Below are 144,179 nucleotides of genomic sequence, written 5' to 3'. Positions count from 1 at the left end.
ATATCTGCTTCGTCTGGGTGTCAGGGTTATGCTCATGTAAAATGAATATTGGAGTTTCCCACCCTTTTCTGTATTCTGGACTACCTTGAGTACCATTGATGTCAGCTCTTCTCTGACTGTTCAATAGAATTCACGAGTTAAGCCATCTGGGCTCAGAATTTTTTTGTTTGATGAGAGTTTTAAAGGATCTCATCAATTTCTTCTTTTACTGTAGGTCTGTTTAGATTTTCTATGTCAGTCTATGGTAGTTTGGGTAGGTAGTATGTTCCTAGAACCTTGTCCATTTGTTCCTAGGTTTTCAGATTTGCCGGAGTAAGTTCTTCAGGATTTTCTATTTTCAGTCTTTCAATTTTAATAGGTTCTGTTGGGGCATTGCCCATTTCATTTCTTATTCATGTTTGAATAGATTTTCTCTCAAAATTTATTAAGTGAATTTAATTAGGCATAGCATCATTCTTAATAATTCTAAAAGAGTTATTTGATTTAACTAGATGCTGTCTGAAGACTGATTAATTGCTTTTAGAGGTTCCACATTATCCTAGACACTGCGCCTGTGTTCCAGAAATCACCACAAATAAGACCACGGGGAGGATTTCTTCTTTTCTGTCGTTGCTGTGCTTTTTCCCTCCCCCAAGGTTTTACAATGGTGAATCGGGTGAGATGTCAGATCATCACTTTTTCATTCAACAAGTAAAATAACATGTCAAACCTGTGGCGTGCCCTGTTATCTCTGCTCACATTTCCCCCATCTCCTTCCCTGCACCCAAGTTACTGCCTGTCTATCATCTAGCCTATTGCTTCCCGTTTCCTCCCTTAACCCCAACTCCTGATAATCATAAAAATCTGTTTCTCTTAGTATGAAATGTTCTTCTTGATTTTTAAAAATTACAGTAGTGTTGTTATGGTTAAGGATTAGACCCTCCTGGGTAAGGATAGGGGAGGAGCCCAACCTATCAATTAGGGTGCAGTACCTCCTTGGTGTCATAAGCCTTTCTTTATGAGAGAGAGACAGAGAGAGAGAAAGCCTGAGCCAAGTCAAACCCACTTTGGCCCTTCACCTTCTGCTGGAGCTGGATCTTACATGTGGATCCTTCATCTCCTATCACAATGCCTGCCAATCCTAGGAGCTGTCAGCAGACTACCAACAGGGGATTCATTTGGCTGGCTCTGGACTCCTGTATCCACCAGCCTGGGCCACCAGTGTCTCTGCTTTGTCATTCTCCTTCCTGTTCATCAGCCTCCACAAGTCCACCTGACTGGACTGGACTTACTTGTTTCGATAACTGTGTAAGCCATTATGTGATATAAATCCATTTCTATGTACAAGAAGGGATTTATATCACTGGGTTTGTTTCTCTCGACAACCCAGCCTAACTAACAAAGTCTCCTACAATATTTTCTCTTTTGTGGTTAACAAGCTTTCCTCAGCAAAATGCCTTCCAAAGCCATCTATGCCATGAGGTGTTTCACGGTTTTGGTTTACAGTGTTTCACATCATTATTCTTTAATGATAAGTCATATTCCATTGTGGATATGGATTTCCACTGTGATAGTTAACTTTTATGTTATCTTGGGTGGGCCAGAATTATCCCAGGATACAATATAGCATCGCGTGATCAACTCATGATGGGAAGCATTCAAATAGTTGTGGAGAGAAGAGACCTCCTTAGTCTGGTTCCTGCATTGATACAATTGAGGGAGATTTCATTCAGAATATGGCCTATTCTTAGTCTACACAGCGAGTATGTGGAAGCTAGCTCACTTTTACTACGAGATTTTGATTCTGGATCTGGTTCCTTGACTTACGATCCAAGGAGCCATCATCAGACTGCTGACTTTGGATTTATTTGGTCCATCTCAAATTCATTCACTTTGGTATCCATGAGCCTGCGGTCTTCCTGCTTCATCTTCCTGCTCCCTGTTCACCAGCCCCTGAAGCTACATGAGTCAAGAGAAGCCTCCCACTTATGTCGGACCCACGGACCGGTACCAGACTGAACCTATCCACTGCTACACTCGTGGGGGACTTTACTTGATAAAAATCTCTTCCACCATACCCAGAGAACCCAGGCTTGCACAGTCTCCAGTGAGCATTTAGGTTATTTCCATCTTCTTGCTATTGGGAAGAGTGCTACAATGAGCAGGAGCGTGAACGTATCTGTTCACACTTTGTTCTTGATTTGTGTAAGGAATATACCAGGTTACACTGTGAGGCAGATTTGGCAACGGAAAGAAAGAAGGCAAAGGTAGAAAGCAGTTTCAAAGTTTATTTCGGAGCTCCTGGGGAAGGTTCATGGGTCCCTAATTGGGGCCAGAGAATTCACACCACCCGGGAGGGAGGGGAGTACAGAGAAAGGGATGGGAGCATCCTGAGCTCCAGGCGAGGTTCATGGTTCCCAGCTGGGGGGCCTGCCAAGTCTTGCTGTCTGGGAGGGAGTGAGGAGTTTTACAGCCCTGGTCTAGGGGCAGGAGTCATGGGGGAATTTTCCACTGCAACTTTGTTGTTTGCAGATCGGGGCAAAGCAACAACATTCAAAGTTATCTGTAATGGTCAGCCTTCTGCACAGGGGCTGGAAGGCCACTGAAGGGGAAGGGGAGGTCCGGCCTCTCGCAGGGTCCTTGAAGTGTTTTCACCCGCCCCAGGTACCTTTCCACTCGCCTGCCCTGCCAACTCCCACTCGGACCTGACAAACACTATCACTGGCTCACAGGGATTCCTGTTCCCAAGTGCTCGAGGAAGCACTAGACCACTTTCCACCATGGTTGTATTGGTTTACACCTCCCTCCGGCAGCGGTACAGCTTTGCACAGTGTTTGTCCGGTGTTACCGATGCACCAGCAGATTCCAATGTCGCCACACCCCCTCCAGCATTCGTTATTTTCTGATTTTTTGAATTTTGCTATTAATTTTGGGATGAGGTAGTATATCACAGATATTTTGATTTGCATCTCTCAGATGGTTATAGCTCATGCCCATTTCTTCATGCTTGTTGGCTGCCTAGATGTCTTCTTTGGTAAACTGTTTGTCCATGTCTTCTGCCCATCTTGTAATTGGGTAATCTATTTGTTCTTGAGGAGGGATTGAAGTTGCCTCTAGATTTTAGAGATTAGTCCCTTGTCCGATATATTAGTGCCAAAATTTCCCTCTCTTCTTCATTCTGCTATTGAATCAATCTAATGAATTTTATATTGAAGAAATTCTAGAGTTCATTTGAGGCTTTACGGTTGTTTCTTTTTTTATATTTTCTATTCTTGATTAATATCTTCTGTTCTCTCAAACATTGAGTATATTTTCCTTTACTTCCTACAAAGAGGCTTTAAAAAGTTTATAGAAAAATTCCATTGTCTGTTAATCCCATTGTTCCACCGACTTCTTGAAAACCTCTGGAATTGTAGTGGCATAATGATTATGTGTTGAGCTTCTAACCACAAGGTCAGTAGTTCAAAACGACCAGCTGCTTCCAAAGAGAAAGATGGGCTTTCTACTCCCTTAAATTAGTTACAGTCTCTGAAACACAGGGGCAATTCTACACTGTTCCATAGGGTTGTTATTAGTCAGACATAACTTGATGGCAATTTGTTTTTGTAATATATAATAATATCATAATTACACTAGCTACTTTTCAAACCTTTATTTAGTAATTCTAACAGCTAAGTCATCTTGAAACCTATCTTGGTAAATTGCTTCTTCCATGAAAGTAGATCATATTTTCCGCGTGTGTGTGTTTGTCAAATGATTTTTTACTTCTACCTGTATATTGTAGACATGACATGGAGATTGTGGCTTCTATTATTTTCCTCCAGCAAAGTTGATTTCTTTTAAAATTGGAATTACTTTGGTGGGTCTCAGACTAATCTTGGATAATCAAATTTGATTTTGCCTGCAATGAGTAGCAGCTCCAGTCTCAGTTTAATTCCTTCAGCCTTGGATGACTGCTTTGAGTTTCCTTCACACGTGTGTTTTCAGGGATTAGCCAGAGATTTCAGTAGAATGTAAGAGGCTGCTTCTCTTGCTCTTTCCTTTGTGTTACTTCCATTCTCATTCTTCACAGTCACAGTTGACTTGAACTTGACTTTTAGTTGTACATGCCAGAAACATGATGCCATTTACAGCAAACTTGCAATTATCCACGCTGCACAGATTTGGACCATGTATTAGTCTAAGAGCCATCCAAAGGGGGAAAACTTATACCATGTGCTCACTCCTCTCTGCCACCCAACCCCTGAATCTGCCTGATTTTGGTCCCTATCCAATGCCTTTAGTTGTTCGAAAATTATGTTTCCAGTATTTTACAATTGTTGCATGCAGGAGAGCTGGTTTAATTAGAAGTGCTCAGTTGTTACTGGAAGTGGCACTCTTAAAAGTTTAAGTACTAAATGTTTTTAAACCATTAACTGCCAAATGACATGGTTAGCCAACCTTTGAAGTGTTAATTACAAGGTAAGTGTTTCAAACGCACTGAGTCTTCCAAACGTGCTCTGCAGAAGAAAGATTAGCCGATCTGCTCTGCATGGATAGAGACCGGCAGCCGAGGAAATCCTATATTAGGGGATCCACAGGAGTCGCAGTTGACTAAAAGGCAGCAGGTAGTTAAGCAATTGGTAAAAATAGTTTGAATTTTTTTTGACCTTTTAAAAATCAATCCAGTTTTTCAAAAATTGGAAATATTTACTACCATACTTGTCAATCTTTAAAATCTAAAATCATGTAAGATTCTTCGATTGAAACTAAATATTACATTGGAATGAAAAATTATAAATATTGATGATGTAATATACAAAATAAAACGTTTTCAGTGAAAAAGCATTGTCAAACTTTCAAAAAATCCATTTTGAACTTTGTTCAAATGCTAAAAGCAAATTTTATGGGGGAGAATTATACTAAGGTCTGATCTTAGTTTTGTGATTTCACTTGTACTTGAATTAATTTCATCTAGATTGAAATGAAAACTTCCTAAAAGCACTCAACTTTATATTAAAGCTTATCAGCTTCTTAGATGTAGCCTGATAGCCAATCTTAATCCAACAGCAATTATTTTGTCCATTATCAAATGTAATTCTGAGTCACTTTGTAACAATGTACAGGCAATTGCCATACTCCCAAAGTACTTTGTAGAGGATAATGCCAGGAAGAAATTCTTGTTCAAACTTAATACAAAACAACAAAGCTAAAAAGTAATAAGACAGAGCACCAGAGAAGCAGAAAAAATGTGTTTAATCAGGTTGATTAGCTATTGCAGCAAAAATATTGATAGGAACAATTTTCCTAAAAACTGCTGAAAATACTTTTAAAGATGATCGTGAAAATGTTTTGGAAAAGCAAGTTGGGTTAAGCCGTGTGCTCTAAAGAAGCAAAACCAATGATGCTTATATATGTATGTGTATATATATAAAATTCTGTATCATGAAATGGCTCACACAGGGAGTATCAAAGAAGATGGCTAGAAAACACAGAATCGCTGTTCAAAACAGAAAGAAAAAAACAAACAAACCCCAAACTAGTTGGCATTCAGCCACTTCCAGGGAGACACAATAAGAGCAAGAACAAACAGTACTAAAGGAAGACATTGAATCTGCACGGAACGCATGAGTCAAAACCAGGGCTCTAGGCATGGATGAACTGCCGACTGAAATGTCTCAACAAGCTGATGAAGCACTGGAAGCGCTTCCTCATCCATGAGGAAACTTTGAAGACAGCTGCTTGACCAGCCGGAAGAGATCCATATTTGTGCCCATTGACTGGAAGAGATCCATATTTGTGCCCATTCCAAAGAAAGGTGACGCAGCAGATAGGTAACATCGTGATAAATGGAGAAAAGATTGAATTGTCAAGGATTGCATCTTGCTTGGGTCCACAACCAATGCTCATGGAAGGAGCGGTTAAAGGATCAATACAAGACTGGAAAAACTATTCATGAGTTATCCTTAAAAAAAAAAAAAGGGAAAGGGGAGGGAGGGGGAAAAAAAGAGGACCTGATGCAAGGGGCTTAAGTGGAGAGCAAATGCTTTGAGAATGATTGGGGCAGGGAATGTATGGATGTGCTTTATACAATTGATGTATATATATGTATGGATTTGTGATAAGAGTTGTATGAGTCCCTAATAAAATGTAAAAAAAAGAAAGACAAAAAGAGAAAGAATCAGGGAAAAAAATAAAGTAGAAAAAAAAGATTATATGGATGTGTTGCTATGGAAATTCATCTAAGATTTAGAATATAGTTAAAAGTCTTAGAAGTGAGCATAAAGCATGCCCCCCTTCCATTGATGTTCATGTTTACAGGTATATTTATAAGACTAATTACAAAAATTAGTAAGTGAGTTATTCTTGGGGACAGGATCTAGGAAAGAGTGGTAAAGGGTGAGAGAGACTTGCACTTGTCTGTGCAGATTGACCTTGAATCATAAGTATTACTATTATTTTTTCAAAAATAATAATATTAGAAATCAAAGAATCCCTTGCTAGATCAGGAACTCAATTAGTAATTTATGTTCAACATATGCTTCATTTATAATCCATAAAAGATTTGAAATGCACTTATATATTAGGCACTTATATATTAAGTGTTAGTTTCTCTAGGTTAATCAAGCAAGATGTCTTCCAGGGACTGGCTTCTTCTGATAAAATTTGAGACCAAGTCTGGTCATTTTTGCTTCGAAGGCGCAAAGAAAGCCTTTGTCATTGCCCTGAGTCTGCATGCATTTGAGGCTATTGGAAAGATCGTGGTTTGGATCATGTGCACTGCTTTCATCTAAGTGACAATTTTGCAGTACCGCTTTAAAGAGATCTTTGGCATCAGGTTTGCTCACTCCGATGTCTGCTTCCATGGGCATGAGCCCTCTATTGGCAACCTTTTGGAGAACAGACCGCTTCAGGAACACGCTTCAATCTCGTTCCACAATGGTGCTGAAAGCCAAGCCTAATGTCACATGCTTCGCCGCCCCGCCCTTTACCCCTTCTGATTCCCCAAACTTCTGAGTCTGGCAAGGAACAGCCCTCTGGCTGGACAACCGCCAAGTAGGGAAAACCAACCTCCCTTCCAGCCAGCACCCCAACACAGATATTAAAGGAGCCTGGCAAAATCCTCAAAGATGTCTTCTGAAGACCCCCAGAAAGCACAGGACACATTGGCAAAACAATTGCCTAGAGCGACTCTAAAGTTCCAGTAGCTTCCTGGAGAGAATGCAAATTAAGTGTGTAACCCACCTTGAATTTTACAAGCTTGAGCAAGTTGGGAAAATGTTACACAGGTAGGAAAGAATGAAGCACCCATGAGAGGAAACTTGATGTTTGTAAAGTGCCTATTGTTTGCTCTCCTGGGCTGGTATAGTATGTCTGGCCACACCTCCAACTCTAAGGCCCCACTGGAGACATTAGCAAAACCTGAGTGCAGGTCTTGGCAGCCAGACAGAGCTTTTGTGTGTGTATAGATGGGCTTGGGTGTGTACAGCTGTGTGCTGAGATACACCCGTGACAAGAGGAAGGGGCTGGAGTTTAGTTTCCATTCACCCTCGCTCTGTTGGCAGGGCTCTTTGGGAGCACAGCAGGCGGCACAGATGTGTCACAAGTCCGGAGATGTGGAGATGCCAAAGGCACTGCACTGGGCTAATGCAAAGCATCAGGGCTGAAAATTAGCCTTTCTTTCACTCACCGAGCCCTGTGCAGTCTGCAGAAGACTGTGTGTTAAACACAAATGGACTCTCACGCTCTTGGCTCGCAGTGTGGTGTAGTTTTCTCCAGTGATCCCGGAAACGAGGCAGAGGTACTTTACTGTGAAGCTAATGCCCCCGCCATTTCCATGAAGTGGGGAGCAGTCCAGGCACTGACTTCTGTTGTCATATGTTGTCCCTAAGCTGTAGCTATTTAAGGATATTGCCACAGTCATTTTTCGAACCATGAATAAAATTATTTAATAAACAAATGCAAATAACAGTGGCTGTCAAGTCTCTCCCGATTCCCGGTGCTAGTTCATGTCTCTATGTCATAGTAGAGAATACTAATAATATTTAAAGCCTTTTCATAATGCTGTTGCATAGGTAACAAGCCACAGTATAATGTAAGCATAGCTGGGAAGTAAACACACAAAGACAATCATTCAACTTGCTCTCTTGTGATACCCACGTTGTGGTGCGGTCTGAATCTAACTCATGGTGTCTCCAAGGTAAGGCTGCATGCCTTTTCCAAGAGGACAAACCTTCCACGACCATCCTACCAGCTACTCGTCACTCGTGTGCCTGTATATCCCACTGCCATACGATACGAGCAAAGAAGCACTTTCAGATCAAGGCTGAGAACAGATTGTGGCGGTCCCTGCAGGAAAATGCAATGGTAAGTGTGAAACCAGTTATTATGTCATGGCTGGACCGCCAGCCGTTGGAACCAAGGAAAGTGATATGTCTTGCAATCATTGCGTTGACAAAATTAACCCTGTGGTTTATATCAAACACATCCATTTTAATCCATTGAAAGGGATGTTTCCTGGGAAGTGTGACCTGGAACCCGGATATAAATGGGTGTTCTGGCAAATCTTGGTCTCTCGACTTGAATGCTTCTCATTGATGACCACCGATCCCTGGGACCTACGCTTGCAGACGTCTCCAATCTGCCCCTGATCTATGGATTTGGGATCGCAGGTTCCACGACTGCATGGACCATTTTCTCGAGGTAAATTTCTCTCTCCATGTATTCACGTTAAAGATCTATCTATCTATCCATCCATCCCACCATCCATCCTTCCGTCCTGTGAAACCCGAGAGGAAGGCACCTTGGCTTAGGGAATGATGTAAGAGACCCTGAAGAAGAATGAAACATGTTTTCGTATGTGGTTTTGTCTCGAGAACAGGGACTGAGACAGAGGAGATGTGGGATGGAGGCAGTGGTTCCTGGATGGTGCAGCCTAAATGTTGCCAGTTTGCACCCATGCCCACTCTCCACCCCTTTGCAACACCATGAAAGATGTGCTGTGGGAAAGATTACAGTCCAGGAAACCCTGTGGAACACTTCAACTCTGTGGCACATGGGTTTGCCAAGAGCTCAAATCTACTTAACCACAACAGGTTTCTGGTTTTGGTGATTAAGGCACCTATCAGCTTCTCAAGGAAGTCCACGCCTTTAAAAAGGGTGAAGAACTGCTGTTTTACCCAGTCTTCCTGGGAAATGGTCATCCTTGAGTATGCACATGAGTTCAATCTTCGTCAGATATTGCTGCAATAATGCTGTGTAACAAGCAACCCCCCCCCAACTCCAGTGGCTTGCCCTCGGGGTTTTATATTTTTGGTTTGCAGCTCTGTGGGTCATTTGGGACTGTTCTGCTTCGGGCTGCATGCCACTTGGACTTGGCTTTAGACGTTGGGCTGGGTTCAGATCTGTTCTAGGTGTCTTGCATTGTCCTTGACCAGCAAGTCCCCAGAGCATGTTCTCCCCTGCAGATCAAGAAACCTAAGAGAAAAGCCAAATTATGCATGCACAATGAATGTATCTGCTATCTCTCTCTCTACTCACATTCTGCTATGCAGATTTAAACACTCACCAAAGCCCAAGTCAATGTGGTAGGGATGTTTACTCTTCCAGAGGGGAGATGGAGGGCAATTAGCATTCTCTAAAATATTAATTAAATCTGTTAGAACGTTCAACATAAGCCTCAAACATGAAAAAGATCCTGTGTGTTTCAAAACCGCCTGGAAACCTAGATGTCTGCAAACTCAAAAACCAAATGCACCGCCCTCTAGTGGATGCCTACCCATAGTGACCCATGGCACAGAGAAGAACTGTCCCTTTAAGTTTCCAAGACTGTAACTGTTTACAGGAGCAGAAAGCCCATCTTTCTCCCATGGAGTGGCTGGTGGGTCTGAACGGCTGACCTTGCAGATCACAGCTCAATGCGTTAGGGATATATCGCTGTTTAGCTTCTGAAAGAAGAAGACCCTTAATGAGATGGATTGATACCGTGGCTGCAGCCATGGGCGTAAACATAACAGCAATTGTAAGGATGGCACAGAGCCACAGAATTTGGCAGTATTTCCTCCTATTGTACACGGGGTCACTAAGAGTTGGAACTGACTTGAGGGCACCTAACAACAACAACAACGACCGCCTGTGGACACTCCAAAGAGGCTGCCTTGAGGCTCGGTGAGCGTGCCTACTGCCTTGATAAGTCAGTGCTTAAGCAGAAGAGAAGCAGTTTAAGAAGGAGAATGCAAACGTGAAGACAGAATTAACAGCAAATGATGTCTTTCGATTTTATGACAAAAAGGGCATGTTATGTAGAAGCAAATGGTTAACCATTAAGTTCAATGATGTGGGGATAGAGGATGCTGTCTAAGAATGTGAAACATCTGTTCTTTGGCGCCGTAGAGATACCCCTGGAGACAGACTGGGGAGACCAGCTACACGGACTTAACTGACACCTTGCACAACATTAGAGGCAATTATGTAATTTGTTTTAGGCTGGGTTCTGTAGAGAACCAAAACTGGTGATGTTTATACATTTACATAAAGAAAGATTTAAAAAATAGTTGTATTGGCATTAAATTCATGTATTATTTAATTCAATGGTTTAAATATATTTAAAGGAGTGCACAATCACCACCACAGTCAATTTTAGAAAATGTCCTCATGTTTGTACCAACCATTATTAGTTACCCATTCCCCTCCAACTTCCTCTGCCATAATTTTAAGAAACTATTAATCTAATTACTTTTTAAGGATTATGTATTATGGATTTCATATAAAGAAAATCATACAAAAAGAAATCTAACAATGATAACAAACTACAGGAAAACCTCGACACAAAAGAAATCAGAAGATAATAGAGATGAGAACAACTTAAAAATGGCTCTAACACCCTCCTGACATGATCGCTGAAAACAAAGCGGGTACACAAGTAAATGTGGTGAAGAAAGCTGATGGTGCCCAGCTATCAAAAGATATAGCATCTTGGGTCTTAAAGACTTGAAGATAAACAAGCGGCCATCTAGCTCAGAAGCAACAAAGCCCATATGGAAGGAGCACACCAGCCTGTGTGATCATGAGGTGTCCATGGGATCAGGTATCAGGCATCAAAGACCCAGAGCGAAAAATCATACTGTGAACAAGGTGGGGAATGTGGAGTGGAGGCCCAAAGCCAAACTGTAAGCTATTGTACATCCCCTTACAGAAAGGCTGTGGGGAGAAGATGGGCCAGTCAAGGTGCAAGGGCTCATGAGTGAGGGGGAAGCAGGGAGGGAGGGAAAAAAATGAGGACCTGTTGCCAAGGGCTTGGGTGGAGAGCAAATGTTTTGAGAATGATGAGGGCAATGAATATACAGATGTGCTTTACACAATTGATGTATGTATGAATTGTGATAAGAGTTGTATGAGCCCCAAATAAAATGATATAAAAAAAGATGGACAACAGACAAGGAGGTAAAGGGAGACATTGGATGGTGCAAGACATGAAAAATAATAATAATTCATAAATTATCAAGGGTCATGAGGGAGGAAAGGAAGGGGAGGGAGGGGGAAAATCAGCTGCTGATACCAAGGGTTCAAGTAAAATGAAAATTCTTTGAGAATGATGATGGCTACATTTGTACAAATATGCTTGAGACAATGGATGCATGTAAGGATTGTGATCAGAGTTCTATGAGCCCCAATAACATGATTTTTTCAAAAATGACTCTAAAAGGAAAACAAATGGTAATATGTTAAAATTTAACCTAACTATATTTTTAGTAGTCCATTTTCCAATGTTCTCTGTCTGAGGGTAACATTATTCACATCTCTAGCCTGTGGTCTGAGGGGGTCAGTGGAGGCTTCATCTCCAGGGGGACTCTGCAAATGGAGTTTGGCCTTTCATTGTCATTCAAAGCCTTCTGGAAGCCAGGTGCTCAGTGCAGTAACCTTGCTTAACATAAGGAACTCCATTTTGTTCCAAACTGCCTTTGACCCCTGCTATCAGCCACCACTTCTCCTCTTCCCTCTTATGCCTCTCCAAACAAGACCTTGCCTCTTCTGAGACCTCTCCAAATTCTGCCTGCCCATTATCAGGAAATGTTTACTATCATGCAAGACCTTTAATTTGTACCGGAAACTGCTATTCCCCAACCCCATTACCCTGCCAACCTGACAAGAATGTAACTCCTAGAATAGCCCTCCCCTTGACCTAGCCCACTACTCTGAACCATAAAAATCATGGAATTTCTTTGTTCTGAATTGAGAAGTTTCCAAGTGCTAACCTACTCTTGGTCCAGCTGTTTAATAAAGGCTTTAATTATTAATATACTGGTGTGGTTCATCTCACCCATTTACAACACTCAGAATTTAAGCTTTAATATGGTTCCCTCATCTGATATTGAATATTATTATTTACAGTCCTTGGATTACATGGGCTGGTGTGCGTCTTCTGTGTAGGTTTAGCTGACACCTTGCTTAGATGGCTGCTTGTTTTAAGACAAGCCTTTAAGACCCCAGACACCTTTTTTTTCTTTTTCCTGATAGCTGACACCATTTGATTTAAAGAAAGAATTTATATCAAGAAAGTGGTTCACACAATTGTAGAAGCTGCTAAATTCAGTCTGGTTCAAGTCTGTGGGTCAGATGTTAAGTGACTGTGGCTGAAGAACCAGGAAGCAGGAAGACTACAGGCTGGTGGAGGCAGAGGTGGATGGATGACTCCAAGGCTAACCAGGCAGGAATGAATATAAGGTTGGCAGGTAATGTGGAGGAGAGCTGGTAATTCCCAAGGTCAGCAAGCAATATGGCAAGCCATTGGCTCAAATCCTAAAAACCAGAGGTTGTGGTGACAAACACGGGATCTACACCAGCAAAAAGAGGGCAGGCCTTCCCACAGAGACTATTTGAGTAGGCCAACCTAAGAAGAACATTCCCTTTCAATTTCAACAGAGCGGTGACCTGGAAAAGGAGACTGCACTTCTCTCTAATTCCCTTACAAATGGCTTTGCTGCTCATTCCAGATAACATCATGGAGTTGTTACGTCATATTAGATCACATCATGGGGGAGGCCTCAACTAGCAAACTGCTGAACTTAGCCAAGTTGATACAAGAGCTATGTCATCGCAAAGTTATGTCTCATCACAGAGACACTGAATTTTTCCTGTTTTGATGCTGCCATCCAGACTGCTGCAAAGTTGTTTTTAATAACTTCCAATCAGCAAAGTACAAAAGGTTAAAAAATATACTGCACTGTCATCTATAGAATAAGGACATCCTAGAGAGAATCTGAGCATCTAGGTGTGCGGATGGTGACATGATTCCTTTAATTATGAAATGGAAAATTCACACTTAAAGCCATCAATGATCTAGCCTCTAATTTCTGTTTTCTCTCTCACCTCTCTCTTCGGGTGCAGTTCCCACACTGTGTCTCCGGTGACTCACCTCTCTCTTGAGCCTTCTAGTCTATGCAAACTACAAGCCCTTTAGAAAAAGAAAATAGAAATCTTGTTACAATATTGACATATTCCACCATCACTTTTGCCATTTAAAAAGGTATAAGACAAGCCTTTTAGACCCCAGACGGGATTTTATCTCATAGCCAGGCACCATCTACTTTCTTCACTCATTTTGCTACAGCATCCATATCTTCTGAGTTCCTTTCCTGAGGATCAGTAGTGAGCAGGGCCATGATGTAAGAACTAATTGTTCTTAAGTTGGAGCTAAGATTTCATGTAAGCGCCCAAAATCCATTCCTGGATCTATGTTGTTGTTGTTGCTTTGTTATTGCCCTTTGGCTCCCTTTCAATACCTCCTTGCTAATTTATGGTAGAGAGTCTTAGCGATCATCCCTCTGGGCATAATTATATTCCATGAATATTGTCTTTGATTAGTTCCTGGTACTAATTTTTTACATCCCTGTTGAGAGAGGGATATTTGGGCAATGTAGGCTAATGTCATATCACAGTACCTAGATTATTTACTTGTGCAGAATCAATCCCTTCATGGCTAGATGCTAGTTACACAAACAATAGGGGCTAGTTATCAGGAAGATTTACAATAATAATCACCGAGAATGTCAGTCACAGGTTTGCTGTAATAATAGGGCATTGGTGTAGCAAGACCATGTTTGTCTGACTACCAACACGTCAACAATCTTGGTACAACTTTCTTCCACTCCTGAAGATACCATGTATTTTCCGACTTAAGTCCTCAGGTTACAGTGTGTCTGAGGTAGAGCCCACTCCACCTTGTGGAGTTCCTGCATCAGATCTCACTGATGCAGCCTCTGGAGCAAGCTGTATGCCTTGAAGATTCAGATCAGTGTCCCAGCATTCTACAGCACCTGGCCTGGCCCCTCAAGATGCACCCAGAGGCCCCGCTCAATGTGGCTCTTACCAGACATTCCCCACCACGGCCCCCCAAAGCATTTTCAGTTATCCTTGCCCCAAACTGAATATCGGTCCTCACTCTTTTCCTACCAGCAGACATACATTTGTGTTCCCCCAAACATGTTTGCAGAACCGGGTTAATCTACTATAAAAGAAAACCTCTCTAAAGCAAACATATGACTATGAATATTAAAGATCTGCCACGGAGACCCAATAAGTCAGATTAGACCCAATAGCAGTGAACTGTTGTTTTAAATCACTAATGACTTTATGCTTTTTAAATATGCTTATTGGGTATTTGTATGTCTTTTTTAGGTGAAGTGTCTATTCAAGTTCTTTGCCCATTTTTTAAAATTGGATTTTTAGCCTTTTTATTGTTGACTTGTAGCAATTCTTTATAATTTTGATATATGAAACCTTATCAGATATCTGGTTCCTAGATCTTTTCTCTCATCTGTGTATATCTCTTGTTATAAAAATTTCTTGGTTAGATAGGCATTTTTTGTTTTTATTTTGATGAGGTCCACACATCTGATTTTGAGCATTAAAAAGCAAAAAAAGAGGAAGTTCAGAAATTCCCACCAACCTTCAACCAAATCTTTTGCTAAAGTAGAAAATGTCTTCAAATAGCACGTTAAACTTTGGGAATAGGCTTGCTTTCTTCTGAAGAAAAATCCGTTTTAAAAACCAAGTGGATTCTTTCTTACTTATTTGATTTCACCAAAGTTGTTTTGACATATAATCTCTTGAGCTCAGTCAGGAAAGGAATGTTTCAGAGGTGAGAGTAGTCTGTCCCTCAGAAACTTCAGACTGCCGGAAGGGTTCACACACCAGCACCCACCGTGTAAAGGCACCGTGTAAAGGCACGCGAGTTGAAAACATTTTCTTAAAGGCATTGAAGGCACTACCTGCCAAGAGGGTATATATTCTTTTGAAACTCTGACCATGAAAACCACAATCTCTCCTACCATGAACACCCCAGGGATGGAAGCCTTTATTATGTGGTTGGTAATATACACATAACATAAAATCTGGCAGTTTTACTATTTCTAATTGTAAAACTCAGCGGCATTAATTATATTCACAATGCTGTGCAACGTCGCCACCACTGGCTTCCAAAATGCTTTCATCATGCAAACATAAACGCTGCCCGCACTTCACATGAACTCTCAGGGGTCGAATTTTATTTTCAAACAGCTTTTGATCCTGAAACATCCCAAACATTTACATAACTAAAGAAAAGTCGCATAAGGAATCCCACGTAGTCCTTACCCAGCTTCGACCAATGATCCACTTGTTGCCAATCTTCTTGTTGATAATTAGCTTTTACAACAAATCCCTAGGTCTGTCCACTTGCCATCGGTCCCCTGTTGATTTAGAAGCAAACTGGAGACCCCTTGTCATGCCACTAGTAAATATTTCAGTGTGCCTTTCTAAAAGATAAAATCAAAACCGAACTCACTGCCATAGAGTCGATTCTGACTCAAACGGACCCTATAGGGCTGGCTAGAGCTGCCCCTGTGGGTTTCTGAGATGGAATTCGTCATGGGAGAAGAAAGTCCCATCATCTTTCTTCTGCTCTCAAATATAAGGATTCCGTCCAAACAAATCCAGCATGGTTATTGGGGTCAGTGTAAGTATATATATACACTAGATTAGCTTAATGTATGAAATGCTATTTAAGAGCTCCTGGAATTTCTTGGTGCGATTCCGTTTCCAACCCATTTCCAATAACCCTGACAAATCAGCTTCTATGGGAATCAGAATGTCTAACCACAGAGGCAATAACCTGCAGAACTTGGCACCGAACACACCACTTCAGCTGCCCGCTTTAACCAGAACCGTTTCCTTCTGTTTATTTAAAAAACTCAACACACGTGGTTTCCTAATTGTGCTCAGCTGCCAGTTTTTAAATTCTCCCTGTTACGGTTCTCGGCGAACTTGCCAGGCATGGTCTATCTTCACATTTTGAACATTCTGATGCTTTCGAACTTCCACATCCCCTTCAAACAAACCTTCTTTTCACTTCAATATTAAAATCCACATCTGCACTGGTTTCATAATGCTTTACCATTATTGCTTTAGCACATATCAAATGCTTACATTCCAAGATATTTCGTAATGTCATCAATATTTCTCATGTGGCTTAATAAAAATTGATTGTGCATGTGTGTGTGTGTGTGTCTATACAGCAATGATAAATAAGAACTTTCATTTTAGCCCTACGTATTGAAGGCTCTTGCCTATTGGTTTGCAAAATCAAAATCATTATTAAAATTTCTATTGCCACATGATGGTTATTTTATATATACATCATTTTATTGGGAGCTCTTATAACAATCCATACTTCAATTGTATCAAGCACATTTGTACATATGTTGCCATCAAAATTTTCAAAACATTTCCTTCTATTGACCTCTTGGTAACAACTCCTCTTTTTCCCTCCCTCCCCCACATTCTCACCCTCATGACCCCTTGATAAATTATAAATTACCATTATTTTCATATCTTACACCATCTGCTCTCTCCTTTCATCCATGTTTCTATTGTTCATCCCCCTCAGATTGGGGGATGTTATATGCTGATCATTGCATTCAGTTCTGTTTCGTCACCTTCTCCCCTCACCTTCCCCCCTACCCTCATGATATCGCTACCCCCATTATTGTTCCTGAGGGGGTTATCTGTCCTGGATTCCATGTGTCCTGAGCTCTTATCTGTACCAGTGGACATGTTCTGGTCTAGCCAGAGATGTAAAGTAGAACAGAAGTCGTGATAGTGGGGGGGGGGGCATTAAGGAACTAGAGGAAAGTTGTGGGTTTCGTTGGTCCTATACTGCAACCTGGCTGGCTCATCCCTTCATTGTGACCTTTTTGTGAAGGATGTCCAGTTGTCTTCAAATGGGCTTTGCGTCTCCACTCAACCCCCCTTGTTCGCATTGATATGGTTGTTTATTTTCAGTCCTCTGATACCTGATCCTGTCGACACCTCGGGAGTTGGTTTAGGCTGCACTAGTTCTCAGCAATCATGAAGTTGAACGTTCTCATTACATAGACATGATTGTATCCTCCTAGGGCTGCACTGTTCTTCTTCTCCTGCCTGGCCTGGCCATTCTAACACCGCACATATTCTACCATCACACTGCTCTAATTCCCTTACCTCCAAGTCCTGCAAGTGGGTTTCCCCAAACCGAAGTGTAGTCCTTGATGAGCCAGTGTGCTATGGGGCTAGTAGGGGTGCTATTCGCTCCATATGTTGCCTATCTTGGAGATAGATCACTTCACCCCAAGTTGGGCTTTCCAAAAAATAGACTCCCAAGCACACAATGTTCTGATGCAAAACACAGAGGCTTTAATGTTCAGAAGGCCATATTAATATCCTCTAGAACTCAAACCAAACCAAACTCACTGCCATTGAGTCAATTCCCACTCATGGAACGCCCGTAGAAGAGTAAAACACCCCACCCCGTGTGCGTTTCTGAGGCTGCAACTCTCCCCAGGAGTAGAAAGTCTCTTCGTTCTCTCAGAGAGCGACTGGAGGTTTGCAATTTGTAACCCCACAGCAGGGATCCTCTGGACCAGGGAAGGGAAACTGAATTACCACCATTTCCAGGGTGCAGAGGGAGTTGGTGAGTACTGGCGAGGCCGTGAGGTTTCCATGCAGTCCTGCAGCTTGCCTTAGAGTAAACCAGTCTTTCCCAAAGTGGGTGATGCGGCGCGCTGGCGGTGCTGAATGACGCAAGGCCCTACAAAGTGGAGACATGACTTTATCCTGGATTGTGGCGCCAGTGCATGCATTTGTAATTGCTGAGTCATTTTAAATGTTTTCTGGAAAGGGGGCACTAGGAAAAGAGGTTTGGGACCTGTGGTTTAAACCTTCCAATCTGGCTTGTTCATTTTCTTTGCTCAGTGAAATACATTCTGTACTATTCATTAAGTTCCTGAGAAGAGATATTTCGGACTTGGCGTCTGTTTCTCAAGGAATAAATTGAATACACAATCTTGCTATTGTTAATGTACAAAACAGTGGATGTAGCTAATACTTATGAGCAAATATTTATGCTATGAGGAAAAATGCCATTTGAAAACCAGTGAATTATTTAATGTGTCTCTTCTTGCCATAACCCCTATTATTAACACCAAACAACTTTCGTTTATCTGATGGGTCTGGGTAAGAAGTGGGCAGGGGTGGAGGAAGTGTCAGTGGCAGGTAAGATAGACGGGCTGGGGTGGATGTTACAGCTCTGAGTGCTTGTTGATGAGCCAGTGCACGAGAGGACCAATGGAGCCAGCTAGAGCAGAGACGGAGGGAGAGCAGTGTCCTTGAATAACTGAGCAAGGCTAAAGCTCAGAAGAAGCTCCTAAGAGCCAGCCCTTCTCTCTCACTCTCTCTCTCTCTTTATTAAAAGATCATTTTATTGGGGCTCTTACAACTCTTATAATGATCCATACATCAATTATATCAAACATATTTGCACATATGTTGTCATCATTCTTTTCTAGATATTTACTTTCATTTTTTTTTTTTTAGTGAGTGAGTGTGAGAGTTAGACTGAGTGAATGTGAGAGAGAGAGTGAGACAGTAAGTGAGAGAGAGAGAGAGTGAGTGAGTGTGAGAGTTAGACTGAGTGAATGTGAGAGAGAGTGAGACAGTGAGTAAGTGAGAGAGAGAGTGAGTGAGTGTGAGAGTTAGACTGAGTGAATGTGAGAGAGAGTGAGACAGTGAGTAAGTGAGAGAGAGAGTGAGTGTGAGAGTTAGACTGAGTGAATGTGAGAGAGAGAGTGAGACAGTGAGTAAGTGAGAGAGAGAGTGAGTGAGTGTGAGAGTTAGACTGAGTGAATGTGAGAGAGAGTGAGACAGTGAGTAAGTGAGAGAGAGAGTGAGTGTGAGAGAGTAAGTGAGTGAGAAAGTGAATGAGTGAGTGAGAGAGAGACTGAGAGAGTGAGTGGGTGAGTGAGTTCGACATTTACTTTCTATTGAGCCCTTGGTATCAGTAGAAAGTAAGCTTTTGAGCCCTTGGTATCAATAGAAAAAAAAGTGAGCCCTTTTCCCCCCTCTCAACCCTCACTCCACCTTCATGACCCCCTTGATAAATTATAAATTATTATTATTTTCATATCTTACACTGACCGCTGTCTTCCTTCCCCCATGGTTTCTGTTGTTCAGTTCCTTGGAAGGATGTGTGTGTGTGGTTATGTGTCGATCATTGTGTTCTGTTCCCCCTTCCTCTTCCCCTCTCCCCTCCCTGGTTTTGCTATTCCCATTCCTATTCCTGGATTCCATGTGTTGTTAGCTCTTATCTCTTATCTGTACATATGCACATGCTCCAGACTAATTTGAAGTGAAAGGCCGGACTGAGTCATGATAGTGGGGAGCGGGGGGGGGGGGGGGGAGGGCGGGGTGGTGAGGAAGTCTCAAGGAACCAGAGGAAGATTATGTGTTTCATCAGTGCTTTGCTATGCTCTGGTTGACTCATCCCTTCTCTGTGACCCCTCTGTGAGAGGATGTCCTATTGTCTACCAATGGGCTTTGAGTCTCTGCTCTGACCTACCTCGTTCTCAACAATATGGATTTATAGAGTGCCTTGGGTAAGATTGACATTTTTACTATATTGAGTCTTCCAATCCATAAGCATGGGATATTCTTCCATTTGTTGAGGTCGCTTTTGGATTCCTGTAGCAGGGTTCTGTTGTTTTCCTTGTATAACTCTTTTTGGTTGTTGTTAGATATATCTCTAGATATTTCCATTTGTTCTTGGCTATTGTGAAGGGTTCTGCCTTCTTAATCTCCTTTTCCATGGTCTTGTCCGATATATATAGCAAACCAATAGACTTCTGTTTGTTAATTTTGTATCCTGTTAGTACTCCTGTTGTTGAGCTTTTGAATTTGCAATGTGTAGAATCATATCATCTGCAAACAGTGTAGTTTCACATCCTCTACTTCCTGTTGGATTCCTTTAAGGTCCTTCCACTATCATATGTTGGTAGCTAGGACCTCCAGTAAGATGTTGAACAGAAGTGGGGCAAGGGGAATCCTGGTCTGGTCCCGTTTCCAGTGGGATTGTTTTCATCTTTCCTCCATTGACTATGATGTTGGCTGTTGGCTATTCATAAATAGCGTATATTAACTTGAGGAATTTTCCTTCCATTCCTATCTTCTTGAGTGTCTTAATTAGGAATGGGTGTTGCATGTTTTGATATGCTTTTTCCTGCATCTATAGATATGTGATTCCTAGACATTTTATTATCAATGTATAATATTGATGGATTTTTGGATGTTAAACCATCCCTGCACCCCTGGGATGAATTCCACTTGATCATGGTGGATGATATGTTTTATATACTTTTGTTTTCTGTTGGCCTATATTTCGTTAAGGATTTTTGCATCTATGTTCATTAGATATATCAGGCTGAAGTTCTCTGTTCCTGTGGGATCCTTTCCCTGTTTGGGGTATCAAAGGATTTTTGCATCTATGTTCATATAGAAATATCAGTCTGAAGTTCTCTTTTCCTGTGGGATCCTTGCCCTGTTTGGGGTATCAAAGTTATACTGCCTTCGTAGAATGAGTTTGGGAGTTTGCCATCCTTTCTACGCTCTGGAATAATTTGTGGAGCATTGGTGTCAGCTCTTCCTTGAATGCTTGGTAGAATTCTCCTGTGAAGTCATCTGGTCCAGAAGCTTTATTTTTTGTTGTTGGTAATTTCTTGATAGCCATCTCTATTTCTTCCTTTGATATGGTTTTATTGAGGTTCTTGACCTCTACCTGGGATAAGTTATGGAGGGATTGTTTTTCCAAGTAGATGTCCATGTCTTCCATGTTGATGAATTCATTAGAATACAGAATTTTTCTTTTTACTAAATCATTTTATTGGAGGCTCTAACAGCTCATATCATAACACACACATCCATTGTGTCAAGCACATTTGTACATTTGTTGCCATCATCATTTTCAAAACATTTTCTTTCTACTTGAGCCCTTGGTATCAGCTCCTCATTTTTCTCCTTCCCTCTCTCACCCTCCTTCCCTTATGAACCCTTGAAATTTTATAATTTTTTTTCATGTCTCATACCGACCACTATTTCCCTTCACCCACTTTTCAGTGTCCATCCCCCTGGGAGGGAGTTATATGTTGATCATTGTGATCAGTTCCCTTTTTCTCACCCCACTTTTTGCTTCCCCTCCCGGTATTTCTACTCTCATTATTGGTCTGGGGTTTTTTATCTATCCTGGATTCCCTGTGTTGCAAGCTCTTATCTGTATCTGTACATGCTCTGATCTAGCCAGATATGTATGGTAGAATTGGGGTCATGATAGTGGGGCATAAGAAAGCATTAAAGAACTAGAGGAAAGTTGTATGTTTCATCCATGCTATACTGCACCTTGACTGGCTCATCTCCTCCTTGTGACCCTTCTGTAAGGGGATGTCCAATTGTCTACAGATGGGCTTTGGGTCACTACTCTGCCCCCCCCCCATTCACATTGATATGATTTTTTGTTTTGGGTCTTTGGTGCTTGATACCTGATTCCATCGACACCTTGTGATCACACAGGCTGGTGTGCTTCCTTCATGTGAGCTTTGTTGCTTCTCAGCTAGATGGCCACTTGTTCATTGTTAGGCCCGTGAGACCCCAGATGCTATACCTTTTGATAGCTGGGCATCATCAGCTTTCATCACCATATTTTCTATGAATCCATCCACTCTCTTTACCACATTTGCTTATTTTGTCTTTGGTTATTGTGTCAGGGAAGGTAAGCATCACGGAATGCTGGGTTATTAGAAACAGTGTTCTTGTATCAAGGGGGTACTTGAGTATACTCCCAATGTCCATCTGCTGCTTTAATCGTTAACAAATAAATATATGAACATAGATCTATGTCCCTATCATTATATATCAATATCTTTACATATGTAAATGCCTGTATTTAGACCTCTATAAATATCCTTTGCCTCCTAATTCTTTCCTCTATTTCCTTTTACTTTCTTCTTGTCCCACTATCATGTTTAGCCTTCATTTGGGTTTTGGTAATTCCTCTCGGCTATATTGCCCTCGATCAAGCCCCACCAGGCATCCTACACCGTCCTCACCATTGCTTTTAGATTACTTGCTGTTCCCTCATCCCTGGGCTTGTTGATACTTCCTTTCCTTTCCCCCACCTTCCCACCCCCTGTGTCCCCCCAGAAATGTTGGTTCTGTTGTTTTCTCCCCCAGATTGTTTATCTATCTTATCTAGATAGACATGCAGAGACAATAATAAGCACAAAAGCAAGACAAAGCAAACCAAAACAACTAGACAAAAGGAAAAAACAAAACAACACCAACAACAAAAGCCAACAAAAGAAAAGCCTATAAACAGTTCCAGGTCTGTTTGTTGACCTTAATGAGGGTTATCCAGTCTAGTTTGATGGTGTGCTATGCCCTTGTCCCAAAGCCTATTTTTGGTATTCCTCGGGGACTTCATCGCTTTGCTCCCCTTGCTGCTCTGTTGCACACCTTTACTGTTTCACCCTAGTGTGGTGGGGTCAGATCGGGTACAATTCCCGCACTGTTTCTCCAGGGTCAGTGAAGGACATCATGTTTCATGGTGGGGCTGGCCCTATGGTCCTCCCTGTGCATTGGCTGCTCTGAGCAAGAATATCATCTTTGGGGCTTGGTGGACCAGGAGGCATTCCACTTTCTCTCCTTCCCCCTTCATCTGCTCCTGTGTGCTCTGATCAGAAGCGTTCCTCGCCCTGAGCTGTAGCTTCAGTGCTGTCCTCTGAAGAACATAGAATGCAGACTTTCATAGTACTTTGTGATGATCTTCTTGGGGTCCATTGTGATTTCCCCGGTTTCATCCCTCATCCTGCCTATTGATGTTTGCTACTTCCTTTTCTTGGTTCGGCTTGCCAGCAATCTATCAATTCTGTTGATCCTTTCAAAGAACCAACTTTTTGCTGTATACATTTCTGAATTGCTTTCTTGTCCTCCCACTAGTTTAACTCTGCCCTGAGTTTTTTTTCCCCCTTTGTTATTGGAGGGGTTGTTCTGTTGACTGTGTTCTAGTTGCTGGAGGTTTTGTGATAGTGTATTAGCCATAAGATTCTCTTCCTTATTTATGTATGCATCTATTGCTATCAAGCTACCCTTGCTAACTGCTTTTGCAGTATCCCATAGGTTTTGATACATTGTGTTCTCATTCTTAGTTTCCAGAAACTTCCTAAATTCTCTAATCTGGGCCAGTATCCATTCATGTCATAGAAGATCATTATTCATCCTCCAGTTGTTTTCCCTTGTTTTTCTGGTTGTCCTTTTATTGATCTCCACCTTTATGGAGTGGTGATCTGAGAAAGATGTGTGAGTAATCCCTTAGGGTTTGAATTTACTCAGGTTCAATTTTGTCGCAGCATGTGGTCTGTTTTTGAAAATGAGCCATGGGCACTTGAAAAGAATGTAATTTTTTTGCATTTGAGTGGAAAGCTCTATAATTATTTATCAGGTCCAGTTGCCTAATTGTAATGTTAGCTCTGTAGCATCCTTATTGAGCTTCTTTCCTAGTGATCTATATCAGTGTATTAATATCACTTACAATGGTTGTTGAATCTGTGATGTATTTTTTCATCTTTTGAATGGTTTGACGAATTCCACGGGTTTCTTGTTAGGCACATATAAATTTATTATGGTCTCTGGTTTCTGGCCTACTGATACTTTGAACATTATATAACGCCTCTCCATGTCTCTTGTTATAGTTTGCACCTTGAGGTCAATTTTGTCAGAGGTTAGGATTGTTGAACCTGCTTTATTTAAGTTGCCATTTGCCTGGTATATTTTCCGCTAGCCTTTTATTCTTAGTCTGCTTTTGTGTGTGAACTCAAGATGTGTGTCCTGCAGGCAGCAGATTAATGGATTATGTTTTCTGAGCCAGTCTGTTAGTCTTTGCCTTTTAATGGATGAATTGAGGTAATTGATTTTCAGAGTTATTACCACCATCTGTAGATTTATTGCTGTCATCTTGTACCTTTTGTGTTGGGTGCTTTCCCATCTCCCTTCATATCAGCATGCTGTGTTTGTGTGTGGGGGTGTGTGTGTGGCTTCCTTCTTGCCTTCCTTTCCCTCTGAGGGCATGTCGTCTTGGTAATTGCTATAGGCCCATTGGCTTCTGGGTGGAGTTGGGCTACATGGTGGTCTCCTGCATGTGCTTAGTGGATGTTTGTTTACTGACCATAATGAGGTGGCAAGGATTTTCCACAGGGTTGGATGTATTCTTTGAGTTTTTCCTTGTCCTGGAAGACTTTTACCTCGCTGTCTATCTTAACAGATCGTTTGACAGGGTAGAGGATTTCCAGGCAGGTGCTTTTTTCCCTTCAGCTTTCTGAAGATGTTACTCCACTCTCTCCTCTTTTTCGTGGTATCTGCTTATAGGTCTGAGAATATTCTTACCTGAGCATCGTTGTATATGACTGCCTTTTTTTTTTCTCTTGCTGCTCTTAAAATTTTCTCTTTTCCCTCAAAGTCGGATAATTTAACTATTATATGCCTTGGTGAGTTCTAATTGGTGTCTAGTCTAATTAGTGTCTTCTCTGCTTCCTGTATGAGTGCCTGATTCTCATTCATTAACGTGGGGAAGTTTGCTTCCAGAAATTCCCTCACTAATTTAGCTGTTGAATTCTTCATGTGTCTTGTTCTGGTAGACTAATTAAATTATTCAAATATTGTCCTCTACATATCATCTGTCACTGACCTCAGGTTATCTTGTTTGACTGTCTTTCCCATTTGTTGAAATCTGCCTGATTGTCCTCAAGATCACTGGTCCAATTCTCTGCCTTTTCTAGACTGTTCGTGAGATCTGTGATCTTGTGTTTTGCTTCTGTTACCTCATTCATTAGCTCTTATGTTTCCCCCTTTTTTTGCATGGATTTCATCTCTTATATGGTGCGATTCATCCCCTCTATCATTGCGTCCTTATTCTGCATCGCTTCCCTTATCTCCTGTATTACTCCAACAAGCCTTCTAAATATTTCTTTTTGTGGCAGATCCATGTCTGATTCTTCTATGAGCATGGTTAGCTCTGCTGTTGTGTTTTGTCTTTCTTGTTTTCTTGTTGAGGATGTTGTGTTATTCTGCTGTTTGCATGTCGTTTTGGAAGAACTAGGTGCCATGTTTCTGAAAAACCAAGGGGCCCTGAGCTTTTTCCTCTGTATGTCTGGTAAGAGTGTTTTAGAGGGCTGCCTGTGGCCTACTGTGGTGGTGGATTAGACTGCTATGTAGGCTGGGTGAGACTCAGTTGCCAATGCTTGTCAGGGGCCTCAGAGAGTGGGATGAGGCTGGTGATTGTAGGTATGCCCCTGGGCCAAGTTGGTGTAGGTCTACAGCTTGGCTGCAGGTCTGGTCTGGGCTCTCAGGCCATGAGTTCAGCCTTTCAAAGAGTGGTAGGCTTGCCGGCCTTTCCCATTTTATTATGTTAAAAACCCTAGGCTGTGCTCTGGAGTTTAGCTCTGGCTACCTTGTTATGTTAATCGAAGCTAACTCTGGCTACAGAGTTTTGCAGCCTTACATTCAGAGTTACATAAAGGACCACAGCCTGGAATTGAAATCATTTTTACTAAGAAAAAAAATTTTCCCCCTTTTTATAATAGGCTTGTGGGGTGCCCTGGTATTGGAGCTATGCTGCGCTGTCCCCCAAGGGAAGGGGAGCCAGCTTAGCAGCGAGGGTTTGGGGCTGACTGGATCTGAATTTTCCCCTGACTGCCTTCCTGTGTCTCTCCCAGCTCTATCCAGTTGTGCTGCATGGAACTGTTCTCTGTCACAGGTAAATATCCCAGTGGCTCTTCAATTGCTGCAAATTATTGTCTAATTATCTATTGTTACCCATGCTGCAGACGTAGTGCTGGGGAAAGGCGGGAAGGGGATGACTGTTACAGTCACTCTCTTCCTTGCTGGGGAGGGGACTTGCAAAGCCCTAGACTGCAGGTGCAGGGTGGCTAGAAGTGCAGGGGACTCTGGGGTGAGGTCTTGTGGCTAGCTCTAGGAGGCTCTCTGTGAGTTTGGGATTATGACCACTTTTACAAAGGAGTCTTGGGAAATTAATGCTCACTGCCGGACTAGGACACCAGAAGGGGTGGCAGATGCTGTCCTTCTGGACCTGGTGAGAGGTTAGCAGAACCTGCAGGCAGACACAGTGAAAGTAGAGCATTTTAGTGCATTCTTGAATCACTTTATGGGTGAGAATCAATGGGGGAGGTCTGAACCAGACACTTGTCTACTTTTAGCACCCAGCCTCCCAGTATTGGCCTCCTTACTTCTTAATTTTCTGTTCTGGCCACAGGAGCACTGGGCAGATGACTCTGCCTGGACGCCATCTTGACTCTGCCCAGCCCTTTTCTCTTTATGGAAAATTTAAACTGTGTTTTACAGATATTGCCCCAGAGACTGAGAATCAATATCATCTTGTTCACTCTTGAGACTGCATTCCCCCAAATTTCTTGTACCTTCAAGCCCTCCAGGAACCCTTGAAGTCCCGCTTTGCACATGTGCTTTATCAGATAGCTCACCTCACTGCCTTTCAGGTGATGGCCTCACTCACTTAGGAGCATCTCATAAAAGTTTTCAGTGCTGCCTCTCTCTGTGACTAGAGCAATTCTTTCTTGTGCTAAAGATGAGAACTGAAGAACTTTATTCCTGTAAGAGGTTCATTGTAATGGCCATCCTGAGGCAGGTAGGGGGCATCTCACTACCAGAGATGAAGAGAGAAGAGCCATTAGAAAACACCTTATCTGGACACTGAAACTCATGTGCATTGGACCTTCTTGATCCAGCAGTCACCTTTGACACCCGAGGTGTGGTGGAGGAGCAGCGATAGCAGAAGCAGCGGCTAGAGCATGAGACAGAGTAGTGGACTCTCCAGCCCACAGAACAAGTAAAGTAGAGTGCTTTGGGGCAGGGGGCTGTCTCGTGAAGTGGAGTGTCTCTGGGCACTTAATTGGGGGAGCTGGGTATACTGACTCATGGAACTGGATCTGAGTGTCTTTGAATTGAGGCTTACAGTGGAATGGCATCTCTTTGGGCACTTACTGACAATCTGAAAAGAACTTTATAACAGGGCCAGAACAAGGCAAAGATCAGGCCAGAGAGACTAAGGGCCAGAGAGAGGCCCGCCTGTGGGTGCAGCAGGGAAGAAACTGACTCGACTAAAGAACTGTATTGTGAGCATTTCTCACTGGAGGAGGTCAGATGTGACCCTCATACGATTTTACTCACATACATACAAGAGGGCTCAAAGAGTTTTTGGAAAAATTGAATTAAAAAGTAATGGAATTTCTCCATGAATGTTTGAAGTCCACTCAAAAATCAACAAGCTCTGGAAATGTGTTGTGTACTATAAACAATAGAGTTTTCCAAGATCAGTCGTGCTGTGGCCCTAATTTTCCCCAAACCTATGTTCTATTATATCTAATATTTAAGTGGTGAGAAAAACTTAAATGCTTTATCTTTGTCCTGAGTGATAATATCTGAGAATTAACTAATCACATATATAATATAACTAATAAATTAATAATAAATAACTAATAAATAAATGATTAATAAATTGATAATAACAAATAACCAAATGACAGATAAATACAAAAATAATGATTAATAATAAATATTTAAAAATAAAAATAACTAAATAACTATACACTATGTGTATACATAGGTGCCCTGGTTTTAAAGTTGGTTATGCTTTGGACTACTAACCCCAAGGTAAACAGTTCGAACCCACCATCCACTCTAAGGGAGAAAAATGAGGCTTTATACTCTTGTAAAGAATTATAGTCTAGAATCCACAGGGGAAATTTTACACTGTAGGATTACTATGAGTTGGAATCAACTTGATAGCAGTGAGGTTTTAGAGTTTACTTTAATACACATTAACATAAATGCATTATTATTAAAACAAAAAAAACTATTCATTTGTTCTGTCTCTTGAACAGTTAAATCCAGGTCATAGATAAGTCAGAATTAGAGAAGCAACCATGGTTGGGTTGGCACTGAAAGGAGAACTCACGGTTCAGAGTAGGGTATCAGCGTCCTAGCAGGATGAAGAAGGTGTGTATGTATGGGGATGCTGTAGAAAGGTAGATCCAGGGGTGAGGGTAGGATACACACCGAGGGCTGTCTGACTGGCGGTATGTGAGCATGAGCAGGATGCAGCAGTGTTCTTACTAAGGGTTGGCTGGCATGGAGAGTTGGCATCATTGGAGAATGAGTCGGAAGTTGTGCTAAAGTGTTGACTTATGTGGAGAGACAAAATCTAATCTGGATGAAGGCACTGCCCTTGTGGGAAGGGGACTTTTGCCTGGTCAGCATGCCCAGTAAAGAAGCGATTTAATACCAAGTGAAGAAGGCATTCCCATGCTGTGGGGAAAATGCAGAGGGAAACAATAAGGATATCAGGGTCTGAGCAGGGCTTACTTAAATACCATTTTCCATTAAATCAAACCGGGACTCTTTGAAGAAATTACTAATTCCACGTCAATGCAAGGAAAGCCTGAGACATCTTGTACCAGAAAGTTCGGAAGTACTTAAGAATAATATAGACAAAAGGAAATAGAGAAAAGAATGAGGAGGCAAAAGGCAGTTATAGAGGTATAAATACAGGCATGTACATATGTAAAGGTATTTATATATAATGATAGGAAAATAGATCTATGTACATTTATTTACATTTTAAGTATCAAGGCATCAGACACTGGGCCTCTACTCAAGTATTTCCTCAACTCAAGAATACTTTGTTATAATAACCTGGCATTCCATGATGCTCACCTTCCCAACACAATCGCTGAAGACAAAATGGGTACATAGAAAATGTGGTGACGAAAGTTGATGGTGCCCGGCTATAAAAAGATATAGCACATGGGGTCTTAAAGGCTTAAAGGTAAACAAGTGGCCATCTAGCTGAGAAGCAACAAAGGCCACATGGAAGAAGCAAGGCAGCCTGTGATCATGAGGTGTCGACAGGATCAGGTATCAGGCATCAAAGACCCAGAACAAAAAATCATATCAATGTGAATGAGGGGAAGTGCAGAGTAGAGACTCAAAACCCATCTGTAGACAATTGGAGATCTCCTTACAGAAGGGTCACAAGGAAGAGATGAGCCAGTCAGGGTGCAATATAGCACTGATGAAGCATACAACTTTCTTCTATTTCCTTAATGCTTTCCCTCCTCCCCACTATCATTATCTTGATTCTACTTTACAAAGCTGACTAGACCAGAACATGTACACAGCTACAGATAAGAGCCCATAACACAGGGAATCCAGGACAGATAAACCCCTCAGGACCAATAAGCTCTTTAGCCAAAGTCTCTACCTCCCACTAAATGACCTCCCCCGCCTTCATGAGTCTGGTAAGAAGGTTGGGAAGGTGATGATAGGATTCACCAGTGAGTAATTTTGAACAGGATTCCCAGGACTGCCATCCTACTGTGTATAGAATGAGCCCTCTGAGAAGTTCCTTTGGGCTGCCTTTGGGCACTTAACTCGGGGAGCTGGGTGCAGAGAGCTTGAGCCTAATGCCTTTGGGTTGAGTTTTCCAGTGGAGTGGCATTCCCTTTGGGCATTTATTTCACTGCCATGGAATCAGTGTTGACTCATAGTGATCCCATAGGGCAGGGTAGAACTGCCCCTGAGCTTCTGAGACTGCACCTCTTGAGGGGAGTAGACCAAGTATTCAGACTATTATTCAAATGTACACACCAACCACGATGCCAAAGATGAAGGAATTGAAGACGTTGATCAAATATGCAATCAAGATGCACTGATAAGTACTCATGATTCTTGAGGGGAGTAGAAAGCCCCATTTTTTCCCCAAGGAAACCGGGTGGTTAGCAGCCCAAGGAGCAACCACTCTGCCACCAGGGCATTTATTAGCAACCTGAAATAGGCCCTGCTAAACACTACCCTGAGCATTTTTCACTGGCATGACAACTTTTAATTTCCTTAACAAACCCTTTAATCATGAATTTCGTGAGCTTCTATATCGATGTTGCAATGGGTACTAGAATGCACTTGAGGTAAAAATAGAGAACACTAATTAAGATCTTATACAACTCTTTTTCTTAGTGGTACTGGTAGTGCTGTCAGGTAAATATTGGATTGCTAACCACAAGGTTGGAAGTTCAAACACACCAGGCACTCTATGGGAGAAAGAGGAGGCTGTGTACTCCCGTAAATTTGTAATGTTTCACAAAGTCTAGGAAACCCTATATAGCGTTGCTATGAGTCAAAATCAACTCCATGGGAGTAGGTTTGTGTTTGATCCTTTTTCTCTGTTTCTCACGTTTTCATTCCAATTATGAGTAATTATCAGTGCATCTTGATTGCATATTTGATCAATGTCTTCAATTCCTTCATCTTTGGCAGGCATGGTTGGTGCGTAAATTTGAATAATAGTCCGATTACTTGGTCTTTCGTGTAAGCAAATGGATATTATCATCTCAAGCATTATACCTCAGGATTGATCTTGAAATGTTCTTTTTAACAATCTTCCTTGATGAGAGGGAAGAGGACCTGAATTTTTACTGATGAAGATCAAAGCCAACAGCCGACATATGGGTCACACCTCAGTAAAGGAAGTAAAAATACCCTCAACTTCAAAATGGAACCACAACTGTATTTGTCACCTGTATGCTTTCATTCCATGGCTATCCTACATGGAATATGCCCGCCCACAAGAAGCCCACCCCTGGATAAAGCCCTGTCTCTGAACCCCACAAAAATGATCCGCATGATGTACATATGTAAATATATTTACATATGAGGATGGGGAAATAGATCTATGTGCATATATTTATAGATTTAGTATTAAGGTAGCAGGTGGACATCGGGCTTCCACTCAATTACTCCCTCAATGCAAGAATACTTTATTCTATTAAACTGGCATTCCATGGTGCTCACCTTCCCGACACAATCTCTGAAGACAAGTGGATGCATAAGCAAATGTGGTGAAGAAAGCTGATGGTGCCCGGATATCAAAAGAGATAGCATCAGGGGTCTTAAAGGCTTGAAGGTAAACAAGTAGCCATCTAGCTCAGAAGCAACAAAACCCACATGGAAGAAGAACACCAGCCTGTGTGATCACAAGATATCGAAGGGATCAGGTATCAGAACAAAAAATCATATCATTATGAATGAGGGGGAATGCAGATTGGAGACCCAAGACCCATCTGTAGGCAACTGGACATCCCCTTACAGAAGGGTCAAGGGGAGGAGATGAGCCAGTCAGGTGCAGTGTAGCAATGATGAAACATACAACTTTCCTCTAGTTCCTAAGTGTTTCCTTCTCCCCACCACTATCATGATCCCAATTCTACCTTACAAATCTGGCTAGACCAGAGGATGTACACTGGTGGCAATACCGGGAGCATGGAAGGAGCATGGGGTGGAAAGGGGGAACCGATGATAAGGATCTATATATAACCTCCTCTCTGGGGGATGGACAACAGAAAAGTGGGTGAAGGGAGATGTCAAACAATGTAAGATATGACAAAATAATAATAATTTATAAATTGTCAGGGGTTCATGAGGGAGGGGGTAGCAGGGAGGGAGAGGAAAAAATGAGGAGCTGATATCAAGGGCTCAAGCAGAAAGCAAATGTTTTGAGAATGATGATGGCAGCAAATGTACAAGTATGCTTGACACAATGGATGGATGTACGGATTGTGATAAGAGTTGTACAAGCCCTCACTAAAATGATTTTTTTTAAAAAAGGTCCACATGTTCTTGCATCTGGTTTGGGGTTGGGGGATTGGATTTATTGAATCCAGTGTCATCCAGATTGCTTTGTCCCCGGAGCCATCTTCAAGTCACATGGTAAGAGCCTAAGGAATGTACTGTGATAAGCTTAATCAATTGTGGTTGATTTCCCTATAAATCTAACTCCAAGTCATGGCATTTTCCTGAGGAGGAAAATGACTCACCAGGAACGGAGTGGGACAAAAACCATGTCTGGCTATGCAGCTCTGGCAGAACACTATATACACGTGTAAACAAACAAACAAGCTCTACTTCAGCTCGAACGAGGGGAAGGGGAGTGGGTGAGAGTGTCGGAAGGATGGGGGTAGGGGGATGCTTTGAGTGAGTGTGGATATCAAGAACTAAATCAGAACACTGTTGTGAGCATCAGAATCCACTGACAAACCGTTTTGCTTGCTTTTAAATAAAAAGGCTGAGTTTTGGGGGAAAATCTAGAAGCCTCAGAAGTATAGACGGAGGAGACTGTGGATCATGAAAGAACAGAGGGGGTGGTTTTTGGGAGAGGCCAGAAGCCAGTCTGGGCTTCAGGTGGGCTAGAGCACATGGCTTCAATCCAAATGGATTCCACGTGGAGCAGCCAAATAACGTGCGCCCGATGATTGCCAGTTTAAATAGGAGACAGGGATGGCAGTGATTATCAATCAAGAGCCTATCATTCTCAGTGTATCTGTTTTCTCCCTGTGCCTGATATGTTTGCTGGGTTGTCTTCACATTGTAACTGTCTGACCCAGACATTGGTAGCCTACTGCAGATTGGGAGGTAACCAAGCAAGAGAGAGATGGTGATCTTCTGAATTTAAGGGGAGCCTGGAGAAAGAACACTATGCACACGTCTACCCCCTTGGAAGTGAACACGAAGGGCCTTGAGATTCTGCAAACTCTGGGGAATTTTATCACAAAGAAAGACATATAGTTCACTTCATGAGGAAGGCTCCAGGGACTGATGATGACCAATTCCGCTTCTGCAGGTCTGAGGATCCTATGGAAATCGCCTCTACATGCACTAAACATTTTCCCCTTCTCAAAAGGTATGCATTTGATTTTTTTTTTCATATTAATGAGTTACCCAATCCGAACCCATGGTCCTCGAGACAGTGCGTACTCACAGAAGCCCTGGGTGGGGTTGCTGAGACTGGGACTCTTGAGCAGAGTAGGCAACCTCTCTCTCACCTGTGGCGCGGCTGGTGGGTTTGAACCACAGACTTTGGTGTTAGCAGCCCAGCATTTGTGCCAAGAGTCCTTAGTGAGGTGTAGAAGAACATTCAAACACTAGGTATGTTTCGGGTTCAAATAAATGACCGCCACTATAATGTCTTGAAAATTTAGAAGGGTTTATTACAGCTGGGCTGCGAGGAAGCCAAAAGCCCTTCCCTAGGCTGCAGCCCCGAGTGCAATTATCAGTGAGTTTATAAAGAAAAAAAAACCACAAAATAATCTGGCTCATTCTTCAGGGCCTTTTCTAGGAAGCATGAGGGGGTGACAGAAGCAAAAACAGCCAAATTGATGTCAACATTCTTTAGATCAAAGCAGGGCACATCAGTTGCTAAAACCATAAGAGCGGGATTGATTATAACATCCTGGTTACAACATCAAAAAGGAACAATATTAAAGAATAACAGGATTAATGACAATGTTCTTATTCCAGGTACACGAGTACATCCTGAAATCAATCAATCTGTCTAGTGGGGTTTTCCGAGATGGGAGGGAGAAGGAGGCAGGTCATTCAGCAGTCAACACAGGGTGGTCCGGTGGCTCGTCTGCCTCATGTACAGGGTTCCAAGAGCAAGTATCACTCCTCAAAAAGAAAACCCCAATTCTCACAACTGGCCTGGTAGACACCATCATGATACATTGGGAAAAGATTGGTGTCATCAATTACCTTTTTCTTGGATCCTCAATCAATGCCCATGGAAGCAACAGTGAAGACAGGAAGTGACAGTTTGCATGGGGCAAATCCGCTGCACAAGACCTCTTTATGGGGTAAAGCACCAGGCTGCCACTTTGAGGACTGGGGATTGCTGGATCTAAGCCAGGGATGTGAAAGCTGGAAATGATGGCTGTGGGTGTGGATAGCGCGCCCAAGACAAGCATACGCATAAGATAACTTGTCTGCAGCCAGGAATTGATCCCAGACATGTTGGAGCATGTTTTGCTGGGAATAAATATAAGCATGCATGAACTAGAATACTAGCAGCAGTCCTTGTTGACTTAGCCACAAGTTCCACGCGAGCACAATAAGGGCACTAGAATGCCCATTCTTCACAGTGTTACCCACAATTCCTGTTCTGATCCACAGAGCTGAATGCCTTTGCATAGTCAAGAAAACACAGGAAAGCCTCCTTCTGGTATACTCTCTGCTTCCAGCTGAGGTCCATCTGCCATCAGCCAGGATCGTCCTCGCTCCCTGTCTTTTTCTGAGTTCAACTTGAGTTTCTGGTAACTCCCTGTCACTGTCCTGCTGCAACCATTTCCCTCAGCGGCATTTTACTCCCGAGTGAGATTAGTGACAGTGCTTGATCATTTCTTCATTCTGTTGGCTCTCCTTTCTTTAGCATGGACAGAAATATGGATCTCTTCCTATTTTTTGCCATAGATAAGTGAATGCTTTCAGGGTTACATCTGTTTGTTCACACATTGCTATCGGTAGTCTCAAAGTTCCTTGAACCTTGTTTTTTGCCAGTGCAGCTTGGCATTCCTCCTTTCAATACCACTGGCTTTTGATTATACCTATGATACCTGAAGTGGTTGAACACCGATTCTTTATAGATGCAGTAGCTGTGCAATCATTCCATCTTCTTTCGATGCTCTCTGTGCTGTTTAATATCTTGCCCATAGAATCTGTCAGTATTACAACTTGATTTTTTCCTCCAGTTCTTTCAGCTTGCAAAATGCTGAGCATGCTCTTCATGTTTGGCTGTCTAGCTTTAGAATTCTGTATATGTCATCATCATATTTCTTTGGTCTTTTTTGTTCCACCCTTTGAAATTGTGGTGGTTACCTAATCTGTTGCCAACTTGAGACTATTAAGAGTGGAATGGTGGAGGTTAGCCTGTCGATCAGGGTGCAGCTTGATGACCTCATTTGAAGGTGCTGAGGAGATAAAATAGCTCGCTGGAGGCAGGACAGACAGACACTCCCTGAGTGAGACATTCCTGCTTATAAGACACATGGAGCTACATAAGAGCCTTGGAGCTGGAGGAGCTACGTGGAGCCCCCTGACAGTGCTGAGATGCTTCCACTGCCACTGGATCCACAAGACGTCCCACCCACAGGCCTGTGATCTTCCTGCATTCAGCATCATTGCATGTACTGTGTGAGTCTCAAGAGGAATTCATGGGTGAATATCGGATTTACAGGCTAATATTGAACTCATGGACTTGATCTGGACTGGGCTGAGATGTTTTATTGATACATAATTGCTTCTTGATATACATCTGTTTCTTATCCACATATGAGTATCTCTGGATTTGTTTCTCTAGTCTACCCAGACTAACATAGAAATCTTCGGTTTACCTCTTCTGCTTCACCATTTCATTTGCTTTGGCTACTCTTATGTTTGTGAGCAAGTTTCAGAGTCTCTTCTGGTAGCCATTTTGGACTTTTCTTTCTTTCATGTTTTTCTCAGGACCTTTTTCATCCTTCCTGCCTGGTGTCTTTGATGTCATCCCACAACTCTCCTGGTCATTGGTCCCATCAGTGTCCAAGGCATGAACTATTCTCTTGAGCTGGTTCCTAAATCCAGGGGGATGTACTCAAGGTTACTCTCTGGCTGTGGGTCTTGTTCAAATTTTCTTCAGCTTCAGCTTCAATTTCCAGATGAGCAACATAGTCTTTTTCTCCACAGATGTAATCAGCTTGATTCCTGTGTGTTCTGCCCGATGAGTTCCAAGTGTTTAGTTGCCTTTTACATTGTTTATTTTTCCTCGTTTGTGTTATTAAAAATAGATATTTGCTAAGACTGAGTTTTGGTTTTGCAAAATCATATGATGCAATCTCCAGTTTCATTTAGCATCAAGACCAAGTTTTCCAGCAACGCAGCCGTCTCTGATTTTAACGATATCGCAATAAGTAGTAATCCTCAACACATCTTGATGGCATGTTTGCCGCCTACTAGATGGCAGAAGTTGGTAAAAATATGTCAATTTCTTCAACTTTGGTATTGGTGCTTGGTGCATACAGTTGAATCATAAGAACTGATTTTTCGATCATTCTATCACTGACAGCATTGTGCTTCGTGGTAGATCTTGAGATGCCCTCTTTGACAATAAATGAAATTCCTCCTCTGTTTGCTATTTTTTTGTCTCTGTAAAGCTGCAGTTTGTCTAATTCAAAATGGGCAAAACGTCCATTTCATCTCGCTATAGCCTAAGATACTGATCTTTATGCTTTCCATTTCACTTTGTCTCTTTCTACATTTTCCGAATTTCATGCTTTCACATTCCACATTCTGATGATTCATGGATGTTTGCAGCTGTTTCTTTTCATGTTAAGAAGAGCCATTAGGTACATCTCTCATTAAACACGAATAAATGTGTTTCTCGAGATTAAGAGAAAAATTCATATAAATCTAATTTCCCAGAAATGTGAGTGAGATGGAAATCCCCTGGTCTAGTTCTGGACAAAAAAAAAAAAGAGAGAGAGAGAGAGAAAGAGAGAAAGAAAACCCAAACAAACCCAAAGCCAAACACCTCCTGCTCTAAATTTCCTAATTACCAAGTGGTGCTGGTAGGTGGCGCTGCAGGCTAATACCTGGTTTTCTTAAACGAGTACCTGGTTTCTTTGGAGGCTAGAAATGAACAGAGAAATGAATCTTTCCACGTCCATTGGCTTCTTCAAGACAGTTAACACAGCCGTTTGATGGACAGACGAGGGGAGACCCACTCTCCAAGTTTCTAGGCTCTGTTAATTTAAGAGCTGTTTTATTTTGTCCACTTTGTTGATTGGTCACCAGCAATGAAGGGTGGTAGGTAGTTCTTGTTGGCCATGGGCCCGTTGCTCTTGAGGGAATTTCTGGAGCATTTTAATCGGAAGTGCCGTGTTTCTCCTTGTCCAAGGCTCCTCGGTGGTGTTTAAGGACATGGGGAGGAAGGCCCAAGTGCATCGTAACGGGCACAAGAGGAGTGGAAACTCAGGGAGGGGCATTTACTCCCTCCGACTTCAGAGGACAGGGATACCCGATGCCCACCCCGCACTGTGCCGGCTTGCAAGAGTAACCAGAGGTGTGTTCAAAAACCAGCAGGCAGGAGGTGGGGTGCTCCAAGGGTCTGGGGGAGGGTAAGTGGCATAGTCAGAGGAACTCTGGGTGCAGGACACCGAGGCAACCACTAATTGGTAAAACAAACCAAAAAACCCTTTTCTTCCACTCCACTGAAGGCCTGAGCACCCAAGTTACTGACACCATTACTTTAAGGCATGAGTGAGCCCTTCCCTTCAAAATACAAATTTGATGTGTGTGTGTATGTTGGGGGGGGGGGTTTACAGTAAGCAATCTCTACACAAGTAGTTCACTGACATCAGTCACATTCTCTACAAGCCATCAACAGTCTCCTATCCATTTTGGTTGTCCTGCTTCCATTAATCTAGTTTCCCTCACATTCCCATCTTTGCTTTGAGCTATTTGTTGACAACCTGCTTTTGTACAGGTAGTTGGTTTTTGTTTGTTTGTTTGTTTTTAAGGAGCACAATCATTACAAGGATATTCATTAGTTTTTGAGCCAAATTTTAATTTATTCACAAGGTGATTTCAAGAGTGAGCTTTAGTTCAAAAATGGAAGACGTTATCAAGGGCACAGTCTCAAGAGATCCTGCCATCTCAACCAGGCTAGTAGTTTTGCATGTGCGCGTGCGTTTATACATGTGTATGATTTGAAGTTCTGGCACACATTTTCTCTCTCGTGCTATCCAAGCTCCAAACTCACTTCCATCGGGTCAATTCCAACTCACAGCGATCCTATAGGACAGAGTAGAACTGCCCCCAGGCATTTCTGAGATTGAATCCCTTCACAAGAGTGGGAAGCCTCCTCTTTGGCTGTATTCTATCAGTGCCCTTTTACTGTGCCCTGATTCGGACGCTTGGTGATGAGAGCCAGGCACCATCTAGTTCTTCTGGTCTTAGGAGAGCTAGACAAGGCCATGGTTCAAGTAGCAGCTTGTCCTGTGGACTCGTTTCTTCTTCCCTCATTTCTCTTTTGTTCTGGATGAGTGGAGACCAAGAGTTGTATCTTAGATGCCCGCCCGCAAGCTTTTAAGCATCTAAACACTACACTCTGGACGAGAATTTAGAGTACAACTCCACGATCTGTATCATGCCAATTAACCGGGTGTTTCCCATGATGGAAAAGCATGAATAGGAGACAGAGGGAGAAGTCAGAGCAAAATGGCACGGCCACAGGGAATGCCAGGGGGAGTGGCTCTCATGGACAGGGGTGCGGTGGGTGAGCTGCAGGGGAGAAGCTTCGTGGCGTCTTTGCTTTCTTTCCAAATGCAGCAGTGGAACCTGGGAAGTAGAGGTGTCCTAAGACTTCTTGGAAAATCCGGTGTCCAAACACTCCCTCAGTCACTCCCTGCATATGCATATCAGCCTCATCCTGTACCTGAATTTGATTCCCATACAGCCCTCCCCACGCGGGCGGCTGTTGGGTGGAGTCGAGCTGGCTCTGACTCATGGCAACCTTAGGGGTAACAGAACATCCTGCACCGCTTTGTGAGCATGCCCTAGCCATGTTGTTGTTGGGGGCTACTAAGTTCATTCTGACTCACGATGACCCCGTGTGACTGAGTCAAACTGCCCCACAGGATTTCCGAGACTGGACTCTTTATAGGAGCAGGGAGCAGGCCTTTCTCCTGAGGAGCCACTGGTGGGTGGGTTAGCATCACCAGCCTTTCCGTTGGCAGCCGTGTGTTTAACATTGCACTACCAGGAGTCCACTCAGATGCCTTTAAAATCGGATTTACATCTAAGGGAAGCCTGCAGTGGCCATGAATCCTTGTTAGGGATGCAAGACTGAGCTGTCAGGTGAAAGGTCACTCACCTATGTCCCATAAAGAAAGCCTCAAAAGTGTGCAAATTTTCACCAATATATGAGATATGAATTTAACTGCCTCTAACACTGGCAGTCAAGAAATATATTTTAGAAAAAGATGTAGGTGAGAAAAGTATTGTACAATAAAAAACAAAATAAGAAGGAAAATAACTTTGGAAATACACTTGTAAAAAAACAGATCACACACAAATCTTAAGAAATTAAGGAAAACACACATAAATTATGTTAGAGGGAGGAAGAAGAAGCTGGGAGTGATAGTTTACATCTGTGGGTTTTTGTAGATGGTGTTGTTAGGTACAGTTTCTCTTCCTTGTTCCTTGTCCAGCTTTCCCCGCCATAGGTTAAGACTGTGGAAATACCATGGCTCGGATCAGTGCATCTCAGACCTCAAGGTGATGTCTTGTTTTGTTTTTCTGAACACTGTGGCAAGACCTTTTGAAGCAGATTTGTTCAGTGCAGCACATAGTTTGATTTCTTCATGGGCAGTGATTATGGGTGCAAGTAAAACAAGAACCTTGACAACCTCAGTATTTCCTCCACTGATCACGATGTTGCTTATTGGCCGAGTCGTAATCCATACCGAAGTCTGTAGTCCTTGATCTTCATCAGCAAGAGCTTTTTTTGGTCTTCGAGTCCTCTTTTCTTTTAGCAAAGGTGTGCTATTTACGTACTGTAGGTTGTTGATGAGTCTTTCTCCAATCCCGACTTAATGTTCTTCTTCATATACTGAATAACTTGTGGGTTATTTGCTCACAATACAGATTGAATAAGTAGGGCGAGGGGATCCAACCTTGACGTACCTTTTTCCTGATTTGGGGCCACCCAGTATCCTTCTACTCTTGTTGACATCATGAATAGGATGAAGTGTTCTGGGTGCCCCATTCTTTGCAATGTTATCCACCATCAGCTGTGGCCCACACAGTTGAAAAGCTTTATATCATCACTAAAAAACAGGTAAATCTCTCTCTCCCTCTCTCTCTCTCTCTTTCTCATCTTCTCTGCTTTCAGTCAAGATCCACTTTATATCGAGCAATGACATGCTTCACACTTCACAGTCTTTTCTGAGTCTGGCTTGGATTTCTGGCAGTTTTAGGTTGATATACGACTGTAGCCATTTGTGGGTTATCGTCAGCAAAATTGTACTTGCGTGTGATCGATACCAATAATATTATTGGTAATTTCTGCATTCTCTTGGATCACCTTTCTTTGCAATGGGCACAAGTATGACTCCCTTCCAGTCAGTGAGTCAGGTAATGCTCTCCCGAATCTCAGACCCTGATGAGTGAGTGCTTCCAGGGGACCAGCCTTGTGTGGAAAGATCTTCATTGGTATTCATTCAATTTCTGGAAACTTGCTTCTTGCCAATTTTTATTTTACTTCTAGATAATTGGTTCTTGATCATATGCTACCTCCTGAAATGGTTTAAGACTTATTTTTAGATAAGTTTTGTTTGTTTAAGACTTATTTTTGGATACAGTGAATATGTGTTTCTATAATATCTCCTCCCCCTTCTTTTGATGCCTTTTGGCGTCTTCCTCTGCTGCCCATGGGATCTTTCCATATCACAACTCAAGGCTGGCGTGTGAGTAGCAGACCTGCTGAGCTTGTTCTCCCCCACTCGGTTGGCTCGCTCCAGTGTCCACCTGGTGTCTTATCACATTGCCCTTCTCCTCTATAATTGTTTCAACGTTACTGCATCATTGCTTTCGTTGGCTTTAGTGAGTGTGCACTCAAGAGCAGGTTTCAGAGCCCCTTTCGATACCCATTTAGTACCTTTCCCTTCCTTCTTGTCTTTAGAATGACCTCTTGCTTTCTTCAGGTCTGATGTTCCAGGTGTCCTGCACTGCACAGCTTGGCTGGGCTTTGGGCGTCAAGTGCTACAATGTGTCCAATCGATTCCTTCGATGGTCTCTAAACCCAGGTGAGGTATAATATCCAAATCCAGGTATAACATCTAAACCCAGGTGAGGTATAATATCCAAATCCAGTTATAACATCTAAACCCAGGTGAGGTATAATATCCAAGGTTCTACTTTGACTGTTGTGGACTTTGTTGGATTTTCTTCAACCTCAAACTCAACTTGCCATGTTTCACAGGCAGCCCTGACGCATAGTGGCTCTGTCCATGGAACGAAATGCTGCCCAAATCCTGAGCCATCCTTACGATGCTTGCTGAGGGTTCCCCATTGCTGCAGCCACGACATCAGTCCCTCTCCCTGAGGGTCTTCCCCTGGTTCTCTGGCCCTCTCCTCTACCAAGCATGATGTTCTCTCCCATGCATGCTTCCCTCCTGATACTATGTCCGCAGTCAGTGGGGGGTCTCAGCATCCTCACTTGTGAGGAGCGATCTGGCAGATGGATTTCTACCTTCTTTTGGCAGTCCGTAATATTTTTGACAATATATTTTCCCCCAACATTGAAGTTCATAGGCATCCAAGTTCTTCTTCAGTCTTCCTTATTCATTGCCTCATTTTCACAGGCATAAAAGGCTATTGAAAATACATGGTGCGTCCACTTGCTCCGAAACTGCCAAAACCATGTTGACACCAGCCATTTCTAAGACCCTCGTCAACGCTCATGACAGCTCGATCCTTTTGTCTATTTCAACCCTGAGGGATCTGACAGGTCTCTCCGACTTTTATCTGTCTCAAAAATGATGCTTCTTTGGGCAGTAAACAGGCGTAAACTTAAGTGCCATGAGTCATGTTTTCAATTAAATCATGGCCTAGCTAGAGTTTGATTTATTTGGGCCAGAATTAATTTCGGCCCTGGCCCACATAAATTTGCATCGTTTATTGAACAAGCTCACGAAAGTCTCACCCATCCACTGCCATCGGGTCCATTTGATAATTGTATCAATATGTAAAATGCTCCAGATGCAGGGTCTCACTCTCGCATCCAGCAAAACACGAGACGATATACTTTTGAAGCGTGAAGCTAGTATTGGTTCCAAATTTTGCTCTCTAAAGGATATCCGTTGTATGCCTAAGTTAAGGCGTTTATGAGATCACTTTAAAAGTAATCATCCCATGTGTTTTTATTCAGCATTTCAGTGATATGGCAAAGCCCCATTAAGTATAGCAATGCTGATATTTCGTTCCCTTCCCAGAATGGTCACAGATGGTAGTAAATCCATACCGTAAAGTGTCTGCTCAAAACCCGTCAGCCCAGTAAACACGGCTTCAAACAGCAGAAGTGTGAGTCATACCAATACCACTTTCCTAGAATCTTGATAAAAAAAAATCATCATGGTTAATTAATGTTCCCAAGAAAGGGTCACCGCTTCCAGGAAATTAACTGGAAGGTGACAGGAAGCAAGGGTGTGTGTGTGTGTGTGAGTGTGTGTGTGAGGTGGGGGTGGGGGGTGGGTTACATCAGACCCGCTTGTTGTTGAGATCCTTGCTCCTGCAGCCAGAGACCAAGAAGCAGTCCCACGAGGAAGAGAGTAAATCATCCCTGAAATCCTGTTCTGCTCAGAATGGAAATGTGCTTGCCGTGGCTGGAGGGAGGGAAGGGCAGAACGGAGGCGGGCAGTGAGAGGCAATACTGGCTTGAATCTCTGGGGAGATGGCTGAGGAACAGCCCTGAAAACGCCATCCTGCCAGGGGCTGGTGGGTGTTTGGACTTAAGTTGCTTGTATGAGTTCAGGGTGTCATTAAATTCAGAGGGTTGAATATTCTTGAGTGAATTCAACGTACTGGCCAGCATTCGTGGCTCAGTTGAATTTGCAGCCTAGCACCCCTCTGGGACCCTCCGAGGGAAAGATTGGTCAGATTCATCTTCTTAGAGAGCAGGATACAGGAACAGGACCTCAGGCTGTGATCTGGGGGAGAAGCGAGAGGTCAGGCTTCTCTTCTGTGGAGCTGCCCTAGCTGCTGGTTCTCCTTCCAGCCCGTTCTTTACACTTGGCCACGTCCCCTGCCTCTCCACAAGCACCTCACCATCAAACGTCCAAGGCAGGCTTCTTTTCTCTGACGCACAGTTTGATGAATAGGAGGCCGAGGAAAGGCCTATAAATCAAGTCAAATTTCATTATATGCTCAATTAATTTCGTTGTCAGTTAGAAATCAGCATTATTCCAGGAAATCTGCAGAGGGAAGCGTGTCCTAGATGTACTTTGAGCCATTTCTGAAAATCCTCATGTACTGTTCATTTTCCTGGAGGGAGGGTCCAGGATGGCCTTTGCAGAAACATAGTTTTTCATTTTGGGGTCTAAAAATGGTTTACTGAACTTATTGTATAAAAGTGATTGTAATTAATGTTTGCTATTGACAACGAGATGTGCCTTCTTGTACCATGATGGGGAATGGGGGGTGGGGGGGGATGAGTGTGGTGTCCTTCAGTAACATGTCAAGTATTATAAACCCCTAAAAGCCAGGGCAATTTTGGCTGAGCTCAAGCAAGCGAGGAAGCACTCCTGGAATGCCCTCCTCGTGTGATGTGCCTGGAAGAAGAGTACACGCAGCCCATCACGAAGGCGATGAGAGGAATGCTGGGTTTCCGTGAGAGTCTAGGTATCGTCTGTCAGCCCATCGGCAAACACTGGAAAGCCCCGCTGGCATGTGATATTTGTTTGTGTGAGAATGGTAGGCTTATCAAATGGTACTCAGAAGCCAAGGAACCCGGGTGACGTCATCTCGCTGTAGTCAAGCCTTGGACTCAAAGTTGGAGGAATCAAGTTCTTTCCCTGGGCCTCAGTTTCCCTGGAGGGCTGAGTTTTTGATCACTACAAGCTTACTCAGCTCAAAATGATCCTTCCAAGTTGTATACGTGTCTTCTCCCTTATTTTGCATGTTGCTTAACAAGAACATGGAGAATGAGTAGCCAAGTTAAAGAAAATCTCCTAATCCCATACCTACAACCTTTTTGTTTCTCCCCACAAGAAAACGCGTTGCAACATTTGGCTAACATTCCAGTATCAGTTTTATTTCTGATGATAAGATCTTGGCTCTTATCTTTTTGAATGCAGATGGGATATAGAACTGTTTGGGGTCCTCGCAAGTTGATATTAAAGAGTACACAGCATCACACTGAATTTGAGTTGCCAGCAATATAGCAAAAAAGAACACTGACTATACACATTTAACTTAGACCTACTATGAAGTCACGTGAGGGTACGAACAGTTGGAGAATACATGGAGTTAGCCAAGAAAACTGACCAAAGGCGTGTCTTGAGCTGGGAGGATGCTCCTGGACAGGCACGCGAGCCCCTTTCCCAGGGAAGCTTTGGTGTGCAGGTCTCTTTGTTTCCATTTTCTCTGGACTGTGACAAGTTGGGAACAGTGGCCTTTCCTGGGCTTACTGCTTATGTAAGCATGTTTCATGAGCCAATATCAGAACGTGGCTATTGATCTGGTCACCTCTGCCCAGATGGAAGGAAACACCCCCCCTTTAAAAAATGTAAATAATTTTCTTGGGGTTCTTACAGCTCTTATAACAATCTAGACATCCCTTGTGTCAAGCACATCTGTACATATGTTGCCATCATTCTTTTCAAAACGTGTTCTTTCTACTTGAGCCCTTGGTATCAGCTCCTCATTTTTTTCCTCCCTCTCCCACTCTCATGAATCCTTGATAAATTATTATTATTTTCATATCTTATACCGTCTGCTGTCTCCCTTCACTCACGTTTCTGTTGTTCGTCACCCTGTGTGGGGAGGTGGGGTGGGGTGGGGTATGGGGTGTGTGTTATACATTGTGATCGGTTCCCCCTCTTTCCTCCTTCTCCCCACACCTTCCCCCTAGCCTCATGGTATCACTACTCCCATCAGTTTCCTAGATTTCATGTGTCCAAAGCTCTCGTCTGTACTGGTGTACATGCTCTGTTCCAGCTGGGTATGTAAAGTAGAATTGGGGTCATGATAGTGGGGTGGGGTGGGGTTGGGGGAAGCATTAAAGAACTAGAGGAAAGTTTTATGTTTTGTTGGTGCTATACTGTACTCTGGCTGGCTCGTCCCTTCCTTATCTGTGAGGGGATATCCAATTGTCTACAGATAGGCTTTGGGTCTCTACTCTGTCCCCCTCTCCCCCCCCCCATCCTCATTCGCATCAATATGATTGTTTGTTTTGTGTCTTTGATGTACCTGATCATATCAACACCTTGTGATCACACACGCTGGTGTGCTTCCCAGCTAGATGGCAATGTAGGCTTTGTTGCTTCCCAGCTAGATGGCCGCTTGTTTATCTTTAAGGCTTTAAAATCCCAGATGCTATTTCTTTTAATAGCCAGTCACTATCAGCTTTCTTCACATTTGCTTATGCACCCACTCAGTGTTGGGAAAGTGAGCATCACAGAATGCCAGGCTATTAGAACAAAGTGTTCTTGTGTTGAAAGAGTACTTGAGTAGAGGCCCAATGTCCATCTGCTACCTTACTACTTAACTATAAATACATGTACGTAGATCTATGTCCCTATCGTTATATATAAATATATTTAACATATATATGTATGTGCCTTATTTATACCTCCATACATGTCCTTTGCCTCCTAGTTCTTTCCTCTATTTCCTTTTACTCTCTTCTTGTCCCACTGTCATGTTTGCCCTTCATTCGGGTTTCAGTAATTCTCAGCTGCATTGCACTTTATCAAGCCCCACCAGGCATCCTATGCTCCCCTCACCATCAATTTTAGATCACTTATTCCCTTGTCCCTGGGTTTATTGGTTCCCCCTCCCCTTTCCTTCCCCCACCTCCCCCTCTCCCATGCCCATTGGTCCCATTGTTTTTTTCTTGGGAACCATTGATCCCATTGTTTTTTTCTTGGGATTGTTTATCCTGCCTATCTTATATAGATAGAAAGGTGGGTGGGTGGGGGAGGCCTATAGATTGTTCTGTCTGTTGACTTTTTTTGTTTTCTATCACAATTATCGAATTTAGTAGAGGAGTTAAAAGGTTTCAAGTCAGGTAATAAATGCCCAGGATACATTTGATCCATCCAGACACATTACAACGTGTTTTTAAGACTACTAAAAAATGCCCAGAGCATGCTACTCCACTGTCTGTCTATTGACTTTTATGAATGTTTTCCAATTGAATCTGATGAGGTATCAAGTCCTGCCTCTGAAGTTTATTTTTGGGATTCCTCAAGGAATGTATTGCTTTGCTCCCCTTGCTGCTCTGTTGCTTTCCCTTCGTGTTTCACCCCAGTAGGGTGGGGGTCAGTCCAGGTAATATTCCTGCACTGTGTCTCTAGTGTTGTCCCCCGTAGCACTGTGGGTCAGTAAGGGGATGCCGGAAGACACCCTTTTAAAATTTCTCTCACTTGATAGTTTAGCTTGATGTCAACTTGGTTGGCTTAAGATTCTCAGTAGTAGTTTGGCAATAACCCCCCATGATGTGACCTAACCTAACATAGTGTAATTACCTCCATGGTGGGATCTGCTGTGAGTAGCCAGGCAGTTGTGGGAAGATTAGGGTGGAGTGCCACCTCCGTATTCAGATCACAGCCTTGACGTAACTGGAAGGAAATTGTCTCAGGGGTAGCCTAGTTCCTATATGAGTTGAAGTTGTGGGGAAGCTAGCTTGCTTCTTGGTGGTCTCGATCTTGCATCTGGTTCAATGACCGTTGGTCCTTTGGATTTGAGTGAACAGCCCACCATATTGCCTGCCAACTCTGAGAGCCATCAGCAGTCTGCGATCTGACCTGCCATATGACTTGCCAACCTTGGAGTCATTGGATTTGGAAGCCGCATGCCTGATTTGCTGGTCTTGGATTCATCTGCCCCTGCATTATCAGCATGTGGTCTTTCTGTTTCCTGGTCTCTGCAGCCAGCCAAGTCGGGAGACGCCTCCAGCTTAACCTCTGACTCACAAACTTGAAGTGGTTTGGGCTTACAAGTTTTCACAATTGTGTGATCCATTTTCTTGATATACATTTCCCCAAATCTATATCTATATCTGTATACATCATCGGTGTATATAAAAACTAAGCATATATATGTATATATTTATAAGATATATATATACATCATTGGTATTTTCAATCAATGCTATTTTAAATCAATGCTATTTTCAATGGCCTCATATGGATATGAAAGTTGGACTTTGAATAAGGAAGACAGAAGAAAAGTCAATATGTTTGAACTATGATGTTAATGAAGAATATTGAACGTACCATGGTCCGTCAAAAGAACAAACAGACCTGTGTTGGCAGAAGTCTAGCTAGAATGCTCCTTAGAGGCAAGGATGGTGAGACTTCATCTCATGTACTCTGGATATGCTGTCAGGCGAGACCTGGAGAAGGACATGGTGCTCGGTAAAGTGGAGGGGCAGCCAAAAAGAGGACGAGCCTCGATGAGAGAGATTGACCCAGTGACTGCGGCAACGGGCTCCTCCACGAGCACAAGTGTGAGCAGGGCCCGGGCCCCGCAGTGCTTCATGCTGCTGCACATTGCATCAATCTGTGTGGACCGGGTCCACGGCACCTAACCCCAACCGCCATGGGGCAAACCCTGGTCGCCTAGACTTGTGTGTACATGTGTGAGCATGGATCTGTCTATGTGTGTGTCTTAGGGGGTAGAGGGAAATCCAGCCAGGAGAGAGCTACCCGAGTCTTGGGAGAGTGGCCCTCACAAGTGTTCCTATTTGGTGTTATCTGTATTTCCTTTACTGCTTTCTCTTTCAGCCTCACCCCGCTAGTAAAGAACGCTGGGTGCCCTGAGAGGCAGACTGTGAGTCAGAGTTCAGAATATTTATTACGGAGGTAGCTGGTTACCAGTTGGGCTGCTAAGTGCAAGGTCAGCAGTTTGAAACTATCTGCTGATCCTTGGGAGAAAGAGGAGGCATTCTTCTCTGGTAAAGAGTTACACCCTCAGAGCCACAAGGGCAGTGCTACCCTGTCCTAGGGGGTCACCAGGAGTCAGAATCGGCTTGATGGCAGTGAGTTTGGTTTATCCTTGAGATCAATACCTTGAAATGGAGCACGAGGAAGTAGTGTTGGGGTGAAGAATTTGACATTTAACGTGGCCCTAAGAACAGGCGATGGAGAACTCATACATGCCCAGCTTTTATGTTCCCTCCTCAGTCAGTCCTTGAACATGGGCAGCTAGCAGAAGACCACACACTTGGGCGAGGTGGCTCTCGGCTCCGAGCAGGCAGACTCGCAGGCAATACTCCCATTAGCTGGGGCAACGAGGTCGTGGGCGTGGAGGCGGGACCCCGTGGGCATGGAGGCGGGACCCCGTGGCTGTTTGTCTGCCTTGCCTTTACTGGGTTCTGCCTGTGGTCTATCAGTAGGCATCACCCCTTCAAAGTCTTCAATTTCTACCTAGTGTGGAGGTCTACTCAACCCCGATGGGAAGAGGGGCTCTCTGTACATAGATACAGGGAGGCTGAAACACTGACCTGAAGCCGGTCAGACAAACGTGGTTTTATTGTATTCAGGAGCTTACAGAACCAAGAGGAACAGAACTGCTTCCTCCACTTGGTGGCCACGCTGGACTGGGACATTTCTGCTAATTGGAGTCCTTCCAGAGCTCCCTTTTATACTGGGAGTGAGTTGGGCTAGAAAGTGCCCCTCCACCTCCCATTCCTCCAGCCTCCAAAGCCATCCACGTTAGGCTATGACCATGCCCAAGAAGACCTTGAGGCTCAGTGGAGGAGGAGAGAAGCCTCTGGCTGCGCTGCGGCTCGTTGCGGAGAAAGGGTATCTCCTAGCGAGGCCCAAGGACACGCGGGAATGCCTGCTTAGCTGTGGCAGCCATTTAAAAAAATAAAATAATTATTAATTTGGAGTCAGACAGGTATCATATCATTCCATCGTTCACGCCCGTGAGTTTCCAGCACTTTCTTCTCCTTCCTGGACTCCTGCGCCTGGTCTCCCTTTGTGGAAGCATTCACTCAGGTCCCTTCATCGGGGCACTCGGTGGTCCGAGTAAAGATGACGTCTCCCAGTCTCCCTTGCAGCTAGGTGTGGCTGTGTGGCTCAGGGCCCACCAATGAGAGCGCTGTGGACATGGCTGTGCACCTTCCACATGGCATCTTTGACCCAAGGGCTCTGGGGACTCTCTCTGGTTCCCTTCCCGTTGATGGAAAACAGACGGCGCCGTGCTCGCAGCCCCTTGGATCATGAAGTTATCTTGATACCGAGGGCGCCATGAAGCGGGGCCTGTCTGCCTGCGCTTGTGGATTATGTGTTAACCTCTGATGGCCTCCAGACTTCTGGAACTTCGGGGCACATAAGCTTTTCCTTCCTCGTTTAAGCCAGACTTGTTTAGGAATGTGCTGTTTCCTGCAGCAGAAACGAATCCTGAAATACCCACTCACCTCCCTAACCGCGTTGCCGCTCCGAAGGAAGAGCCCTCTACTCCTAGACAATGAATCAAGTCCTGCAGCCAGGGTTCCCTTCTCACATTTGGCAAGTAAATCAGTGGCATCCCTCCTGGAGGGCCCAACTCCTGCTCCTTCCTCAGCCAGGAGAACAGTGAATGATTGGCATAAGGAAGGGGCGGGGGTGGGGTGTGCGTACAGAGGGATGAGCTCAGGCAGTGGGGAATGGGTGGAGAGGCTCCAATCTCTGCTCTGTGGCTTGCTCTCCCTCTCAATGTTCAAATGAAGTCTGGTCATCATGAGTCAGAACCGACTCAAGAGCAACAGGTTTTGATACCTGTAATAAGGACTCCCCCCCACCCCCCACACACGTAGGATTACAGTTAACATAGGGAAAATGCTTATTAATTTTATTAGCATATGTTTGTCCCAATTTTAGGTCAACTAGTGCCGGGGGCCTTTTGTGCTAAGAGAGCAATTGGGGCCTTCCTGGTTCGGTGTAACTTGTCAACATTGCCTAACGTAACCTTAGCTGCCAGGTAAGCGCGTTTGCCCAAATGCCTTCCTTTGCATGTCCTTACAGTAAGGGGTAGGAGCAGTCTGCTCTCCTCCCACTTAGAGTTTGAGGTAACCTGGGGAAAGTCTGAGAAGTGAGGTTGGTATCAGAAGGGAGAGCAGCAGGGGCCACCTACAGCCTGTTGTGGGGGGCAAGCCTCAGCGTAGGACCTATGTCCTATGGACTTCCTTTGAATTTGGAAGGGACCTGTGACTTGCTCTTAAACCACAGAAATGGAAAGATAATCACATGTATATGTACACACATTTGATGATCCATATATACACATACATTTATTATGGATACAATGGGCTAAATTATAACAATTGTGAGGATGGTACAGGACGTGGAACGCGTGGGCAGTGTCTCATCCTGTTGCACACAGGGTTGCTGGAGTTGGAACCGACTCAATGACACCTAAAAACAACAACCACAGATAATCAGGTCTTATATAAGGTTGGTTGGCTTCGGCTGTGATCTAAAAGGTTAGCAATTCAAAACCACCAGTGTCTCCTTGGGAGAAAGACGGGGCTTTCTACTCCCATAAACAGTTACAGTCTCAGAAACTCATGGGGCAGTCCTACCCTGGCTTAGAGGGTCACTGTGAGTTGGCACCAGCTAGAGGGCAGTTGGTTTTTGAGTTGGGGTATTGTATGTAGGTGTATACGCAATCTCATTATAGATGGCTGTAGTTCCCACTCTGCTGTCTTTGAGGAAAAGTGCCAGGTTGAAAGTGGCTGAAGCGAGGAGCTGAGGGAAGCCTGGGACCAGCAGCCTACAGATCATGACAGTCCTCGGTGTGACAGCCGTAAGGAGTTGACTGCTGCTATCATGCTGAGTGAGTTCCGAAATGGATCCTTCCCCAGTCAAATTTCAGATGCAACTTCAATCCTAGCCCAAACTTTCACTGCTGCTCTGTGTGACCCTGAGCGGAAGAACCAGCTCAGTGTGCCCGGACTCTTAATTTGTACAAACTTATAAATACATGTGTCTTATCATGGACTACCAGGTTTATGGTGATGTTGATGGTTTCAATAAACAACTGATACATCCATAATAAGATATTTAATTTCAGAAAGGAAAGAACATCCATAATAAGATATTTCATTTCAGAAAGGAAAGTCAAGGCAGAAATGTTTAATAAAGACTTTTAAGAGCAAGGTAACTCGGCTCTGGTAGTCTGTCGTTGTTAGGGACAGCCAGTTGGTTCTGACTCACAGGGAGTCTGTCTACGTATAAACAGAAACAAAATACTGCCGGGTCCTGCCCCAGCCTCACAAGTGCTACCTTTGATCCCACTTTTGAAACCACTATGTCAATTCATCCTGTTGAATCTTCTTTTGGCTGAATTTACCAAGCATGATTTCCTTTTTCAGGGCCTAGTCGCTCCTGGCAATAGGTCCCAGGTATGTGAGATGAAATCTCACTATCCTTGCTTCTAAAGAGCATTCTAGCTATTTCTTTCCGGGTAGTTTTTTTGTTTTTTTTTTCCATTTCTGGCAGGCCATGGTACTTTTTGATCTTCGTTGTCAATCCATAATTTGAGCGCATCCACCCTTCTGGAGTCTTCCTTACGCTTGGCGCAGCTTTCACGTTCACAGGAAGCAAATGAAAATGTGATCTGATGACCTGGGCCAGGCACACCTTAACTCTCAAAGTGATGCCTCAGCATTTTAACACTTTTAACAGGTTTTGTGCAACAGATTTGTCCAATTCCTCATTTGATTTCTTGACTACTGCTCCCATGAATATCGATTATGGATCCAAGTAAAATGAAGTCCTCGACAGCGTCCATCTTCCCTCACTGATCATAATGTTGTCCAAGGGTCTAATTATGAGGATTTTTTTACATTGAATTGCAATTTATACTGGAGGTACATTTTTAAATTTTCATCAACAAGCGTTTCTAGTCTTCCTTGCTTTCTGCAAGCAAGGTTGTGTTATCTGCATATCTCAAGTGGTTAATTAGCTTTCTCCCAATCCTGGAAGACTAACAACAAAAACCTCTGCCATTGAGTCCAGTTTGACTCATAGCAACTCCATATAGGATTGTTGTAGCAACTCCCATAAGTCTTTTTTGGAGCAGAAAGCCTCACATTTCTTCCATGGGGAGGTTAGTGGGTTTGAACTGCTGACCTGTGGTTAACAGACCAATGCACAACCCAAAATTCCACCAAGGCTTCTTCCTAGGACACTAGGGTTTGCCCTGTACAGTGTTAGATCTTTTTAAGTGACAGAAGAAATGGAAGCTGTAATTCAGTGGCCCAGGTACCAAAGATTTTAGAACCCAAATTAAACTCATCGTGTGAATTAGCAAGAAACGAGTTGTGTCAACTTTTGTAGCAGAGAGATGGGACAGGGCTCTCAATTAGGGTGGGATGGTTGATAGATACAAAGATGAAAAGGCTATATTTTAGAAATTGGGCATTTGGCTTTGAAAAACTATGCAGGCGATGTTGGAGGGTGCGGTGGTGGTGCTGTGGAGAGCTGGGGGACAGTTCTATCTTCAGATTATGGGACTCATCTCCAGAGGAGAGGAGCATTTCAGAGAACAGGAGAGAGAACAGCGAGATAACTCAGCCTGGTTCCAGGGTCTCTGGTTCAGAGGGCCCGTGGTTGAGTCCAAGACCCACGGCACATAGTCTGTGTCACTTCCTCCAGATTCGTTCATCTCCCAGGCCTTGATTTGCACCTCTATAAAGTAGAAATAAATATAGGGGTGACCCCATCGGACTATTGGGCTGCATCAATGACATCATGTATGAGAAATATTCATCCAGGCACATGATCAAGACCTAATCCATGACCGCTGTTAAACAAGAAGGACTAGAAGAGGACTCGGAGGACTTGGTCGAGTTTGGGCCGTCCAAGATATTTGGAATGATCTGGAGCAAGTTGGAGGATCCTTGGGGTGCAGTGATGAAGTGTTCAGCCCCTAACAGAACGGTTGGTTGTTCTCTTTTGGCAACTTGGTGCCAGGAGGAAGATGGCTGTGTCCAGGAATGTATCCACACTGGCCATGCCATGGAAGATGTACAGCCTTGGAAGTCCCGGGGACACTTCTCCCCTGTCCTATAGGGTCATTATGAATTGAAATTGACTTAACAGAAATTCATTTTTAGCTTGGGGAGAAAATTGCATCATTTCTGATCTAAGATTGCCGCTCAAGCCTTCATGTGACTTTTCTGCCCCAGTGGCTTTCTGCCTTGGCTGCTTATTCAAAGTACCTGTGGTGATTTAAAAAATACCGATCCTTAGGCTTTGTGATAGGGTATTAAGTCAATTTGGCTGGGCCAGGACTCTCAGTGGTTTGACAGGTAAGACCTCTGTGCTGTGATCTAACACGGTGCATGATGGGATCTGTGGGGAACAGCCACGCAGTTGTAAGAAAGTTAGGGTGGGTGCAAGTCCCTCACTCACGTCAACGGAAAGGCAGTCTCCTTGGCGCTGGGGCCTTGTTCTAGTATAAAGGAAAGCTGCTTCCAACTTAAGCTTGCGCGCTTTTTGCCGGGCCTGGATCCTGCATCTGGTCCATTTCCAGCCTCCATTTCTCTGGTATCTCGACAGAAGCAGAAGTGCCATTATCTCCGAACCCTGGCAGACTCCAGCTCTCCTCCAGTGTCCCCTCTGGAATATTGGGAGGAGCGAGCCATCACTGAAAGGATAGGACAGAGCTTTCGTAATTAGTGGGAAGCCCCGGTGGTGCAGTGGTTATGCTAACTGCGAGGTCAGCAGTTTGAAACCATTAGCAACTCCAAGAGAGAAAGATGAGGCTCTCTACTTCCACACAGAGTTCTAATCTCAGAAACCCACAGAGGCACTTCTAGCTTGATTTGCAGGGGCCTCCGAGTCAGAATTGACTCGATGGTAGTGAATTTGGAGGATTTTTCTTTGTTTGTTTTCTCAATCATTATACAATTAAACTTTAATTTTTTTATAGAATTAAAAAAAAAGGAATCTGGGCCGGGTGCGTGGACTAGCACTGAAGCAGTAGAAGCAGTAGAACCAGGACTGAAGCAGTAGAACCAGGACTTGAGTGGACTTTTGGAACGATCCACTCATAGTTTGTTTCCCATCGAACTTCCCTGCTCTTCAGACATAATGATGAACGTGTGGGTCCCCTTCAGAGGAGCAAACGCGCTGCCATTCTCTCTCAAATGTAGGTGGACCTATGTAGCTAGCAACCTTAAGGGAGAACTCGAAAGGGAGAGAGGAAGGTGGGAAGGGTCTGAGGCAGGGAGCAGGGCAGGAAAATGAAGGCAGGCAAAACAGCTTTCAAAGTTGAGCTCCTGTGAGCCCTAGACTCAAACAGGAGGCGGCCTTCCTGGAAGACAGACGGCTTCATGTTCAGCATGTTTACAAGTGGATCTGTTTCTTAGCTCACTTGTTCACCAAACCACCTACTCCTCCAGAGCTCAAAGGAACACCCCGCCCCCAAAGAATGGCCCCGAGTGACTCTGTCCCATTACTCCATCCCCTGAAGGCAGTTTCTATTTCTTCCAGAAGGTTTTCAGTTACCATTAGAATCAACAGGAAATTAATCAGCCAGTCAGAAATGGAAAGAAGATCTGCCTTTTATGGTAGAAGTCATTAAAACGAAGCCGACGTGGTGAAATAGCAAGGTGTCCTTCCCTCTGTAGTAAGTTGAAGACTCCAAATCTCCAGTCCTGAGGACCCGGGCCTCGTGGGAGGCGGGTGCATGCCGTCCCTCCGCTGCATATGCCAGCCAAGGTGCCAGCCAAAGGGATCCATTTGTTCTCTCAAAAAGCCCCTGGAAACCCAGCGCCACCGTGACCGGCCTGCTGAAAACTCTCTGCATGCATCTTGGGCCACATCTTTGTCTTGTATTGTTTTACTTGCCTCCCCCTCCCCCATCGTAAACTCTTGGGGAAAAGCTTTTTTTCTTTTCTTCTTGTTTTGGAATGCTATTTTATTTCTTATTTTAAGCCTGGGTGGAGAATTAACTTCTTTACTTCCTTGCTTATTGCACGCTTAGGTAGAAATATGAAAGGATATTAATAATATGTGGATGCTGGAGAGTATAAAACGCTGCCAATCATGCAACCTTTGCTCTGCCGTCCTGCGTATCAGGGGAAGCGGCTTCACCCGCCTTCCTTCTTATGGAAATGAAAAGCCGGGAGACCCCAGTGAGGGCCATCAGGGAAGGAGACGGAGGAATAGCGCCTCTTTCTCTTCCACTAGCTTCTGACCTGCTGGTTTGCCAGCAGTTGCTCCTCCTGCCCTCCATCCCAAAGCCGTGAAGAGAAAGGATTCTGAGCCAAATGTTCTTTCTGTGGGGTTTCATAAGACTTTTAGGGTTACAAATCAAACACGCCAACTCTGGGCAGGGGAACCAAGCAGGAAGTTTACTGGAAAACTTTGTGGTTTCTCTCAGGGCCTGCATTTGTTTCTCAACCCAACTTAATGTGAGTCTCACGAAGACAGGGCTTTTGTCCGGTTTGTTCCCTACAGGCTCATCCCTGTCTAGAACCAACCCAAACCAAACCAAAGCAAACCAAAGCAAACCAAACCAAACCCACTTCTGTGGGATCAGACTCACAGCAACCTGTAGAATAGAGAACAGCTCTGCAGAGTTTCGGAGGCTATACATTTTTTCAGCCTATTTCCCCGCCATATAGCAGCTGGTGGGTTTGAACCACCGGCCATTCCGTTAGCAACCCACTGCCGACCTTCCTGTGCCACCGGTACCCAGCATCCCACAGTTGTGGAGGACTCAGTACAGATGATAGTATTTCTCTGCAGACCAGCGGCCCGCCTTCTCTGAGGGCCACGCCGGAAGGTGGTCACCGACGGGGGAAATGCAGTGCGGGGCCTGTTTGTCCACCTTTGCTGCACAATGACGGAGGCCCCAATTCCGCAGCTGCCGGAGGAGGATTCCTAGGAGGAGAGTTCCGCCATGCCGCACCCCCTCCATTTTCCTTAACCCCATTCTGACACCAACTGTCCCTCCCGCAGCACTTTACTTCTCCACTGGAACCCAGCGACAATACTCCTGATCATGGGATTTTACCAGGGAAATCAACAGGTTACCTCAAGTCAGCATCAGAAAACACTCAAGAAACATTTTGTCTACAGCGCTTCTTTTCCCCCCGCACTGGCAGGTACATCATCTCTGGTCTTCAGCCTCTCGGCCACAGAGCCTTGGCCTTTGCCCTACTTGCATCTCTGACTAAGTTCCTCCAGTGCTAAAGACACTCAAAGGGCATCCTACTGTGTAAGTCTGAAGGCACTCAGAGTTCCTGGTTCCCCATGAGCCAGGAAGCCAGCCACTCTGTCTCAGGGTCTTAGCTGCAGCCCGAGTTCCTCCTCATGAGCCCTCCTGCACCACTTTGCCCCTTGGGGGTCCTGGACAGGCATGCCTCCTCCTCCTCCTCGTCATGGGATTCTCTCGTCTTTCTCCTGAGATGGTCCGCTCACTCGGTGGAATGGCAACGTTGATCTGTCCCCTGGCTTACAGTTCTCTATCCCTCATTCAGGGATTGCAGACTTCAGTGTGGATTATGACTCAATGTGAAGGAGACCACAATCCTCGCAACTGGACCACTAAATAACATCATGGCAAATGGAGAAACGGTTGAAGTTATCAAGGACTTTGTCTTGCTTGGATTCACAATCAACATTCACGGAAGCAGCAGTAAGAGCTCAAAAGATGTGCTGCCTTAGCTAAGTCCTTAGAGTATTGACCAGCAAGGATGTTACTTTGAGGACTAAGGTGAACCTGACCCCAGCCAGATTTTCAATTGCCTCATTTGGACATGACGAAGTTGGACATTGAATATGGATGACTGTAGAAGAATTGATGCATTTGAATTGTGGTGCTGGACAAGATGATTGAAAATACCATGGACTGCTGCTAAAAGGACAAACTGACCCGTGATGGAAGAAGTACGGCCAGAGTACTTCTTAGAGGCAAGGATGGCAAGCCTTCCTCTTACACACTTTGGACATGTTGTCAGGAGAGACCAGTCCCTGGAAGAGGACACCGTGCTTGGGCAGTGAAAAAGAGGAAGGCCCTCAAGGAAATGGATTAGCCCAGTGGCTACGACAAAGGGCTCAGACACAGGAACCATTGCAAGGGCGGCACACAGTGTTTTATTCTGTTGCACATAGGGGCATTATGAATTATAGTGGACTCAACGGCACCCAACAACACACCTTATTTGAATGGTTCCATCGAGTCATTTGGTGGGTGCTACAAAGACTATGAATAGAAAATCCATACCAAGCAATCCCATACCACGTGACCCACAGTGCCCACATTTCTATCTCTGAATTGTAGGGTGATGCCCACTGTCTTCTCTGCTTGGCCATCTCATTAGTTCTGCCACATCCGCCAGCCACCCCTGCTTCTGGCTGGAGCTTCCTTTCTCTCGGGGCCAGGAGCTCCCTTCTTCCTTCTTGACACAAAATAATAAAAAAGAAAGAGAAGTGGGGAGGTGGGGGGAGGGAGAGAGTAAGAGCTGCAGAGAGAAAGAGGGAGGGAAGGCGAGAAGAAAGGGGAAGGAAGGGGAGGAGAGAGAAGAATGAAACGTGTGTTCTTTTGCATATGCCATCTTCTTATCTTGTACTGCATACTTCACTGGCTAAACTCTTTTTACGTTCATCTTATTTAGCATTTATTATCAAACTAAAACACGTTACTAATTTTTGAAAAAGCAGCTACAAAAATCTTTAGGGAGTAGTTACATTTGGGGAGAAAGGAAGGGGTCACGTGGTGAGTTTGCATTTGGTTCTTTTCCCTCTACTGTTAGAATTTTCCAAGCGTGCCAGTGAGGTTTCTCTAGAAAGTGCATTTATGGGAAATGTCTTTGTTTTTGTTCCTGATTCCCCTCCCCATTTATTAAAAATAGTCTCGAAGGGAGAAAATCATCCCCTTTTCACTCTCGCTGTTTCTAGACAGACACTTTGTCTCCTCTCTCCCCGTGCTGAGGTGCTCTGCGCACATCATCTTCCTTGTTCTATGACAACCGAGGGAGGAAGGCCAACTTACGGTTTCAAGAGGAGGAACCAAAGGCAGGAGCACAGACTCTGCCTGAGGCCACAGCCCTGGCGGCCTTGTGGGTTATTCTTTTGGGTGCTAACCAGTGGGTGGTTCGACCCTACGGCTGCTCTGGGGAGAAGGATGAGGCTCTCTGCTCCCATGAAGATTGATAGCCTTGAAACGCACAGAGGCAGTTCTCCTCTAGAGAGTCGATGGCAGTGAGTCGGCTTTGAATTTCTCCTAGCTCCTGCCAGTGCCGGTTCACTTCCGCCTTTACCTGACTCCCCAGCTTTCATTCAACATGTGTCCTCCAAATAGGTGATCTCCCTTTAAGACTGGGGTCCTCTGTGGTTCAATTGTCAGCCAGACACTAGATCCACAAGGTAAATAGTAATACGATTGAAAGTCCACACTCCTTAGAAGAAGCAATCATTTGTGATCCAAAGGGCAGCATTTGCCTGTAACAAAGTTCAGAAGGCAGGAACGGAAAGGGGGAATAAGTGACTCCCTGCCACCCCCCAAAATCAAACTCACTGCCATCAATGCTGACTCATAGTGACCCGATAGGAGAGGGGAGAGCTGCCTGCCCTGTGACTTTCCAAGACTGGAACTGTTTACGGGAGTAGAAAGTCCCATTCGTCTCCTGCTGAGCCACTGGTGATGTCGAAATGCCACAAAGGGCAAGAAAGAGGGATGGAAAGGGTGGATGTGGAATGAGTAACGTTACAGTGTGGAATTTACAATCCATGACATGAGACAAAATGAGTGTGACTCTGAATGGAAAATTGATTTGCTCTGGAAGCCTTTATTTCACAAAACATGTTAAACATTTAAATTGCAAAATAAATGATGGGGATGTCAGAGAACCTCTTCCACAGTCACCTTCTCATAACCACTCTACCTCATTCTGGGCCGTTGTCACCAGGGGGCGGTAATAAAGCTAGAAGGTCTCCATGGGAGTCTCAATCTTCCACGTGTCCTCTAGAGTCCTAACGCCGTGACCCTTTCAAACAGTTCCTCATGTTGTGCCCCCCCCAACCATAAAATTATTTTATTTGCTACTTCATAACTGTAACTTTGCTACTGTGATGAATTGGGCAACCGCTGTGAAAGGGTCATTCGACCCCCAAAGAGGTCACAACCCACAGGTTGAGAACCAGTGCTCTAGACATTGAAGATCTATCGCCTCAAATCAGAAGCTCATGTGCCACAGAGTCCAGGCTGTCCCACCTTACTTTTTCCTAAACCAACGGTTCTCAACCTGTGGATTGCCAAATGACAGTGATGAAGTAGCAATGAAAGCAATTTTATGGTTGTAGGGGGCGGGGGGGTCACCACAACATGAGGAGCTGTATTAAAGGGTCGCGGCATTAGGAAGGTTGAGAGCCACTGCACACTCTTACGCTGCCACTTTCTTCATTGTGGCTCATTGGCATTAATTTGCTCGTTTGTCCTGGTTGGTCTAAATCCGGTGCGTGCAGAAGCACGCCTCTCCTTATCACTTTTACTCCTCCTGGGAGACGAAGGGTCAGAAGCCACAGGGAGAGTTTATGGCTCGCGCTGTTCTTAGCTGACCTCCCCGCTCACTTACCACACAATCAAATACCGTGAGGCTTGCATTCTGCTGGTTACTCTGGGCTGTGTTTGTCTGTCCACAGCTCACCACAAGGGCACTGGCAGTCTGGGAATAGTTTCCCAGTTTCTGGAAATAGTATGTGGTCCTTCTATTGTTGCTATATATCAATTATGAAGGAAAAGTGAACCTCAAAACCCTCTTTGATCCCCCCCTTGCCTGTTGCCACATAAACTAATGGTTATCTCTGGAAAAGAGCTCTTGAATCGGACTTTAGTCCCACTGATTTCAAAACGCTTTTTGTTGTTTTTTTCAAAACCATTTTTTTGGGAGCGAATGCAGATATCCGATCAGTCACATCAATCAGTGTTGTACAATTGCTACCCCGATCACTTTCAAAACATTCTCTTCCTTCTTGACCTCCTGCCCTAGCCCCCCACCCCCACCCCCACCCCCAGCCTCCAGGAACCCTTACTCTCTTTTTGTCTCTGTAGGTTCAACTCCATAGACCCCCTAAACAGAAAAACATAGTTCAACAAATTCAAGAGGGCTCACCACAATGCAAAATACATCTGAGTTAAACCCCAATATGAAAAATCAAGGTATGGGCCATACTGTAGTTGTTAAAATCTTTTTAAATGTTGTGTTTCTTATTTAAATTATATTATTTAACTCTGAAATTATTTACTTTGAAATTTCTGTAAGGTTTTGCATGAAAGGGCAAGGTTAGGGTAAAAACTTGGTGGTAGAGAATGGATTAATCCATTTTCAGTTATTTTTTATGGGAAAAATTGATTCAGAACTCAACTGCATCGCATCTCGACATTCCTTCCAGAACGGGTTAGCACTGAGGTCTGGGGTTCTACTGTATGACTTTTCCTCCGTCTCTCTGTCTCTGTCTATAGGAAACTGCATGGGTGCTACCTGGGAGCTCTTCTGCCACCCACGGCTGATTGTCACAAGGCAATCTCTCTGGGGACTGGTCTTGCCGGCCAATATGCCCATAGCATGTGAGACAAAGTCTCTCCATCCTTGCCTCTAAGGATCACTCTGGCCATACTTCCATCATAGATCAGTTTGTCCTTTTAGCACAGTTGCTGGTATTTTCAATCACCTTATCCAGCACCACAATTTAAATGCATCAGTTGTCCTTTGGTCTTCCTTATGAAGCAATGGAGAATATCATGGCTTGGGTCAAGTGCGCCTTAGTGTTCAAAGTAATATCTTTGTTTGTCAATACTCTGAAGAGGTTTTGTGCAGCAGAGTTACCTAATGCAATACATCTTTTGATCTTTTGACTGCTGCTTCCATTGATTGTGGATCCAAGCAAGACAAAATCCTTGGCAACTTCAACCTTTCCTCCATTTATCTTGATGTTACCTATTGATCCAGGTGTGAGAATTTTGGTCTTCCCTACATTGAGTTGTAATCCTTACTGAAGGCCACAAATCTTGAAGCAAGTGCTTCAAGCCCTCCTCAATTCCAGGATGTAAGGTTATGTCATCTGCAGATCACTGGTTGTTAATAAGTCTTCCTTCAATCCCGATGCCACATTCTTCTCCATATAACCTGGCTTCTCTGATTGAGGAAGTACGGCGAGAGAATACCACCCTGGTACAGACCTTTCCTGATTTAACACCAAGCAGTATTCCCTTGTTCTGTTCGCACAGCCCCCTCTCGATCCATAGACACTTTCCCCTTGAGCACAGCGAGGTGTTCTGGAGTTCCCATTCTTTTCAAGGTTATCCAGGCTTTCTTAGGGCTCGCACAGTCGAATGCCTTGGCATAGTCGATGGAACACAAGTAAACACCGGTCTGGTATTCTCTGCTTCGAGCCAAGATATAGGTGACGATAGCAATGATAGTTCTTCTTCCACATCCTCTTCTGACTCCAGCCTGAGCTTCTGGCAGTGTCCTGTCCACACACTGCTGTACCCATTTTGTGATGATCTTAAGCAACATTTTACTTGCATGCAAATATCCATGCCATTGACCTATAGTTTGAACACCTTTCCAAGGAAAGTTGACCCAAAAGAATGCTCAAAGAAAGCTATTTTAGGCTTGCCAATAAATGCTGAAAGTGCATGCCACTTTGCTATAAGCCTCAACCCAGCCACTCGGCTCCAGCGCTGTGGGTCAGCAAACCCAGCTCCCGCAACTAAGTACTCAGAGGCACCCTAGTCCACCAGCCCGTCTCCTGCCCCAAAGCACACAGTTTATGTGCTTGGTAGACTGGGAATTCCCTCACCCTGCCTCATGCTCTGGCTCCTGGTTCGGTGGCTGCTGCTCCACCATCACTCCTCTGGGGTCAAAGCTGGCTCCTGAGTCAGAAGGACACACTCGAATCCTGGCTCTTCTCTCTTGCTGATAGTGAAACACACACCTCCCCAACCGGCTTCTGAGCTGGCTCATTTTCTATCCAGCAGCATGGCAAGCTCAATTAACCCTGTTAACCTTCACTCACAGCTGAACATACCAGGCAATCAGTATCTCACCCCACCTTCTTACAGAGCGCCATCAGGAGAATGAGGGCTGCTGAGTGGGAATGACAAGGGCTATGGATAGGAGCGTGCTTGTGCTGTTTCTTCTCATCGTATAAGGGCATCAGTGTATGTGATTTGGGCCCACTCCACTTCAGTATGACCACATGTTAACTAGATATATCTATAACTAGGACATGCTCAAATAGGTTACGATCAAACATACGGCACTGGGCAGGGGTGGGGTGTGTGTGTTAAGAATCGAACATATCTCTTTGAAGGGTCACACATCAACCCATAGCACCTTTGAATGCTGTCTTGGGCTTGGTTCAAAATCAAGAAGAAGGTTCACACGTTGTGGAAGTTGCGAAGCTCCAGGTCCAGGAAAATTCTAAGTCAGTGGATCAGATGTGAGGCTGGAGGCTTCTCCTAACTCCAAATAGCTGACGGGTCGGATCACTTTAGACTGATGTTGGTGTGATCTATTTCTCCAATGGACTAATTGGTACCATGTGTCCTGCATCACTTTTCACTCCTCTGGCTGGCAAGAGACCAATAGTTGTACCTTAGAAAGCTGCTCTTGAGTTCTTAAGACCCCAGTCACGACTCATGAAATTAGGGTGAATTCTGCTCTGCCAGTTGACTTGTATCCCCCAAGATTGGGGTCTTGATCCTCTGGACCCAGCATCTTGTTCCCTCAAGGTGTTTGGTTATGGTTAATAAGTTTTTCACAATCTCCCCTGTATGCTGTGCTTCATTCATGGCTATATTTATAGCAAAAATAAACATATATATATACACAAATGTCCTCTGTCTAACCTATAAAAATATTTGTGGATAGATTCCCCCTCTCCCGTTCCCACCTGTTCAGCCTGCATGTCTATCCAAGCATCTATTCATAGATTCCCCACTGTTGCAGGATTATGAAATACCCTCTTATTCATATACTGAAATTCCACCTTGGGGGAGTTTTAGCCTTCTATCCCACTGGCCTGTTTGTTCACATACAGTAATGTACTGTGTTAATTATTGAGACTTTACATGTCCAACTTCTACTTTGTAACTTTTCTTAGCTCATGGTTTTCTAATATTATCAAACTATGTGGCTCTATTGTGAAAGCAACTTTTTGATGTTTTATTTTAGAAATGCACTAAATGTATAATTCATCTATGGGAAAGTGGCCATCTTTAGGATACTGAATTGTTTTCTCAGGAAACAAGAGAAGTCTTCCATTTGTTTAGGTATACATTTGTTTCTTCCAGGAGTGTCAACACTTAGCCATTTCTTGTAATGTTGACTCTTAAGTATTTTATATTCTATATTACTTTTATTACTACTGCACATGGTATTTTCTCTTCTATTGTGTCTTGTAGTGGGATATTATTTGTGGACACAAAGTCTCTTGACTTCTGGATGCTAGTCTTTCTACTGAGTCTGTAAAGTTTTCCAGCTATACTGTAAGTGGACATGGTCTTCTTCTTCCTTTCTGTTTGTTATGTCTCTAATTAAGTTCTGATAATGAATTACTTGGCTAACACATCTAGTCTGATGATCAATCATAGCAGTGAGCATCCTTGCATTGTTCCAGATCTTGAATAAGACTTTAGAGTCAAGACTGAATAAAACTCCAAAAACCAAACTCACTTCTATCAATCTATGCCCACTCATAGGGTCCTATAGAACAGGGCAGAACTGCCCCTGGGGATTTCTGAGACAGTAAGTCTTTTATGGGAACTCACCTTTCTCCTGTGGAGTGGCTGGTGGTTTCCAATTCTGACCTTCAACACATGTAAGCACTGTGCCACCAGGGCTCCTCAAGACGAGGGCTACACACACACACACACACACACACACACACACACACACACACACCTCAAAAACTTTGTGGGAATTCTTTTAATTCCATTTTCCCCACAAACTTTTAATACTCTATATAGCTATGCATACTACTTTATAATATATATATATATATATATATATATATATATATATATTAAAGTAACCACCAATTTTAATTTTCAAGTCTGAGAGGGTTTCTTCAAGGATAGGTATTGCATGTTGATACAGAATTTCCAGCATTGATGTAAATAAATACACTTGTCAAGAGCAAAGCACTTCTGGATTTGATTCTTAAATGGTAGGCAGGCATTGGAGTGAAGGGAAGAGGTGTCACCCTAGCAATAAGTAGCTCTAGAGCGGACATGAGTGGGACTCAGGGAACACAATCTAAACATTTTAGAGGGGTGCTGGAGAAAATCCGTATTCGTTAGATGCTCCCTATCCTGAAACATTGTTTGCGAGTGGCTGGGAGGAGCTAGGTAAATGTTACGCTCTTACACTGTTCAGCCAGGCACATGGTGGCTGCTAATCAGAGACAACAAGGAGCAGGAAGCTGTTGAAACTCGGGCCTGGGCAGAATGTGGAGACCAGGCTGGATTTAGGAAGGAGCCTGCAGCTAAAGGCCCATGCTAGGTTCAAAGACATTGATGGAGTACTGCTTTGTGTATTGACTACTGAGCCAGGCTCAGTACTGAACTCACGATTCTAGCTATTCGCCCGTTCATCCTAGTTACCAGCAACCTATAATTGTTTGTAAGCCCTTGAATGTGAAGTTTTCCACCTCCCTGGCTTTGTGCATGCCCATTTCTCTGCCTGGGCTGCCCTGCCCCATGCTTCATGATTCTTTCCGATCCTTTAAAACTTAGCATCACCGTTTCTTTCTTTTCTTTAGTTCAATAACTGTTTATTGGCCTATAGGAGTGTATTCCAGTCGAGTCTATTGGGACACCAAGCCCTGGCCCCAAAGTCTATTTTTGGTATTCCCTGGGGACTTCGTTGCTCTGTTTCTGACACGTCTTTTGAATAGTGTGCCCCTCTGCCTTCTCCAGTCAAGTTGATTTTTCTCCTCCTGTGCACTGCAAATAACACTGGTGATGATAATAAGCATCTATGGAGTGCTTCCATGGGTCCCGAATTGTGTCTCACGTGCAAGGCCTTTCAAAGAGTGCTAGGTTGCTGGTAACTGAGATGCCGTCAGTAAGGATGGGCGAATAGCTGGGACCTGGAGTCGAGCGTGGCTACCAAGCAACCATTTAGAGCAGATACATTACTAACTTCATTTCACAGATGACACACGTCCAGGGTTGACTCGCTAACAAGTGGCCAGTATGGGATCTAAGTCCAGATTTGTCTATTGTTGCGGCTTCCCATTAATCACCCAAAATGTTGTAATGTGAGCCCTGCATGGCAATTCTTTGTTTATACAATGTTTCCCCAGTAGGCGGTGAGGACCTGCAAGGCAGAGACAAATGCTTCCTATTTATTTATTTATTTGTTTATTTATTTATTCATTTAGAGATTTGCAAGCAAATGCGCTCCATTGGTTGCCCTTCTTCCTTGATGGTCCTGGGATTTCTCCTTGCTCTGTGTCCCTGTTTCTGAGATGGCTCTTATGCCCAGCGGAATGGCTCTCATGGAAGTGTGGGGTTTGTCTTTTCAGATTGTACCCCCAAGGGAGAAATGGGTGGTGACTGCGGTCACACCCTCTACTAAAGTAAAACATGAATCCCACCATCATCTTGTCCATTAGCCTAGCTGAGAGCTCCCTGCAAGATGGGGTGATAACGACACGCATAAAGGCCAGGATTGATACCACACCACATAAAGGCCAAGTGCATGATGACTAGAAGGGCCACATTACTTGACTGTATCTCGGTGTTTCAATTAATACGCACCGCAGCACATTGGTGACAGTGCTGACAATCTCTGAAGCCTCCGTCTTAGCAATAGCAGGGCGAAATGAGCAGTAACTGAATGCTTGTTAAATGACTGAGTGAACGATGGAGAGGTGGCTATCGGTCCTGTGAGGTCATGGTTCTTAGGAAATTCACGAATGGCATCGCAGTCTCTCTCCTCAGGGAAATTAGGCTCAAAGGGATTTATTCTTGAGATCACATTAAGGTTTACCCTTTTGTTTTTTAAAACTCTCATTCGCTCCTGGGGGCGGGGTGGGGGGGGCGTGGGTTAGTGGGGTTCTCCTCTCGATGATATGGCAGTGGATGGTAGAGCGCAGTCAGGCCTCCTATGGAAGACGTCGACAGCTTCGAATATGTAGCCCGGTCCAGAGAATTCTGTCCAGAATCTCCAAGCACCTGCCCGACTTCACGGGGGTGTCTTTACAGCCGCCTTTGTATGGGCGGCAGTTCTCACCTGTGAGAGGATGAAGGAGGCAACATGCTCCAGGCTGTCAGCTGGTGCCCACAAGCACAGCCAGCACTGTGCCTGCGCGGTTCCTTTCTCCTCACCAAATGCTGTATTTATCCAAGAGACAACCCTCCTTGGACCTGGTTAGGGCTAGCCCAGCTAAAGAGTGTTTTAAACACAAACGAACTATGATTAGTCTTGGAAATAAAGGAGTCAACTAAAGTACAATGAATCAGTTTCCCACACAATTGGGAGATGCCCCTGATGAATTATTATGGCCTACATGTTATCCAGGAGCCTAGATGGTACAATGGTTAAGCACCAGGCTGATAAGTAAGAGGCCGGCAGTTGGAACGCACCCGACAGAATGACCTGACAATTTGTTCCCCTACAGGATTATAGGGTAGGCAACCCGCTCGGACAGCTTCACTGTCACATGGGTTGCTAAGCATGAAAATTTAACCTACGAATACTCTGGATCACTAGCCCCTTGACCCTTCAACACACTTGATCTAAAGCTCCCTCATCATCAATAGTTTCCTGATGGGGCATAATTTTGCCTGTTTGCTTACAATTAACAAAGACAATAACAACAATGCCAATCTTGACTTCTGTAGGTCTTGGCAGAAGTCTCACCTCCAAAGGCTAATCCTGAACTATCACCACATTATAAATTCAAGGCCAAAGTTTGAAGCAACGTTTAATGTCTTCAGCATCCTATAGGCGATACCAAATACCAATTTCCTATAAGGGTAAACATTTGGTCCCAAACTTTACTCTCATTTTTACTTTTCCCCACTCAGTTACCATTGAGTCCACTCAAACTCATGGTGACTCCGTGTGTGTCAGAGTAGAACTGCGATCCATAAGGTTTCCAATGGCTAGGACCTTTCAGAAGCACATCACCAAGACGTCCTGCAGAGATGCCTCTGAGTAGATTTGAACCACCAATATCTCAGTTAGTAGAAAAACACAAGCGGTCTTTAATTCAGCTTGCCGATTTTCAAGCAATTGCTCTGCTATTCAATTGCATGTGGTTCATACGAAACCTCTCCTCTTTGACAGCCAGCGAATGACTTGCTCTTCATTACCCTCCACCACAGCATGGCGTCCTCACAGACTGCAGATCCCTGTAGCGAGGATCCCTCAGGGGACACCACAGATGCTTGCTCTGGGAAGCACAGTCCCCATGTGAAGGCAGCCCTAGCACCGTGATTTGGCCAAACCAATTTTAAAGGAAAATACGGTTTTTAACTGAGGCCAGTCGGGAATCAGGACTAAAACACTCATCTACTGATTCAGCGAGGAGAATAGAGACTATTCTAAAGTTTCTAGATGGGTGGATGTCATAGATCGACTTGTGCCCTAACCCCTGACCTCCCCCCTCCAAATGGGCCATCTTGGTTCCCAATGTTGCATGCTGATCCTCCATATAGTGCTCTGCTGGAATGATCCTCTGTTTTATGGGTCGAAAGTCCTAACCTCTACACCAGCGGTTCTCAATCTGTGCGTTGCGATCCCTTTGGGGGAGTCAAACGACCCTTTTACAGGGGTCACCAGATTCATAGCAGTAGCAAAATGACAGTTATGAAGTAGCAACAGAAGTAATTTTATGGTTGGGTGGGTCACCACACACGAGGAACTGTGCTAAAGGGTCACGGCAAGAGGAAAGTGGAAAACCACTGCTCTACCTGTCCTCGAGGCAGGACTGGTGTGGGGGGTGGGGGGGAGAGTGTCTTGAGTCACAGCCTTAGCAATGGAGTGTGACCCAAGTCATATCCTTCTTCAAAGCAGACCCTCACTCCAGCCACTCCGCCGCTTGTGTCAGATCTTATAGCTTACAAGGAGGATGGAGCCAGCATGCAGAGGAGTGCTCTACCACCCCCAAGGATGGGCCAGAAGCCGAGTGTGTCTTTTGGACTCAAAGTTCCTATACTAGGGACCTCCTAGACCCAAGGGTGGATCGGCCCAGTACATGAAGATCTACCGAGAACACCAGGCCAACACCCTTTGACGGGAGACTAGCCTGCCCCCAGAGCCAACAGAGAAAGCAAGTCCCCTCCCTGAGCAGGCGCCCAAAACACAGACTTGTAGACCCTAAACTGGGAAAAAGGTGCATTTCCGTTATGGCCACACTAGATCATGAAGACAGGGGACACCATGGCCCAAGAGGTTCAGCAGTATCGCCCAGAGCTTTGGGGTGAGTCAGTTGGCTCAGCTACATCATAAATCCGTGTCCATTTTGGCTCCCAAGGTTAATCCGTAACCAGCAGACCACAGGCTGCTCTTCTGCAATGGGATCTGCATGTCTGCAGAGAAATGGAATTAAGCTGTTATCAAGTGGTTTCTGACTCTTGCAGAACCACCAGCAACAATAGCCAATTCTATGCAACGTTTCCAGAGAGTGTTTGTTTTGGCAATGCGTAACTGCATTACACATTCCTGCCACTTAATTGCCCTTGCAAAGATAAACAGAGGCTTCTGAAATGGAGCTGAAGGCTGTATATAACTCAAGTCTGTTAAATCGAGGAACAGAAAGGGTTGGCCCCCTGAATGAAACAGTGCCGTCTTGTGCAAGCAGTCATCCCGTTAGAAGTTCCATGTATCAACCACCCCCACTGCCCTTAATTCTGAAAGAAAGTTGAAAATAGGCTCTGCGTTTTTGATTGCATTGTTAGCAAGCTGCTTCCTCTGACCTTCAGCATTGCGTGGCAAGTTCAAAGCTCACACCAGGCACAATAGCTAGTATTCGGTGTCATCGCTCTATAAATGTAAAACAAAGCTCATCGCTATAATGATGCCGATCAGGAGCGTGAACATCTTTAGCAGACACGTAGAAAGTGACTGTATCTTAGTAGCACTCAGAAAGTGCCCTCCATTGCTAAGACCTGTACAGAACATGGACCTAAACCCCGAGCTCTTTCTTGGCAAAAGCAAGCAAAAAGAAAGAAAACACAGCTGTTTTCTTCACCTTCCACGTGAAGCTTCTGGCTAGGGCAGATGCGAGTGAAATGGGGGTTTGCACGCTTGCCCTTAATGAGTGAACAGTCTGCTTGGATGGGGAGGTCATAGCATTGTTAAGACCTTTCAAATGGACACAAGAAATTGCCCAATAACTTTCACTAGTCTTTCAGAACATTGACAATTCGAAGTTAGGGGAAAGAAAAATTAAGGGCGGCACCCATTTTGGTCACAATACTTATGAGACTGGTTCATTGTTTGTTATATCCCATGGGAACTGCCAAGAAGCTCACGAGCGATGGGGAGGCTGTTCTATGCTTGTGTGGCTCGCGAGAGAAGGACCTGGAAACAGGGGATCTCAGCTCCCTCTTCAACCCGCAACCCCTGATTCGTCCTTCTACTGACGAATGTTGAAAGAGAAACAAACAAAGCCATTAGCTGTATTAAAAATCACTCTTTATCCTCTGAACAACTGGTAAACACTGCCGAGCACATGGTACAGAAGATGAGGCGTTTTGTGAGTTTAGTAATTAATTAAAGGGGAAAGGGGGTCTTGAGATGCAGAAGACCTGCGAGGTAAACTAGCCACTGCTTTTCCCATGCTGGACTCCACTCTTTCCGACTGATTCTCTCTTCCTTCCTGGGCAAATCTCAGTTTAGATATCATGGCCTAGAGGAAAGCACCTTGGCTCCCTCAAGTTCATCTCCACTGTCCCCACACCCATGTGTGCCCACTGCACTTTCCAGTCTCCTGCATCCGGCATGCTTTATTGTGATTTATTTCAAAATACCCACTGCACCAAGCGTGTCAGGTCAAAGACTCAGTTTTACATGTTTATTTCCCAAGCTTAGAAGCGTAGCAGGCAGTAGGCCTCTAATCAATACTTTGTAAATGAGTAAATCAAATCCTTCATCTTCTCCATGTAAGGAAGGCAATAAAGAAAAGTTTTAATTGTATAGCTGAGTTAAAAGCTATATTACTTTCCTGCAGTAGTCGTAAAAATAATTACCATAAAATTTCTGTCTTAAAACAAAAAAAAATCTTGAAAAGGATGGTGGCAACCTATGTACAAATGTGATTGATACAATTGATGTATGGATTGTGACGAGAGCTGTAAGAGCCCCCAATAAAATGATGCATTTCAAAAAAGCAATAGAAATTTATTTTCTCCCAGTTCTGTATGCAGTATCTCCAAATTAGAACCACTAAGAATAATCAGGTAAATGGCAGCCCTGTCTTACCTCTGCAGGCCTTAGGGAATCTGTGTCTTGCCCTTTCCAACTTCTAGTGGTTGCCAACACACCTGGGCTTGGGCCTACATTATCTCAGCCTTCAAGACCAGCATCACCAAAGTGCGCTCTCCTCCATCTTCATGTCGCTTCATGTCTCCCGAGTCTGTCAGGTATCCCTCTGCCTCCCCCGTGAGAATACGTGAAAATCCATTCATGGGTCGCCATGACATTTCCCCATTTTAAGACCCTTAATCACATCAGCCAAAAGACTTTGCATTCACAATTCAGTAATTAGGATGTAAGAAGGATATTTTCCAGCATATAATAGGCGATTTAATGAGAAAGATCATGATAGTAAAGGAGTTATAATGAACTGACATTGATGGAGAATAACAAAACTGACAGAATGATCAAAACCTTTGAAAATTAGGAAGATAAGAAATAAATGATAAAGTTTTATGAAAAAAGAACTAAAATATTTTGACAATCTAGAGAGACAAGGAGCTGCCAGAAATTCAAGATACATTCAAGAGAGGACACGACACAAGGAATATCATTGCAGATGCCAGGTGGATCTTGGCTAGAAGCAGAGACTACCAGAAAGATGCTTACTTGTGTTTTATTGAAATGCCAAGGCATTTCACTGTGTGGATCATCACAAACTAATGACAGCCTTGAGAAGAACGGGGATTCCAGAATACTTCCTGTGCGCATGCAGAACCTGTGCATGAACCAAGAAGCAGTCTTGTGAACAAAGCAGAGTAATACTGCATGGTTTCCAATCAGAAAAGGTATGTGTTGGGCTTGTTGCCTTTCATTGTACTTATTCAATCTCTATGGCTAGCAAATGATCCAAACCCCCCCCCCCCCTGGGTTATATGATGAGGAACTAGGCATTAGGATTGGGGAAGGCTTATGAAAGGCCTATGATGTACAGATGACATAACCTTGCTTACTGAAAGCGAGGAGTTCTTGAAGCATTTGATAATGAAAACCAAGGACTGCAACCTTCAGTGTGGATTATAAATTGGTGTAAAAAAACTGAAATCCTCACACGTGGATCAATACGTAACGTCATCATCAACAGAGAAAAGATCCAAGTTGTCAAGGATTTAATGTTGCTTGGTTCAATAATCAATGCTCATGGAAGCAGCAGTCAAATCATCAAAGTATGCATTGCACTCGGCGAGTCCGCTGAACAAGACTTCTTTAACGTATTGAAGAATAAAGACGATGCCTTTGGAGGACTAAGGTGTGCCTGACCCAAGCCATGGCATTTTCTATTTCCTCATATGCCTGTGAAAATTGGACAACGAATAAGGACGACCACAGAAGGATTGGTGCATTTGAACGACGGTGCTGGTGAAGAATATGGAAAATATTAAGGACTGCTGGAAGAACAAATACACCTGTCACAGAACAACTATAGCCGGAATGCTCTGTAGAAGAGAGGGTGGCAAGACTTTGTCTCACCTTCTTTGAGCAAAGTTTCTAGAGAGATTCGTCCCTGGAGATGTACAGCATGCTTAGTAAAGCAAAAGGTTGGGGGAAAAGAGGAAGGCACTCAAAGAGATGAGCCGTGCAGTTGCCACAGCAATGGGGTTACCCATCGCCACAATTTTGAGGGGGACACGGGGCTGGGCAGGGAATCCTCTGTGGTTCACAGGGTGCTGTGACTCAGTAGCACCAAGAACAACAGTTCAACAGAGCCCATTATCTGCACCTAGTGAGAGACTTTGCCTCCCAATGATCCAAAGCAGAGCTCTTTCCACCATTGACTTGCTGTTTGACTTGGGTCAAGTGACTCAGTTTTCCTTTGCTTTGAAATTCTCATTTTAAAAATAGGTATGATAACAACACATGTCCTACCTGGGGGATGGACAACAGAAAAGTGGGCGAAGGGAGACATCTCACAGGGCAAGATGTGACAAAATAATAATTTATAAATTATCAAGGGTTCATGAGGGTAGGGGGAGCGGGGAGGGAGAGGAAAAATGAGGAACTGATTCCAGGGGCTTAAGTGGAGAGCAAATGTTTTGAGAATGATAAGGGCAATGAATGTACAAATGTGCTTTACACAATTGATGTATGTATGGATTGTGATGAGTTGTATGAGCCCCTAATAAAATGATTAAAAAACAAAAAGACTGAAAAATACTTAGAGTAATTATATGTGTTTGCTTTTATTATTTTAAGAAAAAGAAATATACCAAAGCGGAAGCATAATATATATTTAACCATCATTTTGTTGGAGGCTCATACAGCTTTTAACACAACACCCATGAAGCATGAAATTTGAAAGGGTGAAAAGGAAGATGTAATTCAAAAAGAAAAGTCGAAATAATTCACCACAAAGACTTTTTAAAATGCTGTATAAATGATATAAGATGAAAGAATTGCTTTTTATAAAAAGTAAATTAAAAACACTCGAAACCACCAATTGGAGCGGGAAATCGGGCCAATATGTTGCAAATCACAAGAAAGACCAAGACTATAATTGAGGATGACGGGGAAATTGCAGGAAGTAGAGCAGAGTGTTTGAAGGATAACAACTGTTCTTTCCGTTATATTTCCGTGTGGTTGGTGGTGGATTTTTGAGACCTTTAATGTCTTTGCCGACTTTTCTGTCTAGCTGTTCTATTGATTGCCTAGAAAGGATTGACAAAATATCAAAGTTTGTGGAATTGTCGACTGTTCTTTTATTGTGTCCATTTTTATATGCTTGTTGACACTCCAGATAGCTTAATTTGCCTGACAAATCTTTTGCTTGTATTGAGCCATCTGTCCCTTTCATGCTAATTTGTAGGCCTTTATTATATATTCCAGGGACCAGCTCCTGTTGACCAGTTTGTAAATCTCTAGCCCGAGAAGTCTATTGGAAGTTCTGCTTGGCTTATTAGCCTCCCTTTGCTCTGTTCCCAGGGCAATGAAATGTTCGATTGAACTTTCTAGACGTCATTTCTTTTCAGAGCTTTGCCTCCCAGGTCTTTACTTGTAATATTTCAGGCCTTTGAAAATTCAGTTTTTCAGTTCTCACACTGATAGCTGATTAGAAAAACTAGTCTGCATCAGCGAAGTGGAAGTAGCTGCTTTTCAAGGAATATCTTGTCTGCCTGCTCCTCCGTGGAGTTTTAGGGTCATTTTACACATACAAATAATACTTGTTGGAATTTAGATCATCGATGTATTAACCCTGTAAACCTGTTTGGGAAAGCTAACAGTTTCTTAGACGCTTATTCAACCATGAACATTGTCATCCTCGTTGTTAGGTTTCTCAGGTGGGTAATACCTCCGTTCTTGACTTCAAGCAATGAAAGAATTCACGCTGAAGCCCATTTTGTAATCCAAGTGGGTTTTTATGACACACAGGCCAAGTTTCGCGTTTTACAGTCAAAGGGGTTCATGAGCAGCCTTGTGGAAAAGAGCACCAACATACGTGGAACTAGGTGGGCGTCCCAGGCACCGAGGGGTCAAGGGAGCAAGGGGCAAGAGGGCCAGAGTGCAGGGGGCAAGAGAGCTGTGGGCCCAAAATAGCCCTGGAGGGGGGACATGTGGGCCCCAAGCAAGCCCAGAGCGGGCCCTGAAGGGGCACTCCAAGGCAGTGCATGTGCACCCGACACTCCGACCTGCCAGTGACCAGGAGTCTATGCGTCCATTTTTATCTCACTTTTGGACCTCATTTTATTAAGTGTATGCACATTTATTATTTTCATACCTTCCTGATAATTTTATGATAAGGAAATATCTTTCTTTGGTTCTGAAACTATGTTTTAAAATGTATTTTTTCCAGAGAGGTTTTATAGCCACTCCAGCCTTCATAGGCTTTCAGTTTGCATAGTTTATCTCTCCATTCATTTCTTTGGAAACCCCTGAATGTGCTTCAGATTCAAAGTGCATCTCTTGTAGACAGTAGTTTTAGAACTATATTCTGAAAATCTTTTAGTTCAATTGTTTACTCCATCAATACTTAATGCAATGACTTGCTTTTTATAATCTTATGTTATTCATTTAATGCCATTTTAAACTTATTTGACTCTTTTTAAAATAAATCATTTTATTAGGGCTCATACAACTCTTATCACAATCCATACATACATCAATTGAGTAAAGCATCCTTATACATTCGTTGCCCTCATCATTCTCAAAATTCGCCTTCCACTTGGGTTCCTGGAATCAGCTCATTTTCCTTTATTTCCCTCCCCCTCGCTCCCCACACCCCCCCCATGAACCCTTAATAGTTTATAAATTATTATTTTATCTTATCTTACACTGCCCGGCATCTCCCCTCACCCACCTTCCCGTTGCTCATTCCCCAAAGAGGAGGTTACACATAGATCCCCGAGATCAGATCTCCCTTTCTATACCCCCTTCCATCCTGGTGTCGCCACACCTACCGTGGGTGTTGAGGGGTTCGTCTGTCCTAGATTCCCTGTGTTTCCAGATCCCCACTGCACCGCTGTGCATCCTCTGGTCTAACCAGGTCCGCAAGGCAGAAATGGAATCACGATAATTGGGGGAGAGGAAGTATTCAAGAACTAGAGGAAGGTTTTGAGTTTCATTGTTGCTACCCTGAACCCTGAGTGACTCATCTCCTCCCCACTACCCCTCTGCAAGGGATGTCCAGCTGTCTACAGATGGGCATTGGGTCCCCATCACGCACTCCCCTCATTCACAGTGATGTGATATTTTTCGCCCCGCCTTTCTTATTTGAAACCTGGTCCCCTGGGCCCTTCATAATCACACATGTTGGTGTGCTGCTTCCTATAGGATTTTGACTCTGCAAAGGCATTCATCTATGTGGATAATAACAAGCTGTGGATCATATTGTGAAGAAAGGAAATGGCAAATACTTACTTGTGCTCACTAGAAACCGGTACACAGTGTGAATGGCAGTTGTTCGAATAGAACTAGTGGATACTATGTGGTCTAAAATTAGCCGAGGTGTGCATCCGAGCTGTGTTCTTTTACCTTACTTATTCAAGCTGTTTGATGCGCAAATAATCTGAGAAAATAGACAATATGAAGAAGAATACAGTATCAGGATAGAAGACTCATGAGCAGCCTGTGATATGTAGATGACACAACCTTGCTTGCTGAAAGTAAAGAGAACTTGAGGTGCTTAGTGATGAAGAGCAAAGATTACAGTCTTCACTATGGATTGATTATACCTCACCCCAGAGAAAACAGAAATGCTCACCACTAGACCAATAAACACCATCATGACACATGGTGGAAATAATGAAGCTTTCGACGATTTGGATCCGCCATCAATGCCCATGGGTGGAGCAGTCAAGAACTCAAACAGGAGGCTTGGCAAAAGAGCTCTCAAGGTTTAAAAAGCAAAGTGATCATTTTGAGGACTGAGGGGTACCTGACCCAAGTCCGAGTATTGTCAGTCGCTTCATATGCATGTGAAAACTCATCCGTGACTAAGACAAGAATTGATGAGGCCTTTGAATTATGGTTGTAGTGAAGAATACTGCATCTCAAAGAACGGGCAAATCTGTTGGAGGAAGCATACTCAGAATGCTTCTTAGAGACATGGATGGCAAGATTGTGTCTTACAGACTTTACACCGGTGGTTCTCAACCTTCCTCATGCCACGACCCTCATGTTGTGGTGACCCCCAACCATAACATTATTTTCTGTGCTACTTCATCACTGTAATATTGCTACTGTTATGAACCAGATGATCCCTGTGAAAGGGCTGTTCAACCCCCAAAGGGGTCATGACCCACAGGTTGAGATTCACTGCTTTAGACACAGTGTCAGGAGGGACCAGTCCCTGGAGAAGAACGTGATCATGCTCCATTAACATAGTGGCTGGCACAATTGTGAGGATGGTGATTCCTTACTAAGCAGTTTCCTTCGATTATACATAGAATCACTGTAATAGATGGGTTTGTGTCCATTTCATTTTGCCAGGATTCCCAGTGGTTTGACCTTTCAGGCATAGGGATAGTTGTTACAGGTTGAGCTGCTAATTACAAGATCAGCAGTTCGAAGTCAACAGCCACTCCTATGGAGAAAGACAAGACAGGGCTTTCCATTCCTGTACTAGCAAGAAACGCACAGGTGTTTTCATGATGTAATGTCTCTCTCTTCTGGTCTCTCTCTTCTCCATGGTTTCTGAGAAGAAGTCAGTTCTTGGTAGGATTCTGTTTATTTTATGTAAAGTGCTATGTATTTTTGTTACCCTTAAGATATGTTTAGCTTTGACATTCAACAATATAACTATCATTTTTTAACCTTGGTTTCTTCAGGTTTCTTCAAATTTGTGGTAACAAAGTTTCTTAAATCTGTAAGTATCTGTCTTACATCAAATTTAGTTAAATTGGGTCAGCAATACTTTAGCTATTTTTCTGCCAATTCTGTTTCTCATCTCATCTTGAGCTTCTTGTATTTTCAAGCATTTGATATGAGTTAACAGATTCTTGACATTTTTATTCACGGTATGCTTTTCTCTTTAAATTCATTTACTGTTAATTTTCCTTCAGTGGATGCTGTAATGGGCTTTCCAGCTCCTCTTTCCAAGACCAAGGCATTCCCTCCTCCAGCTGCCAGAAGCACTGGTTACTGAAAGATCAAAGAGGAGTCTCTCTCTAGGAATTTGCCTCAGTTTGAGAACATCGTCTGCCCCAAAGCATTTACGTGTCTGCCGACTGGTCACTCCAGCGGCTCAACACTCCTTCACTACGCCCACAGCAAAAGTTCCTTTCCTCAAGGACTGGAGAACCATGTTTGTAGTTTTTCCTACACTCATAGCATCGACCTTATCAGCACACGTTAGCCATACCTTCCTCAGAAATCTGGGACCGGGGTCCAGTGCGCTTCTCAGAAAGGTGTGGCCCCTCCTCTAAGTTTTGATACTTCCAAACTGTCTATTTGTTCCCCCAATCCTAGGGCAGAAGCTGCTTCTTGTCGTTGTTACTTCCATGAGAGTTTGTTGCTGCTGTATCCGGCTCTGTTGAATGGGTTAGACCTCATAGTCTAAAACACTCCCTGCAACTCTACCTTACAAATCCCGCAAGACCAGAGGATGCACACTGGTTCAGATCGGAGCTGGAAACACAGGGAATCCAGGACAGATGAAGCCCTCAGGACCAATAATGAGAGTAGAGATATCAGGAGGGTAAGGAGAAGGTGGGGGAGAAAAAGTGGACCTGATCACAGTGATTTACATATAACCCCCTCCCAGGGGAATGGACAACAGAAAAGTGGGTGAAGGGAAACGTCAGACAGTATAAGACATGACAAAATAATAATTTATAAATTATCAAAGAGTTTGGGGTAGGGGTCTGGGAAGGAAGGGAAAATGAGGAGCTGATACCAAGGTCTCAAGTAGAAAGAAAATGTTTTGAGAATGATGATTGTACAAATGTGCTTGACACAATGGATGCGTACATGGATTGTGATAAAATGATTTAGAAAACAAACTAACTAAAAGTTTATAATCCCTCAAAGAAACATTGAAAAATATATGCACCTTATAACTCCTCAAAAAAAAAAAAACAAACAACACTCCCTGGTCCTGCACCATCTTCACAATTATTGCTATATTTGAGTCCATTATTCCACCTACTGTGCAATCCATCTTGTTGACAGTCTTTCTCCCCCCCCCCCCCCTCAGACCCTCTACTTTACCGAGCATAATGTTCTTTCCCAGGGACTGATCCAAAGAGCATGAGATGAAGTCTCGCCCTTCTTGCCTCTCAGGAACATTCTATTCTGGCTCTCCTTCTTCCATGACAGTTTTCTTTATTCTTCAGGCTGTGCATGGGATATGCAGTATTCTTCATCAACACTGTAACTGAAAGGCATCGATTTTCTAGTCTTCCTTATTTATTGTTCAGCTTTTGGCTGTAGATGAAGTGACTGAAAATATCACGTGCAACTGATCCTTCAAAGCAATATTTTTGCTTTTGAGTTCTTTAAAGAGGTATTTTGCAGAAGATTTGCCCAATGCAAGACTTTGTTTGATTTTTCCCAATGCAAGACTCTGCTGTTTCCATGGGCATTGACTGTGGATCCATGTGCAAAGAAATCCTTGACAACGTCAATGTTTTCTCCATTTAGCTGATATTTAACTTTCCTCTTCTTGTCCTTAAGTTATCTGGCGTGTTAGGCAGGGTTCTCTAGAGAAACAAACCAGGATACTGATGAACATATAGATATAGATACATAGATACATAGATAGATAGCTAGGCTTATATATAAAGAAGGACTATAACAGCTAATTGGTCCACACAGCAGTACAGAGGCTCAGGTCAACTCACTTTCATGGAACAGTTCATTACTGAAGGTCCTTCAACTCACTTGGGCTGCTGGCTTAAGGTCAAGGAAGCACACAGCTGAGCCTGCCTTAAGGCAGGACATGCAGGGCGGGTCAGCAGGGGCATGAAGAAGAGAAGTTGAGGCGCAGCAGAGGCCAGTAGTGGGAGCGTAGCACAGCGGCCCAAATGTATCCTCAAGAAGCATGGTGAAGCAGGTCTCCATGGAAACTCAAGCATGGCAAGGATCCATGATCCATGGGTTGGCTCCGCCCACGGTAGCACAGCACATGGTTGAGGCAAAGGACTAGCTCAGGCAGCAGAGAGCCCGTCCAATCGCCAGGGAGAAAGAGGGACGAGAGCCCTGGAAAGCCATTTATCGCACCACCCTCCAATCAAGCTGCAACCGGATTAAGCCCCACCCACACGTTCCTATGGAAGCCTAGTTGGCACAATAAACCTAACTATCACACCTGGTTAATAATTCTTTATTTTAATTCCCTCTGTGAAAATAAATAATATGATTTTTGTCTCCTGACTGGACTTTCCTCTTTTTGTATTTTTAAAACAATTTCAGATATTCTAAGTGCATTTTACTTGTAAGTGCTATGTAAGACACACTTGAGAAAAGAATTGCTCCAACTTAAGAAACAAACTAAAACCCTTTAGCCATCATGGCCCCAATAAGGCTAACAAACTGCGTAGGGTGTCTTTAGTGCCAGCTAACAATTAGTCCGTATGCAAGCTTCTGGATCCTGTGAATGACTTCGGAGAACTTCACAAGAATTCACAGATGCCCTGGAGACTTCTGGAAGGAACAGAACAATACCTACGGGAGAATGGTTACTGCTCTGGTTGAGAATCCCAAGAGAACCAGGAAAGGCCTCCCCTTTCCCCTTGTATGAGGGCGTATTTCGGGGAGAGAGGAGTCCTGGGAGGTAGAGAAGGCCCTGTCGATCAGACAGCCTGATTTGAATGCACCAGCCTTTGAACATGGCCTCCTCCCCACAACCTTGACCGAAGAAACAGGAGTGAATAAAGTATCTCCAGTTCACATCTGTATCCAGGAAAAACTACCGCAGGGGATTCGAAACAGGGAGACTCACAGCGAGAGGGATTGTTGAATGGGATCTCCATTCAGTGTGTTCCTTGACAGGCGTGCTACTCCTGGCAGGGGATGACCAGAGAGCTGTATGTACCCTCCTTCCCCACACAAATCTTCATTGCTTTCCCAAGAGGAACATCTGCACTGCCAAATGGCGGTTTGCATAATGAAAGTTTTAGTGATTTATTTATCTTTCCAAGATTCTCCAAACATGAGAAACTAATTGGACTTGTCTAAACAATGTCCGTCACCCATAACCTTGAAAAGCTCCATGCTCTGTGTTCAGGACAGAACCGAGTGAATGACACAGGAAGATGACAACACTCCAGATGCTGATAGAAGCCAAAAAAAAAAAGTTGTGAAAAACGATTGCATATACTTCACTTTTGTGCTGCATTATAACAGCTCAGTTTCAGGGGAGAGGGTGAGTGAAGCCACAGTGTGGACAAACTGGAGAGCCCTGGCCATTTTCCTGTGAAGCTGCTGATCCACTTTAGCCTGTAGGCCAGTGGCTCTCGACCATCCTAATGCCGCCACCCTTTAATACAGTTCCTCATGTTGTGGTGACCCCCGACCATAAAATTATTTTCTTTGCTACTTCATAACTGTAATTTTGTTACTGTTATAAATTAAGAAAGCCCCGTGAAAGGGTTGTTTGACCCCCCAAAGGGGTCGCGACCCACACGTAGAGAACTGCTACTTTAGGCTGTTTCCATATCAGACTGGGAAAAATTGGATTACCAAGAAAGCCTATGTCATTTTCATTAGCATTTGGTAATAGTCGATGCAGAATCAGTAACTGCCGTTTCATACTGGCATCATATTCTTTTCTCCGTATATCAAATTAGCTTCTGCTTTCATCGCTTTGGTAGAAAGATGCTGAATATTATCCTTCACTCTGAAGTCTTAGGCTATCCCAATCATTTACTTCTTGCTTATTTTTCTTTATTTTTAGAGGTTTAGTAAGAGTATAAGTCCCCCGTGTTAAAGGTCAAGCAGCATTTTCTTTTATCTTAAAGCAAGCATTTACCCAAACCCCAGGTATGTGAAGAGCAAGGTTCTACTCTTGTTTCTGCTACTTCTATGTCCTAGATAGGGCAAACTCGGCAGCCTCAGTTTCCTTATCTGGGTGTAAATACTTGATTTATCTTTCTCATATGGTTGCTGAAAGAGTACAGCAAGATAAAGATCCTTGAAAGATTATAAGCAGCTATGTAGACACGATTATTTAGCAATGTGTTCACCTCTCAAGGCTGCCTTTGCCTCTGGTTCCCCTGGCCTCGAGATGGTGTACGTCACGAGAAATGGAGGCCATTCATTTCTTTTCCTTTCATCCTCAGAAGAAAGTTGTGGTAGAGAGATAGTACACAGGAAAGACTTTGTAAGTTCTAGGACTCCGAAAAATTGCCATAAGCGATGGCTGCGGAGACATTCTTGTATAGAGTAACTCATACGCCATAGAAGTGAGCAAAGTCCTTAAGTTTGTGAGTGCAGCCACTGTTTGCTGAACCGGATGGTACCATTTCAACTATCCACTGAGTCTCTCTGCGGTTCTCCCGCAAGTCGCCCTGATGCAACTCAGTCTACCCCACGCTTTGCGACAGCATTTTGAACTGGGGTTTTGCCTGCCTCCTCAAGCATCCTTTCTACGCATCTTGCTTCTCTGTATTTCAGGTTTCTGTGAAGCAAGAGTGAGTGAGGATCAAAGGATATGCTTGAGGATATAACGCCATCTTGCTATTTGAATTGAATGCAGATTGTGCTTCTGAGTCTCTGCACATGGCATCTTCAGATGAAAAACCTGATCCAAAGTCATTCTACAGACCTTAAATTTTTTGTTACATTAAATATCTATGGTTGTGTTAGGCCGTGTAGACTAGAGAAACAAATCCAGCGGGACTCATATGTCTATAAGAAAGAGCTTTATATACAAGAGCAATTGAACATTGAGAAAACATCCCAGCCCAGTCCAGATCAAATCCAAAAGTCCAACATTAGCCCATATGTCAGATACCAATCTATAAATTCCTCTTCAGACTCTTGCAACACATGCAAAGATGCTGAATGCAGGCCAGTGCTTGGGAAGTCTCGTGAATCCAGTGCGGTATAAGCATCTCAGCGCTGGTAGGGGTCTCTGTGGCTCCTCCCGCTCAGAGCACTAGTGTAGCTCCATGTGTCTTGTCACCTGCAATGTCTCTCAGGGAGTGAGCGTGTGTCCCACCTCCAGTGAGCTATTTATCTCCTTAGTGCTTCCAAATGAGGTCATGAAGCTGCGACCTGGTTGACAAGCTAATCTCCTCCACCTCAAACCTGAAACCCTTGATGCAAAGGAATCTGGAAAACTGTAGACTAGTTTTCCCAATTTTCCAAGTAGAGCTGTCTTTAATTCTCTCAATTTCTCAGAAGAATTAGACAGGATTGGGTAACTCCTCTTCAGTGAAGCCCTTTCTATGATAGAGAACGCTCCCGAACAATCTCCTACTTATCTCCATCTTCAATCCCCAATCTCTTTGGTGGTTCTTATTTCCATACCCTTCCTTTCGATAGTGGTGCTGCTCATGTTTGTGCTGTAGGCCCAGTTTTATTCTTACCTTACAGGGTTTTCCCCTTAATCTCACTGAAATCCATGTTTCCACGTACCATCTGTTTCTCGTTTACCTACAAATCCGTATCTCCAATACATGTGATTCTTCTGAATTTCAAATCTTGTTATGGATTGAATTGCACTCCTCTAAAATGGATGTTGAAACTCTCAGCCCTGTATCTGTGAATGTGACCTTGTTTGGAAATAGAGGTCTTCCATATTCATTAAGTCCCCCTGGAGTACGGTGAGTCATAAACATAGTTTCTCTCGAGTATTGTTCTATGAAGGAGCGGCGGTGGCATCGTGGATCATACTTTGAGCTGGTAACCACACGGTCAACAAAGGCTTTAAGTCTGGGAAATCCCAAGGGCCATTCAACTCTGTCCTGCAGCATTACGATGAGTCAGAATGGACTCGATGGCAATGAACTGATTCGAGTTTTATGAAGGCAGTGCAGACAGACAGGGAGAAACGCAGAGGGAGACACTATGCAAACATAGTTCTACCTATAAACTTCAAAGGAATGTCAAAGGCTGCTAGCCATTCTCAGGAACTAAAAGAGAAGGCCCATGAAAGAATTGACCTGGATTCTTCAAACCTACCCACTTGGTGGTAGCTCTAAGACATTAAGGGAAACCTGTCTAGCCAACTCCCTTCTAGATTTGGTATTTTTTATAATGAACACATTTTTTTTCTGCCTCAAAACTTAGCATTTCTCTGTGTTTTCCTCATTCATCCCATTATGCAACCAGAACTTTGATGTCTTGGAATATTCTGCTTTTACCTGGTGGCTGACTTCCAAGAGGAAGACAGCAGAAATTAATTAAGGGCTATGTCTGGGAATGATACCTCATCTCTTCTGCAGAATTATATTGTTCAAACCATTCACAAGGTTCACTGAGAGTCAATGGGTGGAGAAACGGCAGGCACATATTGCAAACGAGTACGTGGGATGAGAGAGATCCCTGCAGCCATCTTTGAAAATGCAGTCTGCCTCAGTGACACCGGCAGAAATCAACTTCAGACTCAATTAACTCAAAATCTCTAGTGCTTACTATGAAGTTACAATATTTATATGTTCACAAGACGGCTTCTCTTTCTTCCTAGAAACGAGCTGAGAGAAAGGTATACTGGTGCTCCTCAATGACTAGGTAGATGTTCTTCTTTCAGCTAGTCAACAAGTATCCGTAAGCAGCTGCAATGAGCCAGATACTGTTCGAGCGTACGCACGGATGGAGAGAGAGGACAAGCAAGGCCCTGGCCTGGAGTTCAGAGGTCATTCTTCCAACATTGCACAAGTCGTTTTCATTTGCATCAGTGGAATCAGAATCAGTCATTGGTAATGACCGGAAATGGTCACGTTTTGACCCTGAGGAATGTTGGAATGAAGTCCTTCAGGGACATAGAGGTCTACACAGGGTTTAAATTTTAAGCTTGACCCGATCCAAGTTTATAGCACCATAAACTCTGTAGGCCTCTTGGTGTGGCATGTATACAGGAGAGATTGTGAATTTTAAATATTTACAGCTGATAAGTATTATCCTCGGGGTGACAGTATTTGGCACATAGCAGCTTGGAGCAGGGATGGTGGGAAGCTTGAATTCCGCACGCAAGTGAATTAATTTCCCATCCTGTCATAGGGTCAGACTATGGCTCTGGTTAAATGACCAAGAGTTGGCAGGCCAATTGCCAAAGCAATCAATTGGGTTGTCATGCAATCTAGTGCCCTCATTAAGACAACTGAAACAATAACCACCAAATTGGATCGAGTCAATGACAATCTAATCAATTGCTCCATAATCTGATGTAACAGGTCCCTAATCAGATTAATTTAATTTTATTTGGTTTAGTTAAATGGCATAGGCAAAATCTTCACGGGTGCCTGTTCTCTCCTGGCACGACATGAAGTTCGCATCTGCAGGGATCTTCCTCACAGTACAGAAACTCTCTAGATAAATATGGTGGTTCTTTCAGGAATGCTATGTGGATTTTAAAATCTGGGGGTATGCATTCATTTATTTAAGTAAAAGTATATTATGGAATATTTGTTAGTCAGGGTAGATTAGGTTATGCTCTGGTAATACAATATATTCTCTAACCTCAATGGCTTACAACAAAGCTTGCTTCTTAATCATGCTACCTGTGCAGAAAGGTCAGTTGGAGGCTGAGCTTTGAGTTTTTCTCATTCTGTGGTGCAGATGGATGGAGTGGTCTCTGTCTAGAGCTACACCTACTGCCCCAGAGAGTTTCCTAGTTACCTAGTGCTGCCGTAATGAAACTACCACAGACAAATAACCCTGAAGAATAGAAATGTGTTCCTCTGGAGGCCAAATGTCTGATTCAAATCCTCAGCTGCGGCGATTCCTCCTGTTAAAGTTTCTAATTTCCGGTATCTACCAGTTTTCCTGGACACTCCTTTGCATGGATATGGGTCTTCATGACTTCTCTCCTACTCATGTGTGTGTATTCTAGCATGTTCTAGTCTTCTTATAAGAGATCACTCAGAAGTTATTAGATTTAGGACCCATCTTACTCTGAAATGACATCATTAGCATAACAAAGAGCATCTCTATCCAGAGTTCCTGAATTACAACAGCTTTTTAGTTCATTTCCATTTTCTTTAAAAAATCAATTTATTGGGGGCTCATACAGCTCTTATCACAATCCATCCATCCATTTCATTTCCATTTTCATAGCCTGCTATAAGGCAGTTTATGTAGTACAAATTACTAAGAATAAGATATTTTTTAAAAGTCAAATAATGTCATTCAACATAACTGGAATACGTCTGTCCAAACAGGGCTATTTCCAGGTATATCAGGCAGGACTTCAGCATGCTTTCTTGGACGTGTGTGTGCCCAATTCCATCCACAATGCAGGGGAAACACCAACTATAGCAATCATGGACTAGTTCTTAATATTCCCACCTGAAACGGCATATGTCATCCTCACACACATGGACCCGCCTCTTTTCACAGAGCAGAAAAGAGGTGCAAACGACCCACACGCCCATAAAACCAGAACCAGGACAAATGGCCTTAATGTTGGATCCCAGATTAGATTTCAATGTGTGCATAAACTTTCAGAATGAAATACAAAATTTCCAAGACGTAATGTATAGTTTGAGTATGGTGGTCTAAAATATTGATTTTGTAAAAGAATCATGGGAAGTGATAAATGTTTGCCTCCGCTGTTTAATCTTAATATATATAATGTGTATACATCCCCTTATTTTTTTATATCATCCCAGGAAACTTTCTTTGTCTGGCTCGCACGTGACACTCAAAGTGCACTGTCACGGTGTGACTGCACAGCCAATGATAAAACTGTCCTGAGTGCAAAGTCCTTCGGGATATTTCACAATTATTTTACAGTTTGCTCTTCCACACATTATCAGAGAGATTTTTTTTCGTGGATTGCATTAATTAAATATTTGTAAAGCATGCTGTTTAGCTTGTCAACATTCACTTTTATTTATAAATATTTCAGACATTCAGATAGGAATCTTTTCTGTGCATCTACCATCCAGTCAGCTTAGTTTTCATAGAAATAGTATTACCTTTTGTATCCATATTCTGTAAATTGAAATACTATCAAATGAAGTGGTAGAAGTACAAAAGGCACAGATGGGTTTGGAAAAATACAAGTGAGATGGCAGGAACAGAAGTACCAGGCTGTAGTACACATCACTAGACTCAATTGTTCCCATCTATCAATGGGTGTGTTCTAAATTGGTTTTTTTTTAAATAACAAACGGAGAACACTTGATAAATCTGGTAAAATGATTAAGGACATTAAAAGAACTAGTACTAACCTTTGTTTTGTTTTTAACAGTTTGATTGGCACTTCATCCTCATATCACAGAATTCAATAGTTCAATCATATCTGTAAGAGTTATACAGTCAACACCACAACATATTTTAGAACATTTTCTTCTTCCTTGTACTCTTTGTTATTTGTATAATTTTTTTTCAATTGTGGCAAGAATAGACACACAAAAAAACCCCATTATCCTCCAATTCAACAGCTTCTAAGTGTATTGTACTAACCTCTGATGGAATGGTTTAGGAACACAGATTCAACACAGTTCAATACTCTCATATTGCAATTTATGGTCCCAAAGCCCAGAGCCTATGATATATTTAAAGTTAGTCATTCATTAATTCTCTCACTTAGAAGCAGTATTGCATAGTGGGTCAGTACACGGACTTAGGCACATTACATGGGTTTGAATTCTAGTCATACACTAAGTCCTTCAGGGAGTTTAACTTTTCATTTCCTAGGAAACAGAGACTAGGGCCTTCCACAGCGAGTCGTTGTGAGGACTAAATGAGCTAACGTCTTCTTAGCATCTAGTAACTAAACACATGGTCAGTATTACAGAGGGCTTAGCTATTATTACTATACAGTCAATCCTTTAATGAGTTTTTGTTGAGTAAGTACTATTGCATTAGCTAATAGGAAGTTCTGAAATTCCCAACCAGCAGCCTAAATGACAAGGCAGATGGAAAGAGAGAAAAAGAAGCTTGGTTTGAACTTAGAAAAACACACCATTGGATCTGGGAAGAGTCAATGATAGCTAAACTAAGAATTAGAAAGTGGATTCGAAACTTCCTGTGGGAGCCAGGGCTTGGCCCGTCTTCCCACCCTGTGGACTCCGTGCCAGCAAACACATCTTCTTTTCATTTGTCAGCATTCTGTTTCTGGTTAGAGACTGGGCTTCCCGGCAGTGGGAGAGACCAGCACTGCTTGATATGCAGAACCTGCACTTCTGCACGGATATCTGCACTGGCATCCTGGGAGCAGCTGCGGTGGCCACTGGAGAACAGTTGCAGTACGCTCCAGCCCTCTGCGTGGCTGCGGGGTTACTGGGCTGGGGGCGTCTGTGGTGAAGCCCGTATCCCTCCCCAAAGGCAATTCCCTCCTGTTGTCTTCCTGCCTACCCACTTCCAGTGTGCCTTGTCTTTGGTGGTTGCCTTTCTTCGTGAATGCACCTGGTCTACTCGCATGCTTCTCACAACCAGGCAGGGTGGAGCTCTCGCCTACCTCATGTGTTAGGCTGGGTTCTCTGGAGAAGCAAAACCAGTAATACACATACAAACACAAAAAGAACGTTTATAATAAGAACACGGCTCATAGAGTTATACAAATGGTCAAGTCTAAATGTAGGCAGGTAGGTACTAAGCCTGTGGGTCAGATGTTAAACTACAGGCTTCTCCTGACTTAAGTAGCTGAGGGAGCTGAAGAACCCAAGATTGGCAGGGAGGTGACGGGCTGGGGACAACAGAGGTAAATGGACCCAAGGTCAGCAGGTCAGTTGGCAAATCATTGAAGACTCACAGGTGAGGCAGGCAACATGGCAGGCCATTAGCTCAAGTCCAAAGAAACAGAGGTCCATCAGCCAGATGCAGGATTCAGACCCAGCAAGACGGAAGCAAGCTTTCCACAATATCTATTTCTCTGGAAAATAGGTTGTATTCAGGTGGTAGGGTTTCAACCTGAATTAAAGGGTTGCACACCACTCTAATCTTCTTGACCCTGATTGACTGGTCACAGCTGATTCCATCATGGAATTGATCACATTATACTAGGTTACATCATGGGGGATTAAGAAGCCTCAACTGTCAAACCAATGAGAATCCTCGTCCACCAATGTTGGCACAAACCTCAACTATCATGCGGAAGGAGGAATGGAAGGGAATAGGGGTTGGGGGCGGACGATATGGCCTTCTGGGGTGCTGCTTTTTCCCATATTTTTATCAGTAGAGTGTTCTGTGAGGGCAAACCAACCAGTTGCTGTTGAATCAACTCTGACACGGAAACCTCATGTGTGCTAGAATAGAACTGTGCTCCGGAGAGTTTACAGTGGCCACTTGTTCAGAAGGAGATCATCAGGCCTTTCTTCCCAGGCACCTCTGGGCGGTCTCAGATCACCAGTGTTTTGGGTGGCAGCCAAGAGCCTATACAAATAGTGTGGGGGCGTCCTCTGACTTCCTCTAACTTCACAAGGGGAGAGAAGATTCAACAGCCCAGGGTTGATTATTGTGATGTGGAGATCAGACATACCTTCTCTCTCCAACCTTTTTTACCATTTTTGATACCAACATCCCTTCCTTGTCACTTGCTACTTCCCTCTGAGTTTTATAAATTCATTGAACTGGCCACACATTCATAGACCATAAAGAGAGGTACAGGGATTCTTAGGGAAGCAGCAAATTACAATGCAGTTTTAGGCGAACCTCAAGATGCAGTTCTTTGATCAGGACAGTCCCTTCTTGACTGTTCTGCAGGCAGCCCTCTGGGCCTCAGCCACCATAATGACTCTTTGGGGCTAGCCTGACCATGCTATCTAAAGATATCATGTTCAGAAGAGGGACGGTGAAAGAGGGGAAGGTCTTCAACAAGAAGAACTGACACAGTGGCTGTAGCAACAGGCTTCCACAGAAGAATAATTGTGGGATAGACGGCTAAGGACTGGGCTGCATTTCATCCTGCTGTCCATAGCATTGCTATGAGTTGGAACCAACTCAATGGCACCTACCAACAGTTTCTGCCCTACCAACAGCTTCTGCCTACCCTATCCTGTCACTAGTACAATGCTCTTTTAGTTCTTTTTATAAGTTCCCAGAGCCATGGCACGTCACCAACAAACCTCTTGCCTGATAGTCGTTAGCTTTCCAGTGTTGTGGGCTGGGAAATTCAACATGCCCACATCTTTTAGCACTTTCCTTGTTCCGCTATCTTGTCATCTCATCGTATTACAAATCTCTCTCTCGCTCTCTCCTGAGTCTAAGAGGTTTCAACCATAGGGACCCTGGTTGAAACCTCCTTTCCAGCTCTTCTTTCTTAATGTTTATGAACGTCCCTCTGTCCTCTGGAATTCACTGTCTTTTAAGGATGGCATAATGAATCAATTCCCTTGTTAAGGTTCCATATATCTTCTTGCATGGTACCACTCCCACAAGGGTGCCATGGTCTTCTTTATAATCCCTTTAGTGGGTAAGAGTACCTCATTTTCATAGCTCCACCCATAATTTGATGGGTGTTTCAAAGACTGGTGGGAAGGACCATAGACTAACTTAAGTAAATCACTACGTTGCAAGCATTTTCACCACCAAGGAACCCAATATGAGAGTATTGTGTTAGGTTTGGGTTGTCTAGAAAAACAAAACCAGTGACACTCAGATATGTGTAAGAAAGAACTTTATATCAAGAAGTAATTTTATATCAAGCAGGAATCCTAGCTGAGTCCAACTCAAGTCCATGGGTCCAACCTTAGCCAGGGCCTCCTTCAGACTCACTGAGCTGCAGAACGGTGACGCAGACAGGTGAAGTCAGAAGCAGGGAGATCACAGGCTGGTTGGTGCAGACTGAATGGATAGAAGGTCAGTGGGCACTTAGCAGGGCACCAAACAGCTCTCCAGAGCCACTGCTCCATGCAGGTTTTGTCTCTCAGCAAGGAGGATAGTGAATGGTAGAAGGCTAGACGTTCTCATTTTCTCACTTATAAAAAGCTACACCCCCAATGAGCTATCATTAGACTGTGACCTAATTGAAAAGTTGGACTCCACTCCTGCACTTTCACACGGGCGCAAGTTGGCATAAAACTTAACTGCCATGGTTATGTTATAGCGCAGGCATTCATTGCACTATACACATACAATTGTGGCTTTCTTAGTAGTGAGTCATACCTAAAATAAAAACACAGCTTAGTATATGGCCATCGTGATTTGGATCCAATCCCACTTAGGGTGTGGGACCTCAGACGCTCACTACTCCCGTTTCTTCATCTACGAAAATAGATGGGTGTGAGGATGAAATAAAATACGCAGCGCTTGGAAGTGTGGAAAGTACCTGACGCCAGGATAGTGAAGGGACTCTGGCAGGCACAATTATTAAGCATTTGGTTGCTGTCCAAAAGGTTGGCAGTTTGAACCCACCAGCGACTCTGCTGGACAAAGACTTGGAGAGCTGCTTCATAAAGATCACAGCTAAGAAAACGTCGCGGGAGAGTTGTGCTCTGTCACTCAGAGTGACTGTGAGTCAGAATTGACTCAATAGCACAAACCAGGCTAGTGCTTGATAAGACATCACACTTGTCACCATCTTTGTTTGACGAAGTCATTTGCCAAACGTGGTGATGAATACGAATGCAGGTATGTGTCACTTAACACCCACGATGCTCCGCAAAATAGGATGTTATGTAATTTGGTGGCATAGAGACAGAGTAGCTAACTACAAAATTCGTGGTTCAAACCTACCAGTCACTCCTCAGGAGAAAGATGAGACTTTGCTTACAAAGAGATTTAAAGTCTCAGAAACCCAAAGGGGTACTTTTATTTCTCGCTCTCTCTGTGTGTGTATGTGTGTGTGTGTTTTAATAGGGTCCACTGGCATCAGAATCAACTCAAAATGGCAATGAAGTTTTGGGGTGGTTTTCTCCCCCCCCCCCCTAGTGATTTAGATGTTGAGAAAACACAATTTTAAAACTCTTGGACCCTGCTTCTGGTCACCCTCCTGACCATTGCTGCTGGTACTGCCACCACTTCCCCTTCTGTGGGAGCCACGAGGAGAGGCTGGATTAGCGGCAAGCTAGGGCCGGGAGACCAGAGTCAGTGCCAGTTGGGAAGCCTCAGATCACAGCCAGGCTGCCTTCTATTCTACCAGTTTATTTCAGTCAAACTCCAGTGGTTCTTACCTCGGGCCATGTCCTCTGCTTCACCTGCCTGGATCCCATCTGTGGTCCAGCACCTCAAGAGTCACCTTACAGGACAGAGTAGCACGGCCTCCTTTGGATTCCCAAGGCTACTACTTTCTCGCACAAAGCAGCTGGGGAATTCAAACCGCTGATCTTGTGGTTAGTAACTCAATGTATAACCCACTGAGTCACCAGGGCTCCTTTTCAAAAACCATGAGGGGTTGGTAGATGACTGGTGATCAACCGAAGAAGTTTAAAAACAAAACACAGCAAACCAGTCATATGTGTGGTTGGATGTATCTTGAGTGGGTGTCAGGAAACACACACCTGTACCTTGGTTTGAAGAATCCTGAATCACATGTTGAAACATCTGGAGACCACCCTTTGAAGGTCTACACAAGCCAATGACTGGGCAAGGGACCTTTAGGTATTCTTTATATCCATTGGTGAGGCAACCTCCTCACCTGGCCCACCTGTGCAGACTAGTCTTACCTGTGTACCACATCCATTACAGCCATGCCATCTTCAACCCTGGAGGCACACTTGATGAATTCCTTTTTGGCAAATAAACTTCACTCATCTGCAAAACACAAACTCTTGTTGTATCCGCTCTCTCATCGATGCTGAGAAGCAGAGCTGTGACTAAGGGCATTATCACAGCTCAGCATCGAGAAGCCAGCCCTTCGTCATCTTACCTTTCCCTACCATCGTTCAACTCAATTCACTCCACGCTTTGATCGCTCTCCAGGAAATGGAGGGGACTTCTGGTATCAATTGCTGACCTCTGCTGACTGCGTGTCGCTACCTGGGAACCCACAAACTCTAGAATTTCAAAGCTCCATAGGATCTTCGAGATAAATTAGGCAAAAAAATTCATACTTTTTAGATAAAATGGGAGGAGTCACTTGCACATGGGTATTAATTGCCCAGTGTGGCTTTAACGGACAGAAATCAATTTTCTCAGTTTAGGAGGTTAAAGACCGGGCACGGCTCTCCCTTCTCTACTCCTGTGCCCCTCAGTTCCTTGGCCATCTCCATGTGGCATTTGCCTGCCCCATCTGCCCTTGCTTCTTTGCCCAATCCATTCCTGTTCTATTCTAGAAGGGCGGGGTTTAAGACACATTCTGCTCTGATATGGCCTCATTTACATAACAAAGGCAACCGATTTATTCTAGGACACTAGCTTAAAAAGGGAAAGCAAAAGTATTTGGGGCAGAAGACCAAATGTCCTGGAAATGATTAAGAACTTGTGCACAACACTGAAACAGCTGAATGTCGTTAGGTAGCGCAGCGTGGAAGAAATAGGGCAATGGAGAGAGATGGAGCTGGAGACACAGGCAGGAAGCAGATGCTAGTGAGAAGTTCGCCCTGTGTCTTACCAACAGTGGTGCCACTTTGGAATACAGTTTGGCAGCTACTAAGAAAGTTAAATATGCACTTACCATAACCAAAAAATCCGAACCAAACTCACTGCCACCCAGTTGATTCTGACTCATCTTAACCCTCTAGGACAGGAGAAACCCCCACCCCCCACCCCGGGTGGTTTTCTGAGACTAACTCTTTACACTAGTAGGAAGCCTATTCTCGTTTGCACTGGCTGGTGGTTTTGAACTGCTGACCTTGTGGTCAGCAACCCAACGTGTAACCACGAGTTATTACCCACGTGAAAAATTAAAACCTACATTTCCATGGAAACCAATATGTGAAAGTTTCGAGTGGATTGATTTTTAACCTCTTAAAACAAATGACCTGGACCCTGCATGCTGTGGTGATGAAGGGGGGTAACCTCAATGTCCTCTCGCGTCTCGAGGGCCAGGATGATTGCCGTCAGGACCAGCTCAAAGACGATCCCTAGCAAGAGGAGGTCAGGCATGCGTCCACTGTCTACCTTAATTTACTTATTATTGTAACCATTTCTGGTATTTCCCAATGATAGAATAGTGGGTGACACATGGGACTGCTCACCACAAGGTCAGCAGCTCAAATCTACCAAGTGCTCTTTGGAAGAAAGATGACTGATTGCTCCCCTAGGATTTACAGCCTTGGAAACCCGCAGGGGCAGTTGTGATACCTTACAGCATCACTGTGAGTCCGAGGCAACGTGATGGCACTCCATTTGGTTTGCTTTCTTGACGCCTCCCACAGCAGTCTCTACTTCTGGGCTACATTTGCTAATGATTACAGTAGCATACAGAACTCACAGGTCAGACTCACAATAGCTGGAGTTTATTAGGGAAGCAACAGGTTACAATTAAGGATCAAGATCAACTTAGAGCTAACATGAACAACGCAAGAGACAGAAGACAATTTGTCATTCGCCACAGTGGTCAACCCAGAGAACCCTCAGCTCCTTCTCCACTGTACCTGCAGGCAGCCAGCCTTCCCTTTTAGCCATGCCACCGCTAGTTCTTGCTCTCAACCTCCCACCATTCCAGCAAGTGTTATAGCCCGCTAACTCTCCCAATATGTGCCTGGAGGTATCCACTCTGCCTGCAAAGGCAGCTTCCTTGCTCTGTGGGTTGGTGAGCATACAGCTACTGCCTCTCTCCCTGGCCTAGGAAACCCACCACTGTCATCTCACACGAGTCTCTTGGTTTGTGCGGCTCTTGTCATCTTGAGGTTTTGTGCTATAATGTGTTGTCTGTCTTTAGTGTTACAGTTCTCTCTGCCTCTGTGTCTAGAAGGTTTCCAGCACAGGGACCTCAGGTCCCAATAACATGCTCTGCTCTTGACCCTTTATCCTGAGAGTAGTGAGGTCTCTCCTAACCTCTCAACCTCTGTGGAATTGCCTCTTCTAAGCCTAGCAAAATAGCAAAACTGCCTAATCCAGTGGTTCTCAACTCTTTAATACAGTTCCTCATGTTGTGGTGACCACCCCCCCACCATAAAATTACTTTCGTTGCTACTTCATCACTGTAATTTTGCTATTGTTATGAGTCAAGCAACCCCTATGAAAGGGTCATTTGACCCCCAAAGGGGTTGTGACCCACAGGAATCCCAACAGTTGCCTTAGCCATGTAGTTTGCATAATAATTAACCCATCTCTGCAGGGACTTTATGGGCTTCATTTGCATAGTAGACTAACTAAACCCTTTGCAAGAGTGTGGCCTATCAATTTACCTTAGCAGAACTACAAACTCAGGACCAGAAAGGCCAGATACCTATAGATGGAGAAACCCATTTCCCTGCACAGTAGCCTAACCTATCACATTCCAATTCCCACCCAATGTTCCATTAATGATCCTGCTGCACTGATGTTCTTGTGAAGCTGGTTGGAATATCTTACCTATATTTGTGAGTAAAGAAGCGGACTACTCAGCCTAGATTTTAGCAAAAAATCAAACACCAAATGGTGATGGAGTCGATTTCGACTCCTAGGGACCCTGGAGGACAGTGCCAGGCTGTTCCCTAGGGATTCTGAGACTGTCGTCCTGGTGGCAGTGGACCGCCTCATCTTGCTGCCTCAGAGTGGTCTGGAGGGGTTGGACTATCAGCCTGCAACTAGTCGCCCTATGCTGAACACTCTGTGCCACCAGGGTGCCTTGTCTCTAAATAAAGATCATGATGATAACAATATTGCTATCGCCCTCAACATTCCTAACACCTGGTCCTCCTGCTTTGGAGGCATGTTACAATTGGGTGGGCTTTCCAAATTCAACGAATTTGCTTAATAATGATGACCTCAGGTTGGGTAGGGTGAAGGGGTGTTGTGATGTATGATTATCTGAGGTTTTTGTGATAAGCAAATATTTTATCATTGGGAAGACGGTGAAAGGCACATACACATTGGAAATGCGTATGCATAGTATAAAACCATTTACAAATTAATATATGTCTATATACCCATATTATAGATTTATGTGTCTATAGCTATGATATGGTTCACCCCAATGTTAAACAATCATATGGGTGATTTTTCTTGCCTTCTTGGTGCTTTCTGCTTTTCTAATTTCCTGCAATCATTATAGATCTTTCATTAGGAAAGAAGAGACATTTCTTTTATACTGAGACCCTGTGCTCCTCTCTTCAGTACAGGTGATAGACCTCTACGGCTGTGGAAGCCCGAGTTGCAGTGCTGTCTGTAGTGATGAGCCTGGAGACCGAGGCTAAGCCCAAGCTGTGGGGCTATCAGCTCTCTTGCCTTCCACCCACGAGAGTTCATGTGTGTGGAAGCACTTGGACAGGCAGGTCCTGAGCTGGCTTCCACGGCTAGCCGTGCCGTTCCATAAATATCCTTTGAAATATTATGAAAGGAAGATGTTGGCATTTGAAGACACTGTTTTGCTTTGAGGGGGAGAGTCTAATCACAGTATTAAGCCAATCCCGTATACTTTGGCTCTTGTGTGTACTGAGGTCATATGAGCGCCAAAAGGGACGAAGTTTTGCCCGTATATGCCTGGCCATCGCACCACCCTGCTGGCTCACATTGAGAGGGAGGATCTGGTTCTGCGTGGCCACAAACCCATGGGGAGGAGGTGCCTGGGTGCTGCCCGCTCAGGGAAAGGGCTGCTCCCTTTGACCAGGAAGACGCCAGCTTCAACAAGGATTCCAGGAAGCTGCAACCCGCTGCCCTTCTGAGGCATGTTGGCGACCTGTGCACATCTCCCTCCAAGACAGACACCGGGCCCTGTGCTCCTGTGGAGCATGACTCTTGGCTGCAGTTGACAGAAAATCTATGGCTCTGTAAGATGACTCTGTCAGGGACCCGAAGCCATTGTTCTCTTCCCGTTAACAGTTATGTCATTAGCAGTGCTCCGTCATATAGTTTTATGGCCATGATGACTCACACACAGATTCTCTTTAAGAGGAAATTTTTTAAAAAGGACATTGAAAGAGTTGCTTAGAGATCCCTGTTCATATAGAGGAGTGACAACTCTACAGAAAGAGAAATACATTTTTATTTCTTTGCATATGAAGTTTCATTAGGCATCAAAAGATGCAGCCTTATAGTATATCCCTCTCTCTTCCTCACGGGGAATGGAAATGGAAATGATATAGTCTGGGAATTCAACTTAATTCCTATCAAGTTTCGTATGCGGTGGAGCACTAGTGGAGGCAGGGAGGGCTGGTCACACTCTTGCTAAGCGCTCTTTATTGTTACATGGCTGATCTCTCCTTGTTATGAAGGGTCTATGAGTCACTTTCCTGCATTACACCTGACTTATTTTTCTCTCTGCCTACACCAAACAATAGTATTCTCCCCCTCCTTTCAAGCCATTTAGGAGTTGTCCTATGGCTCGAGAAAACAGCAAACAAAGCGGATGTTTGTGAATATTAGAACCAAATGTCTGAAGAGATGGGAGGTAATTGGATTACTCTGGGCTCAAAGAAGAGCTTCAATGTAAGTCAGCCGAAAGAGGCGGCTGTTGCTCTTGCTTACATAACAGGGTGTTGTCAAGCAGGATGAGTGCCGGCCTTGGCTAAGGGAAGTGGGTGAGAGACCAGCCAGAGGACCCGACCAGAGTTGGAACACACAGCATCTTACACCCTTTGCCAGCCCACCACAGTGGGCATTAGCAATGCTGAAAGGTTCGGGGCAAAGAATTTCTCTGAGTTTGGGAACATATCCTCCCCTCCTGCTCCTCAAATGCACGGTGTTATGGGGAAGGGCTGTGAGCGTGTTGGCTAGGAGGAGAGGAAAAATCTTGCCACCTTCTCCCCCAATGAATTGCTTATCTACCTGCCGTGCCTGGAGCTGCCATGGCATCCAAAGGAATTCTTGGGAAAGCTGGACAACTTTCCTGAGGGGTAGGAGGGTATGGTGCCTGCAGAATCCCAAAGAGAGGCACTCAGAGAACTGCCTTCCATGAGAAGACAAAGAGAGAGGGCAGGAAGCAAAGCAAATAATACTTGCACTGAGGCGGGCATTAGAGATGATCTCAAATAAAAGCTAGACTCTATGGCATGGAAAGGACCCAGTGCATGGGTGTTAGCCTGAGTTACTAGAGAAACAAATCCAGAGACACTCGTGTATAAGAAAGAGCTTTATATCAAAGAGTAATTGTACATTAAGAAAGCATCTCAGCCCAGTCCAGGTCAAGTCCATAAGTCCGATATTAGCCTATATGTCCCATTCCAGTCTATAAATTCCTCTTCAGACTTACGCAGTACAGCAACGATGCTGAATGCAGGAAGATCACAGGCCAGTGGGTGGAAAGTCTTCTGGATCCAGTGGCAGTGGAAGCATCTCAGTGCTGGTGTGGGTCTCCATGTGGCTCCTCCAGCTCCAAGGCTCTGGGTGCCATCGGCATAACTCCACGTGGCTTGAAACCAGCAATGTCTCTCCGGGAGATAAACCAGAGAGAGAGTGTCTCTTTCCTCCAGGGAGCTATTAATCTCCTTCGAGCCGCCAAATGAGGTCATCAAGCTGTGACCTGACTCCACCCCTTCGCAAGTTGACAAGAGATTTTGTAAACTGCCACAATGGAGAACCACCCATGGGCTACAGACATCCCAGTGGAAAAAGACTATCATATAGGAGTGGGAGGGGACTTGAGACTTTAGTCAAGGAAAATTATTCTCCCCAGGGTGATGTCCCCAGTATGAGATCTCCAAAGAACCAACCAAAGGGATGGGTGAGAGAAGAAGCCAAGCTTTCCCATGAAGATGAGCCCTGGTAGATTATGCATTGGGCTGTGAATGTCAAGGTTGCTCCGTGTGAGCTCACCAGCTGCTCTCTGTATTCTCCCATTAAAATGAATGACCTTGGAAATGTTACTCTGTGCCATGAGTCAGAACTGGCTCGATGGAAGTGGGTTTTTGGTTTGGTCATTTTTTGTAGAGAGAATCAGGGCCCAATTGCCATAATGTTAATCAAGCCAGACCTGCAGCCCCTTTATGTCTCCTCCATCCCCTTATTTTGGACCAAGGGGAGTTAGAAGCAGCCGAGTCAATGAAGGAGACAATGTTTGAGGATGAAGAAAGAACCAATCAATGGTTAATCAGTGCTGTCGCCCACTTTTCTCCAAGTGTCTGAGTTTGGGATCAGTGCTGAAATGAGAAGGGAGAGGTGCGTAAATCTATGAGAAACTGGTGTTAGGAGAACTGGCCTTTTTAATACCTGATGAGGAGACATTCTTGGTCATGACAGTGGCAGAAAAAGACGGGGGTCTGGCTGACATTCTTCATAGGTGTGAAGAGTGGCCCAGCAGAGAGGGGCAGTAGGTGAAGGAGACAGCAAGTGACCTTGTGATTGCCCCCAGTAACCTCCAGGTCCTTTAAGATATCAGGTACCTGAGCAAGGATTACAGGGAGAGACTCTTTGTATATTGTGGTTTTGTGAAAAACTTTGGAGATGGACAATCTTGGTAATTAGCAAATAAAAATACTCCTTTCATTTCTACAACACAGACCTTTCCGTGTGTGTGTGTGTGTGTGTGTGTGTGTGTGTGTGTGTGTGGTGGTCTTCTCTCTTTGTTAACCTGATGTCATTTACCTTGACTTTGAAGCAGGCCTCAATAGTCTTCCCTGTACAGATTCTCAAACACGTAGTTGGTTGGTAAGGCCTGTGGCAATAGTCCAGAATGTAATATTGAGAGTCCCCAAAGTCAAGTTTTCTATCTAAATATATGAAGTAGTCACTATAAAGCACGACAGGAAGGCTTGCTCAGAACAGTGGGCTGTTTTTCTTGGAATCCCTAGTATTTATTTCTAAATGACAGGGATTAAGGCAATAAACAGAGCTCTCCTTAATTATGCGACTTTGAGTAAATTCTACTATCTTTCCATGCCTTCAACTCATCGTTTCCAAACTGGGGGCAGTGAACTGTACTGTAGAGTTGTTGTGAGGACGGAGTGCCTGGAACCGTGCCAAGGACCTTGGTAAACAGTCAAGGATGCTATTTATTGTTTCAGCCATGGTGGGAACCCAAATCAAATCTTTCTTGGCCTTTCCAGGATTGCTTATGATGATTCCCATGCATGTCCATGGCTTCCCGTCTTCCTCTTCTCTTCCTGAGATAGTTTTGTGGCAGTAGGATGAATGCAGGCCAGGCTGCAGTGCCCCCAAAGAGAGCTTCAATCAACAAGGGTTTGGAGGAAGAGCAGAAACAGCCTGGCTCCTCCAGCCTCAGTGGGTCAATTCAGCAGCATGTTGTACCGCCTATTAAAGGATCCCCATGGAGAGTGGAGCGCTAGGTGCCCAGAGCAATAGCCCTTTCACTCCGCATCCTACCTCGGCTGCCTCCTTTCTCCATTCTCCTATCACGCTTTCAGAGACTACCTCACAATTGAACCACTGAAACTCAAAATCCTGTCTTAGTGGGAAACCCTGGAGAAACCCAGAATTAAGAAAGCTATTTTAAATTTTTTAATTGGTTTCACCTCCTCATTTTTTCCATACCCCCTCTCTCCCCCATGAACCGTTGATAATTTATAAATTATTCTTTTATATTTTTTCACCTCTTACACTGACCATGGTCTCCCTTCACCCACTTTTCTGTTGTGGAGAGTCTTCTTGGATACAGAGAATTAAGTAGTTAAATCATAACACAAGAGTAACAAATCACCAGACTCCCAGCCCTGTGTCATTTCTAAAATGTCTCTGTGTTAATTTGTTAATTGGGTTGGTTGGTTTCCAATTGCTATGGATTGGCATGTATCCTCCTTAGAATTGTGTTGGAAGCCTCCCCCCTACCTGTGGATATGGTTCTGTGATGTGGTGAGAGGTGGTCAGTGAACACTGCCAGTCTAGCCATAATCCTTACGTGATGCGTTACAATTCTGGCCTTTTGCTATGATCCCATTTTGAAGTGAGTTCTTGGTTAGGTCCTGGTGCTGGTGAAGAATACTGAAAGGACCATGAACTTCCAAGAGAACAAACAAGCTTTTCTAAGACAGTGGTTCTCAACCTGTGGGTTGCGACCCCTTTGGCGGTTGAGCAACCCTGTCACAGGGGTCCCCTGAGACCACCGGAAAACCACTTCTCTATCCATCTCCAGGCAGGTCTGCCTACATGCAGATACGCTCACATATGAGTACCCAGCGTGAAGACTGTTACCCATGCTACACCATGCTGCAAGACAAAATTTCATTGATTTGTAATTAGAAATAAATATTTCACAATATATAATTATATATATTTTCGTGATTAATCACTCTGCTTTAATTGTTTTCAATTTGTAACAATGAAAATATATTCTGTTTATTCACTATTTACATTACGATTCATAGCAGTAGCAAAATTACAGTTATGAAGTAGCAACAAAAATAATTTTACCACAACATGAGGAACTGTATTAAAGGGTCACGGCATTAGGAAGGTTGAAAACCATTGGTCTAAGAAGAAGTACAGCCAGAATTCTCCTTAGAGGCAAGGATGGCAAGACTCGGTCTCATTCACTTTGAACATGTGGTCAGCGGAGAGCAGTCCCTGGAGAAAATGAGCATGTTTGGTCAAGCAGAGGAGCATCAAAAGAGAGGAAGGTCCCCAGGGGCTGCACAATGGGCTCAAATAGAACAATTGTGAGGCCGGGTTTTGTTCTGTTGCCCTAGGCTCTCTATGAGCACACTCAATGGCATCTAACAATAGCAAGGCCGGTGCTTTGGAGAGCGTGTGAGCCAAGCCACATCCTTTGTTTCCTTGGGGGCATCGTTAAGACTGCACCATAAGCAACAAAGCCCACATAGAAGAAGCACACCAGCCTGTGTGACCACGAGCTGTCGAAGGGATCAGGTATCAAATAATCAAAGAACAAAAAATCATATCATTGTAAATGTGGGGGAGTGCAGAGTGGAGACTCAAAGCCCATCGGGAGGCAACTGGACACCCCCTTACTGAAGGGTTGTGGGGAGGAGATGGAGCCAGTTAGGATGCAGGGTAGCAATGATGAAACATATCACTTTCCTCTAGCTCTTAATTACTTCCTCCCCACCACTATCATGATCCCAATTCTACCTTACAAATCTAGCTAGACCAGAGGATATACATTGGTACAGAGAGCAACTGGAAACACAGGGAATCCAGGACAGATGAGTCCTTTAAGACCAGTGGTGAGAGTGGCGATGCCTGGAGGGTGGAGGGAATGTGGGGTAGAAAGGGGGAACTGATTACAAGAATCTACGTATAGCCTCCTCCCCGGGGGATGGACAGCAGAGAAGAGGGCAGGGGGAGACATTGGATAGTGTAACATATGACAAAATAATAATAATTTATGAATTATGAAGGGTTCATGAGGGAGGGGGGAGGGGGGAGGGGGAGAGAGGGGGGAAATGAGCAGCTGATATTAAGGGCTCAAGTAGAAGGCAACTGTTTTGAGAATGATGATGGCAACAAATGTACATATGTTCTTGACACAATGGATGTATGTATGGATTGTGATAAGAATTGTATGAGCCCCCAATAAAATGATTCAAAACAAAAGACTGCTTCACTAAAGGGCGTAACTCAAGACACCTTCCTTTGATTTTACTGGGCCTATGGTTGTCTAATAGGCAAAACTCATACCTTCACCAAAGCCATTTGTTGGTGTAAAAGAGCTAGTGTGACTCCCAGAGAAATTCCAGGACCATGGGAAGAGTGAGTCCGCCATCTCTATGTAAAGTGGCGGAGGCCTCCTAGACCAAATGCACCAGAAACGGTGGCACAGAGGCTCAGAGGACCATTGCCAAGCCTGCGGGGCACCTTCTCCTCATCGGGCTGGGGACTGGAGCTGTAAGACAGTGATAGGCTGGGTGTCCGTCTGGGTAGACTAGAGAAACAAATTCATAGACACTCATATGTGTATAAGAAAGAGCTTTACATAAAAGAGCAATTAAAAATCATTTTATTGGGGGCTCGTACAACTGAGAATAGCAAACCTGATTGTGCATCTCACAGAATGACAGCGAGGACCAAATCCTAGAATGGGCAAGTTCGATTTCTGGGCTGAATTCCTAAAATGATCCCATTGCAGAGACTTGCAGGAGCTTTGCCCTCTGAGTGGCTGAAATAGCCCAGAGGGCATCCACTGACCACTGAATGACTCCTCTCTTCATAGAAGATCTCATTCTAAAACCCCTGGTAGCGGAGCAGAAGGAAATATAGATGATGGCTTCGTGAACTTAAGTGTCTATGCGACATGCTAGTGAGCAGGAGAATGATCCCGATGGGTTTGTTTGTTTTTATAGCTATGCACACATTTTCATTCCTGAGAGCCCAAAGGAACAGAATGTTATTGGCATCCTCTCCAGAAAAAAAGAACAGCTGCATTTGTTTGGGATATTTCCCAGCCTGCTCCTTCTTCCATGTGTGAAGGATGCAATTGATCTATCAACTCAACATTGAAAGAGACAGAATTCCCACCCCAGTCCTAGAAGACACGCTCTAGTGTGCCTCAGGGCCCTTTGATGTGGCCTTCGGCGGAGGACTCCCGGTCTGCCTAGAGCACCGGTGAGAGCAGGCAGCGATAACCCGACCCCACCCTCCGTGAAGGGCCTGCAGCATCCCTGTTCCGGCCAGTGTTGGTCTCCTTCGGAAAGGAGAGGTCAGAAGTGCAAAGGTGCTGTGGTGAGGCCTGGAAGGGGCTTGCGCCGTGGTCTCAACCTTGGCTCCACACTGGAATCTCCGGGAATTATTGGAAATGTCCAGTGCTGCGGCCTCGATCCTGGGGTTCTGATTTAATTGACTGGGAACAGGGTTCTGGGTGTTGGATCCAACGTTTAACGCTCTCCAGGACTGAGAACTACTGGGTTAGGAGCTCTGTCGCTCAATCTCTCCTCCAGATGGTTGAAGGGATTATGGACCTTGGAGGCAGACATGTTTTGAATTTTGAATTCTGGCTCTTTTAAGCATGAAGTGTGGCCTTAAGCTACGGCTTACCCTAAATGTTCTTACTTAGGAAACACAAGAAATAGAATGCACCTCACAGCATTTTGAAGAAGATTAAGAGAAAAGACGATATCTGTTTCACTTTATTATAAACAATTTGAGGACAGAGACCATCTGGTGATACAAATACTATCTAATTAAACCATAACCATATACCAGGCACAATACTGTTGTTAGGTGCCACTGAAGTTGGTTCCGACTCACAGCAACCCATGCACAACACAACGAAACACTGCCCAGTCCTGCGCCTTCCTCACAATTGTTCTGATGCTTGAGAGCACTGTTGCAGTCACGGAGTCAATCCATCTCATGAACGCATCTTCCTTTGCCCCCTGCCCCTTTATCTTACCAAGTCTGATATCCTTCTCCAGGGAGTGGCCTCTCCTAACAACATGTCCAAAGTATTATACTAGATACAGTGTGGTAGTTATATAATCGCGTGTCACTTTGAGAGAGTTAGTGAACGGGTGGAGTCTAGCCTGTCAACCAGGTCATAGCCAACATGGCCTCTTTGTGGGCATGGCCTTCTCCTGAGGATTCTAGGAACTCCAGTATTCCTCCTTGGAGGTGTGGAAGACACACTCTCTCCACTAACTCCCTGCAAGATATTACTGACAATGAGCCTGATGGAGTTGTGCTGATGCAGCTAGAGTTGAGCTCGAAGAACCACAAGGAGACCCCTGCCGGTGCTAAGAAGCTTCCACCGCCACTGGATCCACAAGACTTCCCACCCACTGGCCTGTGACCTTCCTGCATTCAGTGTCATTGCATGGGTTTCCTGAATCTGAAAAGGACTTTATAATTAGTATCAGACAGATGGGCTAATATACAACTTATAAGGCTTGATCTGTACAGGACTGGGATGTTTCATCAATATTCAATTGCTCATGTATATAAAGCTATTTCTTATACACAAATGAATGTCTCTGAATTTATTTCTCTAGTCTACCTGGACTAACACACACACACACACACACACACACACACACACACATCAAATGCAGCATACTTAAGCTTCACCAACCAACTTTATGTGAGATTAAGAACAATTTCATGAGGCGAAGGACTAAGACACAGACAAGTTAACTATGTATGCTTTGGATCTCACCAACAAGACTCTCCTCCAAACCCATTTGCCATTGAATTGATTCTGAATGATGTAGTGACCTCATGTGTATCAGGGTAGAACTGTACCCATAGGGTTTTAGTTATTTAAATAATTTTATTGGAGGCTCATACAACTCTTATCACAATCCATATATACATCCATTGTGTCAAGCACATTTGTTGCTGTCATCATCTCAAAAATTTTTCTTTCTACTTGATGCCTTGGTATCAGCTCCTCATTTTTTCCGCTCTCTCCCCACCCCTCTTTCATGAACTCTTGATAATTTATAAATTATTAATAGGTTGTCATGTCTTACACAGTCCGATGTCTCCCTTCACCCACTTTTCTGTTGTCCGTCCCCCAGGGAGGGGGTTATATGTAGATCCTTGTGATCAGTTCCCCATTTTTACCCCACCTTCCCCTTCCCCTCCTGGTATTGCTGCTCTCATTATTGGTCCTAACGGGGTTATCTGTCCTGGGTTCCCTGTGTTTCCAGTTCCCATCTGTACCAGAGTAAATCCTCTGGTCTATCTGGATTTGTAAGGCAGAATTGGGATCATGATAGTAATAGGAGGAGGAAGCATTTAAGAACTAGAGAAAATTTGTATGTTTCACTGGTGTTGTACAGCACCCTGACTGGATCGTCTACTCCTTGTAGCCCTTCTGTAAGGGGATGTCCAGTTGCCTACAGATGGGCTTTGGGTATCCACTCCACACTCCCCCTTCACAATGATACAATATTTTGTTCTTTGATACCTGATCCCATCAACACCTTGTGATCACACAGGCTGGTGTGCTTCTTCCATGTGGACTTTGTTGCTTCTCAGCTAGATGACACCATGTTTATCTTCAAGCTTTTAACACCCTAGATGCTATTGCTTTTGATAACCAGGCTCCATCAGCTTTCTTCACACTTGCTTTTGCACGCGCTTTGTCTTCAGCAATCGTGTCAGGAAGGTGAGCATCATGGAATGCCAGTTTAATAGAACAACATGCCCTTGTATTGAGGGAGTACTTGAGTGGAGGCCCAGTGTCCATATGTACATAGGTCTATTTCCCCATCATCATATATAAATATATTTATATATGTACATGTCTGTATTTAGACCTCTATAAATACCCGTTGCTTCCTAGTTCTTTCCTCTATTTCCTTTTACTTTCCTCTTGTCCCACGATCATGTTCAGCCTTCCTTTGGGTTTAAGTAACTCCCCTTGGTTACATTACCCTTGATCAAGCCCTACCAGGCCTCCTACACCCTCTTCACCATCAATCTTGGATCACTTTTGTTCCCTTGTCCCTGGGGTTGTTCCCTTCCCCCAAAACTCTCTCTCCTATGCTCCCCTGGAACCATTGGTCCCATTGTTTTCTCCTCCAGCTTATTTATCCCACCTATCTTATCTAGATAGACCTGCAGAGATAATAATATGCACCAAAAAGCAAGACAGAGATAAACAAAGCAACAAAAAATGACACACAAAAAAAGAAGAAAAGAAAAGCCTGTAAATAGTTCAAGCTCTGTATGCTGTCCTTTAGGAGTGTTTTCTGGTCAAGTCTGATGGGCGCCATGCCCTGGCCCCAAAGTCTATTTTTGGTGTTCCCTGGGTTCTTCGTTGCTCTGGTCCCCTTGCTGTTCTGTTGCATGTTTTAGTGTTTTGCCTCAGTGTGGTGGGCTCAGATTGGGCACTATTCCCACACTGTGTCTCCAGTCTTGTCCCCTGTAGGGCTATGGGCAAGTGAGGGATGTCGTGTCTCATAGAGGGTCCGGCCATATGGTCCTCTCTGTGCATTGGCTGCTCTGAGCAGGGATATCGTCCTCAAGGCTTGGTGGGCCAGGATGTTCTCCACCCTCTCTTCCTCTCCCTTCATTTGCTCCCATGTGCTCTGATCAGATATGTCCCTCTCCCTGAGCTGTAACTTCAGTGCTGTCCTTTGAAGTGAATTCTTCTGTGGGGAGTGAAGGCTGTCCACGTAGTTGGGATTGGGACAGGCCCCTCAGCCCTCTCTATTGGTTCCCTGCTTCGTGCTGGTATGTTGCATTCATGTCTTGGATACTGGATTGATGTCTGCTCCCTCTTTCACCTATAAGGTTTTTAATCATTAATTTTTTGAAAGGCATCACCAGTATCTTTCCTCTGAGGTACCTCTGGTTGTCCTCGAACCTCCAACCTTTTGGATAGCAGCTGGGTGACCTGAGTAATTACATCACCCAGGGACTCTCAGATCTCCCAGGACACAGCAAAGCCAGTGTTTGTACTCAGATTTTCTGACTCTAATGTTCATTCTCTTAAAAATGTACTATAATGTCTCAATGTGTTATGCAGGGTTCTCTAGAGAAACAGTATATTACCAGGATATGGATAGATAGAGAGAGAGATACAGCAAAAAGGAATATAACAGTGAATTAGTCCATACAGCAGTACAGAGGGCTCAGTTCAACTCACTTCTGTGGAACAGTTAATATACTGGAAGTCTTTCAACTCAGGAAGGCTGCTGGGTCCAAGGTCAAAGAAACAGACAGCTGAGTCTTCCCTCGAGCAATGTAGGCAGAGTCCACCCACAGGCAGCAAACAGCTGGGTAGGTAACCAACTGTCAGCAGCTCAGGAGCTTAGCGAAGAAGATCTAGATAGGTTATCAAACTCAAGCAATGCAAGCCAACAGAATCCACCAGCCTCAAGATTAAGCGATGTAAACACCAGCAGCATGGCAAAGCAGGTCTCAAAGGAAACTCAAGCTCGTGCAACATTATCTACAGGTTGTCTGTCCCACAGGTAGTGCAGCTCACACGTTGAGGCAGAGAACTAGCGAAAGCAGCCAAATGCTGGTCAGATCACCAGAGAGCAAAAGGGCAAGGGGTGGGCCTTGCTGAGCCATTGATCTCTTTGTCCTCCAATTAAACTGAGACCTGATTAATTCTGCATGTTCCTATTGGCCAGGTTGGCACAATAAACCAACCCATCACACCCATAAACAATGACAAAACGAAACTCAACTGGTTGCTGTCAAGCCAATTCTGATCCATGGTGACTCATGCATTTCACAGTAGTTCACTCCATAATTTTAAAGGCTGCACCCTGTTCAGCAGCAGATCACCAGGCCTTTCTTCTGAGGTACATCTGGGTGGGTAGAGCTTCATATTTGCACCACCAAAGGACCCGATGTCCTGGTTGTTGTTGTTGTTGTTAGGTGCCGTTGAGTCAGCTCTGACACTCACATTGACCCTGTGTACAACAGAATGAAGCACTGTCTGGTCCTGCACTTTCCTCACAATTGTTTTCATGTTCGAGCCCATTGTTGCAGCCACTGTCAATCCATCTTGCCAAGGGTCTTCCTTTTTATTGCTTCTCCAGTCATTGTCATTGAGTCAAGGCCAGTTCTTAGCTTTCCCAGTGGCCTGACCTATATATATACTGTACCCCAAGCCCTTAGCTAATATCAGCCACATGGAAAGTTCTCAGTTAGTATCTGTTTAATGAATAGGTCCAAGGAAATGTATGTAAGTGAAATAATGATGTACCTAGCCTCCCCCAGACCAACCCACTGCCATCAAGTAGATTATGACTCATAGTGACCCTCTGTAGGATAGCTGGGTCTTTAAACACTTACGGGAGCAGATAGCCTCATTTTCCTTTGCAGAGCAGTGGGTGGGTTTGAACCCTCACTCTTCCAGGGCCACCAGAACTCCTCAGCTCATAGTACCCATTAGTTAATATCAGTTTCCTTCTTATTGATCAGGCCTCTTTACTACACTATCAGCTAAAAAGGGGGGGTTATTTTCAACAGAAACTGCATACAATAACCTTTCTTTCCATAGCCAAATGAGAAACTAGACTAGCAACAGCTCAATCCATCCTTTCATACAAGCTTAGGCAGAATATGTTTTTAACTTGGAACATGTCGATAGCTCCGAATCACAAAAACAAATATCAGTTTGTGCCAGTTTCAGACTCCTGTTAATCTTCCAAATTGTTCTTCGGATACCAGCTGTCATCATGTTTTATGTATTCCTACATGTATTCTGAACACAGCTGTGGGAAAACCCTGGAGTCTTATTTTTTACATTAGAGTCGCTTGGACTAGTCGGGAACGCATGATCTGGGTAGTCAGCAAGCCCGAGTTCAGGTTTTGGCCATACACACACCAGCTGTGAAGCCTTAAGCCCAGGCATTTCAAATGAAGAATGCATGACCTGGGAGTTTGGGATATTATGCTGGAAGTTCTGAGGTGCAGGAAAAAGATCATGCATTTATTCATTTGTTTAGCAAATATTTATTCAACACCAGGCACTGTACTCCAAAATTCAAGAAACCAGTTAAATGAGGTGCCTAATTTCACAGTCTCATATTCTTCAAAGGGAGACAGATAAACAAGATAATTTCAGATACAGATTGATGTTATTTTAAAGCTTAAATATTCCCACTGCCATTGAGTTGATTCTGGTTCACAGGGATCCCATGTGGGGTTTGTGAGGCTATACATCTGTACAGGACCAGATAGCCTCACCTTTCTGCGTTGGAGCCTCGGCTGGGTTTGGATTAGAACCGGGCAGTTTTTCATTAGAATTGGAAGGATCGCTAGAAACTCTTGGTGGTGTTATTGCTCGCTGCCATTGAGTGCGTTCAGCTCAGAGCTCCCCTATGTGTACAAGAGAAAGCCCAAACACTGCTGGGTCCTGCACCACCGTCACCATTGCTCCTGCTTTTGAGCCCACCTTTGCGCTGCTGTCTCCTTATGGGTCTTCCTCCCTGTTGCTGATGTCCTTCAGGGACGGGTCCCTCCTGATAGCATGCCCAAAGTCTGACCATCCTCACTCCTAAGAGCCTTCTGGCTGTATTTCTACCAAGATGGATTTATTCATTCCTCCAGCAGCCCATGGTATATCCAATATTCTCTGCTAATACCATAACCAAAGCCATCAGTTCTTCGTTGGTCTTTCTTATTTGTTGATCTGTTTCCCCCAACATATGAGATGATTCAAAATAGCTTCCTCAGAGTGACATTTTGCCTTACAACACTTTAACGAAGACTTTTATAGCAGATTTGTTCAGTGCAGTGTGTCGTTTTATTTCTTGGCTGCTGCTTTGACGAAATCTTCGACAACTGAAATGTTATCTCCATTTATTTTGACAGTGCTCATTTTTCCAGTTGTGAGGATCTTGCTTTCTTTATGATTTTTCTTTTCATATTGAAGGATGCGGCCTTGGATCTTCATCAGTAAGTTCTTCAATTCCTCTTCAAGTTTACACTACAGCTGTTGTTCAAGCCATCATCATGTGTCTCCACTGATGATGCTCTAAGAAAGGTACAGCATCACATTTATGGCATTGTTCCAAAAACATATAACATGAATTTGATCATAAATGTACCTTGATGATCATTTCGTAAAATAGTTTCAAAAGTGCCAAGGCCAAGAATGACAAACAGCAACCACAACAAACTCTTCCAGATTGAAGAAAACTAAGAAGATACAAATTTAAATTTTCTGGATGCTTATCATTGTCCTGGTGTTACCTTACATGCCAACATTGGGGACCCTGGGTATAGAGTGTACAGGGAGTAGTATGTGTTTAGAAGGGAAATTACTTCAAAATAAGAAGTGTATTTAAAAAATAATTAAAAGGGTCAAGAAATAATCTCCATCCTTCAAAAGCTTCCATAGCCACTCTCCACTCCTTTAACACATTTCCCCAAACTGTTGTCTATTCTACTTCTATACATGCTTTCATTTCTAAAGTGTGCTGTTTTTTATTTATGGCTCAGAAGTCCACAAATTGGCTGCCTGTGGGCTGAATTGACCTTTAACCTTGTTTTTGGTTTATTTTTAGTGGGCTGGCACAAAGGGCATTTTTCCTCCCATGAAATCGGAATGCCTTTAAGCTAGAACATTGACTCTGGTTTGTCCCTACGAGTCTGTGTTGTCTTCGTCAATGGAGCGCTTTTTACTTGTTTATGGGATCATTGTTTCATTAGGGACAAAACATTTGAATCTTGCTCCGCATGGTAAGCAAATTATCTTCACATACATAACTTTGCATCAGTTTCAGTTCAAATGATCTTAGTCCCTGATTCATGGTCACTTGACTTTTATTACATCATGAAATTAAGCGCTATTTCATTTTTGACTCAGAAATGGCCATTAGTCACCAAGTTCCCAACACTGATGTTTGAGGTTAATAGCCATTTAGATCAATAGCCAAACATATGAAAATGAGGTGGGTCAGAGAGGTGCTGTCTTCATTACTCATTTCTAAGAAATCTCTCGGGCTCTTACTTTAGGAAGCGCATCATCTTTTCTAGAGGCTTCTCTCACCCCAGAATCAGGCACCTGGGAAACTCTTAAAACACTGGTGCTTAGAGTCTACTTTTTGAGATTCACATTTAATTGGTGTGAAGCAGAACCAAGAGGCCCCCTCAACTACTAGCTGAAAAATAGAGGGTTCAGAGCCACCAGAGGTGGCTCAAAGACCACGTGGCTAGTCTGCTCCCACCAGATCACCCCTCTGAAGCCCTATGGAGCAGTTTTCCTCTTCAGATCCAGGGCTGCCGTGGATTAGAATCAACTCGTTGACAACGAACGAACAAGACCTCCGGATCCATATGACTTTCAATTTTCTCAGGACTCTGGTGGTGTAGTGGTTAAAGGTGGGCTGTGATCGGCACAGTTGGAAGCTTGACACCAGCAGCTGCTCCCACAGGATCAAAACGGAGCTTTCTACTCCCATAAACAGTTACAGTCTTGGAAACTCACAGGGCAGTTCTAACCTGCCCTATAGGGTCGCGCTGAGTCGGCTTCAACTGGATGACAGTGCGTTGGTCTTTTCATGATTCTAACGTGTACCAAAATTTGAGAGCCACTTTTCTTCCTTTGTAATGCTTGAGATCAGGGAGCACTGTGGTCCTCGGGGAAGGGTGGCATGGGAACCTTTGTTTCTTGACCAAGTGTCATGGACAGGGCCAGTCTCTCCAAAGTTAAAATTCTCCACGAAGCCTGTTAGAAACAGATTCCAGACTCACAGTGCCATCGGCTCCGATTCAGTCATTCTGACACACACAATTGCTGATTACCCGTCAACCCAAACTAAACCCACTCCCACGGAGGTTTCTGAGACGGTAACTGTTTATGGGAGTCGAAAGCCCAGTCTTTCTCCCATGGAGTTCTTTGTGGTTTCAAACTGCTAACCATGTGGGTCACAGCCCAACGTGTAACCATTATACCTCCAGGGCTCTTGTTAGCCCCCCAGAAAAGGAGTCCCAGGATTTTCTCTTATTCAGAGCTGTATATCTGAATCATTGTCTCGATCTACTTCTTCCTCTCGTTTTCCCTCTTTTTAACCTCACAAGCTCCCAAATTTAATACCCCTAATGCAGTTTCCATTTTCAGTTTGCACCTTGGACTTGACTTCTGGCATTTTCTTCATCCTGGCTCCCAGTGACCAGAGTTGATCTCATTTGCTTTGCCTTCATTTGTCTTGGGACACTGCTCCCACACTGGGTTCACTCTTCCCAGAGGTCTCACCTTCAATGCCTCCTCCTTGGTCTTCCATCTGATGATTTTTTTCACTGGTGACTCCGGGTTGCTTACCTTTTGTTGCATAATAAATCACCTTTAAACTTACTGTATTAGTAAAGAGAAATAAACTTCTGATAATACTGTGTCATCGATGAACCTTAAAAACATGCTAAGTGAAATCAGTCGGACACAAAATGACAAAGAGTGTGTGATCCCACTGTTATTAACAATCTGGAATGAGCAAATGCATTGAGACAAAAAGTTTTGTTAGTGGCTACTAGGAACTAGAAGAAAGGAGGATGGGACTATTATTTATGGGATACTGAGTTTCTATTTCAGGTGATAGAAACTTCTGGAAAGAGGCAATGTGGATGGTTGCCCAACATGGTGGCTATAATTAAGGCCATGAAATTGTACACTCCAAAATTGTTAAAATGCAGAGTAAGGAGTAGATTCAGAAACCAAAGGAGGAAATTGGAAGCATGTTTGAATGTTTCCATTAGTGGGTCTCTCCTCCGTCAGGAGACAAGGAGAATTGGTCAATGCCCACCTATGATTTCGAAATATTTCAATCAAAGCTTCTATGGAAGAATGCTGATCAAAAGGGAGAGAAAATGTAGAACAGAATTCCAAAATCACTGTAATCTAGACTATGAGGGAGTGCTCAACAACAACAACAACAACACCAGAAAAAAGCCCCGCTGGGCGGAGCTTTCATATTACAACTTTTTTCTTGCAAGACAAGCATCCAGAAACTTTCTGCGTTAGTGCACCCAGTGGTGCTGCCTGGGAAGGCTCTCTGGTCAGAGTCAATTTTTTCATAAAAGTAATTTCACTCAAACCTCGTTTTTGTGATGGCCGATTTAAGAGAACAGCATGCAGTTGTGAAATTTTGTTCCTGTTGGGGACAATGCTGCAAAAACGATTGTGATGTTGAACACAGCTTACAAGGACAGTGCTCTGGGAGAAACTCAAATGTATGAGTAGTTTTCTCATTTCAAAAAAGTTGAAATGTCAATTGATGACATACTTCGTTCTGGACATCAATTTCCCAAATGGACAAAAATGTTGACAAAATTCGTGCACTTGACCTCAGAGACTGACTAGGGACCATTGATGAGATAGGATCGTTATCTGGACTACCTTGGAGCTCGGTTCAGTGTATTTTAGCAGAAGGTTTGGGAATGAGAAGGGCCCCTGCGAAATTTGTGCCTTTTGTTCTGACTGAGCAGGAAAAAGAGCATCAAGTAGAAATATGCCCTGCTTTGAAAGAACAGCTCCAAATTGACCTGGATTTTCTTTCCAATGTCATTACTGGTGAGGAGACATGGTGCTATTCTTACGATCCCAAAGCAAACATCAGTCAAGCCAGTGGAAGGTGCCATTGGCACCTCGACCTAAAAAACCTTGTCAAGTGAAATCAAAGATCAAGACAATGCTCATTTGTTTGTTTTTTTGATGTGAAGAGGATATGTATTTGAAGTTTGTTCCACCAGGTCAGACTGTTAATCAAGCTTTCTATTTAGAGGTTCTGAAAAGATTGCATAATAGTGTATGACAAAAAAGGCCTGATTTCTTGAAGGTAAACAAGCGGCCATCTAACTCAGAAGCAACAAAGCCCACATGGACGAAGCCCACCAGCCTGTGCAATCACAAGGTGTCCAAGGGATTATGTATCAGGCATCAAAGAACAAAAAATCATATCATTGTGAATGAGGGGGAGTGCAGAGTGGAGACCCAAAGCCCATCTGTTAGGCAATTGGAAATCCCCTTACAGAAGGGTCACGGGGAGGAGACTCAGGGTGCAGTGTAGCAATGATGTTATATACACATTTCCTCTAGTTCCTAAATGCTTCCTCTACCTTCCACTATCATGATCCCAATTCTGCCTTGCAGGTCTGGCTAGACCAGAGGATGTACAGTGGTACAGATAGGAAAGAAAACACAGGGAATCCAAGACAGATGACCCCTTCAGGACCAGTGGTGAGAGTGGCGATACTGGGAGGGTGGAGGGAGGGTAGGGTAGAAAGGGGGAACCAATCACAAGGATCTACACATAACCTCCTCCCTGGGGTATGGACAACAGAAAAATGGGTGAAGGGAGATGGCAGACAGTGTAAGATATGACAAAATCATAATAATTTATAAATTATCAAGGGTTCATTTGGAAGGGGGAGCAGGGAAGGGTGGGGGAAATGAGGAGCTGATGCCAAGGGCTTAAGTGGAGAGCAAATGTTTTGAGAATGATGAGGGTAATTAATGTACAAGTATGCTTTACACAATTGATGCATGTATGGATTGTGATAAGAGCTTTAGGGGCCCCCAATAAAAGTTTGTTTTTTTTAAAGGCCTGCTTTGCGGCATGTGGGGGAATCGTTTTGTCACCATGATAACGTACCTGCTCACGCAGCCATCACAGGTGCCAGCTTTTGGCAAAAAAAGCTCATGCCTTTCTTGCTCTGCACATCTTTCTCACCTGACCTCGCTTCATGTGACTTCTTTTTGTTTCCATGAATGTGGAGGGATATGAAAGGACAGTGATTTGAGGATGTAGAAGAGGTGAAGAAAAAAATGAGGGAGGTGCTGTCAGCCAGCCAAACAGATGAGTTTGGAAAAACGTTTCACAAAATGGAATCACATATTCAACAAATGTATTAAGTGTAATGGAGAGTAATTTGAAGGTGATAATGTTGTTTGGTAAAATAATTTAAAAATATAGCTTTGAAAAAAAATTCCTCTTTTTGGAGTGGGGGAGTCCCCCCTCATATAATCCCACACTGCGAGAATACATTTGTTTGTGAGAGCCACTCACCCGTGGCATTGCTTTGGATGAGTCACCAAGGGAGACAAGTCCCTGGAGAAGCTCATGCTTGGTAAGGTTGAGAGTCAATGAAAAGAGGAAGCCTGTCCAGGAGATGGCTATACGTGGCTGCACCCATGAGCTCAAGCATGGGAATGGCAGGGGGCATGGCAGAGAGCTGGGTGTGTTCCTTCTGTATTGGCTCTGAGTCCAAGCTGAATTGATGGCATCTGTCCGTGGTCACACTGCGGTGGCTCGAGTGTTGCTGCGATGCTGGAAGCGATGTCACTGGTAATTCAAATGCCAGCAGATCACCCAGAGAGAACAGGTTACAGCAGAGCTGCTTCCTGACTAAGGACACATTCCAAAGACAGAATAGGCTCTCCGCTTGTGAAGAATTAGTTCAGAAGATGAGACCTTCAGGTCGGAAGGCAATCAAACTGTGACCAAGCAGGAACTGCCTTCTCAAAGCAGAGTAAACATAATGGCCCAGATGGAGTGAAGTCTGCAGGAGAAAGGCCTCGGGAGCCTCCATTTGCTGACGTGAGACAATGCAAAATGAGATGAAACACTGAAAATTTCAATTAGTAATTGGGACTTGGAATGTATGAAGTGTGAATCTAGTTAAAAAGGAAATGAAACCCATAACGATCAATATTCTGGCATTAGTGAGCTGAAATGGACTGGCATTGGCCATTTTGAAGCAGAAAATCATGTGGTTTACTGTGCCAAAAATGACACAATCAAGAAGAATGGCATTGTATTCATAGTCATAAAGGACATTTCAAGACTGATCTTGAAGTACAATTCTGTCTAATGGGGAAATATCTATTTGTGTACAAGGAAATCTAATCACTACAACTATTATTCAAATGTATGCACCAACCACTAACGCTGGTGATACAGAAATGGAAGAAATCTAACCATGTCTTTCATCTGAAATTCTTCAAACATGCAATCAAGATGCAATGAGAATATTTGGTGATTGGAATGCAAAGGTTGGAAACAGGAAGGAACAGTAGATGGAAAATATGGAGTTGATGATAACATGAGAGAATTTTGCAAGAGCAAATGTTTCTTCATGGAAAATACCTTTTTTTTCCAACACCACGAACAGTGACAGGGACTTTTCCAGAAGGAACACACAGAAATAAAATTGACTATGTCTGGGGAAGAGATGCTGGAGAAGATCTATATCAGCTGCTAAAACCAGGCCAGGCCCGGACTGGGGAACAAACCAACAATTGTTCGTTTGTAAGATCAGATTGAAGCTGGAAAAAAAAAAAGTCCACCAGAGTAAAAATACAATTTTGAATGCAATGCACCTGATTTTGGAGACCATTTCAAGAACAGATTTAATTCATTAAACATTAATTACGGAAGACCTGATGAACTGTGGGATAATGTCAAAAACATCACACACGATGAAGCAAAAGTCATTAAGAAGACAGGAAAGAAAGAAAGAAAAATCAGTGTGCTTGTCATTAGAAAATCTGGAATTAGCTCTTAATCACAGAGTAGCTACAGCAAATGAAAAAGTGCAGAAAAAAGCTAAACGTAAAATTTCAAAGGGAAGCTTGAGAAGACAAAGTACAATATTATAGAAAAATGTACCAAGACATAGAATTAGAAAATCAAAAAGGAAGAACAGCTTTGGCATATTTGGAACTGATAAAAAAAACAAATAGGAAAAAAGTTCAAGCCTGGAGTTTCAATATTGCAAGATTCTATGGCAAAATATTAATAATGCAAAAACATCAAAAGAAGATGGAAAGTGTACACAAAGTCATAGTATTAGGGGAAAAAACACCACAACAACCAACTAGTCGACTTTCCACCATTTCAAGAGGTAGCACATAAACAATAATCAGTGATACCAGAGGAAGAAGTCCAAGCTGCATCGAAAGCATTAACCAAAAATAAAGGTCCAGGAACTGACAATTGAAATGTTTCAAGGAGCTGATGAAACACTGGAAGCACTCACTTGTCTAAACCAAGAGATTTAAGGACAGATACTTGGCCAACTGACTGGAAAAGATCCATATTTGTGCCCGTTCCAAAGAAAGGTGACCCGACCGATTGCTCAAATTGTCGAACAGTATCATTGGTAGCACATATAAGTAAATTCTTTATGAAGATCATTCAGCAATGATTGCAGAAGTACATTGACAGAGAAGTGCTGGAGATTTAGTCTAGATTCAGAAAAGGATGTGGAACAAGAGATATCATTGCTGATATCAGATGGATTTGGCTGAAGGTAAGAATAACCAGAAAGATGTTTACTTGTGTTTCGTTAAACTTTTCAAAAGACATTCAACTGTGTGGATCATAACAATTTATAAATATTTTTTAGAAGAATGGGAATTCTAGAACAGTTCATTGGGCTCATGTGGAACCTGTACATGGAACAAGGGAAAGTTGTACAAAAATAACAAGGGTACGCTGCAGGGTTGAAAATCAGGAAAGGTGTGTGTCAGGGCTGTATTCACCCACCATACTTAAATCAAGCTCTGTCGAGCAAATAATCAGAAAAGCTGGCTTATATGAAGAAGATTTCAAGATCAGGATTGGAGACTTATTAAACATTTGCGGTATGCAGATGAGGCAGCCTTGCTTCCTGAAAGTGAGGAGGATTTGAAGTACTTGATGATGAAGACCATGGACTGCAGCCTTCAGAATGGATTAAAACTCAATGTAAAGAAATCAAAAATCCTCACAATGGGACCAATAGGTAACATGATGATAAATGAAGAAAAGATTAAAGATGTTCAAGGATTTCATCTTGCTTGAATTCATGGTTAATGCTCATGGAAGCAGCAGTCCAGATAGCTGCTGTACAAGACCTCTTTAGAGTGTTGAAGAACAAAGATATTACCTTGAGGACTAAGGTATGCCTGACTCAAGCCATGGTATTTTCAATGGCCTCATGTGCATGTGAAAGTTGGGTATTGAATAGGAAGACTGAAGAATAATCGATGCATTTGATGCATTTGGTGTTGGCAAAGAATACCGAGAGCACCATGGACTGCCGAAAGAGCAAATAGACCTGCCCTGAAAAAGGATAATCAGAATGCTCAGCAAGGATGACAAGACTGTCTCACAGAGACCAGTTCCTGGAGAGGGACATGCTTGGAAAAGTAGAGGAGCAGCAAAAACAAGGAAAGCCCTCAATAAGATGGACTGACACAGTGGCAGCCAGAATGGGGTTAAGCATAACCACAATTGTGAGATGCCACAGGGCTGTGCAGTGTTTCATTCTGTTGTACACCAGGTTGCTCTTTGTCAGAATCAATTTGATGGTACCCTACAGCAGCAACAACTAGAAAAATAGATAATGCTGGATCAACTTCAAAACGAGTGCATTGATACCATCATACCTTATACTACACAAAACCCTGAAGTTTCCTTAAAAAAAAGAGGTTTACTTCATTAATAAACTTCATGTGATTTAACCACGATGCTCTTTAAAGAATTATCTCTGTGAGATCAAATTGACAGCAGCAAACAGAATGGTTGGATGGTAAATTTATGGATCAGTGAGTTTAACATAATGAAGATGGAATAATATGGAAACAAAATTTAAAATATAGCTAATGTCACTGAACTGTACAGCTAGAAACTGCTGAATGGTATATATTTGGTGGTTTATACATTACCAAAATATTAAAAATTACATTGCCTACAGAAATGTGTTAAAATGACAATTTTGAAATGTATATCTATCTTATCATACTACACTAAAGATAGGATGAAAAGACTTAATGACTTAAAAGAAGAAACATGTCTCTATGGTATGTGTTTGTCCAGGTAGACTAGAGAAAAAAATTCATAAACACACATATGTGTATAAGAGAGAGTTTTATATAAAGGTAATTGTACATTAAGGAAGCATCCCAACCCAGTCCAGTCCAAACCCTAAGTCTGATATTAGCCCATATGTCTGATACCAATCTATACAGTCCTCTTCAGACTCATGAAACACATGCAATGATGCTGAATGCAGGACAATCACAGTCCAATGGGTTGAAAGTCTTTGGATCCAGTGGCGTTGTAAGCATCTCAGTGTTGGCAGGGTTCTCACATGGCTTCTCCAGCTTCTAGGGATGCATTAGGGTAGATCTATGTGGCTTCTCCTCAAGGATGTCTCGAATGGCATGAGCAAAGAGAGTCTCTCCCTCCTCCAAGGAGGAAAAAACAGATTTCCCAGAATACTCAGGAGAAAGTCATGCCCACACAGAGGCCTCATTGGCTATCTTCTGATTGACATCCTAGACTACATCCTAGACTACACGCTTAATCCTCACATTGACATCAGATTATGTAACTACCACAGTATGTTAGGCCAGAGTGATGAGAGAAACAAACCCAGTGACATATATGTGTAAGAAGGAGTTTTATATTAAGAAGCAATCATATATCAAGAGAACATTCCAGTCCAGTTCAATTCAAGTACATAAATCTGATACTAGTGCATAAATCCCTCTTCAGACTCACACAGCCAAAAGCAATGACGCAGAATGCTGGAACATCACAGGTTGGTGGGTGCAAAGTCTTGCGGATCCAATGGCAGTGGAAGCATTTGGTCTCAGAGTGGCCCACCAGCAAGGAGATGAAGGCAGAGAGCTGGGGGGGAGGGGGCAGAAGAGGTTCCAAGAGCCCTCTCTATGAGAAGGCTACACCCACAAGGAGGCATCCTCAGGCCATGATCTAATTAGGTTGACTATCACTCCTATACTTTATATATCTTCAAGTTGACATGGAATTATGTAACTGCCCCTTATGGGAGAGCTGGGTGTGTTCTCTGGTCTTCACCAGCTCAGCTGGGGTAGAACTCAGTCGTGGCTTTGAGATTTCAGCTAGAAGGGTCTGGACAACTGCCTTGTTCCCTCATGTGGTCTTTCCTCTTTCAGTAGGACAGCCTGGGCTTATTCATATGGTGGTGAAGAGCTCCATTAAGCAAGAGGAAGCAAGTCCCCATGGGAAAGTGTTTGTTTTGTTTTTGTTAACACTTCAGCTTGTATTATATTTGCTGATTCCTCCCTGGCTAAAGTGAAGTTACTGGCCAAGTCTGTGGTGAAGCTCCCAAGGAGCGTGAATCTAACTCACCGGTGGTTCTTTACTGCAAAAAGCAGTCCACAACCCTCCCTTTAGTTTCAGTTATTCATATTTCTTTCCTATGCAGATACCCTCACTCATTCCTGGTCTCAGACAATTTTAGTGTCACGCTCGAAGTCCAGAATTTTTATCAGTTCTAAACAAGGCTGAGGTATGTTAGGTACAGTTATTTGCTATGGCTCTTTTGGATCTCAAGACCTGTGAACTACAGAAACATATGCTCTGTGCATATGTTTAACACACAACAAGGAGACATGAACAGAACATCACAATAAACACTTCAAACACATGTTGAAAAGAAACGAATGGGAGGCAGAAAGCAGTCACTGATACAGAAGAATCCTAGAGTCCAGTCAGGCCAGGATGCCAGATCCCCTGCCCTGAGAGCAGGGCCCTGTTCTGCTCCAGAGATGACACTCTAGTAATGGGTAGCTGAATTAGAATAAACCAGTCAGATTGTCTGTCTTGGGGGTGTGTTTAATAGAGAAATGGATATAAATCGAAGTCCCCTGGAGTGGTCATTTTGCCCACGTTGTAAATATCAAAGCTAACACAGTCGATCTATAATCAGAAAGGAAAAACATGGAGACATGTAAAAAAACAGCAGCAACAAGATATTAAGGGGATTTTAATAGTTTGGGTTTTTTTTTTCAGTTTGATTCCAATCTCTTTTTGAGCCCAAGGGAAGTCCCCATTTTCTCAAAATGCATTTATTTCTCTATCTCATCCCTTTATTTTTTAAATCTTTATGAAAGCTGGAATTTTTATTGGTTATTTGAAACCATCCATTCAAAGACCAAAAGTAAACTCACTGCCATTGACTTGATGCTAACTCAAAGCAACCCTATAGGACAGAGTTAAACTGAATTTGGAGCGCAGGAGGCTGGAGCAAAGCTTTATTTGGTGCCCCCAGAAAACACAGAGAGTCCTTTGAGATAAAGCTAAATACATCTCTCATTTTGAGGTCTCAGTCATTTGTAAGCCATAAGCTAAGAATAATCCATTCTTATGATGCAGCCCCTTCCTGAAAGGATCACTGAAGATAAAGGTGATATAGCGAAGTATGGTGAAGAAACCAGATATTTAGAAAGAATTCCAGTTATCAGAGAGAATAGTGTCTGGGGTCTTAAGAGCTTTAAAAAAAATTTTTAAACAAGCATCCATCTAAATGAGGTAACAGCTATTCTCACACAGAAGAAGCACATCAACTTGGGTGATCCAAGGATTTCAAATGAAAATATCTAAGATCAAAGGAAGGAAATGTATTAGCGCTTACATTCTGCTTACTTTGCAGAACACTATGGATGACTGTAAAAATCCAAACTTCATTGGCAGAGACCCCATGAGTAATAAACATCCATTGAATACCTGTGGGTCATTGAGCAGTGATTCAAAAAGTCCTGCCTACAGACAAAGCACTCAGAAAGTGAATTATTGCAGAATTATTAATATATTATCATTTTTATTTTGTTTTAACCCATTCTTAATATGTTCTATTAAAATTATTTTATGATTTATTTTGGATAGAAAATATTGGTTATATATATCACCAACTTAGTTATATAATAAAATATTGGATATATATTACCAATGAAAATATTGGTTATCTATATAACCAATGTCACTGAACAATTTGTATAAAAATTGTCACATGAAAATCTAATATGCTGTGTTAACTTTCACTGAAAACACAATAAAATTTCATTTAAACAAACAAAGACAAACACTACATCTCTCACCTCACAAGGAGTGCAAGAAGTGTCAGGACTGGCTAACAAAATCCAATTTGTGAGGAAGAGATCTGGGGTACTCATTTTTCCACTGTGAATTAGGGGGGAGTTTACATAAAAGATCGTCATTTGTTTTATTCAACAACTTTCATACCGTATCAACCCTCTCAGTAGCTTGTCCTGCCTTCTCCCACTCCCTCCCTCTGCTCCCCACCACCCCGCCCATGACCCTCCTCTAGGGTACTCTGCTTTCACTGGATGTGCACCTGCCAACCCTGCTACCTGTCACTAAGGCTAAGGAGGACACTATGAAACATCTCGCGGTGGACTGGGGGGCATTAGGCGGAATGAGGGAGCCCTGCGGATGTGCTGCTTACTTGTTGAGCTGTTAACAGCCGCTCCTCAGGCGGAAGGTACTTCCATAAAATGTTTCCGTTTCAGAAACTGAAAGGGGCAGTTCTACTCTGTCCCACAGGGTGGTTTTGAGTTGAAATCAACTCAATGGCAGTGAGTGAGGCTGAGTGAAGTCAGTCCATCACAAAAGGACAACATTTCTGTATCGTGATAAAGAATATTGAGATGCAGTTTTCCCAAGCAACAGAACGAGATTTTGGCGCTGGTGAGGGGCAGATGGAGAAAGGAGGGAAGGGGAAGCAGTAAGTCAGTGGACACTCGTTTCTGCTGGATGCTGGGTGGGTTGGACTGTATTGAAGATACAAGGTCGGACTGATAGAATTTGACAATCACCATCTCAAGATTTATGAATTTTCTTTTACTTTGAAATATTACTTTATAAGTATGTTTCCACATTTTTCCTGATCGATGTCATTATTTTAAATGGCTACATTATTAAATTGATGTCATCGCTTCTCCTTCCCTTGCAATTCTTCTTTGGGAAGTTGGTTTTTATGCTGTAAAGTAACTCTGCTATGATCAGAGATGTCCACTTGATTGCATAGCTGTGATACATTTTCCAGTCTTTCAAGAGTTACATCAGGGGTAGGCAAGCCCATTTCAAGCCAGGGATCTAAGTGGCCTGTGTTTCCCAGAAGCACTGCATCCCTGTCATCAACCTCCCTGCTTCCCTGAAAACTTATCATCACTGAGATTCTTAAAAAGGCAAAAGAAGCAAATAGGACAAAGTCATCCTATGATTTATAATAACAGTATTGCATACTCTAATAGCACTAAGCGATGAGTGGACACAGAGTCACACGAGCTGAATAGCTGTGGAAGGCGAATGGGACTCCACTCAGGAATACTAGCATCTAAGGAGTCGAAGGGGTCGACATGAAAACATGTCAGCATGGAGCTTTATGATTTTTCTTTCACTCTTTAAAAAAAAGTTTCATAGACAAACAGCATCTCACAGTTTTTATTTACATACGACTCCACATTCACTGAGGGTGAAGGATGAGGTTTCTACTCCCGTAAAGATTTACCATCTCCAGGGAAGTTCTACCCTGTCCTGGAGGGTAGCTTTAGGCCAGAATCGACTTGATGATAGTGTGTACATACTGGTCTTTCTCCAGCGGAGCAGATGGGGGTTTTAAACTGGTGACCTCCCAGTTGGCAGCCCAAGATGTAACCCACTTCTAAGTAGAACATTGATAATTCCTGCGTTACTTTACCAAAATGAGCTCTTCTTGTTTGAAGTCTGCTCCAAGCAGAGAATAAGTTAGAATCAGGTTCAGCTATAAGTGACAGAAATTTGAAAACACAAGTAATAATAATGAAAATGTAGGTTTTCCTCCCCCCCCCCACCACTGTCCTTTCTCATATAAAAGGAGTCGCTGAAGAAGGCTCCAGAACGTCAGCTGGCAGGAACATTCCTTGTCAGGGCTGCAAACTCTAGAAATCAATTCCCATCAGCAACAACTTTGGCGCCCTGATGTGCAATCCAATCGGTGTGGAGCTGGGAGTGCGGATGGGGTGCACGACTTCCCTTTGAGGGAGCTTTCCGGGAGGTGCACACCACTCCGTTCATATCCCATTGACTAGCACAAGGATGGGAGAACAGGTATCTTGTGAACCTGGGGCCGCAGGGACAGCCAGCCAGTGTCCATCTCCCTCTGGACAGTAATGGTGGAGTGAGGGAGAGATGGCGCTGCTCAGGAGAGGGAGTAAGTATTAAGAGAGTCACAGAGACACAAATAATAGGTGTGCAGGGGGAGGGCGGGGAAACATCTCCTATGGAACATCAGGCGCTTCCTAATCATGGACTCTTTCCAGGTACTAAACTATTGGAGCTTTCTAGTAGACCGTCTACCTTCTCCTCAAATTCTAAACATTTCTCAGGGCCCAACACATATCTCAACTTTTTCTTCAACATTTTGACCCACTCAAGTACTTGTTGCTCATTTCAACCTTGACACTGAGATGAATCTGGTTAGTTACCATTTATGGAAAATCGATAACCGAAGGCGGTGATACTTGTATTGGATGTAGTATCTACCTATGTATCTTCTCAAGCCCTCCTATCACAACTTCATAATACTTGTCCCTCCTAAATAGCCAGCTTGCTGGTAACTCAGAGTGTGTTAGTCTGGGTAAGACCAGAGAAACAAATTTGTAGACACTCATGTGTATAAGAAAGAGCTTTATATACAAGAGCAATTGAACATTGAAAAAACATCCCAGCCTAGTCCAGATCAAGTCCATAAGTCTGATATTAGCCCATATGTCCAATACCAATCTATAAAGTCCTCTTCAGATTCACGAAACACATGCAATGACTCTGAATGCAGGAAGATCACAGGTCAGTGGGTGCGAAGTCTTGCGGATCCAATGGCATTGTAAGCATCTCAGCACTGGCAGGGGCCAACATATGGCTCCTCCAGCTCCCAGGGCTCTGGCTGCATCAGGGTAGCTTCATGTGACTTCTCCTCAGAAATGTCTCACAGGAAGTAAGCCTATATGCTACCTCCAGCAAGCTATTTGTCTCCTTAGCACCTCCAAATGAGGTCATCAGGCTGTGACCCTATTGACAGGTAAACGCCATCCCTTCACTCATAAGTCTCAACTTGACAACAGATTATGTAACTACCCCACAGAGTTTCAAATCCTAATGGATATAATTTGGTGAAAAAGGTAGCTACTATCAAGTATTGCTTTATACCTCCAGCTTTTGTGTTCTGCTAGGTGATAAACAAGCAACACTGGATTGGAAAAGAACATTTGGGATTCAGTAATATGGCACATTTTTTCATTTTATCACTAGGTGTTGCTTTACCAAAGCTCTACAATATAGACAACTCAAAAGTTATCAAAGTATATTCCTGAAACATTGTTCTATGTGGCTTGAAATTGTACATCAGAGCACATAAAATGAATGGGAAATTGAAGAATTATGCCTGCAAAGCTGTGTGTAATAAACTGTTACACAACAGGGGAGATTAATTCACAAATATGAAGGAATTTGAAAACATCATGAAAAAATCTATTATCTTCTAATCATATTTTCCATGAGCTTTTTGAAGCCCTCTCATGTGTAATAGGTACCCAGTATCTACTATTTACCAGGCACTTTATAAGATAATGTGAAGTCAGATGCTGTGGTAGTTATAGGATCTGTCAACTTGTGAAGGGTAGGGTGTAGCCTGTCCATCAAGTCTTAACTAAATTTGGAGGCGTGACGGAAATAAACAGCTCACCGGAGGTGAGATGTATGCTCTTCCTTGAGACATATCTGTGTCCATGACAAGTCACATGGAGCTACACTGACGGAGCCAGAGCCCTGTAGCTTGAGGGGCCACGTGGAGATCCCTGCCAACGCTGAGATGCTTCCACTGCCACTGGATCCATAAGACTTTCCACCCACTGGCCTGTGATCTTCCTGCACCCAGTGTCATTGCATGTGCTGCATGAGTCTAAAGAGGAATTTGTAGACTAGTATCTGACCTATGGTCTAATGAAAGACTATGGACTTGATCTGGACTAGGCTGGGATGTTTTCTTATTTTACAATTGTTCTTTCATATAAAACTCTTTCTTATACACATATGAGTGTCTCTGGATTGGTTTCTCTAGTCAAGCCAGACTAACACAGATGCTATGGGGAGATTCAAAGATGAATCCAAGCAGGATTCTACTCTCAATAAATTTGTGGGCTTATAGGTGATAAACACACACATAAATATATGCAACCTTTCCTCTATGCTTTTAACTGTTGGAAAGGTAAGAGAAGCCCCATTAGTAGAATGAAAATTCTTGCTATGGATTAATGTTGTGTAAATAAGTAAAAAAATGGCCTCTGAATATTGTCCCCAGGTTTTCTTTTTCATAACAAATGGCAGCCTGTTAGCCTAAAAGAGCTTGTCTGTGTAAAACTCAAAGTTGTATAAAACCATTACGTACTTAAAAATCACCCAGATGGGTATTATGTTTTAGCCACTAGACTCCTATCTGCTTCACCCAACCTCAGTAACCATACACGGGACAGACTAAGGACTCCTAGGTGCTGCTGTCCCAGAGACTCTGAGACTCCCCACCTGGCTGTTGGAAAGCATCATATAAAGTACAGGTATGCTCCCCACCCTCTTCTCTTATTCAGCGTTTTTCACTTCCTCTTCCCCGTATGGTTAATTCCCCAGGTGATACAAATGATGAACACATTCTGCAAGGGCAGCAGTTCAAGTCTGCCCAGGGCTGCTTAGAAAGCAAAACCTAGAACTCTGGACCTGATACAACAACCAATGAAAACCCTAGGGCGTAGAGTTCAATTCTGAGACCCACCCAAACACACTGCCACGGAGGCGATTCTGACTCACAGGCGCTCTTTCTAGGGCCGCTGTGGCTGTACGTCTTTCTGGAACCGGATAGCAGCATCTTTCTTCGTTGGAGTAGCTGGTCAGTTTGAACTGTGGATTTTGCAGTCAACGATCAAATGGAGTAAATTTGACAACTAATCAGTCCCCTTCCGATGACTCTCTGTCCTTATTTGTCTCTGAGAGACTTCCTGCTCTACAAAGATAAGAAAGGGCCAATTCAGGCTAAGAAGCTAAAAGGCAGTGGAGCCATGGTCAAATATGGTTTTGGAATAAAGGAAACACCTACATTCAAATTCCCTTTCTACCTGATACTGGCTTTATGAATTTGGACTAACGAGTTCTCGCCCCCTTAGATCTCTAATTTCTCTCCTATCTTTTTAATGACCGTTTGCTTTCTTCATGGAAAGACGTCCTCCCAAAGTTCATCAAATCTTCTGTCATTAGTGTCCAATTCAGCAAATCTCTTCTTGGGATGCTCTCCAGATGCAGGGAGGTAGCCTCGGAGTCATATTTTGGCTCTCAGGGATTTGTTTTCACTTTTTCCGGTTTCAGCCTAAACTTACATATGACTGTTCCCCAGTCGGGGTCGGGCCTTGGCATCGCTCAAGCTGCTGATCTTGCGCTTCTCTGTCGTCTTTTCCCCACAGATGTATTCAATTTGGTTTCTGTGGATTCCATCTGGAAAAGTCCATGTTGAAACCGAGGTATTCGCCCTGAACCAGATATCAGTCTGGAAAAAGACTGCATCCGCGTGCCATCTCCAGCTCATTTCCATCACCAAGACCACGTTTTTCAACTCCTGTTCCTTCCTCTTTGTTTTGTTTCCTCCGTCTGTATTCCAACTGATAATTCTTATCAACCCATCATGATTGCATGTTTGCACAATTTCTCACCCAAGATATTGATAAAATTCTTCAATTTCCTCATCACTTGCTTTAGGGGTTTCTACATAAATTTAAATGAGTTGCATTGAACGGATTTCCTTGAATGCGAATGTTGTGTGTGCCATCAAATCAGTGCTGACCCACAGCGACCCTTTGCCCAGCACGAGCAAACACTGCCTGGCCCTGTGCCGTCCTCACCATTGTTCCTATGTCTGAGCCCATCGTTGAGCCGTCCTGGTCGTGTCAATCCCTCCCCTCGAGGCTCTTCCTTTCGCTCGCAGTCCCTCTACTTTGTCAAACATGAAGTCCTTCTCCAGGGACTGGTCTCTTCTGACAACTGTCAAGCGTATCTGAGACAAAGTCCGCCTCACATACGTGTACCAATGTAGATAGCTACGACCTTATCACAGACAGTATTGTACTCCAAGATAGATATACAATGTCCTTTTTGACGGTGAATGCACTGCCATTTTGATCATGTCATTCTCAGCGAAGTAAACCAAATAGTTTTCTGATTCAAAATGACCAAAGCCAGCCCATTTCAGTTCACTAGCACCTAGGATCTTGAACTGTGTGCATTCCATTTCATTTTGGTGACTTTTCCTAGATTCATATTTCATACATTCCAAATTCTGATTAGTAGTAGATTTTGCAACTGTTTCTTCTCATTTTGAGTGGTTTCCGTCAGCAAACGGAGGTCCCAATGGCACTTTACTCCATTCACATCATTATGACCAACTCGACTTTGAGAAGTCAGCTTTGCTCGGTCACATTTTGAGTGCCTCCTGATCTGCGGGGTTTGCCTTCTGGCATGATCTCTGACAATGTTCTGCTTCGTTTCATCAGGCCTCCAGTATCTGATAATTGTACTGAAGGAAGAAGTTCAAATTGCACTGAAAGCATTAGCCAAAAACAAGGTTCCCGAAATTGATGGAATAATCATTGAAATGTTTCTCCAAGCTGATGAAGCACTGATGAAGCTGATGAAGGCAGGTACTCACTCATCTGTGTGAGGACATTTGAAAGACAGCTACTTGGCCAACTGGATTGAAGATAACTGTATTTGTGCCCAATCCAAAGAAAGGTGACCCAATAGAATATTCAAATTATAGAGCAATATCATTGATATCACATGCAAGTAAAATGTTGCTGAAGATCATCCAACAGTGGTTACAGCAGTACATGGAAAGGAATTCAGGCTGACTTCAGAAGAGGAAGTGGAACAAGGGGTGTCATTGCTGATGCCAGATGGCTCTTGACTCAAAGCCAGAAGGATGTTTACTTGTGTTTTATTGACTACTCCAAGGCATTTACCTGTGTGGGTTATAACAAACTATGGATAAGCTTGAGAGGAATTGGAATTCCAGAATTCTTCATTGTGCTCATGTGGAACCAGTGCAAGAATCAAGAGGCAGTTGTGCAAACTGAACAAGGGAATATTGCATGGTTAAAATCAGGAAAGGTGGTCATAGAGGAAATCCTCTTACTATACTTATTCAGTCTCTATGCCGAGGAAATAATTAGTGAGGCTGGATTATATGAAGGAGAAGGCAGCATCAGGATTGGAGGGAGACTTTTTAAGAACCTTCAATACACAGATAACAGAACCTTGCTTGCTGAAAGTGAGGAGGACGTGGACCAGTGGGTAACATTTGCTAAACGGATAAAAGACTGAAGTTGTCAAAGGCTTCATCTTGCTTGAATCCCCAGTCAGTGCTCATGAAAGCAGCAGTCAAGAGATAGGATGGTGCCTTTCCTTGGGTAAGTCTGCTGCACAACACCCCCTTGAAGTATTGAAAAACAAGGATGTTATTTTGAGGATGAAGGTACACCTGACCCAAGCCATAGTATTTTCAATTGCCTCATAGGCGTGTGAAAGTTGGACATTGACTAAGGAAGCCCAGAGAAAATCAATGCGTTTGAATTATGGTTCTGGCAAAGAACCTTCAAAGTACCACAGACTGCCCAAAGAGCACATCTGGGACAAAGATAGCCAGAACGCTACTAAGAGACAATGATGGGGAGCTATCATCCCATAGATTTGGGGCACGCTGTCAGGAGAGATCAGTCCCTGCAGAAGGACATCATGCTGGTAAAGCAGAGGGGCAGCAAAAAGAGGCAGGCCCTCAATAAGATGGACTGACATCGTAGCTACAACAATGGCCTCAGGCATAAGAGCAATTGTGAAAATGGCACAGGTCTGGGCAGTGTTCCGTTCCTTTGCACATAGATTTGCCATGTGTAGGAAGCCATGTACATAACAACATTTATTTGTCATGTGTAAAATGAGGATAATAATACTGTCATCACACTCATGCTCATTCATAATGACTTATTAGTCCACAGAAATCATTAGTAGTTGTGTTACCCATGACATGATTTAATACAGTTAACAATCTTATTAAACATGTTACAAACTATGACTCAATTCTATGGCCCATGTAGAAATTCTTTAGTAGCTATAGCAAATGGATCACAAACCTAGCTTTAGTGGGTCGACTGGCTCCATTTCCAACGGGTTTAATACTGCAAGGTTCGGTTGAGACTTGATGAAGGAAGAGCCGCTGCATTCCTGAGCCAAGGTATCTGCGGGGCATGCAGGTGCTTGGGTGTTCCTCATCTCTCCCTGCCAGCTGGGGAGGCCTCTCAGCCCGAAAATGCCTCCATTGAGAGCCTGGAGCAAATGGATGAAGCAGTGCACAAGGAGAGGATGGGGACTAAATAGAAAGTGGGGGGGGGGCAAGTAAACCTGTTTCACTGGGTCTCCTCCCTCTGCTCTTTCTCTAGTAAGAAGCGCTCAAGCAGAGAAGTCTCTGCTGTCTTGCCTCGCCGGTTTCACAGACTTCTGCTTTGGCATCCAGAAATGGCCCCAATCAAGTGAGAGTCAAGGGTTCGTCGGTCCTAGGCTCCAAGTGTCCTACTCTGAAGCAGTTAGCACCCTCCCAAAGTGGTTGATTTAGTGTGATCCAGTGGATTCCAAACTCACTGCCATTCTCTCTCTCTCTCTCTCTCCACACACACACAAACACACACACACACACTCAAAACCAAGCTCACCTCCACTGAGTTCTAGTGGCACAGTGGATCAGGCATTGGCTGCTAACCACAAGGCCAGTTTGAAACCACAAGCGACTTCACTGGAGAAAGATGAGGCTTTCTGCTCCCATAAAGATTCATAGTCTCAGAAATCCACAGTGGTAATTCTACTCTTTCCTATAGGGTCACTATCTGTATATGTATATGTTTGTGCAAATGGATATTATATATGACATATGATAAGAAATTGGGGGATATATATATATATGCTTCAAAAAGTTTGTGGGAAAATTCTGTTATCTTTCAATGCCATTTTTCCATGAACTTTTTGATACTTTGTAGACACACACACACACACACACACACACACACACACAGGGCTTCCAAATATTTATGGAAGAATTCGTTATCTTTTAATTCCACTTTTTCCATGAACTTTTAAAAAGCTTTTTGGTATGTGTATATATATATATTTTATAAATATACACACATGCATACAATCTGCTGATTCCTTTTCTGTAGAAAACCCTGACTAAATGACGACACTGGGACACGCAAAATCAAAACTAATTTCCAGATTCAACTTCTGTCCCTGCCCTGTCCTGAAACCGCAGCCTCAGACAGTATCTAACCCATTTTCCCACTCTCACAGAATCAACTTGCAACAGGATAGTCCAACCCTTCCTTTGCAGGTTTCTGAGGAGCGAAGAGATTGTGCCAAGTGACACCATCAATTGAGAAATGAATTTGCTGGGCGTCACTATGTACCTGGCCCTGAGGAATAATAGCGGACAAAGGTGACACACTCAATTTCATGAAAGCTTTGTTAAAGAAATGAGGCTTATGGTCAAGATAGTATTATAAGACCTGGAAGACAAAGGCTAGACATCTAACAGAATGAATATAAATTAATTGTTCAATTGATTTAATTATTGCACCGGCTGTGTTTGTGGATATAAGAAGGACTTGCTCAGGGAGGTAATTCTTGTTGTTGCTTGTTTGTTTGTGTAAGATTCAATTTATCAAAAAATATAAAACCCGCATTCTTAGGCTCAAATTCTATGTTGTAAACACAAATGAGTAAACATTTGTAAGGCTAGCACATTTGATTGCTCATGAAGTCCTCCAATGAATGTTTCCATCACTTACAAATGCAGAGAAGGCCCTTTAACCATTTTAACCTAAGAGTATATCAATTTCATGCATTTGATTCTTTTCTAAGAATCCAATTACCCAATTGGATAAAATCGTTCTTTGTCCTTAGGGAGCCTCTAAAAAAAGTAACAGGTCATGTAGCCTTATATGTGTGGTAAAACTTTTGCTCTGCAATATTTCACTACAGTGGAACAATTAGTAGTTTTTTATTCAAAATAAAAAGGCTTCATTCTAAATAGAAAGTTCGAGACTGACCTTTTTGCTACGTAAATGGTGTCATTGCATTGTTCGAGTGGGGTCCGACTCACCGTGACCGTAGGTGCAGTGCCTGGGAGACCATCCTCAGAATTATGTTTGAGTCCACTGTTGCGGCTACTCCATAAATCCATCTCTTTAAGGGGGTTCCTTCTTTTTTCCTACCCTTTACCAGGGAGCCCTGGTGATACAGTGGTTACAAGTTGGGCTGTGATTTGCATGGTTGGCAGTTCAAAATCACCAGCAGCTCCACAAAGAAAGACTAGGCTTTCTTCTGTTATCATCTTCTTAGAAACCCACAGGGGGTTGCTATGAGTCAGCATTGACTCAATGGCAATGAGTTTGGTGTTTTGGTTTTACTTTACCAAGGAGCTCTGGTGGCATAGTGGTTACATGGTGGGCTGCTAACCATATGGTGAGTAGTTCAAACCAACCCGCTGCTCCTCAGGAGACAAGCAGGCTTTCTCTCTTGGAAACTCAGGGCCAGTTCTACCCTCGCCACGGTTGCTGTGAGTCGGCAGTGACTGAATGGCAGTGAGTAGTCGTTACTTTACCAAGCATGGTGTCCTTTCCAAGCCACATTATTCTAAAATACAAAACACACAGCTTCCCAACACAAATGCATGGATACTGTTGTTTTGAACTCTAAACGATTTCCATACTCAACTCTTTCTGCATAAGACTTTGTCATGGAATAATCAGATCGTCTTAATAAGTTATGGAAGTTACCAGGGAGCTTTCAGGGTTGCTTCCTCAAGGTACTTGGTATTGCATAGCCATCTGAGATTTGGGCAACGTGTTCAATAGAGTCCAGTAATAAAACTCTTATCTGCCATCCCCATGTTAACCACACTGAGGAGTCACATTATGGTTGTTGTTGTTCTCACTCAAGCCGAACTGCCATCTTGTCAATTCCAACTCAGAGAGACCCCACGGGAGAGAGTCAACTTCCCCCGTGGGTTTCCATGTCTGTAACTCTTTACAGAATTAGGAAGTCTCATCTTTCTCCTAGGGAGCAGCTGGGGGGTTAGAACTGCTGGGCATGTGGTTAGCAGCTCATTGCTTAAGCCACTATGCCACCAGGGTTGCTTTGTTGTTGCTAGGTTTGATCAAGTCAACTTTTCACTCTTTTTTAAAAAAATCATTTTATTGGGGGCTCATATAATTCTTATCACAATCCATACATACATCCATTGGGTCATGCACATTTGTACATTTGTTGCCATCATCATTCTCAAAACATTTGCTTTCTACTTGAGCTCTTGGTATCAGCTCCTCATTTCCCCCTTCCCTCTCCATTCTCCTCTCATGAAACCTTGTTAATTTATAAATTATTATTGTTTTGTCATATCTTACACTGCCCAACGTCTCCTTTCACCCACTTTTTTGTTGTCCATCCCCCAGGGAGGACGTTATATGTAGATCCTTGTAATCTGTTCCCCCTTTCTACTCCATCTTCCCTCCACCCTCCCGGTATCACCACTCTCACCACTGGTCCTGAAGGGATCATCCATCCTGGATTCTCTGTGTTTCTATCTGTCCCAGCGTACAGTTCCTATCTATACCACCATACATCCTCTGGTCTAGCTGGAATTGTAAGGTAGAATTAGGATCATGATAGTGGTGCTGGGGGAGAGGGGAAGCATTTAGGAACTAGAAGAAAGTTGTATGTTTCATCGTTGCTACCTTGTACCCTGATTGGCTCATCTCCTCCCAGCAAGCCTTGACCCCTGTGTCAGAGTAGACCAGGTCCAGGGGGGGTTCTAGACTGTTGTCTTTCTGGGAGCAGGTCTTTCTCTGTCAGAACCATTAGTGGACTCGAACCGCCATCCTTGTGGTTGTCAGCAGCTGAGCATGTCGTCATATGATCAGGACTACTTGCATCCAGGTTAGACGAAAGCTAATTATTGTGCAACTTCCACTCAAAATGGTCATTTCATTGAATTTCGCCTCTTTCTTTCTAAAGATGTGCTATTTTCTGTCAAAACACACTGCTCTTAAAAAAGTAACTTCTGCACTCTTTGAACCACTCCCCTCCTATTCTTTAAGACCTCAATAGGAGGGGGGTCAAAAAATTTGTGGGAAAAATTCGATTATCTTTTAATTCAATTGTTTAAGAGCTTTTTGAAGCTCTCTTGTCTTCCTGGTAGAAACTGTAAGTCGTTGATGTTTATGCCACTTAAACTAGTGGGCCAGCTCTCCATGTCACCTGAGAACAGGGGGTCCTCTACTTCATCATCACCTTTTAAAATGAAGCTCTCTCTTTCAAGGACTGTCCAGGAGGTCAGTGCTGAACTGTTATCTATAGCAGCAATTCAAACAGATCAGCCACCCCTTGTGAGAAAGAGGAGGCTCTCTTCTCCCATAAAGATTTACAGCCCTGTTGGATGGCAGGGGGTGTTAGTCTGGGTAGACTAGAGAAACAAACCTATGGACACACATGTGTATAAGAAAGAGATTTATATACAAGAGCAATTGAACATTGAGAAAACATCCCGACCCAATCCAGTCCAAGGTCATAATTAGTCTGATATTAACCCATGTGTCCAATACCAATCTATGAAGTCATCTTCAGACTCACAAAACACATGCAATGATGCCAAATGTAGAAGATCACAGGCCCGTGGATAGAAAGTCTTTGGATCCAGTGGCGTAAGCATCTCAGCACTGGCAGAGGTCTCTCCATGGCTTCTTCAGCTTCAGAGGTCTGGTTGCATCCATGTGACTTGTCTTCTGCAATTTCTCCCAGGGAGTGGTAGAGAAAGAGAAGTGTCTTCTGCCTCTAAGGAGGAAGTACCAGATTTCCCAGAATTCTCAGGAGAAGGCCATGCCCACACAGAAGTCTTATTGGCTATCTCTAGATTGACAACCTAGACTCCATCCCTACACTCTTAATCTTTAAATTTACACCAGATTAGGTGACTACCACACAGGGAAAGCCCAAAATCCATTTTCGGAGTCCCCAGGTAGACTAAGCCTCCATTGAATTCTCTCCGACCGTTGACCAGGGATGTGTATATCCTTGCCCCAGACAAAGTCCACCAGAAAGTGATTTACGAAGATATAATAAGGTTATACTTTAAAATCTTATCATTTGTTTTCCTTTGGGAAAACATTTTTAATTTTTCTAGTTTTTTAAAATTGCTTTTTGCTTTGGATTGGTTTCTTCCTGTGTTTTCTTTTGTTATTATTTTTAATATTTATACGATTTTCTTTAAACAGAATCCAGGATACATAAATCTAAAATAATAGTTTCTTAGGGTTATGACCAGGGAGGTTTGGGGGACAGGGGAGCTAATAATGAGTAGAGAAAGGAAGAAAATATTCTAAAATTGATCGTCACGATGACTGACCACTTCCTTTTCATATATTAAATAATTGAATTATAGAATACATGAATTATATGTCAATAATACAGTAAAAATGTACCCATTGGAAACAAAAACAAAACACAGTTATAGCCTGAAAATCCAATATAGGGGTCACTATGGGTTGGAACCAACTCAATAGCAGTGGTTTTTTGCTTTCTTTTCTTCTGGGGTTTAGTGGTAGAATTCTTGCCTTCCATTTAGGACACCTGGAGCCCATTCCAGGCCAGTGAACCTCATTGCCCCCATTTCTCTATCAATGAGTTGTGTGTGCTATTATGATGTTGTTTAGCTGTCAGAGAAGCTTCCAGACTAAGACGGGCTAGGAAAAACAGCCCAAAGGATCTACTTCCATGAAACATACAGATAAATAAGCAAACAAAAAACTAACAGGCAATGTAGATACATGGATCATGATAGTTGCCTATTTTCCATGAGGTCTTCTTAAGTTAGGATTTTCGTGAGTCAATACATATTCTGTGGCAATTAAAAAATTTTTTTTCTGACTCTGTTATGAATTCCTTAGAGAGTTAAACTTGAATCAAAGAGATCTCTTGTAATCCTTCTTAACACCTGACGCGAGACTCCCAGGACATTTGTCTGGAGTTAAACAAATGTTTAGGGAGTCAGATTGCCGTGAAGAATTTTAGAATCAAGTGGGAAAGTGGTGTGAAGTGGATGGAGCAGAGACATAGGGCGAAGGGTAATGGATGAGCAGGCTAAGCAGTACAGAAGTTGGAAATTTATGGGAAGAGGAGACCCCCGGAAGAATTCTTTCTATGGATGGGACTGAGGCAGCGCAGAGAGAATAACACAATACTTGCCGAGTGCCTGCCAAGTTACAGATGACTCATTGAACAGCCACCGTACGTGTGTCAGGTGGATGCCATCATTATCTCCACTTTGCCAGAGTCAGCAAACTGAGGAACAGAGACGGGAAGTCACTGCTACATTGTTTGTTGGATAAATTGTTTGAAGAGCTCATCACAAAAGTCAGGATGACTTTGGGGCGCGTAGTTTAACATTCGCCCTTGCACTAGTTCATTGGCATTTGAAATCTATGGATAGGGAGTGGAATTGTTCCTCCAGACGTGTCTGTGTCCTCCAGACCCTTTCTCCCATTGTGTCTGCCTGGTGCTGTGGTCAGAGTGCTGTCCTGTCAACCTTGAAAGGAATCTTTGGTGCCAAGTGCTTGTTGGAGTGCCTGAGGACAGGGCCTGGCAACACTAAGCTCACAAAAACAGATTTGGGTGTGTGATGCCTGCTTGCCAGTAACTAGTTGTACTTTCAGCAGAATTTGATCTAATACCCGCTCTAATATGCACCTGTTAGTGAGGTTGGTCTGGGACTGCCTTACCTCTGCTGGCCAGAGGTCACTAATGTGTACAGAAACCTGATAATTGCTTAATGCCACATGGCTGCAGGCAGTGTGCAAGGACTCAAGGTCACACAGCCTGGTGGGTGGCAGTGCCAGGGCTCAGTCCTGGGTCTCTGGCTGCCTAGTCAGAGCATAGTAAACACAACAGGCAGGCACGGACGAAGTGGCAAGTTTTACAGGACAAGAGAAGGTCAAATGCATATAGCAAGGGACATCAATCAGAAAGGTGAGAAACCAGGAGAAGGTAATGACAGCAAAGATGAAGTGACATTCTCCTTGGGTCCAAGGAGACTCTGGCTGTACTTCTTCCAAGACAGATTGGTTTGTTGTTCTGACAGTCCATGGTACTTTCAATATAGTCAGTCCCACCCAGTATTCAAAGTGCCACTTTGCTCTTGAACATTTTAAGGCAGTCTTGTACAGCTGATTGGCCTGCTACAGGATTCCGTTTAGCTTCTTGACCGTTGTTTACATGACTGTTGATCGTGGATCCAAGTAGAGTGAAATTCTCAACAACTTCCGTCTGTCCTCTGTTTATTACTGTGCTTTGTATTGGTCCAATGGAGAGGATTTGGGTTTTCTTTACACTGAATTGTAATGCAGTGAAGGACTACAGGTCGTGATCTTCATTGGCAAGTACTTCAAGTCCTCCCAATTTTAGCAAGCAAGGTTGTGTCATATGCACATTGAAGGTTGCTAACGAGCCTCCCTCAAGTCCTACCGTCCCACTTGCCTTCACACACTCCACTTTCGCAGATTATTTTCTAAGCACACAGACTGAATACGTGTGATGAAAAGACACAGTCCTGCCACACACCTTGACTGATTTTAAACCAGGCAGGATGCCCATGATCAGTTTGAACACTTATTTTTTGTCTTATATCTCATCGGACCAGAGACGTCGGTCAGAGGGACAATGATCAGGTTGTCTGGACTTTGCCCCAAGTTCAGTTTTCCCAGCATATTCTTAGTGTTTCTCCTGGGAGTCACCGTGAGTGTACTCCACCCCACACTGAGGGCCTTGTGACAGCAGCCATGAAAAGGTCCGGCACCATAAACCTTCACTGGGAGAAGCGCCCAAGAGGAAGACAGGTTCCTACTAGCCAACCACTTCACTCAATGCTTTCTCTACTGTTTGAGATAAGATGCGACTGCGTTGGCCAGCCACGCGTGAACTTCAGAGAAAGAAAAGAATGCTTGCCCAATATAATCAAACTGTCATTGAAGGTGTATTATATGAAATCATTTGGTCTCATAAAAATATGTTGTAACAACTCAGGAGAAAACTAATTTGATTAAGACTAGCAGACAAATCAAGGTCTTGCGTGGGACAAGGAGTGGCCGTAGATTTTAGTACATCACCCATCAATCTCCAGCAGCATTTCCCAAACTACAGGGCCAGGCAACAGCTGGGCGGCTTAGCTCCTTCCGAGAGATTAGAGTCTGTCACTTCTGGAGTCAGTGCCATCTGCAAATGTTTTGGTCAATGAAAGGAAACACCTTATTTTCTTAAAAGAGATCCCCCCTTCTTTATAAAGAGGACTTCCTCATACTTTCCTAAGATCATGTACCCAGATGGTGAAGTAAAACTACCAGGGAAGTCTCGGGTCTTTGTGGGGCATGTGAAGGTGTTATACATGTGGGTATTGAGGAGGTATGGAAGGACTAGACTGCCTGCACAGGTCAGAACTCCAAAACACACTGCCACCTGTAAAGACAAGCATTGAAAATCCACAAACAAGCAATGATTAAAAGTCTTGCCAGCATGTAAAGAAGAGAAAAACAGATACCACAACAATAATAATATAGTCATAGCTAACTCTTATAAAACACTTTCTATGCACCAAACTCTATCCCAAGTCTTGATTTGTTTTTGAAATTTGTAATCTGGCAAAGAACAATAGCATATACGTAATTAGCAAAAAGAGCACACACACACACAAACCCCATCCCCACAAAAAATGTAATAGATCTTTTTTAAAAAAAGAATTTAAAACTGTGAACTTGAAAAGGAGGGTGTATAATTCTATCTTACAAATCTGGCTAGACCAGAGGATGTACACTGGTATAGATAAGAACTGGAAACACAGGGAATCCAGGACAGATGATTCCTTCAGGACCAGTGGTGTGAGTGGCTATACCGGGAGGGTGGAGGGAGGATGGAGTGGAAAGGGGGAACAGATTACAAGAATCTACATATAACCTACTCCCTGGAGGGCAGACAGCAGAAAAGTGGGTGAAAGAAGACGTCGGACAGTGTAAGATATGACAAAATAATAATTTATAAATTATCAAGGGTCCATGAGGGAGAGGGCAGCGGGGAGGGTGGGGGGAAAATGAGGAGCTGATGCCAGGGGCTTATGTGGAGAGCAACTGTTTTGAGAATGATGCGGGAAATGAATGTACAAATGTGCTTTACGCAATTGATGTATGGATTGTGCTAAGAGTTGTATGAGTCCCTAATAAAATGAGTTTTTAAAAAAAGAAAAGAAAAAGAGGATGTAATATTTTTTACTAGTGCAAAAAACCTCTTTCAAGTGTTGAAGAGCAAGATATTACTTTAACAACTAAGGTGCGTGCGGGAGCAGTGAATTATCTAATGTGGATCATTTAGCCAAATTCTCTAACACCCACCAAACAACTTCTTCGTGCATGGATCTGGTAAGAGGATGGGAAAAGATAGTGATAAGATTCATCTGTGAGAAACTGTGCACAGGATTACCTGGGATGCCCTCCTGCTGTGTTTAAAATGAATGCTCTGAGAGGCAAGAGGAGGGATCCCATTACCAACAAGAACCTGAGATCCCTGCTAGTGAACCTCCTGGAGCCAGAAGATATGACTTCTATCTCATGGAGGAAGTAAAGCTGAGTGTTTTTGTGCAGGAGGCTGACTTGTAGAGTGGGGTGCCTCTGGGCACTTAATTGGGTGAGTTGGACTTGCTCATCCATGAAAATGGAGCTTAGTGCATCAGATTGAGGATTACTGAAGAGAGGTGCCTCTAGACACCTAGTTTAGGGAGCCGAATTTGCTGACCCACGGAGGTTAGGCTGAATGCCTTCAGATTGAGACTCAGAGCAGAGTGGTATGTCCCGTTGGGCATTTATTAGCAGGCCTGAAACAACTCTGTAACATGTCCTAATAAACAATTGAACCCTGTACATTCCTCACTGACATTACAACTCGATAACTTCCTTAAAAGTCCGCTTAATCATGAATTTTGTCTGTGAGTTCTGTGTAGCCATCGCAATGGATATTTAAAACGAGGTTGGTAAAAATAGAGCCATTTAATTAAGATTTATCAGTGTGGCTGGCCCAAGACATGGTATTTTAAATAGCTTCACATGTATGTGAAAGTAGGAAAATGTATAAGGCTGAAGAAGGATTAATGTGTTTGAGTTATGGTGTTGGCGTTGTTAAGGATTATTGTGGTACCATGGATAGCCAGACCAAACAGATCTAAGCGGGAGTACAGCCAGAGTGCTCCTTAGAATCCAAGATGGTGACACTTCCTCTCATGTACTTTGGACATAGTATCAGAAGAAATCAATCCCCAGAAAAGGTCGTCATCCTTGGCAAAGTAGACGGTCAGGGAAAAAGAGGAAGACCCTCCAGGAGATTGGTTGACACAGTGGCTGCGACAATGGGCTCAAATAATTGTGAGGATGAGACAATATTGGGTAGTGTTTTGGTTTTTTTAATCAGATGACTATGAGTTGGAGCAACTCAATGGCACCTAACAACAACAAAAACAGTGCTGTCATAATTCGAATGCCACAGGTAGATAGTATTAAAGAATATGAATTTACTGGTAGCTGAAAGTACAAATTGGGTAATCAGTTCTAGGGAAGGGTCCTTCCTTGCCTCTAGGCCTGAGCTTCATTCGACATTTCTTGGCTTGTAGAAATATCATCACATGAGTCTGTTTTCCTTACAGGGTGTGTGTTATGTTCTTTTTGTAAGATGCCACTCATAAGGGATGAGATTTAGGACCCACCCTTCTCTGAAATTTTATCATCATCAACACACACACACACACACACACACACACTTCCTGTCATTGAATAAATACAGACTCACAGCATAATGTAGATACTCCCTGCATGGTCTTGTCACTCTCCTCACCACTTCCTGTCCATGTTTCCCAGGTCCTTTGCTCAGCTTGACCCCAAATGGCTTTCCTCTACCCAGCAGCCAAAGCATGTAGGTGCTCAAACTCTTCCAGTGACTTCCTATTTCACCAAGACCTTACATGATCCAACCCCTTGACATCTTTCTGACTTTATCTTTTATCACATTCCACCTCACTAGTTTCGCTCCAGCCATTTGGCTTCGTGCACTTCTCTTGAACACATGAAGCACTTTTCTGCCTCAGACCTTCCTGCTTATTGTTCTACTTAGAAACTCTTTTCATAGACAACCATATGACTGACTCTCTCACTTTCCTTAGGTTTCTGCGTAAACTTCATGTCATCTTCTCCTACCCTCTTGTATGAAGGTGCACATCCTTGCCAGTGGGCATTTCTCACCCAATAATTGACTTAGTTTTTCCTTAAAGCACATATTGTCTGACTTCTTATGCAGGGTAATGTGTGATATTTTCCTCATATGGACATTTTCTATTTTACTTTTGTTCAGATTATATCCTGAGTGTGTAGAACAATAGAATATATCAGTGGAATAAATATGTGAATGGATAAATGGATGGCTGGGTGGGTAGATAGGTGGGTGTGGGATCAACCAGGTCGCAGTTTAATTGGAGGACAAAGAGATCCATAGCTGGGCAAGGCCTGCCCCCCTCTCTCTTGCTCTTTGTGTGGCTGCTTTAGCTAGTTCTCTGCCTCAGCTAGTGAGCTACACTACCTGTGGGCCAAGCCAACCCATGGATCATGTTGCTAGAGATTGAGGTTCCTTCGAGACCTGCTTCGCCATGCTGCTGGTGTGTACATTACTTGAGCCAACTTGAGCCTGGGGGATCCTGTCATCTTGCATTGCTTGAGTTCAATATCCCATCCAGACCTGCTTCACTAAACTCCTGAGCTGCTTAGTGATCCTATTATTTGCTGCTTGTGGGCGGACTTTCCCTGCATTGCTCCAGTCTGTTTCCTTGACCTCAGACCCAGCAGTCATTGTGAGTTGAAGGACTTCCAGTATATTAACTGTTCCACGGAAGTGAGTTGAACTGAGCCCCCTGTACTGCTATGTGTACTAATTAGTTGTTATATTCCTTTGTGCTGTATAAACCTTTCTATCTATCTATCTATCTATCTATCTATCTATCTATCTATCTATCTATCTATCTATCTATCTATCTATTTAAAGTATTCTGGGTTTTTTTCTCTAGAGAGCCTTGCCTAACATAGTTGGCCACTAGAATGACTAATTAATTGTCCAATTTGAATGACTGATTATGGAGTGCATACTCTAACTTCTTAAATTTCAGATAATTCCCCATTCTTTTTTTCCCCTCACAAGTGATAAGGCACACAATTTAATTTTCCCACATTCTTCCAACTCTTACCCATTTACCTCAGTAGAAAATGTTATTTTTCCTTCTATTAGCTTAGTCCCATTGTGTACTATAAGACAAGTAGTACTAAACCTGATAAACCTTGGAACATGGCTAGGAATTTTAACTTCCGTGAGGTTTGGAATAAAATCGAATTAAATTAAAAATTAGTGTTGATATCCCTGCAAAGCTCTTCGAGCATCCCTGTGAATGTTGCCATCTCTTTTTCTCCTCCCCTAACAAAACCTTTAAGTACTCAGAACAAGCAATCAATGAATTCACTACCATTGAGTCTATGCTGACGTAGCAACCCTGTAGGACAGAGTAGAACTGCCCCGGTGAATTTCCAAGACAATAACTGTTTATGGCAGTAGAAATCCCCGTCTTTCTCTTGAGGTCTTTAAAGACTAGCCTTCAAGATATATAATCTTTCCAAGTGGCTTTTAACAAAGCATCATTGCTTTTGCGTGTCTAAATAGTAGCATAGCAAATAGGAGCTATTCTTTTTTCTGCTTTGCAGTAAATACCAACAATATTCTTGACGAGATAGGCAAGTTCAGGGCCACCCTTGGGATGTCATTGTTGTTGGGTGCCTATGAGTCGGTTCTAGATCATAAGAGACGCAATTCTCAACAAAATGAAATCCTGCCCAATTCTGTGCCATCCTCACAGTCCTCGTCCTGGTTGAGCCGGTTGTTGCAGCCACTGCAGGAAGCCATCTCCTTAAGGTCTTCTTCTTTTTCTCTGACCTGCTACTTTCCAAGATGTCTTTTTCCAGGAACTGGCCTCTCCTGATAACATGTCCAAAGTATCTTTGCTTCTAAGGAGCATTCTAGTTGTACTTCCTCCAAGATAGATCTGTTTGTCCTTCTGACAGTCCATGATACTGTCAATATTCTTCACCAACACCAGAACTCAAATGCATTGATTCTTCTTCAGTCTTCTTAGTCAATGTCCAACTTTCACATGCATATGAGGTTATTGAAAATACCATGGCTTAGGTCATATTTGTTTTATTAACTGCCATGGAGTTGTCCTTGACTCATGGTTATTCTGAGCGCGGCAAAACAAATGGCTACCGAACCTGTACCATTCCCATGATTCTCTGCAAATCAGACCACTGTGAGCCAATGGTTTTTTTAGTGGCTTGCCAATTCAGAAGTGTATTGCCAGACCTTTCTTCCTAGTCTATTGTGGCTGAAACCTATTCAGCACCATGCCAGTCACTGCTGACTTTTAGAGGAATGTTGTAGTGTACACTCTTGGGGACCATATGCACTTTGAAATGTGTGGTGTGACCATTATACCGTGTCCATTATGTATGTGCTTAATTGACTTCTACATGCCACTAGCTACCAAATTATAAAAGGCATATTTTCCTTAAGCAGTTATAGTGATGAACGAGAGCCCATGGCTTAGAAAATGAAGCATGAACTAGATTTCTGTCCCCATTCACTTAGGTCCTCTATCAAGTGTACATTTTTCATAACTATGTCTGGAGCTTGAAAATTATCCAGAAAAGTTAAATCCCTATGATACCTTATACAATGCTTGAATCTACAAAATAGTTAACTGTCGATCCATACAGAAAACATTTATTCTAGTAATCTAGATTCAAATTATAACAACAAAGACAGCAGGTGGAGGTGTAAGGACTCAGTAAAGACTCATCCATACCTGGAGATGGGAGAGAAAGGAGGTTGGGGATAAGGGAGGGGAGAGAGAAGGACACAGGCAGACTAGAGAGAGAAAGGGAGGAAGGGAAAGGATAAGACAGCAAAGAAGGACAATTATTACATTAAAATAGAGGTTGGTTCAAACAGCATTTACCTACCTGTGTTGAGGCATTGTTGCCGGGAGGCAGAAATGAATCCTGGCCCTCAGTGCCAATACATTCACACCGCAGAAGAGAAAGTGATGCAACCACACAGACATGCACCCATGCACGCACACACACACGCACACACACACACACACACACACACACACACACACACACACTGAGGGAACAGGCACTAACCACAGAAGACTACAAGAAGTCCATTTCAATTAGGGTATATAGCTAAGAATAAATAAAATTTAGGAAAAAATAAAATAAAAACTATAAGATGGGAGGCAAGGAGGGGAGAAAATTGAATCACCGAGTTTGTCTGTCTTCTAGGGGAAGGTCACAAATAACCGAAGGCAGGGTCACCAGGAGCCACGTGGAGACTGCTTCCCCTGTAACACAGATGTCAAAGATAATAGGTAAGGGAATTGTGACATTTAAAGCCCAGTGAAATGTTATAGAACAAGGAAACAGATGAGCTATTGCTACTGTGACAATGAGATGAATCTTATGAACATAGTGTTGAAACAAAATAATACGCATGCAAAATAGAACACAGAGCGTGCTATGATCCTGTATAACATTCCAACCATAGGAAACACTACACCCCTATAGAGGAAAGGTGGGACTGGGAGCAGCACTTCCAGAAAGTTGGAGATGTTTTATATTCTGGTCTGGATCATGATTCCATGAGGGGTGCATTTCACCAAAAAATGTTCTGAGCTATGCACTTTTTGTCTGTGATCTCTGCATACATGTTGTACTTCCAATAGAGATCTTATTTTGTTTAAAAGCTATGTATCTATTTTGTTTAAAAGCTGTATATCAATGGAAAACCCTTGCTTCTAAATGTAGCACACCATGCTTAGA

Source organism: Tenrec ecaudatus, chromosome 2, assembly GCF_050624435.1.
Source record: "Tenrec ecaudatus isolate mTenEca1 chromosome 2, mTenEca1.hap1, whole genome shotgun sequence".
Classification (NCBI taxonomy): Eukaryota; Metazoa; Chordata; class Mammalia; order Afrosoricida; family Tenrecidae; genus Tenrec; species Tenrec ecaudatus.
This window is presented reverse-complemented; position numbering follows the sequence as displayed.